This window comes from Amblyomma americanum, chromosome 1 (genome assembly GCF_052857255.1).
Source record: "Amblyomma americanum isolate KBUSLIRL-KWMA chromosome 1, ASM5285725v1, whole genome shotgun sequence".
NCBI classification, from domain to species: domain Eukaryota; kingdom Metazoa; phylum Arthropoda; class Arachnida; order Ixodida; family Ixodidae; genus Amblyomma; species Amblyomma americanum.
This window is the reverse complement of record NC_135497.1, coordinates 52,836,112-52,980,290: the sequence shown is the minus strand read 5'-3', so window position 1 is coordinate 52,980,290 and position 144,179 is coordinate 52,836,112. Positions and strand designations below refer to the sequence as shown.

The 144,179-nt window shown below is 46.4% G+C and overlaps 3 protein-coding genes across 3 annotated transcripts; 1 reads left to right on the top strand and 2 right to left on the bottom strand.

Annotated features, from left to right (window-relative positions):
* Positions 1–28,474: 28,474 nt before the first annotated feature.
* On the top strand, positions 28,475–30,848 carry LOC144112823 (tyrosine--tRNA ligase, cytoplasmic-like). The gene is made up of 2 exons (XM_077645637.1): positions 28,475–29,994; positions 30,434–30,848. The coding sequence occupies exons 1-2, from the start codon at positions 28,622–28,624 to the stop codon at positions 30,648–30,650; spliced, it is 1,590 nt and encodes a 529-aa protein (XP_077501763.1). The 5' UTR covers positions 28,475–28,621; the 3' UTR covers positions 30,651–30,848.
* An 11,655-nt stretch (positions 30,849–42,503) lies between these two features.
* Positions 42,504–93,636, bottom strand: LOC144112822 (disintegrin and metalloproteinase domain-containing protein adm-2-like). The gene is made up of 16 exons (XM_077645636.1): positions 93,598–93,636; positions 93,417–93,506; positions 93,246–93,317; positions 92,827–92,996; positions 90,263–90,347; positions 82,888–83,024; positions 80,397–80,568; positions 77,240–77,335; positions 74,842–74,973; positions 73,501–73,673; positions 66,732–66,933; positions 61,439–61,516; positions 60,994–61,105; positions 59,975–60,116; positions 56,196–56,559; positions 42,504–45,929 (listed from the first exon to the last, which is right to left on the bottom strand). The coding sequence occupies exons 3-16, from the start codon at positions 93,306–93,308 to the stop codon at positions 45,513–45,515; spliced, it is 2,343 nt and encodes a 780-aa protein (XP_077501762.1). The 5' UTR covers positions 93,309–93,317; positions 93,417–93,506; positions 93,598–93,636; the 3' UTR covers positions 42,504–45,512.
* A 27,500-nt stretch (positions 93,637–121,136) lies between these two features.
* LOC144094911 (uncharacterized) lies at positions 121,137–122,434 on the bottom strand. The gene is made up of 2 exons (XM_077628811.1): positions 122,326–122,434; positions 121,137–121,418 (listed from the first exon to the last, which is right to left on the bottom strand). The coding sequence occupies exons 1-2, from the start codon at positions 122,422–122,424 to the stop codon at positions 121,137–121,139; spliced, it is 381 nt and encodes a 126-aa protein (XP_077484937.1). The 5' UTR covers positions 122,425–122,434.
* Between the last annotated feature and the right edge of the window lie 21,745 nt (positions 122,435–144,179).

Genomic DNA, 144,179 nt, shown 5'->3' with positions numbered 1-144,179 from the left:
TTGGGTGACCTTACTGCGCTCCGAGGACCCAGCCAAGCAAGCCATCGTCACAGGTCGGGCTGGCAGCGTCATGAGCCCCCGGGACATGAACATTTCAGTGCAGTTGGGCCGTGCGGGTGCCCAAGGTCCTGCGTGTCCTAACTGAGGTGGGCAAATGCTCTCATTTTTACTTTTCCTTCCTCACCCTCACTTTTGAATCCATGGCCCTCACTCACCTTCGCCCTCAATTTGAAAAGTTATCCGGCCCTCACTCGCCCTCACCCTCACTAAAGAAAATTTGCTGGGCCTCCCTCGCCCTCACCCTCACATCGGCGGCCCTCCCTCACCCTCACTAACAGTCATTTTAAAATTCCAGTTATTTTTCCTAGTCTGCAACTTCTCGCAATATTACTGAGTAACAAACATACAAGGCAAGCCCTCAAGGCTCTGTTGAACAAGAGGCTGGATGCTTATATTGTTGTGTGTGTGCGGGTACGTGTGTGTGAGGTGTTTGAGCTAATACGTGAGGCAAAACCGAGACAGTTACGAGTTGGGCCTAAAATATCATTCTGCCTTTACTTCTGGCACGCACTGCATGCATACATGTGCCCTGCACTTCATTGTTATCTATATTTATTGTGCTTATACTGCAATCCCCACTGGCAATTTTAACAGGGAGGGATACAGATAAGTAAACACAACGTAATAGCACAAGAAATGAACACAAGAACAAAGTAGAATAAAGTAGCTTGAAAATTTTGGAGAATAAGCATGCCCAACAGATGTTTGAACAATACTGAATTGAAATGTCGACATAGCTGATTTCGAAACGTGGTCTTTGGTTACGAGATTCCCTTCAATTACAGTTCGTGGAAAGAATACCCAAAACGGCTATTACGCATGGCAAATGTCTTTACAGTGCGGCTATGTCTTTGCCTAGTAGCGTAATCAGATCAAAAAGAAATTATTCTTCTGATATCTGTCTTTTAGTGGCCGTTAATAAATTGAAATATGAATTTTAGTCGTCACACACGGTTTCTTTGCGTTAATGGGGCAAGTTCGCTTTCGTTAACAGTTCTGTCACTTACGCTCGTCCAAATCTATTTAAAATGAAGCAAGCTGTTTTCTTGGCACCATTGCTATCTTATTAGTGTAAGTTTTAGTGAAAGTGTCCCAAATAGCGCATGCATAATCTAGCATCAGCAGGATTATGTTTTTTTTATGCGAGCGGTCAAACAGAAGGAGTAGGAAGTCTAAAAGCTCTCCCCAGAAAGAACAACAATTGTGCTTAACATTAGCCATTATGTAGTCAAGTACTCAGTCCAAGTGAAGTCATTAGGGATCAAGAGTCCGAGATACTTATAATGTATCTCGATAAAAACTCGAGAAAAGTTTCGATAGGATGAATGCTCAGGTTTCTTATCTAAAGTGGCGTCTGTAGTAGTGAGCAGTACAGCTTTGTGGTCCTGTATTTTATCTACTATCTTGCTTTTTGTTTTGGCAGTAATTGATCGGCTAACAAAAAAGAGGTCGAGCATTGATGAGAATTCCCCTGAAATATGCTATTTTTTTCTGCAATCTGCAATAAGTCGAAGGCGAAACTTGAAAAGCATTGCCAGACATAGCTTCACTTTGGGGGTCGTGATTTTTAAGTGAAAAATTTTACTGGTCTACTCAGCCAAATTAAAATATGCTGAGAGTATAATACGATTATCGGGTTTAAAATTCGTGCAAAATTATTGTTTCAGTTCCTATACTGCTGCAACGGTACAGTTTGGGGGCCTGCACATTGCTCCAATAATATATCTCATGCTTCCACACTATTTTGTGCGAAAAATGCACTCTGCATTGGATACATCAGGTACATAAGGCATTGGTAAAATTCACAGCAATGATTTAAACAGAATTCTGACATCTCCATCTCTACCGTCACGATCCTTTCGGTATGAAGTGTAGCCAGTGTGAACAAACTCACTGTCAAACACTGTATTGTTAAGCCCAGTTTCTGTCAAAACCGCTATTTCAGGGTCGTGCAAAAGCAGAAGGGCCTCCAACTCAGTTGTCTTGTTTATGACACTTCTGCAATTAACACTTAGTATTTACAGGGTCCGAAGTCTTTTATTCCGGAGTCAGTTTCATTCCTTTCTAAGCCTGAATCGAGGAGCTCTTGTTTCATCCCAACCATACAGTACGCTATTAACGTTTAGCTTATAATAGATTAGCTTTAAAGCCTGGCGTCCTCTTTCCCCTCTTCTTCACAGATTTTCAACTCCTGTTTCCGTATTTCCATAACTCGTTTAGAAAAGTCCTCAGCTAATGATTTTGACCTTTTTTTGGTGTTTGGATTTTGAGCTGATTTTGGTGTTTTTGAGCTAAAAGCATGATCGTAATATTAAAGCTTTTTCACAGAAGTCGAGGAGTTTCAAAACGGCCTGTCGCGCCTTATTTATTCTTTTTCTCCCACCCTGTGGCATCTTTCGACACCACTCACTGCTAAACCTTGTTCCAGAAAAAAAACACCATCAATTGCATCCTTTCCCAGTTCCTCGCTAGTCTCCTCGCTAAGCTTTTTTATTCCGTAAATGATCAGGTTATTTCCCCTGCCTCTCTTTTCTGAACCGTCTATCTGGTTTCTAACAGCACTAAGCTGCTCGTGAAATTCCGATATTGCCGATTTCATGTCTTGTACCTTCGTGGCTAAGACATTTAGGCCCGACTTTTTCTCAGTGCCATCAATTCGCTGAGTTTGAACAGGAAAGTTTACTTTCAGTTATGTTTTGAGACGTCTGCAGACCCCTAATTGTTGGGTTAATCTTGCTCTGGCCTTCTAGCAATTCCGATCGCATTTGTTTTTCAATCGGGCCAAGATTTGTTTCAACACCGCCACAAGACAACAGATCTTTTGATAATGCGATCACGCAAGAAAGGAAACGCTGAACACAGAGTGAGCAGGGCAGCAGCACTAGAAAGCGATCGTCACTCCTGTAGCAATGATAATAATAATAATAATTGGTTTTTGGTGGAAAGGAAATGGCGCAGTATGCCTCATATATCGTTGGACACCTGAACCGCGCCGTAAGGAAGGGATAAAGGAGGGAGTGAAAGAAGAGACTGTAGCAATGTGCAGATTTGGAATCACTAGCCTGCATGGCAAAGCAAAAAGGATTGCTTAGCATGCTGCCTTGTTTGCTGCTGCCAGCCCACTGTGAGAAGATTAGGGAAGACGATGGCGAAAAAAAGACGAAAACAGAAAAAGAAAAGGTGAATGGTGAAATCAAGCGCGCACACACGCATGCATACGATTGTTAAAGAATGTCCACCAAACCCGTGTTTCTTAAAAACACTAAAAATTTTGTCCCGCGCACACCCGAAGTCGTGTCCCTCCAGGGTCCAAGGACATGCTCCAGGTCACGGAGCTGTCGTGTCGGACTCCTGAAGCACTTAAAAGTGCCTTGCGATGATTGTTGAAGACTTGGCAGCGGGAGATCAAATGTTGAATATTCTAGGGCACACCACATATGAGGCACAGAGGGCTACTTGATGCACCAATTTTATGTAAACAGGATTTAGTGAAGGCAACGGCCAGGCGAATTCGGTGGAGGCAATTTCGATTACGTCTGTCTATACTGCGTGGCATGCGGAAGTCACAAGTGGGGTCGATACGTAGAAGGGGTCTGTACTGACGCTGCGGATCACACCACAAAGAGCGTTGCGTCTGCCAGGATTTTTTCAGCTCGGAGCCTCGCGCCATCCCTGCGAGAAAATGGTCTCGGTAGGAGCAAGGAGGTGTCACCATGCACCGACTTCGCTGCACCGTCCGCGTGATCGTTGCCTGCAAGGCCGCAATGAGCGCGTAACCACGTTGCAGTAAAACACGGTGACCAAGCTCACTGGCCCCCCGGAGTTAATCGGAAGATTAAGCAGTCGTGGCCTAGTGGCCTGGGCGTCCGCTTCGGTTGCGGGAGGTGTTTGGTTCGAAACCCACCGCCGGGCACCCACCGGTAAAAATGGGTACAAGCCACTCCTGCCCGGCGCCCGGCTTCTTCAGGGGTGTGTGTTTGCAGGAGGCTCCGCAAACGCCGCTGCGCCCTTTCGGTGGCAAACCCAGTTTCGAACACAGCCTGCAAAGGTGGTTCGTGTTTCACTGCAAAGTGAAGAGTTCGACTCAAAGCTCGTACGCTCTAACCAGCGTCAAGTTCAACACTGCTGTAAGCGATGCTTCCTCAGAAGCTTCATCAGAAGCGTCAACTTGAGTATCACTGCGGTCCTGGGCAAATCCGGTTTTTCCGGCTGTCCGTGGTCGTCCGTGGCTGTCCGTGGCTGTCCGTGTCCGGAGCCGTCTTTCGGACACAGTGTCGGACAGCCGAAAAAACCAGACTTGTCCAGGACCGCAGTGATACTCAAGTTGACCCTTCCGACGGATCGAGCTTCAGCACTGTTGAACTTGACGCTGGTTAGTCCGTACGAGCTTTGAGCCGAACTCTTCACTTTGCAGTGAAACACTAACCACCTTTGCAGGCTGAGTGTTCGAAACTTGCTTTGCCCCCGAAAGGGCGGAGGGGGGTTTGCGGAGCCTCCTCCAAGCACAGCACAGCCACTAGACGAGAAGAGTTAATCTTCTCTTGTCTATACCGCCATTTAGCAACGGCTGGACTCTCCTGTGCATCCATATCAAACGTTGTGATACAGCCGCCCATTAAATTCCCGCCTTTTATACGCAATGCTGAGCATGCGACGCGCGGTTCGGGTGATAGAGCGCCTTGCGGCGAGGCGGCAACGAAGCGCGCAGAGCACCTGTGGGCTCTCTCTGGTTACCATGGTATCGGCGCATGCGCACAACTGCTCATCCGCGTGACGTCACGCACGGCTCCTACGGTGGAGTGGGCGCGCGGCCGCGGTGACAGAGCACCTGCTGCTCCTCTCCGGTTGCCATGGTAACGGCACATGCACACAACTTTCCTCTCCAGACCACAGCGAAATGGTCATGGGGATTCCTTAAGGAAGTTGCTGACACCTTCTATTTCCTCACTGTGGGCTTTTATTTAGACTACCTCTATAGTCTATCCAGAGGGCAGATGACTCAGGCACTTACAGAGTATTTGTTCTCTGTACCGTTGTATCAGAAGCCTTTTCTGGAGTTCCATGACACCAGTGTTTTAAAACGTCTTAGGCGAATGTGCATTTTTTCTGCGCAAAAACATTCTTCTTTAAACTGCACACATCCACGCTGCCTGTGAAGGCATGGCTTCATGCTATAAGGAGCCGCTTGCGCCATGGACGGTGAATTGCCGCCTGTGCAATACGCCAGAGACAATTGGCCATTGTTTTATTTTGTGCATTGATGCTATATTCTTGTGGGATATTTTACAACGAACAGTTAAGAAGGACATTGAAGTCACACCCTACGGTACCCGTTTTTTGCGTGTGGAGAAAAACTGTGTGGCGCCATATGATCTATTTATGTTGCTGGCACTATTTAGTCTCTGCAAAAGCCGCATGATGGACCGTCACGCCGAATCACCCGTGTCGTCGAAATCTTTGTATCGTGAACAATGCGGTCTGGTGCGGGGAGTATATGCGGTCCTTCAAGCGCCGCCTGGCTGGCTCCCCTATCTGGGTGGCCTGGTGTTTTGTGGCGCAAGCGCGCTTAAACTTTTCTTTTCGGCACTATTTCCATGCATTAAAGAAAAAAAGAGCCGTCATGGTGAATTGGTAGCGCTTCCAACGCCAAAGGCCCTGGTTCGATTCCCAGCCTCGACGCAGGTTTTTTATTTTTATTCAGTGAGTGTGCTGAGGTTTCAGTGGCTCCCATAGATAGCGCCACCGAATACGTTGGTTAGCGGTTAAGCGCGTAAGGGCGGGCTCCGCGGCGAGGCGCGCAGTGTGACGTCATGTCAGAGGGCGCGGCGAGCGTGCGGCGTCCGCCAGCTAGAGTCGTTGCTAAGCAACGGCTCTGTGCCTCCTTCTCAGGAGTGCCACAGCGAAATCAAAAGTTCGTGGCCAATGGAGCTTTCGGTACAAAAAATTGAGCCTACACACCACCAAACAATGGACATTGCTACCGTGAACTAGGCTACGGTTTTCTGTCCGGCAGTATATACGCGGGCCGCGAGTGGATATATGGTACACGCTAACGCGACTCAGCAGATCCTATCTACCGCGAGGAATTCGCAACGCAATTCGGTGCTTTCATGACGATAAGAGTCATCTGAATTCGGGATGTACGAGTTCACAGCAGTGGACGACCCTACTTATAGATTGCCGAAACGTGCAGAAATGCGTATGCGAAGGCGTGACCATATACTCCGTTTCAAACATCATGTGCAACGCTGCCAAAGCTAGCGCTCTTTTTTGCGCTGCCTGCATCCCCGACACAAAATTGTGCGTTGCTTATGGTGAGCGAAAAATAACAAATGCTTTGCCGGCAGGCTTCGTAGATAATACATTTGTCATAAGCGTGACAAAAAACGCTTTTATTGCGAGCGAATCGATCGAGATCTGTGATTTTGTATTTTGCGTTTGTCGTCTTTTTTCATTTCACGTTTTCGCTGTCCCCGCAACCCTGGCCGCCGTTACCGCCGTGTTTACTTTCCCGGCTCCCTTTCACTCTTAATTTTTAATTGGTTTTTGGGGGGAAAGGAAATGGCGCAGTATCTGTCTCATATATCGTTGGACACCTGAACCGCGCCGTAAGGGAAGGGAGAAAGGAGGGAGCGAAAGAAGAAAGGAAGTGAGAGGTGCCGTAGTGGAGGGCTCCGGAATAATTTCGACCACCTGGGGATCTCTAACGTGCACTGACATCGCACAGCACACGGGCGCCTTAGCGTTTTTCCTCCATAAAAACGCAGCCCCCGCGGTCGGGTGTCCAGCACAGCGGCACAAGAAAATGGTGTCCAGCACAGCGGCCGCGGCCACCTCTCCTGTACGCATTTTTTCGAAGGTTCGTACATCCAAGCTGCCAAGGCACGCCAAGCAAGTAATTGCAAATGTGTACTCCCGTACCAGGACCCTTTTTCCGGAGAAGTCTGTTCGAGAAGCACTGAGTGCTGCGAGCGAGGATACCGGAGTGTCTCCCCATACCGTTGCCAAAATCAAGGCGGAGCCTCTGTGTGGGCCTTTGGCGTCTCCGAAGAAAAGACCTCGCGACGTGAAGATTTCAAGCTAGCGAACAGTAAAAAATGACAGCTTCCCAGTCCATGCCATCCGCCTGAAAGTGCACAGTATGTACAAGAGCGAACTCCCAACTCTGGACAGTGTGCTAAAGGCTGTCAATGAGGACGGCAACCTGCCGAACTTCAAGAAAACGACGTTGTGGATGTTGATGAAGGACGTCGGGTTCACATTTGAAAAAAGAAAACGGATCCTTGCTCTGATCGAGCGAATTGACATCATGCCTGGCATCGCAGGTGCCTGCGGGCGATCAAGGAATTCCGAAGACAGGGCTGGTACGAGTCGTTCCATGTTTATTTTCTTACGCGCCACGTTTAGACTGGCTTCATATAGAGCTTGATGTTAGCGTTGCAACCTCGTAGTCGTAACAGTGAGTGTTGCTTCAGAATAACACATTTAAAAGAAATCGTCTTGACCACATTGCTGTGGCCGACCTTTTCGTACAGGTGACGTTTCACGACCAGTTTTGCGCCACGTTTGTGTGGGGCACGTGTCTGCACGAGTCAGATTTAATCGCTAAATCCCAGTTGGTGCGGCAAGCAAAAACAACAAAACTGCCAAAATTGTCTTAGCATTGCAATGAGTAGTGCTATCTCCTCGTCACCGGAGGAACGAATGAACGCCCACTGTACGCTGCCCGTTGATCCGGTGGTGCGAGTTACTGGCGCTACTGCTGAGAACGTTGGCAGTTTTTGTTCGCAGTCGCCACGAGTGAAGATATTTCAAATGTTGCCGAATTAGTCAAGCACCCCATGCAAACATACAGTGAATATAAACTGGCTACCATATGTCGCCTGGGCGCGAAATATAAGCCGGAACAATGGAGCAATAAAGCAGAGTTAATTCTTTTTCTCGATTGTCTTTGAGCGGCTGTTTGTGAGACAGTGGTCAGCAGTGTGTTTGTTTCAGTGCGTTGCCTACTTACATGCTGCAGTGTGTTTGTTTACATAGAAGCATAACTCGTGCGCTCAGTTGCTTCGCATTTACAGGTGCATCATCTACCTAGATGAAACCTGGGTCAACGCAGGGCACACAAAAGAATACTTCTGGCAGGACAAGACTGAATTCATCTCATGATGCCTTCCCGTAAGGTTTAACAGCAGGATTGGCAGCGCCTTGGGGCAAAGGGTCCCGTTTGTTCCTTGTACATGCTGGGAGCAGTGCAACAGGATTCGTGCAAGACGCTGCTGACTTCTTCAGAGGAAAAAAGGAACCTGTTTGACTTCAAATGGATGTGTAATACACATCCTACTGAGAAGAGAGAGATGACTCATCTGCATGCTGTGATCACCTTTGTGCGTGCATGGGTGGAAAGGAGAAAACATGTGTGCATGTGGGTGTTTGTGTTGACCAGTCTACGGAGGAAAGAGAGAAGACTCATCGGCATGCTGTGACCACTCTTGTGTGTGCATGTGTGTAAAATCACATGCTCATTAGCATCAAATTGTATGAGGCAGTAACTTGTAGTATAGGTGTTGAGGTGGATGAGAAGGACGTGGTGGTGGTGTTGGTGGTGTGTGGTCGTGTTAATAGTATCTGTATAGAAGTAGAATTTGTAAGGGGAGTGCAAATAGTACTTCTTCCAATTAGAATATGAGTAGTGTTACACGCCAGCGATGTGGGCAATTTTTGGGAGATTCATTGCAGAAAAATACAGTAGAGCTTAATCAAGCGTTGTGTCAATTATTCGAAAAGTATCTGAAAATCTGAGAGCAAATTCGATTGGTTTAAAATAATTTTGAACATGTACTGTTTGATTCATTCGACTATTTTAACAGGAATTTATTCAATTTGCAGTCCAGAAATTTCGAACATTCCCATACCCCTAAGAATGGACCTCATTTTGTGTGTGAGGGTTGGGAATGGTATGGGTGTCTGATCTTCATGTCCTGGAAAGGGAGTCCTGGTTTGGTGTTGTCTTGCGATACTGTCAATCTCGGGTCGTTTTGACATGTTATGCAATGCTGCAGTGCCAGTTTTGAGGTAGCCAGTACTGTATGTTTTGTCCTTAATTTTTGGGGCTGTGAATGATTTCAAGCTGGCTCTTGCTCGGTTCAGTGTGAATTTGTTTAGAGTCATGTCATTGTTAGTACATGTCCCAGGAATTTGATTTTGTTGACTGAAAATGCACTGCTTTTTGAACCCTGTCCAGACATTGGTCAGGTTCTCGTTTATGAAATAATGTTGTTCAATGGCCTGCACATTTTTTTTTTCAATTTGGGAACACTTGACTGATTGTGCCTTGGTGTACCTCCACTGCACGTGTCCTTTAATTTGTATGCTCTGTGTTCCATGCCACTGGCTGTTTCCAGAATAAAACATTTCTCGCAAACATTGCTGGGTCAACATTGTTAATTGCCCTGGCTTATTTATTGTTTGCTCTTTCGAAATATTTCTTCATAGCGTTGTACAACTTTTACTGCATTCTTACTTGGCGCTTCCACAGCTCGGAACTCTTTTTGCCTGGCTGCATGAAAATCCTGCCTGAGCAGCTTCTGCTCTTCTATAGTAGGATACAATTTTAAAAAAAGCAGCAGTTGTTAACATTGGGCCACGGTCCACAACGTACTGTATAACTCCGCTAGCCAGTCACAAAAGTGAACGAAATCAGCTTTTTAATATTTGACTTTATTAAGCAAGCCAGGTTTCGAAATTCAAGAGCTTATAACTTTTTTCTCATGGTTAGCTTTTTGTTTAGGTGACAAGAGAAGTTTTAACAACAGCCTACATTTTTGTCGTGGAGGAATTCTGTGCGCCGGTCCTGAATGTGGGCGGAGCTTCACTGCAGACTTATGGTGTCTTCGACTGGTCGCTTTAGATCGCTCTAGAGCGCTCTGAGAGGCGACCGCACATTCGGCTGGTCGAAACCGGCCGCTCTGACTACATTCGGCTGGTTCTTTCTGAGCGCTCGCCTCCAGCTCAGAGCGCTCTGAGGCGCTCCGAGAAAAAAGTCGGAGCGGCTCCGAGATGGGTCCACGTGACAGAGCGCTATTTCGCGAAAGCGGTGCGAGGCCTCGGCGTCCCCTGCGCGTAGGCAGAAGCAAGTGTAGGCTTTTGACGCAGTAGTAGCGTCCTTGATATGTTGTGTTTTTGGGTGCCGCGCTGTGTGAGGCAAAATGTCCAAGAGACGCCGGATAACTACGCTAGGAACGCGGTCTGTGTTGCTGTCGCATGACAACAGCGATTCCAGCAGCAGCTGAGACGAGGAAGACAGTGCTATCCACAAGGCGATGTTCGAAAAAGCGTCCCGTGGGACGGAAAGCCGAGGTAGTGATCCATACAGGCTAAGCGGCGACCGCGATGCAAACTGTATGCGGCCACATGCGGCTAAAGGTAATCAAGGGACCTTACGTGCGGCTGCTGTTGACATCAGCAGCGGTGCCGCGTAGTGGTTCCGGAAGTTACGTCCCCCTTCTGCCTTCTGCGCTTCCGCTCTAAAAACTCGCTGACCATTCGGCTTGACTAGTCTCGCTATGCGCTCGGAGCGAGAGCGGCTCTCACTCTGCCAGATCTTAACCGGATCGCGGGAGCGACCAGTCGAAGACACCATTAAATTGTATCCGACTATAGCAGAGCAGGGAAATCGAGACAAGCTGACTTTCCTCTGTATTGCCTTCATATACATTTGTGCATGACAACAAATCTGTAACTCTTGAGGCAGTACTATTTTCTGTCACTGTGTGAATTAAGACTATGTTCTAAATTTAACACTTAACACGGGAAAACAGGCCATATTGGGGTGGTGTGTGTATAAATAATTTGACCCATCAATTTAAATATACTGCTCTTCTGCCGCATATCATAGCCCCGTTATAGAGCTCTCTTTTCAATGACAAAGAAAAATGCGCTTTGCTTAAGAACGAAAAATATCTTACCAAAGACAAAACAATTGCAGATATGCACAAGAATTTTGCGTATATACAGTCAGAAAATAGGCGATTAAGAAGTCTAGAATATGTTTTCTGCGCTCATGTATGATAAACCAGCTTTCTAAATTAACAGACATCTTCCTTCTGAACTTTACGATCAGTAAAAAATAATTGCTCTCGCCAAGTCCTTTGGGCTACTCTACAGTACAGTGCCAAAGTCGGTCCCAGACTCTTTTGGCGAAAACGATCCGCCTCTAGCCTGTTGCACGGAAAAGGTAGGTTAAAACTTTATTGATGAGCCTTATGGATGAGTCACTGCCTAGGGTTGGTCTGGCTCTTGATCCCGGGTGGTGGCCAACAAACAGTCCATGACGTGCGGCGACCTCTCTAGCCCACTCTACCAGCCGCCTTTGTGAGGCCGGTTCGGAGCTGAAGACCGCGATCTCCCAACCCTCTTTGTCCGTGAGGTTCCAGCGAGATGGTGGTTGGAATTCTCGGCAGAACTAAAAAATGTGGTCAACGTTGGCTCTCGGAGCCCCACAAAGAGAGCATTCGGGTCTGTATTGGCCTGGGTGGATAAGGGCTAACAAAGCCGGTGAAGGGAATGTACGAGCCTGGAGCTGTCTCCAGACAGTTTGTTGTTCTTTCGAGAGGCACATATGTGGTGGGGAATAGACGAGTCTTTGCTCCCTGTAATGGAGGATTATTTCATGATAGGTGACGAGCCGGTCCCTAGCGTTACAATTCATGACATGCCAGATACCTCAAGAGAGGCCCACAAAGGAGTGGGTCAATTGCAAAATCGAAATTTGCAGACGGCCACTTGTTAATCGGGGCACGGCGGAGGACTCACCACTGTGCTAATTGATTAAGCCCGACGAATGAACATCATCTTTTCACACAAATCTCTCGCTTGCATCTAAGTCCCAATGCTGCAGAATCGGGAAGAAAACCGCCACTGCTGGCCAAAAGCCGGTGCGAGCTCACTGACAACGGATTTCGGACAGCTCACATTAACGCGGTATGCATCAAATGAACAGGTGCATGCAGTTCATTTCAGAACGCGGCATAATATTCAAGCGATACTGAACAAAACGAGCTTTCTCATTCAAGTCACGCGAAATGAAACTTGCGATGAAAAAAGTTTCACCATGCGGGATTCGAACCCACGCACCCCCAGTTGCATGTCGACTCTCCGGAGCGACGCGATAGAGCACACGGCCACAGAACCGCGCGGAGTGATACGCCTCTCTTTGTTTTTATTTTACAATTTCCGTAGCCTTCACAGCGTTGCACTTGATGTTTGAAACGGGGTATAGGTGCAGCTTTCTTTTGTAAATTGACGTAGAAATCGTTCGCGTGAAAAGACTACATTTGCATGTGCAGCGGAATAGATACACAACTAAAGGCAGAAGCTGACTGTATGTTGAACCACGCCTGTTACGGCAGCTGCTCTGCCATGCCATTCTGTAGAAAGCGCAAAGGCGCTCTGGTTTCCAGCTTAAGTTCAGCTTCAGTACGTGTGGTATTTAAAATACACACATTATCCCGCAGACTTACCGGAATCGCTTGTAAACGAAGGTCTTAGTCTTTAATCCAGAGGTTAGGCAGAGAACCTCACAACGAAACAAAACAAATATAGGCTGTTGCTTTTGCAGTACTTTGAAGGTTGACGTTTCTCAGAGCCTCCATCTCTGCGCAGAGCGCGAGGCAGTGAAAAAAAAAGGAAATTGGTTTAGAGGAAAGGAAATGGCGCAGTAAATCTCTCCCAAGTCTTGGTGGACACCCGAACAGCGTCGTAAGGGAAGGGATAAAGGAGGGAGTGAAAGAAGAAAGGAAGAACAAAAGTATAGTAGTGAGTGGGTTCCGGAATAATTTCGACAATGGGGGATCTTGACTTACACTGACATCATACAGCACACGTAAAAAATTGGTTTTGGGGGGAACTAAATGGCGCATTATCTGTCTCACATCTCGGCTGGGACCTGAACCTCGCCTTAAGGGAAGGGATAAAGGAGGGAGAGAAACAAAAAAGGAAGGAAGAGGTACCGTAGTGGAGGGCTCCGGAATAATTTTGAACGCATGGCGATCTCTAACGTGCACTGACATCGCACAGCACCAGGGCGCATTTGTGTTTCGCCTTCATTGAAACGCGGCCGCCTCCATCCTTTCCCCCAAAACCAATTATATATAACGCAGTAATTAACTCATCTTTCGGAACGACACTCGAACCGCACGGTTCGGCTGTCCAAGAAGAAAGAGAAAACAGGTGCCGTAGTGGAGGTCTGTGGATTATTTTCAACCACCTGGAGATCTTTAACGTGCACTGATATCGCACAGCACACGGGTGGCTTCGCATTTCGTCTCCATCGAAACGCGGCCGCCGCGGCTGATGTTCGAACAAGGGAACTCCGGCTCAGTAGCCGAGCGCCTCACTACTGATCCACCGCAGCGGGTCCCAGCCGTGACACCTACGCCGCTTTGTGAGAAAAAAATAATTGGCAGTGGCTTAGCTCCGCTATGCCAGGTTATACGTAGCGGGAGGTACGTTTCCCTGGCTGAGCTTGTTGTTCTGGTAATGCGTTTTCATACATTGGATCACTCACTGGTGTCAAGTCCTTTTGGTGCCACAGTCTGCCGCACACACTACAAATAATAATTGGTTTTGGGGGAAAGGAAATGGCACAGTATCTGCCCGATATATCGTTGGACACCTGAACCGTGTCGTAAGGGAAGGGTTAAAGGAGAGAGTGAAAAAAGAAAGGAAGAGAGAGGTGCCGTAGTGCAGAGCTCCGGAATAATTTCGACCACCTGTGGATCTTTAATGTGCACTGACATCGCACAGCAGACGAGCGCCTTAGCGTAATGCCTCCATAAAAACGCAGCCGCCGCGGTCGGGTTTGAACCCGGGAACTCCGGATCAGTTGCCGAGCGCCCTAACCGCTGAGCCATCGCGGCAGTTTGTCCAAACGGATTGTTCACAAAGTCTTCTTCAAATGTCCGGGTCGCAGATGCACTTTCGGAAGCTCGAACGGTGTGATCAGACACACGACGGGCCTTCACATCCTCTTCGGTTGGTTCCCGTTGACTGACGCCTTCCATAGGCTGCATCTCGGCGGCTATGAGGCGTCTACTACGCTTGGCAGTGTGGCGTCTCCGTTTGGCAAGGCGTTCCTCTCTCTGTTCGGTCGTCTCCGCTGCTCTCTTCGCCTTCTGACGGACGCTCATTCTCTGTTTGTTGAGTAGCCAACTGCCAGGCGAGAACCTCCAAATAGGAAGAGTTATTGTTCTCTTGTCCATACCGCCGTTTAGCAGCGGCTGGACCCTCCTTTTATGCATCCATATCAATCGTTGCGATACAGCCGCTGGATACATCTCCGCCTTTTATACGCAATGCTGCTCATGCGACGACGCGCGGTTAGGGTGATTGAGCGGCGTGGGGCGAGGCGGTGGTAACGAACGCAGCACAGGTGTGGGTTCTCTCTGGTTACGATAGTATCTGCGCATGCGCACAACCGCTCATCTGCATGACGTCAAATTCATCTTCGACCATAGAGTTTCTTACTATTAACTAGAGGGAAAGCTGGCGGCGCTGCACCTGTATCTCCATGGGCGCGCAAAGCATCATGGGGCGATGAGCTACTTGGTGCGGGACAGTAGGTTTTTTCAGGAATATAGAGTGGCGGTACTGAGGTGTACCATCCCGTATCCACGGCGCGCTTCGCGCGCAGACGACGTCGGCGTAAAAGTAGTGTGCTAAAGCCATAGTAGCGAAAACGCAACAGCACACGACGCCAATAAAAGGTTATTGTTTTCCGAAATGCTGTGGGAAAACCTTTTAAATTGTTGAAGTGACAACAATTTTTTCAAAAACATATTTCTTGTTAAAAGTGCGCCTGTTAAGCACGAAATGATGGCTTTTGTGGTCTGCTATGCTTGGCGAATAGGAGAGCAAGCCATCGGTTATTCTGGGCAAACTTTACATTCACGTGTTTTTCTTTTTGTTTCTTGGAATTTATAGACAGAATATTAAATGATATGACATTCTTGATTATCGAGCAACGGTTGTTTTTCATTATTTCTTGGGCAAAAGTTGCAGTTCAGCAGTCGGTAGCTCTCCGCCCCATGATGCTTATAGCGCCCATGGTGGTACAGGTGGTCTCGAGGAAGCTCCATGCAGACTCCCATAGGCGGGGCGCCAGCTTTCCCTCTAGTTAATAGTAAGAAACTCGATGCCTTCGACGGTGGAGCGGGCGCGCGACCTCGGCGACGAAGCGCGCGGGGCAGCCACTGCTCCTCTCCGGTTGCCATGGCAACGGCGCATGCGCACAACAGGCACTACGGCGCATCAAAGCAGACGGTAATGATGATCATGACAACATGGATGGATGGATGGATGGATGGATGGATGGATGGATGGATGGATGGATGGATGGATGGATGGATGGATGGATGGATGGATGGGTGGATGGATGGATGGATGGATGGATGGATGGATGGATGGATGGATGGATGGATGGATGGATACGGCTGAACCCTTTAAATCGGGCGGTGGCTCAAGCCACCTAGCCATGTCTTGTGAAATTTTACTCCTGTCTTGCTTTTAGCCACCAATCGTATAACCTGCGCTTGGTTACTTCTACCCACTTAAAATCTACTATCCCTTCACTCAGCTCAAACCCCAATGCCTTGGGTAAATCAGCCCCGCTGCTTTCCACTGTAGGGTGAAGCCCTTTACAGGAAAGTATCAAGTGTTCAGCCGTTTCCTCTTCCTCTCCGCACGCAACGCACAACGTGTCTATCTCGTGGTACCTCACTCTATATGTCTTAGTCCGCAAAACTCCCGTCCTGGCCTCAAATAACAAAGAGCTTCCCCTACAATTATCATAGATATTTTCTTTGGCAATTTCCTGTTTAAAGGTCCGGTATGTTCCCAGCGCAGCTTTCGTCAACATTCCTGTTTTCCACAGAACTCTCTGTTTCTTTAACCTTTTTCTTAACCGATTATTGCTGATTTGCCCCCGTGCTGCTGTCCAGATATTTGCTTGTCAATTTTCTAGTTCGCTTTCTCCATTTCGTGTCAACATTCTTTATATACAGGTATCTGGAAACTTTCGTAGCCTACTCCTTTTCCTCCATCTTTCTCAATCGTTCCTCAAATGCTATCTATCTTACTGCTAGCTTCTCTGCTCTCGAATGACGCCCATCCCATATCATCCTGTACCCCCTGATTTGGTGTATTGCCATGTGCTCCCAAAGCTAGCCTCCCTACTCCCCGTTGTTTAACAAACAGGGCAACCGAACGCCCTCAACGGCCAAAAAGTTAACGAAAGTTGGCGCACGCAGTCCCATAGGACCCCGCCAAGTGTGCAGGTCTCTAGTTCAGTAGGTCTTGGTCATAACATTAAGAAAGCTGTGTCATGTAAGGCTCCAAACATTGCATATGCGATAGGCGGTAGTGGGGGAACGGTTTATTGTTTAAAGACGACGTTCCCCTCAATGAATCATTTTAGTGCGCGACGTTGCCGTGTACTCATTTTCGTGTTACAGCGAAAGCTGTATGTGGTACGTTACATGTTTTTTTTTCTTTGCGCAGCCACACGCGTACGTGTCGCTTCGCACTGGTCTGCACGGCGCTGGTCAAGGGAGCTGGTATAGTACAACTTAGCCAAGACTCATCTTTCTCTCAAGAGAATGACAAGTCATATAAATGAAAGAGAGAGGGACATGGACACGCTTGTGCGAAATAAATGAAAAGGACGCTCGTCGTGCTCGTGCTCGCCAGGCTCGCCGTCGGCTAGACCCAGTTGGGCTGCTGCCGAACGAGACGCCGATCGTCGGCGTAGCCAGAGCGAGGAACGGCAGGCGACGAAGACCTCGCCGCAGATAGAGCGGCCCCGACAACGGGAGCATCGCCCATCTGCCGGCTGCTCACGCCGATTGTCTAACTGGGCCACTGCCCATTTCAGCCAACGTTTTGGGCTCTTTCACGCTGTGGGCGACCCTCCCTCGGTGTGCCTGCATTTTTGCGCTGGGTACAGTTGCCCGAGAGCAGTAAATGCGAGTAGACGACTCACATTTATCCCCTCTGACCCGAACCCGCTGTGGTGGTGGCTCATCGCATCGCGGGTTGGGGCTCACAGCTCTCACTCTTCGGGCTGACAAGCAGGTGTTTCGCACGTTCGGTGATTACGCGAGGAGTCGTCGTTCGATGCCAGGCGTAGCCGGTAAGCTACGCATGCCGTGTTAATTAACAGGTAACAATACCCCAACTGCTTTTATAGACTCGGAAAGAAGAATGCAAAAGGTTTTGAAAGAGCGGATTAATGAATATTTCGCAAAACGGTAACACTGCGAATCGTAAACGCAGTGAATTCAGTTTGCATTGAAATAAGCACTGGTCTACACAGATCAAGACATGTGCGCAACTAGTTCAATCGAAAAGAAAGCTGAAGGGAGCAAACACATACATCTGGGCGGGGAGTGCGGCGGCAGTCCGTCTACAAAGAGAACGCGAGCGGAGCGGCCCTCGAAGGCAACCGTCCTGCCGGAGCGGCGCGGCGGAGGCTGTACCCCCGACGAGCGGACTCAAGGTAGTGTCGATTCGGCCCCTTTTTAAGCCATCGGGCGCTAAAGGAGGAGGCACTCGTCGGGGCTTGTTTGCGCACGGAGTTGTAGTCCAAGCATCGACATCATCATCAGCTTGACTACGCCCACTGCAGGGCAAAGACCTCTCCCATATCTTCCCAATTAACCGTACCCCGCGCCAGCCGCGGCCACCGTATCCCCGCAAACTTTTTAATCTCATCCGCCCACCTAACTTTCTGCCACCCCTGCTACGCTTCCCTTCTCTTAGAATTCAGTCCGTTAATTACTCTTAAGGACAATCGGTTATATTGCCTTCGCATTAAATGCCCTGCCCATGCCAATTTTTTACTCTTCATTTCGACGATGTCATTAACCCGCGTTTGTTCCCTGACCCACTCCGTCCTAGTCTCTAACGTTACGTGTATACCATTTTCCTTTCCCTGCCTGACTGCGTTGTCCTTAACGGGACACTGAGGAGAAATTGAAGTTGTCGTGTATCGATAGAACAGCAGCTCCTGATCCCAAAAACGCCACTCTTACTGAAAACAAAGCTCTTGAAATGTAGAAAATAGCAAGAACCAAAATACAGGTATCGCCGCCACAGGCCAATCTCGCAAGTACAAGCGTGATGACTTCCTAGGACAAGAGGCGCCACCTTGGAGGAGTTCTCCTTACTTCATGGATGTCGCGAATCTCTGAGGCTGGCAAAGGAAGGTTGCGCACCGAACCGCTAGCCGTCAGAAATCACGGAGTCTGCGTTTACATCACGTGTCACGTCACTCCGTTCTGAGACGTCGTAAGAGTTGCCGTGGCGTCATAAGTTTCCTGAGTTTGAATCAGAGCGGCGGGAAAAACTTTTTCATCTTCGAATCCAAATTTCTTTGAAATAAATGCATCTTTCGCGCCCGGACAAGCGGCAACGAAGCCATGAAATGCGGAACTATCAGATTTTGCTAAGAATAAAAAATTGATAGAGTTCTCCTCAGTGCCCTTTAAGTTGAACCATTTTCGTTATCCTCCACGCTTCTGCCCCATAGGTGAGTTCTGGTAAGATACAAAACTCTGTTATATGTACACTTTTCTCTTGAGGGAAATTGGTAAACTGCCATTCATGATCTGCGAGAACCTGCCAAATGCGCTTCACCCCATTCTTATTCTAATAATTATTTCGCTCACGTGATTCGGATCTGCGGTCACTATCTGCCCTTATTAAGTAGACGTATTCCCTTACCACTTCCAGCACCTGCCCACTAATTGTAAACTGCTGTTCCCTTCCGAGACTGTTGAACATTACCTTGGTTTTCTGCATGTTAATTTTTAACGCGATAGCGTTAAGGAGCGCATGTCGCAGAAAATTCGGCGTCGTAAGTGGTCGGCGTATTTGAGCGTGAGCGAAAAATCCCCGAAAAATTCACCGAGAAGCAACCCAGGAGGCAGGTGGGCCACTTAGGTGACGTGACCTTGCGGCATCATCACAACCTGCCCAACGGATTTTGAGCAAACTGTGCACTGTGGCAGGTGGCTGTTAGATTAATGATCGGTCACGAGAGGTTGCTGGGAAGAGAAACTAGCATCGCAGAAGTCCCTCCGTTGGCAGCAACTGTCATAGCAAGCCAGCGGCGCATCACTTAAACGGACTATGCAATAAATTAATTCACATTACGTAAAGCAGACCAGAGATAGGCATTCGATCACTCGTCACCCAGTGCAAGAATTTTTGAGCTAGCATCAATTACAGCGAAGATATAGACGATTAAAAATTACGCTCCTCCTCTCCCCCCTCAACTCGTACACGAGAAGCACCAGAAAAAAAATAAAGAAAACAGCTCTGGGACTGGGCCCCGCCCATGAAAACGTCATCCGCTGACGTTCCTTTTGCAACTTCCGGTTGTCGCTCCTAGCCCCCCAGCAGCAGCGTCGGCGGCGTGGCGGCATCTCTCCGGTCTCTTCTCCTTCCTGGATTGCGGCGCGCGTCGGGTTTCTTTGCTTGTCATCTGTGGTAATTAGCAGTAATAAACCCGGACCTCGAGGTGCAACTGTTCGCTTTTACGGCCGCGACGGGCATCGAGCCCTATGTGTGCGCACGAAGAACCGTGCGAGTGGCTCCGGAACTCCCGACAGAAGGAGGCGGCAGAGGAAAATTGAAACCATATGCGCGAAGGCGATGCCCTGGCTCGCGCTTGCCCGAGAAGGTCGTGCGGCGGCACGAGAAGACGATTTTCACGGCTACCGGAAGTGTGCCCGTGTCGTCGTGGCTGCCGTGGCTCCAGCGAATGAGAGCGTGTGGTGGCCTGGCGACGTCATGGGTAGTGTGACGTCTTTGTTTCACGATTTTAGTTCCAAAATCGGTCACTACGAGCACACCAATAGGCCCGCGAATTTTAAAAAACACGGTTTTTAAAAGGTCATAATAAATTACCAGCTCAGTTCCGAAGACTCATACTTGGTGTGAATGCCTCTTAGCATCATTTCTAAGCACTGAAAACATTTACAAGTGACTTTTTATTCGTTGCATAGTCCCTTTAACCGTAGCGCCAGGAGTGGTATGAGGTGTCAGCGATCTCTAATTGTTATGCAGAGAATGAGCAATTCCTAATATATGGGCATTAACTCATCAGCTACCGCGTCATGCCCTTAAGGCGGAGCTTAAGTGTCCCCTCCAGTTTTTTAGACCCACCGTTCTGCTCTGCCTGTCTAACTCATTGATCATGCGCTTTACAGTTCATCTCCTGAGTTAGCAAGACAATGTCATCAGCGAATCGCAGATTACCAAGGTATTCTCCATTAACTCTTATCCCCAACTGTTCCCAATCCAGGCCTATGAATACCTCCTGTAAACAGCCGGGGAATAGCATTAGCGAGATCGTGTCTACTTGACTGACAGCCTTACTAATTGGAATTTTACTGCTCGCTTTATGGAGGATTATGGTAGCTGTGCAGCCGTTACAGATATCTCCCAGTATTTTTACATAAGGCTCTTCTACACCCCGATACGCTTGAGGTTTCGACTGAGACAGATGCTTTTTCGTAATCTATGAAGGCTCTATATAGGGGTTAGTTACACTCTGCCCATTTCTCAATTGCCTGATTGTTATTGAACATAGCCATTTGTCGAGTATCCTTTAAGAAATCCTGCCTGATCAACTGTTTGATTGAAGCCTAAGGTTGTCCTGACTCTATTAGCGATTACCTTAGTAAATACGCTAACGCAAACGGACAGTAAGCTGAGTGGTCTGTAATTTTTTAAATCCTTGACGTCTCTTTTCTTATGGATTAACATAATGTTAGCGCTCTTTCGGGCTCCTGGTACGCGCTCGAGTTCATAACACATTGCGTATGCAGGGTGGCTAGTTTTTCTAGCACAATCTCCCCTCCGTCCTGCAACAGATCTGCTGTTACTTGATCCTCACCAGCTGCTTTCCCTATTTTCATTGCTCGTAAGGCCTTCTCGGTTTCTTCACTTCTTCTTTCGTTACTGGCGGGATGACTTATTGTTGTGTGCTACTGCATATCTCATATAGGTCCTGATTCCATTGGTTACTGTATAGATTTGTGTAGAACTCTTCGGCTACTTTAACTACCTTATTCATATTGCTAATGAAACTGCCCTCTTTGTCTCTTAACGCATACATCTAGTTTTTGCCTATACATATTTTACTCTCCACTGCTTTTACGTTACCTCCGTTCTTTACAGCACGTTAGATTCTATCCATATTAAACTTCCTTATGTCAGTTACCTTGCGCTTATTGATTAACTATGATAGCTCTGCCAGTTCTATTCCGGGTTTGTTGCTTTCATGCTTTGGGGCTTCTTAATCAGATCTTTCTTCTCCTGAGGGAGATTGACGGTATCCGTACGAAAAATCCTGCCGGCTACCTATGCTCAGCAGTGTTTATGTGAAATTATCGTTTATAGCGCACGCCAAAAAGCGCACCAAATACTACAGGCACAAAAGAGGGGCCACGTAGAAACCACATTTCGACTAGTACTACTGCATGGCTGCCATGTTGAAGCTGACAAAAAGTGACAGATAAATAAAACACGGCTTTGGCTCTGGATGGGTGACTTTGGGGCAGAAAAAACAACGCACAGCAAAAAAGGAGACACGTACGCCAACGACTTCCGTCCTGCTAGTGGTCGTCTTGCAGGCGAGAAAAGTTTGCGAGTATACGAATGGAGCTCGAGAGTTTGGCTGTAGTAGGAGTGACTTTGATCGAAATAGTGAGAGACAAAACAAGCAGCACGTACGCCCTCGCCCATGCACTGGAAGCGGGTGAGCTGACTGGAAGAAACTACCACAACTGGAACAACGCGCTCGTACTTTTGATTTCTTCAATGACCGAACCGGAGACACATATATACAAGCTACGTGGACGCATGTTCAAAGGCAACTGAGCAGGCGTTAGAATTAGACGAGTTTAAAAGGGTGGAATGTGTGAAACCTGAAGGTAGGTAATGCGAAGGCTTTTGGTGCTAGCATTTGAAATGGGGACGTAATTGCCGAATAAAGCCACGCCGACGTTCAGGCTTCTCTGCAGTGCACAGCGACGAGCAGAGGCCTCAGTGATGACGTCACTTACGGCGGCGTCATGTTTTCAGAGAAGAAACGGTTGTTCCAAGGAAGGAAACCAAAGCCACCGAAGGTGAAGCCCACGAAGCATTGTTTGACGGTAACGGACGACTCATGGCAGCATGTGGGCAAAGGCAGAGGACATCTGAAATTTCGGCAGCAATGACGTCATCTTCAGTTTCTGCGCACTTAATTCTCCAACGCCGTGAGGAGAAGCCTGAACATCGGCGATTACGTGGCCATTTTAAATTCTAGCGCAATACTGCTTGGCATGCTTTAACTAGAAGCTTCATACATTCGAATTCTCGATTCACCTCGAATTCTCAAAAACATTTCAGCTTCCCTTTAAGGAAACGAGGACGCATCAGTTTTACATAAACACAACATAAGTAAATTCAAGGATGCCGTCACTTCTGTGAGGAGGTGCTGCAGATGGCGACTACCGCGTCTATCTCTTTGAGAGTTATTGCAAGAATAACTCTCATTTACTCTATCGACACGCCGAAGTGGCTCAGTGGTTAAGGCGCTCGGCTTCTGAGTCGGAGTAGCCGGGTTCGAACCCGACCCCGGCTGCCGCGTTACGATGAAGGCGAAACGCAAAAGACGCCCACGTGCTGTGCGGTGTCAGTGCACGTTAAAGATCCCCAGGTGGTCGAAATTATTCCGGAGGCCTCCACTACTGCACCTCTCTCTCTTTCCTCTTTCACTCCCACGTTCATCCCTTTCCTCACGGCGCGGTTGAGGTGTCCACAGAGAAGTGAGACAGTACCGCGCCTTTCATTTCCTAATTACCAATTATCAGGTAAACACGCTAAAATGTCGACTTCTTCACTGATGGCGTCGCGTGACTTGACAAAAATCACAGTGAGCGAGCATGTTCCGAGTCCCGATCGGAGCCGGTGAACTGGACGGCGAACAATAAGGTGTGTACCATCAGCGTCAAATGAAGCGCGAAAAAAACAGCTGAAACGCGAGCACGAAGGTCAAAAATATTAGCGCCCGGAGAAGATATACAGGCGTGGCCTATTAACAATTGCAAAGAGCGGTCTTTAAGCCTTCAATGCGAAAATCAACAGCTCTAGTATTCTGCTTCCCTATAGTCTATAATGCCTCCCAGTTTTGCAGTTCGCGTTTCAATTCTCGCGTTCGCGTTTCATGTGACCCTGAAAGTGCATGCCATTTCGTCACGCAATTTCAGTCGTGTCCTCCAAAGTCATGAGTGGCGTACTCTATCGCTTTCTCAGGGTCTGGATGGCGCATCGGGCGCTCGAAAGTGAAGCCACCGGAAGTAAGCGGCCTCGTCCTGTTGGCCACTTTGGCAGTGCACGAAACGGAACACCAGCACAGTTTTTCAGTCTCATTTTCCGTTATCACATTGGCGTTTCGCCTTTCCGTCGTTATCGTCTCTTATCATTACAATGCCTACCTGATGCGCCGTCAACTGCATGAGAGATCAGGAAAGTCTTCGGGAAAGGCGTTTGAAAAAAATAAAAAAGGCTACTTACCATTGCAATGGGACATTACATTAGACGCTGAGAGTATTCGCACTAACAGGGGCTCAGATACACGCACATCTTACACTCACGCTATAGTATCTACTAATGCAGTGACACACACGAGCCTCACATTCACAGTGGATCACGGAGTACGCTCACTTCCTTACTTGTACTCACATCAACTGGCTTCGTTGTCAGGCGAGTACAGTTATGAGTGCGCCGGCCTGCGCATGTGGATAATCCCAAGGAGATTGAAATTAAATTCGATCCGAATCCTCCGATACTAAGTCCACTCCCTTAATTCCCTCACGTTTCAGGTATCCACAGTCGCGAGGCGGGTGCTGCGCATTTGCCTTTGCCATCAGGAGCCGAGTCAACCATCCCCTCATTTCGGCCTAGGTGAAACAATGTTTCGCTCTGATGATCAGCAACGACCCGCGTCTTGGCTGATCGCAGCAGTCATTGTGCGCAGCCTGTTCCCCGCGCGTCACTCAGTGAAAGTGGACCGAGGCACGCCTCATATGCCAGGTATGCTGCGCGGGATAGATCATGATCGAGCGGATCTTTTATTCTTATAATTCACAAAGACTCCGAATACATTTAGCGCTGCATGCTTATGAAACCACGTTTAAGGTGCTCACAACAAGCGTAAAAAAATTTCACATGGCAGCACCACCGTCTCAAAGGAGAAATGATCAATCTGCATGCGATTATCTTCATCAGAGGACAAGACGCTATGAAAAGCCGCCACGAACTTGCCAACACGCTTCGCATAAAACTCACTTTACGTACTTGCTGAGGCTGGAGCGGCATTCCGCGGACCGCGCAGTCTAGTGGCGTCGACAGGGAACGAGGATCTCACAAGCCGCCATGAACAGTACGGAGCAAGGCGGTGACTCTGCGTCAGTCCGAAGTGACAGAAAACCCTGCGGAGCGAGGACACCACCGGCTCCACTGGCAAGATATGACACGTATACACAGCGTAAAACTGCATAACATGGTTTATTATTGCGCCATCCAAAGCATAAGCAGCACATTTATTAAAATACAATGAAAATATTATAATCTGGCACATAGGGGTAGCCTGCGCAACGGGGCTCAAAGCGTATATTCTGCTCTCGTTGGTTCCCGCCAAAGAAGTTCATTTTTAGTACTTGACTCGGTTCGATGGGGCCGCGTATAGATGTGCCAGCTGGCTCTGCGCCCATGTGCCCCCGTAGATTACGGCAGTCTTCGGGATGGAGTCGTGGGCGTGTAGTAGTCGCTGGCCGTAGCGGACGACCCCATCCCGAAGTACATATATAGACCATTTCAGTTTGCTGCACGGCCGTAACCAATCTGAAAAGTCGTTTATCCTACACTCGTTGGTTGGTTCCCGCCAATGACAAGGAAGTTCCTCTTCTCCTTTAGTCCTTGAGTCGGTTTGTTGTGGCCACTTAGATGTGGCAGCTGCTCCCAGCCAATGTGTGCCCCAGTGAATGAGGGTGGTCCTCGGGATGGAGTCGAGGGCTTGTGGGAGTCGCAGGCCGCAGCGGACGGCCCCATTCCGAAGTACATATATAGACCATTGCAGTTTGCTGCACGGCCGTAACCAATCTGAAAAGTCGTTTATCCTACACTCGTTGGTTGGTTCCCGCCAATGACAAGGAAGTTCCTCTTCTCCTTTAGTCCTTGAGTCGGTTTGTTGTGGACACTTAGATGTGGCAGCTGCTCCAAGCCAATGTGTGTCCCCGTGAATGAGGGTGGTCTTCGGGATGGAGTCGAGGGCTTGTGGGAGTCGCAGGCCGCAGCGGACGACCCCATTCCGAAGTACATATATAGACCATTTCAGTTAGCTGGACGGCCGTAGCCAACCTGAAAAGTCGCAGCTCTTAGTGCATGAGATACGTTGGCGTGGCCCTCGGCTGAGCTAACTTGACGCACCTGTCATGATGCAATAGAATGTTTATTGAAGATCTCAGGGATGTTTGGGGCACGGGCAAAAAGCCAGAAGGCTTTACTAAGGCCCGTACCCCAATACATGGTAAGCAAAGGCAACGTAGGAGGAAAAAAAACTGCTACTACAGCATAAACATTTTCTAAGCATAATGTACAGCTATATTCTGTCGTGGTTAAAAATAAATAAGAAATAAAAATGCTGTCAGGTAAAACACTACGGGATAGCACAACACAGACAAGTCATATATGAGCATACATCAAAATAAAGCGCACTGTAATGAAATTATTAGTTTAACGTGGTGGAGCGTATACAAGTTTAGCCATACAAGCAACATGATTCAAAGACATCAGCAATAAATAACGTAGCTAAAAAGTAAAAGTAAAAAAGTAAAAAAGGCGAGAAAAGTAAAGCAGAGAGCGGCCGCGGAGCTTTTAAGCACGGATTCCTCCCCTCCCGCATTCCTAGTGGCGTCGAAAACTGCACTTTGGCGCATGGCTTCATGGTGCATGCAGCTGGGAAGGGAGGCCAAACGGAGCCGACCACACCGGCTGAGGTGCGCTGGTCCCACTCCTCGATCAGAACGGCCGGCGAAGGTTCCATTAAATGCAGGTCATTAAGTCCTATAGTTCCGACGCCAATAAGTCGCTGCGCTGAAAGCCGAATCGAAGTTCCGCACCAACCTTTGAACGTTCGGTCAATTGAAGATTTCCTTCCACCGTGACGTTGCCTTGGGTCACTAAAAGATGTGCGGCGTAGATGCTGATGCCCTACTTTTCCCGTCTCCATGGCGCGGCAAGCCTAAGCCGTGGTTCGCTTGCCGACATGTCATACACACAATGCACTCAATAAACGCGTCAGGCCACCCCAGCCAATGTTCTATTGCATGGTCTATTGGCTCTATCATGGCCGACGTGGTCATAACGTTCATACAGTAATCAGTTTCGCAGCCTCCCATACTCGTCCGCTATCTCGCGCGGAGACCGTGGATTTCACTGAAACTAACGGTGCCGCAGTCCGGCTTTCCTACATGTCTCGCGCATCGTCTGCTACCCCTCTGGAAAGCCGCACCCGTATCTGCCGGTAAATCCTTTTTTTTTTCTTGCGTCAACAAAACAAGAATCTGGCTTTGCTGGTGCATTTTTTTTATTGCGAGAGTGCGCCTCCTGGCATAAATGTATTATCTAAGTTTAGATACACACTGGACTCTCGAAGGAAGTCCAGTGTGACGTCCTGTGGAGCGGCCCCAAAATACAGTCTTCTACATCCGGTGGATCCACACCGGGGCAGGTGCTGGTGCATGATGAAAAAACCACCCTGCTTGGAGGGCTCAGGTGTACATTGAGATTGGGACGAACAACATGGTACTGGACGAGGCACGCTTCGCCCTCCTACGTGTTGCGCGTGTCGGATAACTTAAAAACACTGTACTTTGTCACTATGTTCTTTTAAGCGGTTATAGCACCCAACACCAATCGGATGTTTTTACAGAATTGCTTCAGTGCAGAGGCGATGAGCTGTTCACTATCAGTGCCCTTTCATTTCCTTGGTCTGTAAATACTGAGAGTGCTCCTTTCAGAGCCAGGACCTTGCTCCTTTTTTCCACGCGGCAGTTGTCTGTGATGAACAGTTTCCAATTTCACTGCCTGTACGTCAAGATTTGTCTTTTCACCTGCGCATAGTTTAAACCACATCCATCATGATTCTCTCAAGGACAGTGACAGAGGCTGGAGTTTTAAACTGTTGCTTGTGCAGCTTGTTGCAGCCATTCACGACGCAGCTACCATTTTCCTGAAAACAGCCTCCTGAATGATAAGACGGCCTGCCGCTAGCTTTCTGGTGCAGAAAACTCCACATAATTTCCCTATTAATTCATCGTTCATAGCTTCATGTCACCTGTCCGTAGAGGGTGGCGTCACAGCCGGCAGGTCACCAAGCCACCAAGCTTCAGTGCACACGTAATACTTGTTTCAACCGAGCAAGAAAGTGGCCCCAACTCATTCGGAATGAGTGCATACGAACGGCTCGCTTGAAAACGACGAAAGTACTGCCGACGCAAGAATCTCCGGACTTATAAGCCTGCATGAAATCACGCTTTTTGGATGACTTCGGCCTGCACTGCACATTTTTTTGTTTTGAGAATCGCTCTAGAAGACAGGGAAAGAGTTTAGGGATATGGCACCGGGCAGCGCGCCGTCCTGCGAGGGATGCGCATCTACTGACCGCTTATAACATGCGCTTGTAGTCATTGATAATATCATCATGTTCTAAATGACGCTCACACATCTTAGACGTGCGAGACAGCTGTTCTTAGGATGCAATATCCGCTTCCACTTTCACTTTTTAAATAGGCTGTCATCGCGTGGCGGTGTGAGAAAATGATCGGTGGCATCGTTTCTGTTGCCACTTATGCAGATAGGCGCAAAGCAGGATGTCATGTGTAACACTCGCGTGAAGTCATTTGGTGCACAAATTTCACCACAAAGATGCTTTCCCAATCCCTACGAGCCCCATCCATGCAAGAACTAGCCTGAAAATCCGACTAGCCTGTTACCGCTGTTATTGCAGCGAACGAAAGTGCCGCGCTGGCAGACGACGTAGAAAAGCTCGACTACAGCGCCAGTAGTTCCGGCGTCCAACGCTCCAAGGGAGCAACAGCCACTTCAGCACCGATCGGAGCAGCGAAGCTGACCTGTTTTGGAAACAAATGTGCTAAAATTAGCGTTTATTTGATTGTTTTATTTGTTTTGCAAAACGTTTCCGAGACATTGTGCAGTAAAGTAAGTAGTTTATTATTTAGGTTAACTGCCATATAACACACCGTGAACTATTGCGCAGGGCGCCCTCAGGCGCCGCCCACGATCGGTGTTCACGTCAATGCCTTTCGAGTGTTGCGTCGGTTGCGTGGAACAGCTGCCACACGTGTCTACGTACCGTATGTTCGTTGTGCGGTTGTCGCATTAGTAGGTCAGATTTATTTCACCTCGCTCGTTTTGCACTTCACCGCCTACAATGGCAGAACACACCGTTGAAGCGAATGGCGGGAGCGCAGCTGTTTCGGCAAAGGTGAACTTTGTTACAAGAAACCTCCAGGAAGTGCTCGGTGAAGCCCGAATGAATGAAATCATGAAGGAACGAGATCTGAAAATCTACTGGGGCACAGCCACAACCGGCAAGCCCCATGTGGCTTATTTCGTTCCTATGTCGAAGATTGCCGACTTCTTGAAAGCAGGATGCGAGGTAACCATTCTTTTCGCTGACTTGCATGCATACTTGGACAACATGAAAGCTCCTTGGGGCCTGCTAGAACTGCGTACTCAATACTATGAGCAAGTAATTAAGGCGATGCTGAAGTCGATCGGGGTGCCGTTGGAAAAGCTAAAGTTTGTGAAAGGCTCCACGTACCAGCTGAGTAAGGAGTTCTCAATGGACGTCTACCGGCTTGTGTCTTTGGTAACTGAGCACGACGCAAAGAAGGCTGGGGCCGAGGTGGTTAAGCAAGTCCAGCATCCACTTCTGAGCAGTATGCTGTACCCATTGTTGCAAGCCCTGGACGAAGAATATCTGCATGTCGATGCGCAGTTTGGGGGAGTTGACCAGCGCAAGATTTTCACTTTCGCCGAGAAGTATCTGCCTCAACTGGGCTATGAAAAGCGCATTCATTTCATGAATCCCATGGTGCCTGGCCTGTCGGGCGGCAAGATGAGCTCATCGGAGGAGGACTCAAAGATCGACTTGCTTGACTCGCCGGCGGCTGTCAAAAAGAAGCTGAAGAAAGCCTTCTGCGAGCCGGGAAACCTGGAGGACAACGGCGTTCTTGCTTTTGTGAAGCATGTGCTGGTGCCTCTTCAGAAGGGCGCTGAGCTGGTCATCGAGCGTGATGAGGCACACGGCGGGAACATCACCTACTCGAGCTACGAAGAGCTAGAAGAGGACTTCAAGAATCTGAAGTTGCACCCGGGTGATTTGAAGGCCATGGTCGAGGTGCACTTGAACCGGCTTCTAGATCCGATCAGGGAAACATTCAGCGACCCGAAACTCCAGAAGCTGGCCGCTGATGCCTACCCTCCGCCAACGAAAGCTGTGTTTGATGAAGTGACTCCGCAGCGCCTCGATTTGAGGGTTGGACGGTTCATCGAAGTGAATGACCACCCGGACGCGGACACGTTGTATGTGTCTCGTTTGGACTTGGGTGAACCTGCTGGACCCCGCACTGTGGTCAGTGGCCTGCGGAACTTGGTACCAAAAGAGGCGCTTCTCAACCAGAATTTTGTTTTCCTGTGCAACTTGAAGCCATCAAAGATGCGAGGCGCGGAATCACAAGCCATGGTTCTCTGTGCTTCAGTCCAGGAGCCACGGCAGGTCGAGCCCCTCAAACCACCAAGGTGAGCAGAAGCATGCTTTTGGACGTGTTGCAGCAAGCTTAGTGTGCACTAGTGCTTTCTTTCCCTAATGACAGACATTGCTACTTAGCATTGCGGTGAAAATGTGTGTGCAACAAATATGTGTTATGCAATTAAATAAACTATCAGTATATTAATTGCACAACACCATGCTGTCCTCTGCACCTCCATCTCAGTGTTGTGTGCTCCTGTTACAAGTGCCTGTTACTGTATCAGAATGTACTTGCAGCAAGTTTATTTTGGCGGTGCGAGCAGTAAGCATAGCCAGATATTAACATGCATTCTCTCTAGATGCTATCACGAGTACTAAGTGGAATGCTGCCCCAGTGGTCACCGACGTTAGCCTCTAGTGGAATGGTAGCTCAGAGGAGTCCATTTTTAATGTGGCAATTTGAAGCAAATGTGTTCCTTCTGTTTGCAGCAACTGCACTCCAGGAGACCGAGTGTTTGTTGAAGGCTATGAGGATGCCAGCATTCAGCCAGATGGCCAGCTAAACCCCAAAAAGAAGATTTGGGAGAAGTTGCAGGTGGACATGAAGGTTTCTGCATCCCTGGTGGCCGAGTGGAGAGGCTGTGCATTCCTAGTGAATGGTCAACCTGTCACCTGTACTTCACTCAAGGGAGCACCCATCAAATAAGAGCCTTCACTTATAGGGCAACACCTTAACTTATGCATCCTACACTCAAGTTGATCTTACCCGAGTCCCATTACTCTGGGTAGCTTGAAAGCATCAGAATTGGTGGAATTTGGTTTCATTGGTCTTTGATTGGTCTGTGTTTATTGTGATAAGTAAATTCAGAGTCAAGTATAAGCCCTTTCACTGTTTGCGATGATTTCTTTGATGAAGGTCAGCAACAACGGCTATAATGTGAGAAATCCATCTGTTATGCGTTTGCACTGCACCTGGGAACTATACCATAGGAGTAAACGCACATGCATGCATTGATATTTTGTACCTAAGAATATTTTTGCAGGAATTTTGTATCAAATGTATGCTTTGTATGGGTATCTACACTGACAGATGCATTCATATATCTTGTAAAGGCTTGTATTTCTACTACTCCTGCAATAAAGTGGCGTGCTCCCAGGGAATATTGTCTTTACCTTGCTGACTTGCACAAGAAGTGATGCACGCCGACATCTCATCTTGCCACGGGTGCTCTTGTCACCCACAGGCCAGTAGCTAAAAAGGAAGGTACAGGGCAGTGCACCCCTCCTGCTGTCTATTGAATAGTGCAAAGATAGGCGATTCCTACCTCCAGGTTTTTATGCAAAGTATGTCTAGGCACTGACATAACAGCATGGCATGATGAGTGGGTGTTGTGGATAGCGATAAAGATGTCAGAAAAGATTAACAAAGATGGTTCTGTCAAGTGACAAGGTGAGGCCTTGTCGCTTGGCTTGCAGAAATGCAGCCCAAGGGCTGCATTTTTGCGACATCTGTACTGTAGCATCACCAGTGTTTAGTTTTATACTTAAAAGCCCAATGTGCATGTCATCATCAAATATCATCATTTAGAACAAAAGTAGTGCAGGGTTTTTGGCTTATCTAGTGCGTGGCAGCATTCTAACTAGATATGAAGTTTCAGAATGGTTGTTGTACATGCCTTCTGACCAGTGGAAATGGAAAGCTAGTGGTTCTGGCTCTGCTTCTTTAAAAAAATTCACAAATTGTTATGCTACTAACTTAACACGGCCTATTACAGCAAAAAGTTGTTTACAGCAGGGATGTCTTCATGTTGTCCACATTCCCACCTTCATTGTTCACTGTGGTGTTTGTGGGTACGAGTAAGGCAGAAACGGCACGATTGTAATTATTGGCTTAGCTTTATGTTTGGCCATTATCAATAATCTTTATTATTGCAAGCTGTTCATTATAGGGTCGCAGGTTAAATAAGGTGTAGAGAACTTGGCACAGCCGGCATAAGGGGGTTTGTAATCGGCCTTGCTGCCAGGCACTGCACAACTGATATTAAAGTGAAAGGTATTGGCGCTCCATGTTCTTTGCTGGGGTGGCATGGGTGTTGTGTACCTTGCTGTTATGAGGCAAGAGCCATATGGATTGGCAACGTGCTAGTTAATTTTGTGTTGTTGACACGTAATTAGCAGAGGTACATCTCCTTTTTTCACATCTTCCATTTTCCAGTACTTCAAATGCATATACCTGCAAATTTACTGCGTCACCAAACTCAAGTTGGAATAAAATCTTGCACCCCTCATCTCATGCTGCAAAATAGTCAGAAAATGTCTATCACTCCTCGCTTGGAAATTGTGTTATCACACCAGCCCAGCATGCTTCTGACTGCTTTAATAATCATAAAGCAGTTTTACTCAACATCTGCTCATACCATGCTTTCTTTCACCAGATAACCAGTGAATGGAATCATCTTCGTACTGGTGCAGTTCATCACGCTAATACTGCATATTTAAGGCATTCATTGTAAAAATTGACAATGCTGCAATGATCCACCCTTCATTTAATACCCCAACAGGGGCGTTCGAAGTATCGATAAATAAATAAATCACCTGCATGAAACGGGCTTCCTTGGCACCTTCATCACCAAGCCCTGAAGTGCTATGTTACTCTGCTGGCATGCAACGTAGACATGCCATTTCAGTAACGTTACGTTGCCGGGCTAGTTGGTTTTGCGTGTGAAAGTGGGCGTAGCTCGATGCTATGTGCTTCACTTTCAGAATAAACAGTTGGAAGCTGGCGCCTGTCCTTTGTCTCCTCGTCTTTTTGGCGTGTACTTGTAGCGCCATGTCTTTTAAAAAAAATAAACATACGCCATGTTTTTGAGCTTCATCTGGAGAACAATAATGTAGCGTGAAAGGGTTATAGCAAAACAAAAGCAGTTTGAAGTGATATTACAACAAAAGAATAAGAGATGTGTGAGTGCTGTGTCAAGCTCTGCATCACAAAATATAGATGATTTTATAAAGCATAAATTTTCTGATTAGTTGATCTTGCTCGTTCCATTAAAAGGGGATGTGGGAATCAAATCATGAAAATCTTGAAAAAAAATGGATGTTAGAAAACACCAGATTTGGTATCTATACAGTCTCTTTAATTACGTCACAAAATATTTTCCCTGAAAAGAGCCCCAAACTGACTAAAAAATGTTACCATAGGTAGCCAAAAACTGGCTGAGATATCTGTGAAAATGCCAGGAGTTTCTTGATTCGACTTCCCTGCTTGCAGAAAGCACAGCATGGCAATGGCTTCACAGATTTTCATGCGGTTTGTTGCATTGTGTTTCTTGATAAATTCTTTATGCAGTGAAGTTAGTATATGATTGGTTCGCTAAATGGCCAGTGAGTATTATCGAAAAATCAGCCATCTTGCAAATTACTAGGAAACATAACGTATCAGACTTTTCATACACACTAAACAATATCCCGCTTCCCGCATTTACACAGCACAAATACCTAGGTTTAATTTCATTATCTGATCTTAAATGGGACTCGCACGTGAACTGCATTATGTCATCTGCACTGAAACGACTTTTCTTTCTCAAGAGGTGCAGTCAGACATTAAATTACTTTCCTATAACACTTTTGCGAGACCTGTACTTGAATATCTGAATATAGCCTAGTTTCCGTTTACAGATAAACTAATAAAGAAACTAGACGGAGTTGAAAGGAAAGCTGTAAAATTTACAATAAATACAGACAAACTGAATCACCCACAAAACTGATAAACAACACTGGAATACTCACATTACAGAACCGTGCCAGGCTTGCACGACAGAAACTACTTTATCAACTTATTCATAACATGGTGAACATAGATAGTACAAGGTATATTTCAAAACCAGAAACAAGAACAACGAGACATAAGCACTCACAAACAATGGAAGAATATCGATTCAGCACAGACTGTTTTAGACAGTCGTTTTTTCCGTTAGCTATTAGAGAATGGAATAACCTACCATCAACTGTAACCAGCTCATCTTTAGAAAACATTTTTAGCGACATATGAAGCGCACCTACTAGCTCTGCAATGTGCATTATGAACACCATTTCGTCAGCTCCAGTGCTCCATTTTAAGTAATGAAAATTGTTCTTTCGATCTAGTGTAATGCGTCATGCTGTTCTTATTTATTTTTCCCTTATTGTTGCTCCCAAGTTATTTCTCACTGATTATTATTATTGCTATTAACCTAACAGCCTGTGTTCACATATAGTTGCAACGCTGTGTTTTATGTACGTGCTTTGTTGAATTCTGTTTTTCCCTTCCTGCAATGATCCCGATTGGGATTGGCAGTATTTTAAAGTAAATAAATAAACATTCCTATATTTCTGAATTATTTTCTCATTTTTTCACTCTGTCGCTAATTTTACATTACGATAATGAGTGCATTATAAAAGCATGGTTATATACATTCTGTGTAGAAAAAAAAATAAGGTTGCTAAAACTATTCAGCAACTATTTGGAGAACTTCACTGCATCAAAAAATTCTTTGGGTAAAACTTAGGAGTGACTGCAGACTCCTACCATGTTTTGCTGCCACGCCAGTCTTTCTGCAAGCTTGGTATAGCAGTAAAGCATATAAAAAATTTTATGTCAAAACTACTCAAAATATTGCAGAGAAACTTTTTTATTTAGGCATTCAGTCAACTTGCCACGTACCATCCCAAATTTCATTGCTCTACACAAAAAAAAATTAATTTTGCCTGTAATCCCTGCACCCTCCATAAGTGGTTGAACAGCACTAGAATTGCCAAAGCATGCATTTGCTGTATGTCGGTGATGATCTTTGCAAGCCTCGATTTGGTGTGATGCAGTTTAGCGGTAGCACATCCAAGGTATTGCCTTTCCTCAGTGTGCTTTTGGATGCTATACATGCCATTGATCTAATGGTATTGGTTTCCTTCTGGCATCTTGACGAGGGTGGCCCTGAAATTTTATTTTCTCAAGGAAAAAGGGGCCATTCGTGTGGGACTGCTCGCTTCACCAATTTGGTTTATTGAGAACTAATTTTAATTAAAGCATTCAATACTTTAATATTTCAAAAAAATATTAACCAAGGCATCTATATAATCAACCTCTTAAACTTGAGCAGAATATCAGAATGAAATTGGAGCAAGAGATGCTTTAAAAATAAGGCTTGGAGATCTCAGTACACGAACATTTCGGCACATGTTGTGACCAACTGCAAGTGCCACAAGGCAAACAGGTGCATATTTCACATTGGCTAAGCCACACATTGCCAGCCGTGATTCTGTCGCAGTTAAGGGCAGTCCGGAATGATTAACTGCAGAGCTCCTTGCTCTTGGGAAAAAGTGGACACGCAGACAACCGAGAAAGGTCGTAGTAGGAAATGGTTATCACTATGGCCACGTAAAATCCAATGCAGAACCAAGACCAACTGCTTTCTGCTCAGTCCCATCCTCTGGCAGCCATATGCAGCCTACCCTAGAAAATTGCCCGATTTCATCTCCCCACCCGATTATATGCTGACACAGCTGTTTCCCTTGCCTTGATATCCATTATTAACTGAAGACTGCCACATATTTGCCATTTGCATCACAAGTTTTGTGCAAGTTAGATTCCTCTTTATTTCAGCTGGGATATCAACTCACATTTTTTGTTCTCCATTTATTATGCTGCTGTCAATTACCCTTATCAGTTTTCTTTCTGTAGGTTGTTGAGCTGCCCTTATGAGTTTTTTTTTTTCGCAAGCCTCAAAGTTTTGGCCCCTATAAAAGAGTTCCGACATGTTAAGTCACTTATACTTTCCTTTTGAGGGATTTGATAGGCCACTTCTGGGAACTTAAGAGTCTGCTAAATGCATTCCATAGCATTGTTTTTTGCTATCTACTGCTTTTTACCTTCTGCTGAAATTAACATGTAATAAGAAGTGAAGAGAGATAAATTCCCTTCGATAGACACGCTCCAAATGTAGAGAGATCACAGGTAGTGTTCATGAAGCAGTCTTGGTGAGGAGGGACCACGAGTACCCAAGGACTCAATGCCTGCTAGTGCCAGCTGTCCTCTGAACAAGGGAGGCATAATAATGATATGTACACGGAAAAGCTGCGTAAAGGATTAGCTGATAGATGCCCCCAAGCTTCCTCTGCTGTGATAAGGTCTTGAGCCTTCTGGAAGCAATTGGTGGTAGAGGAATGCCACATCTTCAAGTCAGGATCTCCTGCACTAAATCTGCGACAAAGTTTCGTTAGTACCTAACATTGCCTTTTTGCTGTAAATGGACACATAAAGCCCCTAGTCAAAGTTTGTTGAAAATGCCAAGAAATTGTGCTGGCGCAAAATGGGTGCTTATGAATGCTGAAGTTATGAAATAGAAATGCCGAGAAGTACCGGCTGAATTTTGTAAAAATCAAGTGCTGAAAGTTTAACCACTCCTATAGTTACCATTCACCCTGCTGGCTAAGGAGGCAAGTCATTCTGCTGCTAAGTGCAGCATTACAAGCTTTATGGCCACAGTTGCCAGATTTACTTTCAGGCGATGCATAAGTGACATAAGTATCGATTACGATATCAATGAATAATTTCAAGTTGAGAGAAATTAGATTTTAGCCAAAACAAAGGGTGTTACATACCGTATTTACTCGTGTAATTTGTGCACCCCTAATTTATTACCTGGGTTCCTAAAAAAAAATGCATATTTTATGCTCCCTGCTGCGTCAGACCACCAGCATGCACACGGGTTCGCGCAGGGCAGTGCGGCTGTGAAAGGTGCGATTGGTGAGAGGTCAACTGCGTGCAGTTTACCCAGCTTGCTTGCGCTGGCAGTCACTTTCCTGGGCGTACAGTTGCAAGAGCAAACTTCCGGTAACCTCCAGCTTGTGCCGAATTCTGAAACTACCTAACAGTTTGCTGCTAGTTGGCAGAGCCGCACGCGAGGGTGTCGTTCCATTGCTTTTTATCTCCATTTTCTTTGGACTGCTGGCTTTGAGACTGTATCGTTGCGCGTGTATTGCTCTGAGCTGCGCACATGCAGTCATGCCATCAGACAGGGAACCACATAACATGCGACAGAGTGGGAAGGGGTGCGAGTCTTATGTTTGGAATCGTTTTTTTTTTACCCAGTGAGGAGAGTTGGGGGGTCAACGTATAGGTGGAAATATATAGTACATATTGTGCGCAATGAGCTTTGTAGAGCTTTTTCGGACATGTTCACAAAATTTTTGCGTAATTTGCACACCCCCTTTTTAAAGCCGTAACATACAAGAAAAAAAGTGCACAAATTATGTGAGTAAATGCGGTATATAAAGTACTTACATCATTAACTAGTAATCCATACCAAGTAACCGGTAAGCACCTAAAAGCTGTGACAAACAACAGGGATTGAAGAAATAAGATACATAAACACGAAGCAATACCAGCAGTTTTATGATAAATTTGTAGCAACAGCCAGCCATTATGTGGCAGTCACTGAGGCTGATTTTAATGTACAGGCATGTGCAAATGAGGGGAGACCACACAAATGATAGAGTGTGTTTTTTTTGTCGAAAAAGCAGTGCCCGACGGAAATGCACAGGCAAGCAGGCTAGCATATTAGGGAGGGCTTACAGCGCATATATCAACAACATGCACCCACCGCCAGATAGCCCTAACAAGCAGTTTTGCCTCAGTTCGCGTGGTCTATACTTTTGCGCATGCCTGCACATCTGTGAAATGTACAGAAATGTCATTCAGACTGCAGCAGTGTACGTACAATGCAAGGCAAAAGCCACTCAGAGAATGAGAGCCATGGACAAGCAGGAAATAAAATGTTGCATTTTCCGATCTTCTCCTGCATCAATATGTCTACAAAGAAGCAGAGACCAGTCAGACCACACAAAGTTCATAAATAAACGGTTTATTATGTACATATGTATACGTCTATATATATATATATATATATTTATATATATACTTGATTATTTATATATGCTTGTTCACAGAAGCAACCTTTGCTCAACACAGTAAATACATATGTACAGGGAAAAAATAAAACTGTGACATTCACACTTTGAAACTGCACTAGTGGTAGTCCTGCACAAGAAATGTACAGCTTGTCTATATTGCACACGGGCATGGGTGTAAACTTCAGTTATCTCACAAGACTGAAAGTCATTGTGTGCTCTAACCTATTACAGCATTCTATTGTAACAACTGCCACATGCAGTAGAAATGCGTGGCCTGCACATGCCAGTCAGAAACAATGGCTGAGGAAAAGCCCTTTGAAGGAAACACATGCCTCCTGTTCACGCGCAGAGAAACAAGAAATGAATAGATGTAAAATGTCTATAAATAGGCACTTACAAAAACAAACATGCACAGCTAGGAGTTGTGGCAGGAGGATCACGGATGTAGAACCCAGAAGCTTGTTCTCATTTTGCTTCGCCATTGCCAATGAACACAGTGCCACTCTTATGTGCGCTTCATTATGACTTGTCTTTGTATCACACACAAAGAAACTTGTGCCAATCCAGCATTGACGACTGCTCTTTTTCCCAGTCACAGCATTCTCTAATACTGGTTGCAAAATGAAGTCTGCCAAGTTGTCCTCTACAGAAATTAATATTGCAATGTGGACTCGCACATGCTGTAACTTGAAGAACAAAAAAAGTGTCGCAACACTATGCTCACTTCATGGCACACGGCACAATATGGCCAACTTTGTAACTCTATTTCACATATTGCATAACCAAACATGGCTCACACATGCCGCACCCAAAAACCTTGTCTTGTTCTGGCTCGCTTTAGGATTACAACTGCAGGTTACTGCATTATTACAAAGCCACTCTATGGTGAATGGTAAGGCTCCTGTACAGATAGCTTTGCTGTCCTGTATTTCAAGGATTGGAAATTCTAAGAACCTACATGCTTCTTCATTTATTAAAACATACAACCACTGGATATCAAAAAAGCCAAGAACGCAGACAGAAGTTGCACTACCTATCACCTGACCAATGTCTACCATGCGAGAGCAATGAGAGCAATAGTAGACTCACCTTGAATGAACAAATGAAATGTCAAAGCTAGCACAGCAGCATTCATTCAAAGGCATTATGGTGCAAGACTACTTGTACAGCTTTTCAAGCCTTGCAAACTGTCATACGATTATAAAGGTTGAAAGCACACTACATCAAAACAGCATGCAATGAGCTTTGTACCATGGCAGAACATTAGGTAGGAGTGCATCCTCAAAACAGCCAAGCAGCACTACACTCAACGCAGAAATCTGCCCACAACAGATCCCTGCTCAACACTGGATGCAAAACAACCAACTTCAACTTATACCAGCGTAAGGGGAAGGTCATGCTCCACAAATGCAGGGCCATAAATACAGCAAGCCAAGGGCACAGCCCATTATGCACCGAGTATTGGTGTTCTTCTCCACCCTGCCCTGGAAACTGCAAACACCAGCAAACCGCTTGCCACATATGTACAAGGACTCCCACCGGGAAATGTTTTTGGGTGCCCCAGAGACTTCACAAGACTTCCTGCATGTCACAACAAGTCCCCATGAGCACACTGGCATGCACATCAGCAAGGCACAGTTCTTGTGGCTACTGACTACAGCATTGTATCTAAAGAAGACACGACAAATGTGCAGCTGTCAGGCACGTGCACTCCATGATGTTAAAGCCCATGTACGTGACAGACGTTCCCACCTTGGGTTTTCACTCGTGTCAAGAGGCACGAGTGAAACGGGTTGCAAATTGTTTTCTTGTTAAAGCAAACAAATTTAGAATGTATGCATGCATGCTTGAATATACCTGCAACCTTAAAAAGTATGTCAGAAGAACTGTTTGCTACCTTTTAGGAAACCTGCCAATGCACCTAGTACACAAAGTACACGCTAGCCTTTCCGGCCATCTGTCGGGCATTGTCAGACAGTGGAAAAGTGTGCATCCGGTCAGCGGCCGGGCATTGCTTGACGCATTTTATGTAGTGAAAAGAGCCCCCCCCCATCTCATGGAGACAGCTGTAGCCTGCAGATTAGCATTTCTTTTTTTCTCCCGATAGATGGGTGCATCGTACCAATGCAGAAATATATCTTATCAGGTGATTTTGGAGGCCCTGAAATAGTATGAAAACAATGCGGCGTGGCTTGCATCCCACTGCTCGTCTTTTCCGGACAGCTGTCAAATGATTTTGCTGAAAGCGAAGATGACTTCAATGCCGATGAAAACTATGTGCGTCCTTTGATAATAAAATTAGCGGTGATCAACTGGACCACACAGAAGAAATGCGATAGCATGTTTCTTTCATTTATCAATCTATTCCAGTTCCCGATTCTATTCCCACTCAGAGTTCATAGTCGTTCACTCTCCAATCTATTCCAATTCAGACTACGCAACTACACAAGGTATATCGCACTGTCAGATCGTAGAGAGTCCTCATGCCATTATCGGCACAGTGGCACAGCAGTTAAGCAATGTGTTACCGTACTGGCAGGTGACTGCTTCAAACACAGCCACTGGCGGCACCTGCAAGACACAGGTTGCCCTTCCCGAGCAATGTGAGATGCGATAGCTCCGGCAAGCTTCATTTTTGCGCTGGTAGTTCTTCGGGAGGCTGTATGGTTTGCAGGTAGACTGTTGTCCGAGTCACTTTCTGCTTAGTCATTTTCATTTTTGCAGAGTCATCCTTCATCCCTCCTCTCTCCTACAAGTGGAGAGGAGGAGGAGGAGGAGAGGGGGTCAGATGGAAACAGTCACATCTCCCTAAACACCACCTAGCAGGTGGAGGCTTTACACAGATGCCGCCGGACAGTTTTCACCTTCATGGCACTCCTAATGTTCTCGCATTAAAAAGTTGATGTCAAGAGTAACTTCAGACAGTGAAACTGAGGAATGCAGCAGTGAAACCTGCAGCGATGATGATATACCGAAGAACGGTCCTAGAAATACCACACATCGAAGAAGTTCCGTAGAAGACATAGCAAAGCAGAAAAAATGCTGTAGATAACTATTTACAACCAAATTACCCTTTCCTTCTGAGGGGCAAGGCCCAAAGGAATGCTGACTGGACCACTAGTTGGTGGGGAAACTACACCTGACAGGAAAGGGTTAATGCCCTTTGAGGACTGTGAGCACAAGGTACCTGGTGAGCAGTACCTAGTCCATGAAGAGCAGACCGGTGACTGAGTAACACATTTGCTTGCAGTTTACGTTTTGCCCAAACAGATTTAACTCCCATCAAATGAACAACTTCAATAGCAGCTCTTCCAGGGTTGAAATAGACAGTTCAAAACAAGGATGGTGATAAATTTCAAGACAAATTATTATATTTTATTGCTAAGCATTAACGATAAGTGTACTCAAAAGTATACAACATATCCAACAATTTTCCCTCTCTGAGCACTGGATGTGCATCATGCTTGTCTTTGCTTGCTATGTTTGATTACATCGGTAAGGTTGTGGCAGCTGTTTTTGTTAATAAAATAAGGCCTTGTAAAAAGCACGTAGTATAAAAGTGATGCAACCCAAGAAATTGTGAGCACCTAAAATTTTTGAGCACGTATGAGCTTTACCTGCTGTTATCAACATAATTTTGGACGACATACTTCAGCGGTGTAGCACTGCAATAGCGAAGCGACACTCCACGAGAAAAAAAAGAGCACTCATAGAAAGTGACATAGCAATTTCCCGCTCAATTGGGTATAATAAACACCTATCACTCACAATAACACTTCGTGGCCTTACTCTACTAGCATAGCAAGCAAAGCTGAAAGGACGAATGCCAGACTCCAGTGCTGTGTAGATGTCGAACCAATCGCTTGTGCATACAAGTTCACTGAACACCCAAGGCACTCACTGTGCTGGTCATCGCAATGCCAAATGTTACTGTCACAGTAAACGATCCATTGTTCATTTTAGCTGCAGCTGACCCAGCATTAGAAACCAATCATGGAGCTATTTGCAAAAATTTTTGTGATTGCCCACTGCTGTATACTGTGTCACAAGTGCTGAAAGAATGCCACAGCGGAATGAACACAGCAAAAGATACAGCCTCAGTATAGTAAAAGGTCATTAAAAAATTTGGCCCCCATTATTTCAGACATCCTGATAACTCAACTGCTGGCTTGGTCCCGGCCAACCCCCACGCAAGTCTGTGGCATTAGACGCTCATTAATTCGTGTGCTACAGGTCTTGCACAGGTTGATTCGAGAAGGCTCCCAAAGGGAAGCCACGCCCAGGTATGACCGGTGCAGGCACAGCAAAATATCATCGAAACAGCCCTACTCAAAACCTGAATTCCATGCTGCAGAGTCGCTCGTGCACTTCTGACGTGTGCGTGATGGCCGGTGTGATAACAAACAGGCGGCCCTGTGTCAGAGAACAGTCTGACCGCTTAGTTTCGGTTTCGTTTTTCCAAGCTCTGCATTGCACAGCAGCAACGGTGGATCGACTAGCCAGCATAAGCCAGCCATGCTAGCCCAGCAGAGCACCATTTCGAACGCTGATTGGTACATCGCTCATGTTTTCTACCCCACCCGCCCATTTTTTTTCTTGCTGTTTCGTCGCCACTAAGCAATTGCCTTCATTTTCATACTCGTGGTTCTGTACTTGCAGTGCGCCAAAACTGCGTGCTCTTCATGTGCCGTTCGCATTTGTGTGGTGAAGCCTCCTCACCCATGACAGTACCATTTATGATTGGTGTTACGCGGTAGCAGCAGGGCTTTACCACGTCACACCATGAAGGTTGCAGGAGGCGCTCACGATTCTGAAGGAGCTCTGCTTTGTTGGTCCCGAAAGTATGCACGCAATAAAGCACTGATGGAAATGTGAAAAACAGTCATTGCCGCGCTGTTCTCATCCCAGATTCAGGCACTTGTTGCCCAGTCTTTCGCCAAATAAATTTACCTTGATGCAAGCAGTTCTTGACAGCTTTTTCGGGGTCACTAGATAGTTCGAACATTTTCCCCTGTCCCTTGAAGTTTGAAAATTAAGGAGTTTATACTGTACTTGTAATGACTTAAAGCAGTGTAGGAACATAAACAAGGATAAGGTGTGCATGTGTGTGTATGTGTGTTTGTGCTTGGAAGTGTGCCAACGTTGTAGTTGTTGCAAGTTGGTCAAACTGAGCACACATGCATACTTCAAAACAGTGTGGAAAGTTTGTATGACCGTACTACAGTAGAATCATGCTGTTACATTTTTCATGAGACCACGAAAAAGAACTGTACCAGCCGGGTAATACAGCAGTTGAATACAGTGCGTGAAGAGATAATGCAGCATTGTCTGCCTTTTTCTTTCTTTTTTTTTATATTGTAAGCGCAACATGCTTTTTTCGAATTTGCAAGGCTTTGCGACTCTCTTCATCGAGAGCACCTTAAATGCCCCATAATGGCTCTGTTTGCCTGAACAGCTGCCGGTGAAAGGGTGGCAGCATCAAAGAGGGAGTGTGCACAGAGCGGTCCATATTGTGGCATACATTTGCTTCTACACTGTTTTCTCAGCGGCCACACATGACCCTTGTCTATTGGAATTTAGAAATTTAGTCCTTTAAGCTGCAGGCTACAAGAAAAAAGTGGATGATAAAAGGAAAGCCTTGGAGCCAACCCGTCAACTGCGTCTTGTACAATGCTGTCCGAATGACATAGCTTTGTTTTTGTGCTTTCAGTTATTTGCATGCATATCGCAGCAGCAATGAGACTGCACCAACTGCTGAAACAAAATTCATGCTGCCCATAAGCGTGCATGCGGCAGCATGGCTGCGGTGTGCCGTTGGAGTGTGGAGTTCCATTTTGGAGCTGCTGTGCCATCACTGTAGCGTGTGTGCTAAACATTGGATGCCAAAATGCCTGCATAGAGTAAAGCACCTGAGCGAGGCTACATTTGCAGCATTTCATGTGGGAACACTACTGAAATTGAGATGCGACGGCCGAGTTTGTATCACACGAGTTTCTATGGGGGCTATAGTAGGACTGACTAACTGCAACAAGATTGTGCAAGTTCCAGAAAAGAACTAACCGACTACAATTACAATTACTCCATCTGAAATGCAACTGTTTTCAGTGGTCAATTACAGCCCCGAAAAAAGTAACTGAACAATTACAAGAAAGTAATCGATTACTACTACGTTAGTTTCCTTCGAACTTTTATTAGCATGAGGGAAATATATATGTAGAATAAGCTAGTGCAGCTACCTTGATCTGTTGTCTATTGCAATTCATACACTGTAAATTTTTAACCAGCAGTTTTTTTCCAAATTTTCACCGGTATTTTTTCCATGCTTCCTTGCGACTGTGACTACATCAGCAGCGACACTGACGGCTCTCTCTGTGTATGCACTGGAGGGAAGGGTGAGTTATAACTTAAAAAGACCTTGTGTACCAGCTTGTATTTACGCAAGGCTTCACGCTTCGTTGCTAACGCACTCTGAGGGGAAAAGGCTCAAGCTCACTAAACCTGACATTCCGTTGTGCCATCATGAAGAAATGCAAGCCACAGAACACAGGGTTAGTCAAATGCAGGCCGCTCAGGCTTGCATGTCCCGACATCATTGCGCACATAGCTTTTACGCAACCTGACCATTGTCTCTCTATCGCGAAGGAATATTCGGCACTAGAACTAGTGTTTGCCAGCATGTTCCGGTTCTCGAAGTCATACTGGTGGTTATGACTCGTTTTTCGAACAGAAGGTAACTTTTACAAATAACTGATTCTTTGAAGAAGAAAAAATAAATAAATAAAAAATTGAATTACTGCGAATGTTACTCCTTGAAAAAAATAATAAACGCATTACAAGAAATCAATTACTTGTAATGCCGTACGCACAACTCTGACTACAGCGTAGCAGCTGGGAAAATGCAGCATTCAATAACATAACAGCAGGATTCTATTGTATAACTTTGCCTTATAACAAAACAAGATTCACAATGAAATGCAGGGCTTACTGCTTCCCAAAAAAGTATACAATGGTTGAAAAGTGGTGAAATGAAATTTAGCAATTAAAAAATGCAGCATAAAGGCCAAGTTCTGCAGCTGGGCACAAGCCCTTTTTGCACAAGCCATTTTTGTCCAGTTCGATTGCCTAAACTTGAGACATGGCATCTCCAAGCCAAAACAATGAATTGCCCATGTGCCGGAGCATAGGTGGAATTCACTGCCTTTTATTCTGACTCAGTTGCCACATGTATTGTGTCAGCTTGGTATATGCAGATGGCTGCATTTAACTAATTCCTGCAGGCTCCTGTTTGTAAAACAGTGTCAGCCAAAATAAAGATATACTATTAAAAACTGATCATGGCAGCCAAATCCGGTCCTTAGTCTTTCAGTAATGCCACAAGCTGTGCAAACATGAAATCTTCATGATCACATGACCCCTGCTTGGACTATGAGACGCAGTGAGGATTTATGATGAGTTCAACAGCCAATGCGCAACAACGTCACTACCTGCGGTGCTCGACATGCAGAGGTGTACAGTTCTCCTATGCCTTGCACCTCAGATGTGGCCACGGCAGAGAGTTAAATCCAGGCCAAGCAACCACATGCCAAGTGCAGTGTACAATGCCAGTGTGCTATGAGGATGCTCATGAAAGTGTTGTTGTGTAAGACCGCTGCCCTGGTGTAGGCTGTACTCTCCCGTGATGTGGCTGGGAAGACTCTGTTGCATTCCTTTCAAACTTCTGCGCCAGCGCGGCTACCCCTCCTACAGTGGAGCGCCAGTTGACTGGTGTGGGTCGGGAGTTGACTGGTGTGGGTTGTGAGCTGGCAGGTGTGGGTCGTGCAGGCAACGGCCTATTCACAACACGGTTCTGCGCACTGTTTGGCTCATCATGCACAAAGGCTAGTGGGGTGCCTGCAAACTCTAGACTTGTGGCACAGTCATCGTACAGAGGCCCGTCAGGGGGTGCAGGTGGCCGTGGCGGGGGTGGATGTGCTGGCCGAGGACCGTTGCTGCGCTGGCTTGCCGAGCGTGCTACTCGCGGGCGCCCACGCATGCTCCCCTGCACAGAAGTCACACAGCCAGAACACAATTGGTGAACTGAAGACAAGCATTAAAAGAAAGCATTATGCCAGCACAAAGAAGGTAGTTTTTACTCCCAAGAGGACCTTACGGTGACTGACCCGAATAAAGAGCTAAGCAAGTGTGCACAAATGCAGATAAGGTTATCGTGCCATATCAATTACAAAGCTCAAGATCTTACAGCAACCAGGCTGCTACTAATGACTGAGAACTATAAATTGTAGGGCCATATACTATGCACTGCAAAGCACACACAATTAATGTATAAATAGGGTTCTGTGCTTCTTAATTTTTCTTTGAAGTGAATATGAAAGGCGTTTTTGGAAAAAATTTGTATTTTTTCACAACTTTCATCTGCTGTGCATCAAAATTAGGAGTTTTCCAGATCTTTGATGGCACTGATCTTGAAGCACATAGACAAGTGTTTGCATTTATGAGCAATGAGTGAACATAGAAAGACAACTACAGTAACACCTGGATCATTTGAACTCTCTTAATTTGAAATCCCATAATTTCGAATATAAATTTAACCGGATAATTCGAAGCGGCGGCCTGCATCAAACTGGCTGATTCGAAGATCTTGGGTGTTATGTGGGAATGCCCGATCCCAATTTCCCCACAAATTGGTGAAATGCTGGCCTATCGGAGCTGCAAGGCGGCGCCGCAGAATGTTGCAGCTGCTCGACAGGCCAATATTGATGCAAAGCCCCAGTACTCCTAGCACAAAAACCAGCCTATGGTATGGTCTGTGGATTGCTGAAGCGTGCATCTGCAGAGGAAACAATGTACTACACTATAATGCAACCGTGGATATCAGCTTCAAAGTAACACGCTCTTGGGGCTTCGTCCCGGCACGGCAAGACTGAAAACAGCTATGTGCACGCTCCTTGCTCCTCTCCAGCCTGTCAGTGATCAAGGCAGTGTCTAGTGGAGGTGCTGACATCGAAACATCTCCTAACCCTAGTAGCGTCAGAGAGTGTCCGCGACTTGTTGGCTGCGCGCAATGCAGCGCCATTTCTTTGAATGATGTGAGGGTTACAGACATCTTTGAGTACCGCCGCACATCAGTCGACCTTCAGAAAAATGAGCATTCGAAATTGGGGGGGGGGGGGGGTCGACCTATATGCGAAGCCGACCTATTGTGGGGTCTAAGACAGTCTTGGACGAGCAGAGGGCTGTACCCGCATGCCGATGCCCATTCCTGGCAGGAAGCGTGGGGCTCCATGCGTTGAAAAAAGTTAATTCGTAAGCAGATCGGTTCCGATGAAGAGAATTCAAGCTGCATGCCGTTTACTTGGCTTGTTTTATTAGCAGTTGCTTCCTCAGACAAGTAGTAGGTTGCACGAAATCAAGCTTCCGATTAGAGTCACTGGATAAGTTTTTAGAGTATTAGATCCTCCTCTCCTCGCCAGTGGATTCGGAAGCTTCATGGCTTCCCCTGCCTGATGTTCTTGGCATTGCATATATCCGTGTTTCCCTGCGTATCTGCCGCCGCAACTCATTACAATTGACAAATTAAACTTCGGCGCGTTGTCATAGCTGTCTTTGGAAATATTTTGAATGGATACTCTAAGAAACCAAGAAATAATTTTCGTACCAGTTGACGCAGTACCTTGTGCATGCACGCGAGTTCTAGAGGAAAGCCCAGAGGCTTTGGCAGCCCGCTGCTCTATGGAAACCGCCTTCAAATACTGGTACTGGCTGTTTAGGCAGCACTGGGCTGTGGCAGCCATGTTTGATCCAAGTTTGGTGGCACGGGCAAAAGGAATGTGGTATTCTGCAAACTTATCCAGTGACTTCACTTCCGATAATAACCGGGGCATGCATCGTGCCGGAATCTAAAACTACAGGACCGTTTGCAGTTCGGTTTGCCGCCAGTCAGCCGGGCTGCACGCGAGTGTGGAAGGCAGAGGAGAGTGCTGTTTTTTCACTCGTGGTCTCCACTAGCTTCAGACTGCTATCCTTATAATTGCTTGAAGCAACAAAACAAAGTTTGGCTGCGGAATGAGGCGGGCAAGGGAATGGGTGCTCCAAATAAAGGTACGCATTGACCTATATTTGGAGTCAATTTTTTTTTCTTGCCCAGCAAGGATAATGAGTTTGGGGGTCGACTTTTAAGCAGCAATATATGGTAACTGCAAAGTTCATCTAATATAGGTAGTGCGTTCCCGCAGCAAAATTTTCTGCTTGGGTCCCATTTGTTTGGTGTACTTGGTTAACTTGAAAACCTGGTTAATTCAAATATTTTTCACGGTCCCGATGATTTTGAATTAACGAGGTTTCAGAGTATGATTATCAGGTTGATAGGTCTTTGCACTGCCAGCTGTATCATCTATTTTGTGCTTATCTGAATAAATACGCACACATTCTACAGTATTGTGGCCCATGACCACAGTTCAATGTTGTCATGTGAAAGCAAAATACATCAAATTTTTTTAGGCTATTACTACTGGCGAGCACTGCACATGGTGCACAACACGAAAGGGCCAGTCAGTTACAAGCTAAGTCTTCCAAGCTAAGTCCTTCTGCTGTGTTCGGAGTCCACAATTTCCTTTTCAGCATACACCTAATAAACTTAAAACGTAACTAACTGTGTAGTCTCAGCAGTGAAGCCTGTGAGTGGGTCTGGGGAACGATGTCCATGCCCTGTGTGAAACTATTCTCTAGCTCCATCGCTGCACATGCCATACATGCCTCTTGTAGGGTTCGGCGCGCTGTCGCATCTTTTTGTACATGTGTTGCGAATATTCCGCGAGAGGGCAGTGACCTAGGCTGCGCGTCCGGTTTTGTTTTATTTTGTTTTGCTTTGGTGCACGCCGTTAGAAGGGGACTCGTGCCTTTTTGGTTAGTCTCCCCATTCGTCCTTGCGGTTTCCTTCGCCGCTCCGGACGGCGGGGCTATCTGCCGGCCTCGACCTTGGACCCCTGTCCCCTTGGCGGATTGCGAGACCACCTAGGGAGCAACTCGTGGGTAAGGGAAAACGCTGACATCAGTTCTGAGCTTTCCTATTCGTCAAAACTGATGAGCCGCAGTTAGCAGTTTATTTTTACGTGTGGAAAGGGGCGCGGGCATCTTCGGGGTGTACCCGCGAAGGGAGCCGCACCCGTGTGCTTTGGTCTCTAGCGACTCCTAGCTGGCAGGCGCTCGGTCTGGCCGAGTGCGGAGGGAGTGACCGTTGAGAGCTGGTGCAAGGCGCGCCAGTTTGACTGTTGGGACGCGGTGTCCCTCGCCTCTGTGCAGGTGGTCGGCTAGGCAGGCCGCGGATAGCTGTGGCCGTATACTGACTTTTGTTTGTCATCATCATCATCATCATCAGCCTTACTACACCCACTGCAGGGCAAAGGCCTCTCCCATGTCTCTCCAATTAACCCTATCCTTTGCCAGCTGCATCCACCCTTTGCCTGCAAACTTCTTAATCTCATCCGCCCATCTAACCTTCTGCCGCCCCCTGCTACGCTTACTTTCTCTTGGAACCCACTCCGTTACCCTTAAAGACCAGCGGTTATCTTGCCTTCGCATCACATGCCCTGCCCAAGCCCATTTCTTTCTCTTGATTTCGACTAGGATGTCATTAACCCGTGTTTGTTCCCTCACCCACTCTGCCCACTTCCGATCTCTTAACGTTACACCTATCATTTTTCTTTCCATGGCTCGCTGCGTTGTCCTTAACTTAAGCTGAACTCTTTTCGTTAGCCTCCACGTTTCTGCCCCGTAGGTGAGTACCGGTAAGATTATGCTGTTGTACACTTTCCTCTTGAGGGAAATTGGTAAACTGCCACTCATGATCTGCGAGAATTTGCCATATGCGCTCCACCCCATTCTTATCCTTCTAGTTATCTCCCTCTCATGATCCGGATCAGCTGTCACTACCTGCCCTAAGTAGACGTATTCCGGCACAATTTCTAGGCTCTCGCTGCCAATTGTGAACTGTTGTTCCCTTGCTAGACTGTTGAACATTACCTTGGTTTTCTGCATGTTAATTTTTAGACCCATCGATCTGCTCTGCCTGTCTAACTCGTTGATCATGATTTGCAGTTCACCTCCTGAGTGACTCAGCAAGGCAATGTCATCAGCAAATCTCAGATTATTTAGGTATTCTCCATTTATTCTTATTCCCAACTGTTCCCAATTCAGGCCTCGAAATACCTCCTGCAAACATGCGGTGAACAGCATTGGCGATATCGTGTCTCCTTGCCTGACGCCCTTCGTTATTGGAATTTTATTGCTGACTTTATGGAGGACTATAGTAGCTGTGCAGTTGCTATATATATCTTCCAGTATTTTGACTGTACCCAGCTGTAAATAGCCTGTATAAAAGTTCGTTTCTCACTAAATCGCTTCGCCTGCAAGTCATATCATCGAGAAGCCTCCAAGCGGTGCATCCAGTTTCTGGAAATCACCGGACCAACACCATCGGCAAACTTTTACTGGCGCAGTCGACAGTACTGGTGCTCTGCAGCGGCCCCGAGGAACGGATGAAGACATCCATGGAGAGAACGACGAAGTTCGGCATCCAAGGCGAGATACCGAAAGGACGACAGGCTACGGGGGTACGAAGGTGCGAACCGCATCGGGCGTGAAACGCCGAAGACAAGGCCTTCAACAGACACAGAGTGGTATCCCTGAGCAACGGCGGCAGTTGGAAGATTCAAGCGGACATGGCCTTCAGCGGACAGAAAACGGCATCCCCGAGTAAAGGCAGCAGCTAGCGGCTTCAGTCGACACCTGGTCCGAGGTCGCTTCCATCCCTGCCCGAAAAGAGGACCCTGAGCGCAGCTCCGAGTGAGTTCCCTGGTTCCTTCGTTTTCTTAGCGGTCACTGTTTGACTAAGGCTTGCGTAGTTGATGATAACCCGATTTGGTCATCTTAACCCCGACAAGGCATCTATGATTGACAGCGGTAGTGACAGTGGTGACAGGGGGGACGGTGGAGACAGGGGCAGCAACGAGGCGTTGGGGTCACGGCATTGCCAAAACATTGAGAAAGAGTTGGAATTGTATGAAAAAAAATAAGAGCCATAGAGCTCGAGATGCAAATCATGCGTTCTCGAAGCCAGAATGCGGCGCCTTCCGAGGACGAGCGGTTGAGACAGTATGCTAAGCTACTTGCCGGCGTGTTCCCCAAATTGCCGGCAGACGGTGAAGTACCCGTCTGGTTTGAGTCAGTGGAATGCCTGCTCGTGGCTTACAACGTGCCGAAGGAACATTGGGCGCAGCTTGTGTTCCCGGTGCTGGCTGAGCGGGTAGCCTACTTATCGACACGGTTCACCGCAGAGCAGCACAGGGACTATGACAAGTTGAAGGCGGTGGTCCTAGACGTGTTGAAACTTTCAGCCGCAGAGTATCAAAGGCGGTTTTCTGGGGCCACCAAGCGCCGCGAAGAAACCTGGAAGGCTTTTGTCACACGTGTCCAGAGTTACTTAAATTTTTATTTGAAGTCACGATGCGTGTCGTCTTTTGACGGAATATTGAAGCTACTGGTTGCCGACCAGCTCAAGGCGGGGCTATCAGAAGAAGCACATAAATATGTCAAGCTGCGCGAGGTTGAGAAATGGCTGAATGCGGATGAGATAGCTGCACTGCTACAGACATACGAGGAAGCCGCCGGGAAGGGAAGCGCTCAGAGGAAAGCCGACAGCTTTAAAGGTTTTGACACGCCCCCAAAACCGAGAACTGAAGCCACACCTACGCAGAAGCATGGAGCAGAGCGAGGAGACAGAATAGCCGCAATCAGGCCAGGAGGAGAAAAGAAAAAGGTATCGCGGTCGGGTGGCTGTTTCCGATGCGGAAGCTGGAGACATGTCGCGAACTGCCCATTTGATCGTGAGAACCCAGCTGATAGACGAGAGAATTTACCGCGCGATGATAGGCTAACGGCACGCGTGTCCACCCATGCCTTGCAATCCACGCGTCCAGTGCTCAGGGACATTAAAATCTGCTCTAGGGAAGCGGTTATTGGCGCTATTGTGGACACCGGTGCAGATATCACCGTAGTGCGCGAAAGCTCACTAACAGACTATCAGAGCAAGAAGTCATACTGAAGGAGGCTCAGCAGATGCCAAATTTCCCACTGCTCACTGCCCAACACAAGTCTGGGCCCCTTATTGCTCCATGTTAAGGGCCTCAGCTTAAAAAGGTGAGAAATGGGAGAAAAAGAGAAAAATGAAGGCATGAAGACACGATTTGTGAGGCACTATTTTCACCTTTGTCGACATTTGCACTTTGCACGCAGCTTGAAATAATGTTATTTTTCTTTTTCTATGTGCAGCAACTGCATGGCCTTGGGGGAATGGCTGCACCACAGGCCACTAGAAATATGCTCGAGTCCTTCATGACACCAGAAGTGGTTGTAAATTTGGCTGGGCCAAAAGGGCAAGAAAAGAAATTTTGCAGCCTTAATGCTGCACATGCGATCCCGAGTACGCTACTATTATTGATCTGGTTTTTCTGTGCACTGACATCCCTGTTACATGGGCATTTTCAGTGGTAACTGAAAATGCCCATGTTTGCAGACCATAGGTTAAACTCAATGCTTCTTTTGGGCTTAGTAGGTAAATCACACATTAAGTAACATTCATATCTGCATCACGTTTGACAGGCGATTGCTATACTCATGAATGCTTATGGCACAGATATATATATGGTGTAGATGCGTTATATAAGTAATGTGTGGATTTGCAAGAATACATAATAACACAGCTCGAAAACAAAGGCATTGTGGTTGGAGTTTTAGTAGATTTTTCGAAGGCTTTCGACCTCGTAAATCACAAAATCTTGCTAAATAAATTGCAGTGCTATGGTATCCGAGGAAAAACACTATCATTAATGAACTCTTATTTACCATTTAGACAGCAAGTGGTATTGATTAATGGCATGCAGTCTGAACCGAAACCTCTTTTATGTGGTGTCCCGCAGGGGAGTACGCTGGGGCCTTTACTGTTTTAATATTTACATAAATGATATTGTCATTATTAGCCACAATGCAAAGTTTGTCATCTATGCTGACGATATGGGTCTATTTTTTGCTGGTAATGACATCCATGACCTTATCTATCAGTGTAATTTGTGTTTTTGCGTTTATTTTTTGTGCAAATTTCACATGTGGCCAATTGCTATGTATATCTCCTGCTCAATCGCTGTTTGCCTTGTAAAGGAGGCTGCGGGCTCAAGTCAAGTCTAGTAGATTTTTCGAAGGCTTTTGACCTGGTAAATCACAAAATCTTGCTAAATAAATTGCAGTGCTATGGTATCCGAGGAAAAACACTATCATTAATGAACTCTTATTTACCATTTAGACAGCAAGTGGTATTGATTAATGGCATGCAGTCTGAACCGAAACCTCTTTTATGTGGTGTCCCGCAGGGGAGTACGCTGGGGCCTTTACTGTTTTAATATTTACATAAATGATATTGTCAATATTAGCCACAATGCAAAGTTTGTCATCTATGCTGATGATATGGGTCTATTTTTTGCTGGTAATGACATCCATGACCTTATCTATCAGTGTAATTTGTGTTTTTGCGTTTATTTTTTGTGCAAATTTCACATGTGGTCAATTGCTATGTATATCTCCTGCTCAATCGCTGTTTGCCTTGTAAAGGAGGCTGCGGGCTCAAGTCAAGTCGCTTGCCTCTAAAGCGACTTTTACTAGCAGTCTCCTCCATCACTGATGGAAATAAAGTTATTATTATTATTATTATTAATACCACAATGAAAGCTCTCTAGGATTGGTGCACAGATAATTTAATGCAGATAAACGAGTGTAAGACTAAAGAGGTCATATTCAGGCCGAAAAATGGACTCATACCACCGCATCAAAATATTATTTTAAACTAGCGTCTTGTAATAGTGGAGCAGTTCAAATGTCTCGGGCTAATATTTTCCTCAAGTATGTCATGGGACTATCATGTTAATCATGTGTTACAAAAAATTGCTCATATCACTGGTGCAACAGGTCATTTAAAATATATCCTTCCTACACAAACTAAAATGATAATTTACAACTCAATCTTCAATTCTCGTTTAAATTATTTCCAGTTAAGTGTGGGGCACTACAACATTCACTAACCTTGAACGTATTTATTTAATCCAAAAAGGTATCTCAGACATGCATATAATTCATCGTGCCGACATCCGAGCGCAGCCTTCTTTAGCCGTTCTAGAGAAGTACATGTTCTGTATAAATATTGCCTTAGTGTCACCTTTAAAACACAAATTAGGAACAATACAACCAACCTATGGAAATTAGCTGAACTAAGGAACAAAGCATTAGGCTATCCAACAAGACATGGCGAGGAATGGATAGTGCCGACACCTCGACTGAACCTAGGAAAACAATCATTACACTCCTCCATCTCTTCTTAACATTTATGCTCTCATTAATTTCGATTTTTTTTCCTGCTTGCACCGAGAACTTCACACATTGTATTTAAAAAACATGGCTTAAATTTACTTCTGTGTACACATTGCTGTTTTGTACGTTCTTTGGTGGTTCTTTTGATGTAAGTTTCAGTTCTGCCTCCCTGCTGAACATTAGGTTTGTAGACTCGTCAAGCTGCTCATTGGCAGCTTTTTTCTACAACCCCTCCATCTGTATTGTTAGATGGGAAAATAAATTGATTCAAAAAATATAACTGCTATGATATTTTTTCACAGGCCATGAAGAAGAATTTTTCTGATGGCAAACAGTGCAACATCATAATGTTGTGAAGGTGTGGTTTCACCACTCGGATGAAGAGCTAAAGAAAAAAGAGGCAAAACCGACAAAAGTCCTGCACAAAGGTGACTTTCGGACTAAGCCCAACTGATGTAGACTTTGAATGGAGGTCTTTCTTTTCTTAATGTTTTAGGTCGTGCAGCAGAACTATTTTGCTATAGAAAAACACTGCTTCAGTGCATGCGGTCATTTTATTCTCATATGAACCCATGAATACATGTCATAGTGACAAATTTTTATAGCAGTTGCCTATGCTGAAGAGCAGTGTTGCATTGTAAGTTGTAAGCTATGTTCAGTATGTGTACACTTATAACCACACTGAAAGTCATATTTGCAGCCCCTTATTGCACTAGCGACATAAAGAACAGTGCGCTTGAACTGAATTACGCATATTCAACTGCTGATTTTCCATTTACATTTCGTTAGGCAGCACAGAATACAGCAGCTCAAAAGAGATGTAAAGAGGCCAGCACAGCACACCACACACAGCACACCAGCATCCAGCTAAAACCTCCTCAGAATGTACTCAAACATCATGAATTGTCCTTTTGAGGACATTCTGAGGCTGTCGTGAGACCAGACACGAGGATCTCTAATACTTATTGAGGATCATTTGAGGACGTCCTTAGGATAAAGAATATGTTCAAAAAAATATCCTCAGTACGTCCTCAGGACATTTCAGTGTTGTCTGGGACACAGCTGCGCTTATAGAAAGAAATTCCACCATTAAAAAAAAACAAGTTAAGAAGGAAATCACACAAAAACACAAGTGGAAGTTTATTTCTAAAAGTTAGAATTCCCTGTTTTTTGTTGGGATATTGCCCTGGATTGAGCAAGGGCGCAAGGTATCACGTGACCTTAGTGTTGACTGCTGTGATGGAACTGCAGCTGAATCATTGCGATAGCCAGAACATAATTTTTCGAGATGTGTAGGCATGATTCTGCTTCAGTATCGTTACACACAGCAGAGGAACCCACTTAACCAAGTAACTGCCCAAAGCAGGTGATGACAGTGAATAAACAGTGCTACAGTAGCAAACAACATTTGGCAAGGAGATGCAGCACCCTGGTCTGCAAATGTGTGCAAGGTAGCAGCACAATGCCTCTAAATGCACAACTGCGTTACTTAGTCCAACGGTACTATGTCTCACAGCACCCCTACCTTGTCAAGGATGCATGTCAAGGACACTGACCTTTTTTTGGTTATAAAACTGAATTTCGAAAATTGAAGTCTGCGTACTTTTATTGTTTTCTTTTCGGTTTAAACAGAAAACTCCAACCTCTATAGATATCTGATTAAGGCTACATTTACTATGAGCTACTTCTGTTCAATCAGTTTCTGAAAATTGCTCAATAAAACTCGATTTACATTGTATTTTATTCTCTTATGCTGCCAAAAATAAAAGAATAGCAAAAAAAAACAATACTGTTTGCTGCCACCTGACTAAGCCCCAGACCCCACATGATGTCCGTAGCCAATGGCAAAGTTTTGTAAAATTGGGCCCCGTGAACAATAATCGAGCACACCGACCTGTGATGGACATGAAGGAGCCCTCTGGACACCCGTGGGCCACCCTGGGGCAGGCCGGGCAGGTGCGGGTCTGGCAGGCGCTGGCCGTGTTGGGGCCACATGGCTGTTGCTTGAGCTCTGCAGCACTGGCCCCGAGATGTCCACATTACGGAAGCTGCCACGCTCACGGCTGACACTGCGGTGCGGCGTTTGGTGCTGCGAAGGTGGCATTGGCGGCGCGCTTGGTGCTAGCGGCTGCTGTGGGACCATGGGCTGGGTCACTGGAGCCGAAATGTTGAGTGCCTTGATGGCCTCGGCATCTATATTAAACTTGGACAGGGGGCGGCCCCCACGCCGATCAAGGCCCACCTGCTGGGCACGGCTCCTGAAGAATGAAAGAGGCGCAGTCCACATCATGGTCCAAGCAATGCACCAGTGCACAACTCCTCACTTTAACTTAAGAACACCGAACAGAATCCAATCTGAACTACGCCGTGCTCCAGCTTTCCACAGCCTGCAACTTTTAACACTGGAAAAGTGCCAACTCGTACATCCAGTGCACTCCAAGTCTGAGCTCTTTTTTTTTGCTGCAAAATTATCAATATATTGTTATCAATAACTCAGCTCCAGCGAGCTAAATTCACCTTCGTCTTTGTTAAAAGGGCACTACTATTTATTCGAGAAAAAAAAAAGGCTGTCAAAGCAGCAGGAAATCAGGCCAAGTCCAACCATCTAAACAGATGCACCATAATGACTCCCTACAGCACCACTACCATGTACTATACTGGCTAATTTTTGTTTCTGGCTCAGCTGTTCATTGCTGAGCTTTAGATTTTTTTGGTAATTATTTACTAATACCTCTTCCATCAATAATGTAACAAGGAATTTAAGAGAATTGGCCAAAGTGCTGCAACAGGTTGGAAGTATGTTCTCTCACTGGAGCTACATATGCAAGGCACAGAAGTCTGCACGTTGCTGCGAACAAGTCCACGTCTTTTTTCTCTTCAAAAAATGGCGATATGAAATTGGGGGATGTAGTCTACCTATCTGCAGGGTCTAAGGTAGTCATGGCTGAGCCACGGGTAGTACGTGTCTCGGGCCAGTGCCCATTCCTGGCATGATGCATGGAGCTATATGTGTGAAAAAAAAATGTTAATTCATGTGCACATCAGTTCCACTATGAAAATTCGAAATGCGCACCATTTACCCGACTCACTCATGCTGGCTGCCACTTTCCCTGATGAGCAATAAACAACACGAGAGCTAGCTTCCGGTAATCTCCGAAGTGTGCACATCGCGCAGGATTCCGAAAGCACAGGATCGTTGGCTCGGTTTGCCGCTAGTCAGCCGGCCACATGCAAGCATGGAAGGCAGGATGGGGCACCGTTTGACCGCCTTTGACATCCATTTGCCTCAGAGTCCTGGCCTTGAGACTGCATCGTTACGCGTTTTTTACTTTGCACTGTGCAAACCGCGATGCCATTCCGCGGAGGACGGGACGTGTCAGATTATATTTGGAGTCAACTTTTTCTTTTTAGTCGGCGAGGGCTGCAAGTTTAAGGCTCGGCTTACAACGGCGCAATATACCATATCTGAAGCATTTAACGTGCACCTGCTAACAATTCTTGGCTTTGCAGGATTGTTTATGTGATGCATAGCATGCATTCATGTTACGCTGCCAGGTGCTCTGAATTCATCTCCCGTCAGCACACACTATCACAGCCACTGCACCTGCGTGCCACTCCTCCTCCAGCTTCTCCTGTGCATGTGCAGTTTAAATTAGTAACAGGCGCATGCGACAGACTACAGCTGTAAAGCACATCTGCCACCTCACAACCGTAGCTGGCAACTCGTGGAACCGGATATCACCTGCGTCTCACACATGCGTTTGTTTTCAACCAGTAGCAGACGAATTTTTTGCCACTTCCCAGAAAGCACCATATCTTGTAAAAAAGGCGGATTCCTAAAGGACAGTACAATAAATTATGACTGTGGAGGTATGTTCTAGAACAACCTATGTAAAATTGCACTGCACGATTCAGCCATACTCTAAACTTCTATAAAAATGCAGAGTTGAAAGGACTCCTCTCAACAATATCACTGCTTGAATGAACTACTTGCGTCAAAACAGATCGCATGGCCATCTTTGCCACGTTGGCTTGAACACGCAACCAGTGAACCATGCTACTGGATAAGCCCCAATAACCATGTCAAAGCAAACAGATGGCTTCTGTTGTATTAAAAACTAATACTTAACTACGACAACTTTCACAGTGACATCAACGACGATGTCAAAAATCTACTGACGATTTACAAACCGAGAAGCATGCAGTAGCAAAGCTATCCCTGAAGCTTTTAGAGATCACTGGGCTTCTGCAACAGTGGTAGAAGGTACTTGTTTTTTTACTGGGACACAGGTGGAGCAACTGCCAACATGCTAAATGTAAAGTTCTAACATATTAACCTCGCCACCATTAGCACAAAAAATACAAACAGTATCCTTGAAAGTGCCCTTTTCGAGAAAAATTTATCTAAACATACATAAAATGTAGTGGAATAGGTCCTCTAAACCAAGTTCAATGGTTCCATAAGCCATGGGAATGCTCTGAACTGTGGTTTCCAAGTGGAAGTGAAAAAAATTGGAGGGGACACTTAAGCTCTGCCTCAAGGATATGACGTGATAGCGTTAATGGGTTAATGCCCATTTATGCAGAATTGGTCATTCTGTACTTACAGTCATAGACTGCTGAGAGTCCCCATATCTTTCCTGGCGCAGTGGTGCAGTGGTTAAGCGATGTGCCACTAACCTGCAGATGGCAGGTGCTGCCACCGGTGGGCCTTCTGCAACCCAGGTTGCTCTTACCGAGCAACCTCTCACTACCAATCATTAATTTAACTGCCACCTGCCATGGTAGACAGTTTGCTCACAGTCCGGTGGACAGGCTGTGATGATGCCACAAGGTCATGTGAATTATGTGGCCCTGCCTCTTAGGTTTCTTCTCTAGAGATTTTTCGCGGATTTTTCGCTCACGGCCAACGATGCAGACGCCACAGACGCCGACGACAGCTTTTCTGTGACACACGCTCCTTAACACTATTGCATTAAAATTGATGAAATTTGTCTTTAGTGTCCCTTTAACTCAACACACTTGGAACCCAATCTGACCCCATATAGGTTATGGTTTACGGGGTTTAATGTCCCAAAGTGACAGGCTATGGGGGACACCGTGGTGGAGGGCTGTGTATAATTTCAACCAGCTGGGGTTCTTTCATATGCACTGCCATCACACTGTATACAGGACTCTAGCATTCGTCTCCATTGAAATAAGAGTGCCGTGGCCGGGATTGAACCTGCATCTTTCCGGTCAGCAAGTGAGCCCCATAACCACTGAGTTACCACGGTGGCCTTGACCAAGTTTAGCAGCATAAAGGAGACGTACTCGTCAAAGCCAAGGAGCATGCATACAGTTGCAGACAGCCAGCGCAAACGCACTAGGCTGCAGCTGAAAATATTAGCAACAAGAACCAATTGTGTGGAAAAATATTGTGCACGTACACTACTTACCATGCAACCAAATCCTGTGTTAGCACACATATCCTGTGTATGCTAACATTGGATTTGGGCACAATGTTTCCGATAAGAGCATAAATGACCATATACCCCAACATATCATGGCACAAAAGCCAAATACAAAGAAAGTGCAAAACATGCTCTTATAAGTGTGCAGCATAAGCAAAAGTATTCACTAATTAGACTCGTTACTGCATGCCTACTGCAACATAACAAAAATCTGGCATACTTTATTGCTGCCTTGCGAGCTTTCGTCATCCACCATGTCTTCAGGTGACGTCGGAAGTAGTATATAGAGAAACTGGTGATCACAGCCAGAGGCACAATGCAGAGGAAAATTATGTACATGGACACCATAAAACTGTAACCGGCTGTAAGAAAAAAACAGAGTGAAACATACATTAGTCTATCTGCTCATCAATACACATACATTTAATTTATAAATATGGTGTGTACGGCAAATACGTAACTATTTTTTCGTATGCAGTAAAAGCTTGCTAATTTGACCCCAGTTAAATTGGAAATCAGGATAATTTGAAGTGCTGGCTCAGTCCTGGCCAACAAAAGCCATATAAGTCTATGGCATCGTACACTTGCTACTTCCGATGCTACGGGTCTCGCATCAGTTAATTTGAACGGGCTCCCAAAGAGAAGACGCATCCAGGTATGACTGGCGTGGCAAGAGATTATTGAAATAGCCCTCCTCGGAACCTGAATTCAATGCTGCAGAGTCACTCGTGCACCTCTGACAATAGCGTGCAATGGTAGGAGTGAAGGCGTGACTACGGACGGACGGTGCCATCTCCGTAAACAGTCCAACTGCTCATGTTTGGTTTTCTAAGCTTCACGCAGCCTGCGTCACTCAGCCAACCATCCTTCCAGACGCTGATTAATGCATCGCTGGTATCCCCCACAGTAATTATGGCACAGCCTCAAGTGTGTGTGCAATTCAGTAAAGCCCAATTATTAAGGCAATGTGAGCTTTAAACAGGACAGGGAATTTTATGACTTATATCATACTAAAATTTCCTATCAGAAACAATCGTATCATAAAGATTCCACTGTATATTCCCAAAATACAGCTGTCCATACCATCCACAACAAGATTCAAGTAAGAGTATGAAAGCTGAACTGAAAAATAAAGACAATTTTGTACGATTCTATAACACTTTTGAAAGCACGCTTCCAATGAGCATTTTACAGTACAACTATCACGCAAGTTATCCACTGGCACACATCAGTACGTACCTGATGGGTCTGAAGCTGGGCCACTGTCTGAACTCCCACCGGGTCCTGGGTAATTGCAGTATGGAGGAGCATAGCCCACCATGCAATGGCAATTGCCACGGCTGTTGCAAACCTGCACAACCAGCAGGTCATCATGCTGCCAGCAATTTGTGCAACACCATAACAAATAGAGCTTTAATGGCAGTTTATTTCTCAGCTTGAGAAATATTCTCAAGCTGAGAAAAATAGCTTGACAAATTTCTCAGCTTGCTCCATGTTGCTAGGCCTTATGTTGTGACACTATCCTTTCGAGCAGCGGGCCTCTTTATTGAGGCCTTAATAAAGAGGCCTGCTGCTAAAAAAGAATAAAAACAAAAAATAAATATAGAAAGAACGAATAATAAAAACCTATCTCTAGTATGAAAACAGACTACGATAATTAACAAAATGATAAAGGCCAACTTACCCCATTATTATAACAGTCATAAGGGCATTTGACTCCATAGATTTTTTCAAGAGGGACGCACTTCTGGTTCATACAAGCCTGTAATGCATCCAAAAAATGCTTTTGTTTGCACAGTTATTTAGGCACCACCTGCTCCTCTTTGGCCACACAGATGCTATGGTAAGTAGGACCATTCTATAGTAAAGTTGCTTGGCTCAGCAAAAACATTTGCTATATCAGTGTCTATATCAGCATCAGTAAAAGGGTACCGTTTTATTGCCATCAAAATTAATTTGCCTTGCTATTACGCTGTTATGTGTTTGTTGCTCCGAGGCGTCCTAGATTGTGCGTGTGCTGCGATGACATCGTTACGTGAGTACACTGCATGGGTGAACACTCTTAAGTATAACTTTGTTTATTAAAGCTGCCATTAAAATATAAGAAAAAATGCACAATCATCCACGGAAGGTGAAATGTTTCACTGGACTATACCAGTGTTTTTGCTATATGCAAAATTGCTATGGTGGGGTTCCACTGCATATAGAAATTGCACAACATACAAAGCTGCACAAGTGAACAGTGGTGAAGTAGTATTTAAGCAAGATTCTCCAACGGCCTTTTTGACCGCCCTGGCAGAAGACTGACAAAAACTAAGGTGAGTTACCTCTTTCTCTCTCGTGAGAGAAGTAAACTCATTTTTCTGTCAGGTTCAAATTTAAAAAAAAATAGAAAGCTTGATAAATGCTTAAAAAGAGAGACAGAGGCAGAAAGAGGTTCCAAATTTGACCACTATAGTGGGACATTTTAGAATGAAATGCGAAGGTAATTAATAACATGAAACCGCTGTACATGTCAATACAAAAATTTCTGTGACAGTTGAATAAAAGCATGATAAGATACCCAATCAATGAAAACAATTCAACGTGAAAATTCCAAGGACAAAACAGAAGACGAAAAAACACAGTAAAATCTTGTTGATACCCTCCCAGTTCCCAAGTACAGAATCCCGGCCATTAAAAATGTTCCACAGAGTTCACTATTTTTCTTTCAGTTAATAAATTCCGGATATCACAGACCCCTGCAACTGCACTGAAAATTCTAGCAAATCCTTGTTGCATAGTACGTTTAGCAACCAGCTTCATGTGTGCAAACATACCACTGGGCCAAACCAGGGGGCACGCGGCATGAAAAGTTGCAATTCAACCGCAGTCGCCCGCCATGGTGTTTTTCTCTGTACTGCCTTAATTAAAAGGGGCGAAGCATTAAAATTAAAAACTAAAGTGCATTTACGTATGAACGGTCATTCCCGCAAGGACGCCACATGAAAAGCAGAAACGCAGCGGCTTCTTCAGAGTGCCTTAGAGCAAGCAGGCGAAGCATCTGAGAACTACATGGATGCGCTAACATGCAAGCGGGCTGGGTATGGCGAATGCAAACCAAGGATGCTGCGACAGTAACCTGCATGGTGGCTTTTCCGCAGTGCACTCATGCAAGAGGGCAAAGCATCCGTAAACAGGGAAGAGATCGCTAATTTTGCCACTGCCGTAAATAGACCGGATGGGTTATGAAGTTTCTTCCCTGCCAAGAACAACGCAAATATGCAATCAGTTCTGTGGGCACACTAAAAGGGGCTGCTCAGACCTTGGACCTAGGAATTCTAACAAATTTTTATGAAGTAAAAATGCCAATAAATAGTTTTGTATCTCACTGAACAGTTACATTTTAAAAAATTGAGCAGTTTGGATCGTATGTTTTTCTATGGCGTTTTTTGTTTTAACATTTCAACGAGGTTTTACTGCAGTAGGCTTTAAAAATAATGAATTTCAACAGTTAAAAATGAACCAGTGAAGTTCACATTTAAAGGAGGATGGGGATGACATGGCTTAGATATAAGGTAAAGTATTTCACAACTTGGTTAGAGAAAACTCTACCATTTCAATTCTGTAGTCAGTACAAACTTAGAGGAGTACAAAATATCTCTGCAATGAAAATCTAGCAGGATTATGGTTACTTAGTCTTCACATATGAATACGCTGAAGAAAAAATTTTGAGAGGACACAGAAGCTCTGCCTTAAGGATATGACGTGATAGTGTAATGAATTAATTCCCATATATGCAGATTGTCATTCTCTACTTTACATTCATAAATCCCCAGGAGTCCTCATACCCCTCCTCCTGCGCAGTGGTGCAGAGGTTAAGCGATGCGCCAGTACAATTTGCAATGGCAGGTGCTCTCAGTAGTGGGGTTGTGCTCTGGCTGCTCTTCCCGAGCAACCAATCATTAGTTGGTTGCAAACTGCCACCTGCGATGGTGGGCAGTTTGCTATCTGGTGATCAGGTTGTGATGATGTCGCAAGGTCACATGACCTATGTGGCCCACCTACCTCCTAGGTTGCTCTCTGGGGACCGCCTGCCTGTGCCATGCCCGTGATTTTTTGCTCACAATGCCGATGCTGACGCTAACACGGATGCCAACACAAATACTGTATTTTCTGGACAATGAGGCCTTTAACCCTACCATGTCAATATGGTTATTTATCGCACAATATGCAAACACACCAAGATTAAATTTTTTTAGCTCTGGTATACAAAGGATGGTTTGGTTTGGTCTGGTCTGGTTTATAGGGTTTAACGTACCAAAGAGACTAAGGCAATGAGGAATGCTGCAGTGGAGGGCTCCGGATAATTACGACCAACTGTGATCCTTTAACGTGCACGGACAATGCACAGTACAAGGGCCTCTAGCCGTTGACCTCCATCGAAATGCGACCGCCATGGCCGGGACCGAACCCGCGTATTTCGGGTCAGCAACCGAGCACCACAAACACTAGCCACCACGGCAGCTTGAATGGAGGTGTGTATAGAGCATAATTAAAGTGTATAAACCGAACTAATATCGTATTTAATAGAACTAATTCCATAAGAGGTTTTTATTCGTACCTGTTGAATATACAAGTTTAATCTGAATTAATTATACAGTCTGGCATTATGAAATGAACAATGGTAAGGGCATGTGGGATCATAACTGATAGAGGACATAAGTGTTGTTACATGCTTGCAAGCGAAAACAATGTAATTAATTGCATTTAGCTTGAGTCCATCGTAACATTAATAAAAACATCAATAAACATTAACATTAATAAAATCTAAATTAAGCTTTGAAGTTAACATATTCAAACATTTATATGAAGAGGGAAGTGTTGCATCATCAGCACAAAGAATGCTATCAGTAGGAGACAGGCAGTTAGGAAAATCATTGAATAAGGAAACTGAGGTGCCCAACTTTTTTACATTAGATAAGCAACTAAAGAAAATTAAAGGAATTCTACTAATGCAGTAAGGCATTAACTACCTATGTAGTTAGCTTTAGTAATTTATTTATTAATGTCTAATTTGCATTAAACAGTAATGTTTGCTTCCATATTTTCTGCAGACTTCATTATATGCATTATCAACTTTTGTGCTTTTGTCACGTTATCCTAAATTCTATAGCTATAAGTTGAACATTGTTATGATGTTTTTCTCGTGATTTTAACATGATGTTTATATCCTGCATTGATGCTTTTTAAATGCATATTTTTAAATAACATTCCTTTCTGTTATAAAGATGTTGATAGGCATATTGTATGCTGTAGTGTTGAATGAAGCGTTGTGTACTTTTAGGTTCTGTTCTCAATTAAGCTGCTGTAGGGGGCGAGGACCCCACGTCAAGCCTATACCTAGGCTTTCTGTCCCCGCCTCTCAGATCTCTGGTGTGGAATAAACCTGATTGATTGACTGACTGACTGACTGATTGAAATCGAAGCAATGTCAGTGCAGCAACTTCGCCAAACATCAAATTGTTTACAGTGCAGGACATTAAATTTTTCTAGATGATTAAACAATCTTAGATATGTATATAAAGTTTCTAAATTATTTTACTGAGAAAAAAGGGGAAGACTGGGGGTGGCCCAAAAATTGCTGATGAGATTTTACTCCCTTTTGAAAACAGACAAATACATTTTTTTCTCTTGGGGAAACACCTAATTAAAAATTAAGCTCATTATGAGTGTGAAGATATAAGCAATGACATCTGCAATCAGTTTCCTACCATTTTCTTAGATACCATCTAGGCCAGAAGTGGAAATTTTTATTTATAATATACTTCTCACTTCAGTAGATGATGTGAGGAAGAGGAAGATTCAATGCTGACAACAGACAGTTGGGACAGTTGCAGAACAGTTGGCAATGGTCATTAGAGGAGCAGCTGAAGCAGAGGATTGGCACTAAAATTACGAGCAATTTCCAGGGGGCTACAGAGAGTTACTCTGTCGTGAGTGATAGTTGGTATGGAAAAGTTGTTAGATTTCTTGTTGAGGAAGAGTTCGACGCCACTGCTGATTAGAGTCTGAGCAAAGAATTTCATTTTCATAGTAGCATTCTTTAACAGTATGTTCTAGCAAAATAATATACGACCAACACAAGGAAGCTATCAAATGATGGAACTTTGGATGATTAAAGATAAGTCTCTGAGAAGCTGGTAGTAGTACTTGTGACATGTGGACTTTGGGTCATTCCACGCGAAAGGAGACGCGCCAAATTTTCGACATCTTAGATTTGGCTGACAAAATTTATATCAGTTAAGACAAGTTCCAACAGAAGTGTACAGACCTTCTTTTGAAGAAAAAAAAAACTTTCTCTCCAAATATCGCGCTCCAAAGTGCAAGAAATCGCCTTAGTCTGGGCATTTTTAGAAAATTATTGCTCAGAAACTGTTCCTTGGCGAAAAAGTTTCTCTCTTCATGCATTCAGGTATTGAGATGCCTTGTGTCCCAAAAGGTAAACCGTGGATGACGCCAATTTGGTCCAAAATAGAAGTGCTTAACAGGAGAAAAATTTCAAGATTTCCACATTTTTTAAAGTAAACTTTTAGTCTAAATTTTGAGACAACTTTTTGGAGCATTGTCTGAAACCCTGTTATAGCAGTGTTTGTGTTCAACTTGACTACTACGCTTGCGTTGTTCTGTAATTCATTGTTATAGAACTCTGCCATTGGTCCATGCAACCAAACATAACATGTCTATTCCAAAAACTGAGCAATGAATTTCTATCCAAACAAAATCACTACATTCACTCTCAAGAAAAAGCCCAACCTTCAGTTCACTCATATTTCACACCAGTAGATATGGGAATTACACCAGCAGTATATGGCTAAGCCACCATGATCTGAAGAAATGTGATGACAGTAATCAGGGTAGTAGTATCCTATACATAACAAAAGAAGCTGACTCTTTCAGGCAACATAATGGCAAATATGCAGTACAAGTCAACAAACCTTGTTGGTGCCACATTTTGCACCATTCGGCGACTGGCCAACATCGGCAGTGAATAAGCCCAAGTCCACAATGGCTGATCGACACGTGTATCGTTTGTCATTTTCATCAATGTAAAATTTAGACTGCACAGCTGCTGACTCTATGCCGAACTCCAGTCGTTCATTCAGGTGCACACAGTGCAGTGTTCCACACATAACATCCCTGAAAAAGTTTATGGCAAAGTTAGCACCTTTCTCGCTAGCAAGATAGTTTCACTGATAAGTCACACAAGAAGTTTTCGTGAGCCTTCCTATTTTATTTTCATTTCCAATCATCCCCACCTTTATAATTACCACCATTTCTCATATTACATGAACTAATCCCAAAGGAAAAGAATGTCTACAGCAGATTACACGTGCACAATAAAACATGCACTGTGGCAAGAAAGGCTTTGATGATGTGCAATAATGCATACATCTCTTATAGCAGAATAGCAGCATCAGCACATCACAGTTAAAGGTTTCAAAACGAGAAACCTTTGCCAAATAGACCAAATGGATTTCATATACCCATAGGAAGCATCAAACAGCTTGAATATTTCTTCTATCGGGACATACTGAATTCAACACAAGGGTATTTTTTCTATAGCCAATAGTAAGCAGTTGCCACAGGCTGACCTCTTAAATTTACTTGATATTATCGTATGTTGTCGACTGATGCCTAAAATAAAGAGTTCTGCAATATGGTTTTGCCTCCAAGATTTTTTTCCGTGCACAGAACACTCTGTAAGATGAAGAGGTGCAGCGCCACGCTTATGCACTCTGCTTTCTTGGCAATTTTGGTTATGAATAAATTAAAATGTAATAACAATCGGTACCTTAAAGTTACTAGAGTGAAACTAAAGATGCTTTTGCCTGTGCCTTGCTTATTTTTTTGTTTCAAAAACTAAGTCTTTTTTTACTAAAATTTGACAAACTTGGCCCAAGTCACATTTTTTTATCGACTTTAAAGGTCTGTGTCTCAAGAAAGGAGTGTGCCAGAGCTACCACAATTATACATTGCGTTTTACACAAGTGGGACTATTGAAGTGAAGAGTGTCATGTTTATAGGGTTTATGGATAATGAGATACAGCCACGCAAAATTAAAAAAAACACAGAACAATGAAAACTTCTGACTACCATTTAGAAAAACATTTTTGATATTTCTAAACTTTGTTTTTATATTCTTGTTTGCACCAATGTTTATAATCATCAAAAGCATATTAAATAGCGTTGACAGTGTAGTAATTTCAGCCCTCCAATGAGACCCTTGTACAAGGCTCGGCACATCATGTAGCTCTGAGGAGAGTCCTTGTGTGCGACTGTAGAATGCGGGCAATACTAGGATAGCAAATAGGTAGGTAAATGAGCAAAATATTCCAAACAATTACCAATCCAGACGTAATTTCAAGCAGCGCTTGAAATAAAGCTGCTAAAAGCGCGTCTTACATATGCAGGCAGCAAAGCAAGTCTGAGGACAACGCGCTTTCAAGGACGGGCTGGAAGGTTGTCTCGCTTCGGATGTATGGGTGACACAGCACAGACTTCATACAGCAATGCTCGTGAAAGCAAAGAGTACTTGGCTCCCAGTTCTTTCTTTTAGTGCACGCGACGCTCCCCCTGCACTGCGCACCACGATAACACCACACGGTGCACCGCGCTCTGGCAGCAACAAACCTTCCTTCCGGGCTGTTCTTGTTCTCCTCACTGTGTTGGTTTCGATGAAAAATCTAAGGCACCGGAAGCTATACTGACATAACAAACAGGGTGTACACTTCCCCCAAACTTCAAAGCCGACTGCACAGCGCAAATGTGTTCCTGCAAGGCTTGTTTTTGTCTGCCCTCGGCAGCCGCGTTGTCTTTTCAAAAATTATCTATACAAATGCTATGTTAATAAACGCTCCCAGTCCTTGTTGCAGAGAAGACAACACATGTAGGCTTCCCCTTTTCCCCTCACACTCGGGGTGAAGCCTCCTGGCAGTTGTTGACATTCACTTTCGTCACAGATCAGCGAGACAGCTGAGACTCTGTAGTGGAACTTTCCTCTTACTCCGCTGTTCACGTGCACCCCATGGAGGTGGAAGAACAGCTCTCAGCGACTGTTTTGTGCAGGTTGGTACTTCAAGTCACCCATACATCCAAAGCACAAGAACCTCCCAGCATGTCCTTGAAAGAGCGCTGTCCTATTGCATGGCGGCCTGCAGATGTACAACATGCTTTCAGCTGCTTTACTTCAGGCACTGCTTCCAATAATTGTGCCTACACTGGGAATTGTTTGGAATATTTTTCTCATGTAGCAATCTTTTTACTGTCCTAGAATTGTAAGCCTGTTATACTTAGCGGTACAGGCAGGGCCACTTTCCTTTTCGTTCTTTTTATCGCCCCACAATATCTTTTGTTCTAGTATTGCAAGCCCGTTACACATAGTGGAACGGGCAGCAACAATTTATTTTTTGTTCTTTTTGTAGTCCCACAATAATTTTTGTCCTAGTATTGCCCGCATTCTACAGTAGTCGCATACAAGGAGTCTCCTCAGAGCTACATGATGTGCTGAGCCTTGCACAAGGGTCTCATTAAAAGGCTGAAACTGCTGCAGTGTCAACATTAGAGAACAGGTTTTTGACGATTATAAACATTGGTGCAAAGACGAATACGTGGACTAAGTTTTAAAAATATCAAAATGTTTTTTTTAACTGTCGTCGGAAATTATTGCTGTTCTGCGTTTTTTGAAATTCTGCGCGACCATATCCCATTATCCATAAACCCTATAAATATGACTGCCTTCACTTTTTCAATCAAAGACATGCTTGTGTAGAACACAATGTATAATTATGGCAGCTCTTACACACTCCTTTCATGAAATACAGACCTTTAAAGTAGACAAAAACAAGCATTACTTCGGCCAAGTTTGACAAATTTCAGTAAAAATACTGAGTTCTTCAAACAGACAAAAATAACCAGGCACAGACTTAAGCATCCATAGTTTCCCTCTAAAAATTTTCAGGTATCTTTAGTTATTATATTTTATTTATTCACAACCAAATTTGACCAAAACAGCAGAGTGCGAAAGTGCGACACACTACTTCTTCATGATAAAAAATTTTCTGCGCTTTGAAAAAATTTTGGGGACAAAACCAATTGTAGAACTCTTTATGCTAGTCATCAGACAATAACATATAAAAATATCACGTAAATTTAAGAGGTCGACCATCCACCCTTTGGTTGATCTTGCCTGAAACTACCCCGCAGACAAACTAAATCTATGTGGCTAGTGGCGGCAGTAGCGTAGTGCTCATCCTTTAAAAAAAATTTGATTTCTACATTGACTTATTGGCTGATATAATCACAGACTGCTATTGGCAGGCAGCCTGGTAAACTAAGGGGTCACAGTGGCTGGCTACACTACAACTGCAGTGTCCAGGTAGGAACTTTAGATAGAAAGGACCTTTCTCCAATTGCAATATTCCAGACAGCTGATAACAGCCATTTGCACTTATATATTTGTGTTAATTAAGACAATATGTGCACCCCATAACAAATTACGCAGACAGTGAGGCACAGTACCACTATATGTCAGAAATGGTTTATGGTTTATGGGGATTCAGCGTCTCAAAGCGACTCAAACTATGAGGGATGCCGTAGTGAAGAGCTCCGGAAATTTCGATCACCTGGGGTTCTTTGACATGTGCTGACATCGCACAGTACACAAGCCTCTAGAATTTCACCTACACCGAAATTCGACCGCTGCAGCCGGGATCGAACCCGCGTTTTTCGGGTCAGCAGCCGAGCGCCATAACCACTGAGCCACCACGGCGGCTATATGTCAGAAACAGGCTGCAGGACTTTCGACTGCTGCTGCTTTTGCAGGAGAGTCTGTTATGAATTTTAAGTGGCGAAATCTAACGCTATAGCTTTTACTTTGCATTAAGAAGTTCAAGCACACAAACCCATATAAATGCAAATCATTTGGGACTAAACAGCAACTGATCTTTAACAACCCTGTTTTATGTCCTGCAACAGAACCTATCACCCAAAGTGCCTAAATAATTTTAGAATGACTGCATAGACAATGATGATAAAAATTTTCAACATCATTGTCTATGCACATTCTCTTGCATAAACAAAACGTTGACACTGTAAGTGCATAAACTGGAACAATAGTAATTCCATGCAGGGAAAATTAAGAAACCGACAATGAATGCGGTTGCAAAAAAGAAAACTTCCTTTTTCTTGCCGATGAACGTGACTGTTATTTTAGGGAGTGTCCTTGATATGGAACAGGCAGCTATATCATTTCCTATGCTAATACGATGAATGGTGCGAGTGCAGTTGGATGGCGGATGGTGTGACTGCATTGGCTGCAGTGCCACATTTCTATGATTCCAGCGAGCCATTGTCCCACTGAAGAATTAAGAACAATGGCAGAAGCACCTACAGTGCATTCCCCACAGGCATGCACAATGCCATTGCTGGTGAAAAGAAAGCATATGGTAATAATGCTGGAAACAAAGTGCAAAGTTGTAAAGAACCACAAGCATGACCAGAAAGTGTCAGCCGTGATTTTAAATACGGACAGCCTCGACCAACAATTTCGACAATCATCTGCTCCGCAAGCAAGCTGCTTGAGAAAGAATGGAGTAGTTCAAAGGACAATGCGTGGAAAATAGATTCGACAGGGAATCTACAAAGAAAGGGAAGAAGCCTTATAGCAATCATTTCTTGGTGCCCAAGTGATGAATCTGCCCATCAGGAGGCCGATTCTGGCAGCAAAGGTGAATCATTTTGCCTTTTATTTTTCTTGCCTTTCTTCTAATCTTCTAATGTTCACTTCCAGCCAAGTGGCGGCTAGATCACACAGTTCAAAGACAGGCACGGGATCAAGTACGAAGCCATCACCAGTGAGGAAGCATCACTTGATGTGGAAACAAGACAATGCAGAGAAAAAAAAAACACCGTCACAATCTTTGAAAAGTAAGCGAACAGAAATATCTTCAATGGCAATGAAACTGAACTTCTTTTACAAACGCTCCCTCCAAAACCCATGTGCTCAAGGGGGCCCATGCAAGGGTGACAAGCACAGCAAGTTGCATGTGACCATATTCTGTAGCGAGAGCTACACTGGGCTACCAGTTGAGCATTTCGCAGTGGCCAGGAGAGGCCAGTTGTGCGCATGCGCCGTTGCCATGGAAACCGGAGAGGAGCAGCAGGTGCGGGCGTTCGCTTTGCCATCACCGCGGCTGCGCGCCTGCTCCACCGTCGGAGCCGCGCATGATGTCGCGCAGGTGAGCAGTTGTGTGCATGCACCGATACCATGGTAACCAGAGAGAACTTACAGGCGCGCTGCGTGCTTCGTCGCCGCCTCGCCACACGCTGCTCAATCACCTGAACCACGCGTCACATGCGCAGCATTGCGTATAAAAGGCAGAGATGTAATGGGCGGCTGTATCACAACGTTTGACATGGATGCACAGAAGGAGAGTCTAGCCGCTGCTAAACGGCGGTATAGACAAGAGAAGATTAACTCTTCCGATCTTGAGGTTGTCGCCTGGCACTTGGCTACTCAACAAAGAGAGAATGAGCGTAAGAAGGCAAAGAGAGCAGCGGAGACGCCCAAACAGAGAGAGGTACGGTTTGCCAAACGGAGATGCCAGACTGCCGAGCGTAATAGATGGCGCATAGCCGTTGAGATGGAGCCTATGGAAAATAGAGCATGGCCACCGAGATGGAGCCTATATGTCTCTCATTGCTAAACATACAGTGACCACAACAAGCTCAGCCAGGGAAACGTACCTCTCGCTATGTATACCCTGGCATTGCCGAGCTAAGCCACTGCCAATCTTTTTTGTGTGCAAGTACGGACGCAAGCGGTAAGTGCATCTCATCTGTCACCGGAAAGTCGAAGCTTCCCCGCAGCTTCCGAGGTGCCATCAGAATCCCTGTGCACTACTGCCACAATGGAAAAGCATGGATGGCGCAAGCGCTTTTTCACAAGTGGCTCGCAGAATTCAATGGGCACACAGAACGACAGAAGAGAAAGGTTTCAATGGTCCTTGACAACTGCAGTGTGCATCGTTACATGCTAGAGCACATGCAAGCCTTCTTTCTTCCTCCAAACACCGCTGCAGGCTTGTAGCCCATGGACATTGGTGTTATCGCCCATTTTAATTAGGCTCCTGTACTACTGCTGCGTCCTGAACAGGGTCACTGACGAGGCAACAAGGCATACAGGTATGTGCGAGCGGTGGGAAAGAGTGACAGTGATGATGCCACTGATGACGACACGGTAGATCAGGTTTGTTGGTTTTATGTGGTTTAATGTCCCAAAGCAACTCAGGCTATGAGGGACGCTGTAGTGGAGAGCTGACGTGAACTGACATCGTACAGTACATGGGCCTCAAGCATTTTGCCTAACAAAATGCGACCACCAAGCCAGGGTCGAACCAGAGCCTTTTGGGTCTAGATCAGCTTGTCCAGGTTGTGTTCTCGCAAGATGCCCTGCAGATGGTTCAGTGCCTCTGGGACTTCGTTTTCTCAAAGGGCTTTCTACCTGACCATGTAGAGCAACTAGGTGCTCTCGAGAAAAATGTCAGTCAGCTTTGCGTGAAACAAGCAAAGCTTGGAATTGATTAAAATGTTTGAATCATTGCTTTGTGTTTTTTTTTGCTAACCCGATAAGAACTGGCATTTCCATGGCACTTGAATGTTGTTATATGAAAATGTTTTGAACACTTATAGCCGAGTGGAACTTACTCTTTGTTGCACTTCTTGTAGGTCTTGTTGAGACGGTTATATCCACAATTGGCATTTACCTCACCATCATCATTGCGCTCAAAGCATCGCTGATCCGCCATACGCCCACTGGAACCCCACAGCAGCTGGCACTGGTCGTCATGAGAGCGGCACTGCTTACCGAAGCAGTAAGCCTATCCAAGGAAACAATTCACCATGAAACACCTCATGCTTGCACACTATATTCCATGAAGAAAAAGTTCACTGTCGAATAATTTCAGCTCACTCCAGCTCTAGAGAAAAATGTGCTGTAAAAATAGCTCAATAAAATAATAAAATAGTCTAGAACTGCTTAACATTCTAAGGCAGCCATTAATGAGTACACTAGCACAGAAAAGTCTGCTAGATTTTTATGGTGCAAGAGCCTCTCGGGCTAAAAAGCCCCATGGCACAAGGTATTTTTCTTCTTCTCAAGGTAGGGCCAAAGACTCATTTCCCAAGCAATTCACCCTAAAGAAGCCGAGCACCAGGCCAGGTGAAAGCTCGTACCCATTGTATCACTGGTGGGTACTCAGCGGCAATGGGTATTGAACCCCGCACCCACCGCATGCGAGGTGGGTGCTCAAACCACTCGGCCACTGCTGTGGTCAAGTCTGCTATATGAGTAACAGATATGCTCCCACAGTTCAAAGTTTATGGAATGCAAAATGAAATAAATTTCATCCCTGCCCTCGTATAGAGCCTAGAACAGATATGCAGTGCCTAATTCTGTGCATGCAAATTGCAGAGTGCACCATTAAATCTCAAGCAATGCATCCTGGATGCCAGGAAATTAAATTCCTTTTCCAAAGTTGCATTTCAGAAATTCATGGCAGCAGGCGCACATAACTCAATATACAGAAAGAAGGTGTAGCTAACCTTTGCTATACAGATACAGTTTAATGTACAGACAGAAGAAAATGTACTACAATATTTACATGAGATGAAACTGCTGAATCTCTTCTTTTTAGAAGTTTGCATGAAAAAGCATATATGTGTGCAATTTCAAACAGAAAAAAAATTTGAACTGAAACTTAATTTGCAGTGATTCTTCATTGCTTTCACCAAGGAAGATAGCAAAAATTACATGTTCAGAGTAAACAGGAAAAGGGGACGGGGGGGGGGGGCTTGCTAGGATATATACTAAAGTATTCAGTCCTTAAAACTGCGAGACATACAGGGAGGGTATTACTTTCCCTTTTGCTTTCCTTGCTTTGAAGCTGAAGACTACAGGCTTCTTTAGCATAAAATTACACAGAGATTTCCACAAGCGACTAGTAAAAAAGCATAAAGAAAGCTTTGTCCAAATATTCAGCCTCTTACCTTGCCTCCTCCACATTCTGTTCCATCTTGTACAAAGACATCTACTGGACAGAACTCCGAAACTCCATCACAGTATTCTGGCAGATCGCACTCCGTCACAGTATCTCGACATAATGTGGCTGCTTTCACCACCTAAATGAAAATGAAAAATGAAATATGACTGCTCGTATGCTGACAACAAAATAACAAGCCGAATTAGTTTCCAAAAAGAAAGCTATAACATTTGCAATGGCTAACATCAATGAGCCCTTCTTTTATTCTATCAATAATGTGGCCATTGATAAGTTCCTGCAACAAAATACCTAGGAGTTCACGTTTTTTCAGGCTTGACATGGAACAAACACATTGATTACATAACCACCTAAGTGTCCAAAAGACCACCAGTTTTGTTAGGCATCGCCTGCACTTTGCAAATCAGGAGCATACACTACTTTTGTTAAATTACAACTAGAATACACCGGTATCATCTGGAATCCGCATCAAGCCTATCTTGCCAGAAAACTCAAATCACTGCAGAATAAGATTGCTATATTTATCAAAAGGAAGTACTCTCTCTACTCCAGCCTTACTGACATAAATCATCTCTGAATTTATGCTCACTCAAAAGCAAAAACTTGTTATGCTGCTGTCTCACCTTCGCAGACTTTATCACAACCCTTTGCTATTCGCAGAACCTCATCTCAAACCGTCCCATCGCATCTGTCCCTGATTAGACCACCCCCTTTAAGGTGCAACCCAAGGTTGCTCGTACCAAACTTGCGCAGAATTCACCACTGTTCCTTGCCATTTACCGCTGGAATAAGCTGCCTGAAGAAACTGTTCCCGGGAACAATTATGACTCTTGTCAGCAAACTGAAGCGCTTACTCTGTGCCGACTCTTCACAGACTGTTGCGAGAATTGTATTCTGTTATTTTTATCGCTAGCGCTGTTGTTACTTTTTTCAGTGTGTGTTCTCAACCCATCTAGTTTTATTGCTGGTTTATCAGTGCATGTTTTTCCATGTTCTCTGGTTTAATGATTCCCTGTGTTGTGTATTGCAGCTCTTAAGTGCGTTATTTTCAACCCACCTACATAATGCCCATAAAGGGCATTTAGAGTACATGAATACAGTTGGCGAACAATTTTTCGGACTCGGTGGGACCCGGAAAATGGTCCGAAAAATCTGTGAACTTAAAAAAAAAATCTTCCTGTGAAAAACCAGGTTTAAAAATCGCGAACTTCACCGTTTCCCATGTTCTACTTGCAAGCGACAATATTACACTTCAACTGAGCCACATTCATGTTTTCATCATGTCCGCAGCACCTCGTGTCACGGATAGTCACTCTATGTCACGATACCCGACAGTGCGAAGCGGCCGCAGATCATGCCACAAGTGAATGCATGCGCCGCGCAAAGGAAGAACAGCCCGTTTCAGTGGGCAACGAGGCTTGCAAAGACCGAGAGAGGTAATCCACCGGCTGCTCGTGCCTCTGAATGCACCCCCCCCCTCACACAGTCCGAAATATTGGTCGTAAAAATGTACACATTCCTAAGAGGTGTGTGACGGTTCCTCAGCAAGGTCCGAAATATCCCGTAAGTCCGAATTATTGGAGTCTGAAAAATCAGTTGGCTATTGCACAAAAAAAATAATAATCTGTGCACATGAGCAGAAAAAACAAAGCAATTATAAACGAGTAGTAGGTGGCTTACCTTAAATGTACAGTATTCATGTCACCCTTAAATGAACTAAGATATATCCAAAATCTCAAATTTCCAGAAGAGAAACTTAACGATGAAACGTAATGAGAACGTTAGTGATCAATAAAAATTTACCGCAATGTTAACAATGATACAGGCTTCAGCCTCAGCTGACATTGCATGTAACAATGCAGTATGGTTATGCACGTGACACCACCTGAAATTTTCATAATTTTGAGTTACCATTGCTGCAAGCTTTATTTTGTTACCTACTCTGCATGCAAACACGGGCACATCATAAGCTGCTTTACATTACAATGTCAGACCACAGTACTCTACCAGCACAGAGGATTTTCACTAACATGACCCCGTCACATCTGCGGACAGAGCTTGTCTGGCCTGCTTGCCACAATCACGTGGCCAGGCCTCTTACCAGTGCAGCTTATTTACATGTTCACTCAACACACATTTGCGCAACAAAAATTTCAGATAGAGAAATTCATATCAGCTCTGTAAACGAGATGCACAACAGGAAAAATGCTGATGCTGTTGGAGTTCTCTTTCTGCCCATAAATGCAAGGTCGTGCTAATGGACAGCTACCACACAGGGGTTTTATAAATTGACTCAGCAGGTGCCACCGTTCCAGTCATTGTAAAGGTTTTGTGTGGACAATGTGATTAGCAGACAACACCCCAAAACAGCTTGTGCTAAAAATTACCTGACAGGTAGAAACATCACAGCAGGCACCGATAGCACACGCAGCGTGTGGTTTGAACTTGCAGGTTGCTGCATCACAGCATGGATTTTTGCAAAACTGAAAGCCAAAAGTGAAAAGGATGTGACGTTCTCAATTTTCAATATGAATTCCTTGCTGCCATAGCCTTATTAAAATGATGCAGTAGTGGCTTTAAGTCTATTTCAGCTGAGGGCTCAGAATGCATGAGGATGATATAAATATTTGCAATTTTAAATTAAGTTAAACCAAATGACATGCATTGATATTATATAGTAATGAAAGATGAAACCTACCACCACTATGCAGCTGAGCAAAGATACTGCAACTAAAATCAGCTCAAACTGAAAGAATATGGTTATATGAATCCCTGAAACCTTTTACACACTTGTTTAGAATTTATTTTGTGCAAATTGTTCATTTTAATGCATATCTTATAAAGCAGCATCAGTTGAAAGACATTAAAAAATATACATTCAATTTTTTTGCAAACACAAAGTAGAAGAGGAATCTCACTGTATTTAATCTGTGAATTTGTACTAATTTATTTCATTAAAGACATAAAAACAATGAACTCTTTTATAAGTAATAATTATCCCATGTTCAGTGCCCACTGCCTCCACTGCAGTATACATGTCCGTTGCCCATAAAACAGCAGCCAAACAACACAGACAGAATTTACTAAGCACAGAAGACGTGAGCAGCTTCCTGGGGGCTACCTGCTGTAAGCAGCTTTTCAAGAAACTGTGGAGAAGGATTCCACTTGCTAGAGTCCCTCATAACCTGAATGTGCAGTCTATACATTTCCCAATGCTCGTGTCCTGCACTGCCTTGAATTCTTGCTCAAAAGTTGCTTTCTGGGTGCACATAATTCCACCGGAAAATTCACACTGGAGTGGAGGGCTCCAGATAATTTCTACCACCTGGGGTTCTTTAACATGCACCGACATCGCGCAGCATACGGGCGTCCAGTATTTTGCCTCCATCCAAATGTGACCGCCGCAGCCAAGATCAACGTTTTTAGATAGGGGCAGTTGGAGGAGAACACTGTTAGTGCGCCAGGGAGCAGAGCGAACCCACGCAATCGTCGCCTGGGTGGTGGCGCTGCGGTTGCTTTAGGATGGGTGTGTCGTCTGCTACTCCCAGCTTGAGGAGCGTCAGCAGATAGCAGCTCGCGTGCGTACAAAAATGTATTTAAGGAATACAAGCATAGTTTTTGCCTTGATCTCTTTTGTATTAACGAAACAAGACGGTTCAGTAACATTTACAACCATAACTTAAGCCAGGCACGTTAAAGACGCGTTGCTCGTCTCATCGTGACAAACTTTCAGGGAGCCGATATATTGGGGGAATGCAGTGTTCAGTCATGGAAGCTTAAAAGCTCATTGTTCAGGCTTCTTTAACCATATCTGCATGCATGCCGGGGCAAGTTAGTTTCTTTAGCCTCCTAGAATCTGGTTGTGGCAGCTCGTAAACATCAAATTTCATGTTTAACGAGGTAATTTTATGAAGTAAATGGGAGTTTGCACCCAGGCCGAGGCTGCGAAATTCAGTAGGTATTTCAACTGCTTCCAAAAATGTCAATCAGTCAGTGTTTTATTCCTTAACACAACTGTTAAAAGAAGCCAAGGGAAAATCTCCTAATATGGTGCCTTTCACCTGCAGTCGGTGCTGCAAGATGAGCAAGGCGGAAGTTAGTACTCTTACTGAGACTTCAGCCACAGTTTTAGAGGTGTTCTAAGCAACGTGCAAGAGTTGTTGCACTTCACATTGCCAGTAAGATAAGGAGGAAGGTAAGCATCAACAGTCAGCAGAGATGTGGCATACACACAGCTGATGAAAGGGTCCTGCAAACTACTTTGCGCAGCCACATAATAGCCAAGTGAAGAATTTTATCATGCCAAACTACAAGGGAGCAAGCGGTATGTTGTGTTCTTCGATTTTTCTGTGTGGAACCTCGGAAAGAAGGGCTTTTCGTTTCGGCCGAGATCTTCACCCCAAAGATCAACCCCGAGCATCCTGCCCTCTCGTACCCCTGGCGTAGAGCACACGTGAATTTGGCAATACGTAGACGAAATCCAAGCAATGAACAACACTAGCTACGTGCGGCTTCAAGAAGCTCCACCTGGCATAGACGATGTGAGGCGCGAGCCAGTGTTGACCAGTTATGCAGCAAACTGACCACGTGACCAAGCACAGCCAATGGGCATCACGGCGGCGAAGAGAAAACCAAGAAAAGTAACCCGGTATTGTCACAACCCTAGACATGGAGCTTGAGTCTCCGAGATTAAAGCGGCTACAGAATGGGGCTGCATCCCTGGTGCAAGTTTTATAACTGTCCTTATCTACAAACGTTGGCCGAGTTCGAACCCACGTCTTTCGGGCCAGCAGCCAAGCATTGCAGCCACTGAGCCACCGCAGCGGCTGTAAGAGGCCCCAGCAGAGCTTTTCACATTGACTATAGTTACTCATTTTTACAATCAAAATTTATAACTAATAATGCCGCATATAAGTCGACCTTTTTTATGAAAGCAGCCATCCAAAACTGGAGGGTTGACCTATATGCAGAGGCAATCTACAGCAGGGTCTAATGTAGTTTCAACAGAGGCACAGGTAGTATGTGCCCCATGCCAGAGCCTAGTCCCAGCAGGAAGCACGGAGTTTCATGTGTCAAAGAAATTGTTCATTTGTATGCAAATCGGCCCAGCTAAAAAAATTTGAATTGCGTGCCATTTACCTGGCTCGCCTGAGCTGGCAGTAGCATTCACAAATGAGCGGAAAACAGCGTGAGGGCAAACTTCTGGTAATCTCCAGAGTGCAGTGGAGGCTTTGAACTGTGCTTACTGCTAGAATCTGAAGCTACAGTACTGCTAGGCAGTTAGGTCAGTTCAGTTTGCTGTTGGCCAACGGAGCTGCATGTAACTCTTTTATCGCCTTTGATTGCCACCTGACTGACTGCTAGCCTTACGATTGCATTGCTATGCTATTTATTGCTTAGAGCAATCTGACTTATATGCGGCACAATACGGTAATTATATGAAGAAACCTATCTTCACCATAATTCTGAGAATTCAGCATGCGATCAACTAGCAGAACTACACCTTTGCAAGCCTAGATAGCCAACAACTTGTAAGAAGCGCACCTCCATGGGCCCGCAGTCGCACTGTTCACCCTCTTCAAGGAAGCCATTGCCATAGACGGGACCCATGATGTCCTCAGGCAGGTTCCAGAGGCAGAAGTCCATGCCCTGCTCAAATGATGACTGCAGGTACTGCTTAGAGCATGACGACCACTGGCTTGGACTAGGTGGGTTGCTGCCGGGGGCAAAATGGTTATCAAATGATGTTCCCCACACATCATGAAAATGCGCACCACTGCCTCTAATGAATGTTGATAATACGCTCCATGCAGAAGTGAATATTAAAATAGCAGACTGTGCACTTTATTTGGTGTGTCTGCATTCCTACAAACACAATGCCATAGGCTTATTTTTTGCCTTCATGAACAGTCAGCACAAGGGAAGATTTAACAAAAGGGATGGGGGCAGGGGAAGGGGCAGTCAAGTAAAAAATTTTCCGTTGAAGAAGCACAATGATTGTTTTCCCTCCATATTTTTTTTTACGATTCAAGAAGGTATTATTCAGTGACAACAAGGAAAATTTTTACACAGATATTTGGACCGATAGCCTGTTGGCTTGTCAAAGGTCCAATACAAACATAAAGCAACCGCACATAGGGTCAGCCATTACAAATACAATGAGTATCAAATCAAAGTTGCAACCATGCTTGTATTTCAAGGAAGTGTTGCTTATAGGCAAGTTTACAATTCCTAGCCTCTTTTATTTCAAAGTAGAAAACTGGGTGAGTTGGTATGTACTCATACTGAAAAACAGCGCGCATAAAACAGAGACGAAGAAAAGAAACGAAAACACGAGCACTCGTGTTGTCATTTCTTTTCTTCGTCTCTGTTTTGTGTGCGCTGTTTTTCAGTATGTGTCTTTTATCTCAATCGGTAACGAGCTCCAAAATTTTGTTCCAAAAAATTCTATTAGTCTTTCTACATACACAATGCAACAGATAGATTAATTGCTGGCTTTCCTCGTATTGCGAACAGGCATACAGAATGCACGAAGAGGCAGGGGGTAGTTCGTATTAATGGTATTGTTAACAATGAGAGATGTTTTTAATCGTGTAAAGCATTCAACGACATTACATGATGAGCTTCAAACATGACATTCCTAGAACTTTCAGAGAGAGCATGACCTATGCTTAGCAAAGTGCATTTTTAGAGTCTCAGCAATGGCAATAAATATGTTTCGTATGTTACTCCCCATGATTCACTGCTGTAACCGAGATGGCTATGACACTATGAAAAGTAAAATGACCAAAGCATGGTGCATGAAAAGCGGTGGCATGCCTTTGCCAGAGTATGCAACCTTTATACAGGCACTGAGCACCTGTTCCTTCCAAAGTTAGCGGCAATCAAATATAACTCCTAAATATTTAAAAGAGAACACACTCTAAATAACATTATTATCAGCAGATACAGAAATAACACTTACATCAATAAACCTTCGTTTTGAGCAGAAAATCACATACTTTGTTTTTAGCTAAGTGTTAAGAGAAGCCATGTCAAATTTCATTGTAGTTCGTTATTTATAGCATTTCTATTACGAGAAGTGAGTTGCCATTAAATACCAGTGCAGTGTCACCTGCATACATCAAAACCTCCGAGCACTGCAATGCCTTCCAGAGGCCCCAAAATGGACCTCGGTGGTGTACCACAAGTAATGTTTTGATATTTAGACTGAAATGCTGAAAGACCCCATGTTTTTTTTTACACTTGAATAAAGTGTAAAAAAGTACAGTGCAAGGTGTTCCATAAGTTGTTACACCTCTCTTCCCTCCCGTGCATACACTGGAAAAGCGTTCAGTCAGCTTCAAGAGGAAATATGAAAAAAAAAATAAGCGACGACAACTTTGAAAAACATTTACTCTTGATAAATAACAACATGTAGCAAAATATCAAGCAAAAACTAATTCATTGTAGTCTGAGTAAATTTGTGTTATGGCAATAAAAGTTGGAAGGAAAAAATTGCAACTGAAATCGATTACTTTTCTGTAATTGTTCAGTTACTTTTCTGGGACAGCATCCGTATTGTCTTCTTTCATATGTGTTGTATGTCTTGGCACCAGAATCCTTTTATTATGGCTGTAATTGATCAATGTAATCAGTTACATTTCTGATGGAGTAATTGTAACTGGAATCGGCTACTTATTTTCTGTCGGGACATACCTAAGAGCCAGGTATACTTTTAGCTATCAATGTCGAGCTCTGCAAGCACATCATACATCATACTTTTTTCTTGAGAACTTTGAAGCGCTGCAAGTCTTGCCGACTCCAGAGCTTATTGCAGATGTGAGGCATAAATAAAATGCGAGCAGCTGTTCACGAATCTGGCTATAATATTGTGAGCTACTGAGCAAACTCGGCCTGAATGCACCCTTTGTAGGCTTTGAAATTACACCAAAAGTCATTAATAAATAAATTACCCACCAACATAATCCAGCGATTAAAGCTTCTTTCAACAAGCAGTAGTAAGAGGCAAAACAGTCAACAAATGGAAGCCAACCTTGTTGATGACGCCATGATACACCTCTTTTCGGGGCAGTGGCACTTAGTGTCCGTGTCATCATGCTCCATGCCAAAGTTGTGGCCCAATTCATGTGCCACAGTAGTGGCAACAACGCCAACCACTTCATGATGGTCCTGAAAAAGGAAGTAACAGAAAAAAGAAAACAGGCAAAGAGTTAAGGCAATCAATTTTCTATACTGCTACAGAACACAACCACATTTAAATAATATGTGAATGAGCGATGAAAAATAGAAGACAGATGCTTGAATGTGTGTTCGATCACTCTTGGTACTGTGTTGCCTAAAATTCCACTCGGTGTAGTCACAATATCAATTACCCTTACAGTCTATGGCACAAAGCTTAATTTGTTTTGGACAATTGGTTCTTTCTATGTTTTTCCCTCCTCACTGATGATCAACAAGCAATCCATAGTAACCACATCACCACTGTGGCATGTAAAGCAAGGGTCTATTCTTTCTGTCATGAAAATACAGAACCCAAAAGAAAGAAAATAATACTTTTCTCACATGCTGCTTCGTTTTTTTATTTAAGTCAGTGCTGTAGCACTCAACTCAATCAGTGCACACAACCATCATAACCAAATAACATGCATGAATTATTTAATCCATTAAACAAGCAGACTACATGAGCGACATTTGCCATTGATGTTCTCTATGTATTTTCTTAATGAAATAAAAGAACTTTTGGCCATGTTTCAGAGATAATTCTGTGCGCAGCTCATTCTGTACTATACAGCCATGAACTAAATTCACTTCACACCTCCTAAGAAGGTAATGTACGGAAAAAAGAAAACAGACAAATGAGGCTGTGTAAAGGAGTAAGACATTCAAATACTTTCAATATTTATGCAGGTTAGTCAGAAGGCAATACGTGCTACTCATTCTATTCTTACTCTGCCAGTGTCACCCGCAGTTCTTTTTGTGAGTGTAAAAGCTCATGCATGTGACGGTCAACCTGTGTTTCGTAGGCGCTATCGGTTAAATTTGTTACATTGTTTCGCATTTTATTTTTTGCAGTTACTTGTATGTGGTGATGTAGAGGCGAATCCGGGCCTTGACAATACTGTTCTTAAACAACGTTTAGAAGGTCAAAAGGAAATGACAAAAAAGTTGGAGGCTACTGGAAAACAAGTCGAAATTAAGGCTGCCATGTCTAACCTGAATGAACGTATGACTAAGTTAGAAACGTCACTCTCAAAACTTCAAGATTTGCACAGCATGGTCAAAGAATGCAAAGAGACTTGTGAAGTACAGCAGGTTCAGCTAGTGTTGCTTGTTGATAAGGTTGATGACCTTGAAAACCAAAGTAGGTGGTTCAATTTAATTTTTTTATGGTGTGAAAGATGATGATTACCATGAAACTTATGAAAAGGCTGAAGAACCCATCTGAGAAATTTGTCAGTGGAAGCTACTATGTGAAAAGTTTCCAATGGAAATAGCCCATCATCTTGGAAGATTTAGTCCCAGTAAAAAGCGGCCAATAATAGTCAAGTTCCTCGCGTTCAAGGACAAGCAGGCAGTGTTATCAAACTCAAAGAAATTAAAAGGCACAGATATTGGTATTTCAGCGGACTTTTCGGAAAATGTGAGGAAAAGCAGAAACGACTGTGTGATTACGCTAAAGCGAATCAAGTGACGACTGACAAAGTAAATCTTAAGTTTACTACTCTTTATATAAATAAAGTGAAGTACATATATGATGAATCCCTAGGCACAGTTGTGCAAGCAGATTGACAGGGACTGACAACGGACGAGTCAGTTCTTTCTTTCCTTGTTGTGAATAGCAGAAGTATTCGAAACAAAAGCGATGAATTTTTTAGCCTCATTGATATGTCTAGACCAGCGTCGTTCTTGGATCTGAATCCTGGCTCGATACTGACGTCACGGATGATGAAGTATTTCCCAAGGGCTTTGCTACCGTAGGGATCACAATTGTTTCGGCGAAGGCATTTTTATTTTAGTAGATGCGGCAATGTGCTGCTGAAAGATCGAAATTGAAGGCAGTCAAAGTGAAATGCTGTGGATTGAGATTAGATTGAAGAACAGCAGGTCACTGTCGGTATGTTCGTTTTATCGCTCGCCAGGAAGTCAGGTTAATAGTCTAGGTGAGCTTACCAATGCTACAGAAACAGTGAGCACCGATTATCTATTTACAGGCGGAGAGTTCAATCTTCAGAAATCAATGGGTCATTGGCTGACCCCAGTTCTAGTGCTTGCAGCCAGTCTAGCACAGAAATGTTTATTGCCTGTCACCTTTTCGATCTAACACAACTAGTTTTAGGGCCTACAAGAGTAACTAATGTTTTAGATTTGCTTTTCGCTAACATGCCTCACTTGGCGCAGTCTACAATAGTGCTACCTGGCATAAGTGACTACCGAGCTGAATTGTGAGATATGAATCTGCAGTATGTGAAGGCTGTCAACAGTGGTATGCGGCATATCTATAGCTGTCACAGAGCACCTACAAATGATATGTCCTTAGCTTTGGATTCCTACTTCGATGTACTTGAGACACTGGCCGAATTTGTGAATACGGAAAGGTTGTGAAAAATTTTTAAAGCCAAGATGCTCGAGATACGTGAAAGATATGTACCATCATGGGTTATGACTGCGTGGCGGAGCAAAAGCAAGCTGTGGTGTTCGTGAGACGCTAAACGCAAGGCCAGATAGAGTGCGCACGTTTATGCTGCTTATAAGAAAAACCCCGCATTGAAGCTTAAAGGTAAACTCAAGCAAAAGACTGACTATGAAAACTGCATTAAAAACAGCTAAAGATAAATTATTTGACACATTCCATCTGTGTATACAGAAAAGACCAAAAGAACTGTAGCAATTCTTTAAAATGAACAGTAAAGACGTATTATCAGTACCAGCCCTTGTCAGCGACGGTTCTACCATCCATAATGACGTTGAAAAAGCAGAGTTTTATCTCATTTTTCAGTTCTGTGTACACTGCTCGCATTAATGCGCATAACACTGTGGTGCAATCCGCTGCAGTGGTTAGTGAGCCCATGAGCGATATCAAAAATGACCAGCGAGGTATAGAAGTCGCTCTCAAAACACTGAACGCGTCTAAAGCAACCGGCCCTGATGGTTTATCACCTGCTCTGCTTTCTTTATGCCCATGTAAAGTATCCAAATATCTGTGCGTTATCTTCACGTAATCTTTGCAAGAAATTTCCTTACCAGATGACTGGAAACTTGCAAATGTTGTCCCTGTACATAAGGGAGGACTGCGAAGTAATGTTTTAAATTACCAGCCTATCTCACCAGCGTTGCATGTAAGTTACTTGAGCACATACTCTTTACTAATATTATGAGCCATATGAATGCGCACTCTCTATTTAATCTCCAACAGCATGGACTTCTTTGGATAAGGGTACCTCTATTGACTGTTTGTTTCTAGATTTTAAGAAGGCGTTCGATGTCGTCCCTCACTCTCTGTTGGTAGAAAAATTAGAAAAGTATAATGTAAACAATACATTTGTGAACTGGATCAAGGAATACCTAAATTTAAGAAGACAAAGAGTGGCGCTTAACGGCAAAACATCCCGTCAAGTTGATGTGTCCTCAGGTGTGCCTCAAGGATCAAATATAGGACCGCTTTTGTTCCTCATCTACATAAATTACATCTTCACTGATAATTCATCACAAATTAGGTTATTTGCTGGTGATTGTGTGCTGTACAGAATTATTCACATTACCCAAAACTGCATTGTTTAACAAAATGACCTCAACAAAGTAACTCAGTGGTGCACCAAATGGTACATGCTTATAAACTTCAAAAAAAAGTTCATATGTGCTTTTCGAGGAAAGGAACAGGTCATGACTTTTGTTACACTATAAACTCAATTAAGATACTATCAGGTCAAAAGCACAAACATCTCAGTGCGTATTTCACCCCTGTTCTGTCTTGGCGCCCACACATCGATCATATCACAAGTAAAGCACGCCAAGTTCTAGGTTTCTTGCGCAGAAATGCAAGAAAGTTACCAGTTCAGGCAAAGGTATCATTGTACAAATCAAATGTGCAACTTGTTCTGGATTACACTTGTGCTGTGTGGGATCCGTGGTTGGCACGTGACGTAGACAGTTTAAAATGAATTCAAATCATAACTATGTTTTGTTTTTTCAAATCATACCAGGAATTTCAGTGTTTCGAGAGCGAAAGAAAGCCTTGTTTGGGAACCACTTCAGAAACATAGCGAATATTTAGACAAACTTTTACATAATATTTCACTGTCACACAGGTATAGACCCACACAGGTATTTTTACAAGCCTGATTACACTTCACTACGGCTGGACCATGCAAATAAGATCAGAGAAATACCATGTAAAACTTAAGCATTTAAAATGTCATATTTTCCCAAAAATATAGGTGAATGGAACAAGCTTCCATCCAATGTCGCTACGATTCTCTCAAATGAGGTATTTGCTAAATCAGTAGACCTACTGAAGTAAAGCAGCATATTTTGTGTGTGTGTGTGTGTGTGTGTGTGTGTGCGCGTGTGCATGTGTGCGCGTGTGTGCGCACACACACCACCATAACCACTCAGCCACCGCGGCGGCCCACATTATTTATTGGTTTTTGTTTTCTTTCCCCCCCCCTTCTGCTGTAATGCCCACAGGCACTGTGGGTATTGTGATAAATAAATGAAGTAAGAATACAGTTCCTCAACAAAATTATCGAGGCCCCTCCTCTTCCATTTCATTCACAAGCATTAGAATGAGCAGCACCAATCTGAAGTTTGCACACTAAATATTCTAAAGACGATTAGGATTCTCTCTAATGGGAAATTTGAGTGCAGCTCTGTCAGTGTCTCAGGCTCTGTAGGCTCATTGTTTTGCTTTGCTGAGGAATCGGCATGTCTGGCAATGCTATCAGTTCAATAGTAGTATTAGTTGATGGAGACTGCTCTGTGCAATGCACAGCACACGAGAATGTGCATTTATTAGTTCGATAGCAGTATTGGCAGAAGACGATGATGTGCAATGCACAGTGTGAGAGTGTGTTGCAGTTTAACCCGAGGCGTGATCGGCTGCGGTGACAGCCTAGTGTTCTCGTGCAGTGGCCTGCGAAGCTGTTCTGTTCGCGGCGCCGCAGGTTCGAATCCCAGTCGCAGTAATGTTTATTTTTGTTCATTTATTCATTTACGGTTTGGATCAGTTACACCGACGGCAGCAACACGGCTCAACCCACGAATGGGTGCTTAAGAGCTATGCTCTAAAACTGCAGTAGACTTGCCAAGTGCGCAACTGCCATGCTACTCACCTTAGCTCAGTTACCCAATCACAGCCTGAACTTGTCTGCAATGCTTATCATCTAAGCAAACCTATAAGTGATGAGTCATCTTAATGTCTACGACCACAGTAAAATGCACAAATGCACAATATGTTCAAATGTATTTCGCGTATAAGTAGTGGCTTCTATATTCTAGACAGACAGGATAAATTGGTTGCACACAAGAGACTAGCATAAAGAAAAGGGCTGTTTTTGGCAAAGAGGCAGGGCAAAGTGCACCATATTAAAGGTAAAGTTCCAAACAAACATCTTTTTTTCCCACAGTATAGGCAAACCAGCTACCAAAACATTGCAAACAATTAGACATCTGTATGGTGAAGATGCCACTACTCAATCTTGCATCTCTATGTGACAAGCATTTTGCCCAAGGTATTAAAAACAAAAGGCTACTAACATTTCTTCATTAAATTCGGACAATGAATGACAATGACCGGAAATTGGTATGCCACTTCTGACAATGGCATGAGAAATACTCTGCCATTACAAACAACTTCACTTTGGCTTATTACTATTACTGCAAGCTAGCACACAGTTATTATAAGTCGTTTTAAAAGTAAACTGCAAGTCACAAAATAAAGACTGCAGGTATGCTGCAAAAACATATGAAGCAATTAATTATCTAGCCCACTGTTCTACCGAAAAATTCTCAGCGCTGTCACTGTAGGACTTAAATCCATTACTGAACTTTGCTAGTTGATATGTCACCGTCGTGAAAACTCAGCATAAACATGAAAAGGGACACAAGCTGTGTACTGTGCCTTGTCTTTTTATTACCCTATGTTATGTTGAAGCTGGCTCAAAACAAAAATTGTTGACGATTTAACCCTGTCTGTATATGCACTATATGTGCGATAGCCTTTTACGCCCTTGTGAAGCCCTGCCTGGCTATGAAGAACTCTGTCCGAGAAGTTTTGGTAAATGTGTTATTTCGACATCTTATAACATGCACAATGTCTGAAGACCCCTCATCTCCACGGTACTTTTTCCATGTCCGAATGGGGTTGACAGTGCTCAGGTATGAACAATACAAACACTGTCTTGTGATCGGTAAAGTAATTTGACAAACAGAAAACATCTTGGACTTGTTCTGAAAGATGGTTTATGGGTGTTTAACATCCCGAAGCGACTCAGGCTATGAGAGAAGCTGTAGTGCAGAGCTCCAGAAATTTCGACCACATGGGGTTCTTTAACATGCACTGACCTTGCACAGTACACGGGTCTCTAGAACTTCACCTCCACCGAAATTCAACCGCAGCGGCCAGGATTGAACCCGTGTCTGAAAGACTAGTTAGGTATACATGTTTTCCTATCAGTCGTAACCATGTTTGGTGGAGCTGTTGAAGAGAAGCCACACTTGTTTTCCAACCAACCACGCCATTGCTCCCACCTCCACTGCTGCCACTTTGTCACACTCTACGACCCCTACCACTGCTACAACCTTGAACAGCCCTCTGTATCATGCTTGCTCCTGCCTTTCACCAGGCTCCTTCACTAGCCCAGAGGCCTATGTATCAACATCAATCGCCAGCGGTGACACAGTGCAAGATTACACAAAGCCACTGCTCCCTGCAATCTCTGTACACTCCGAACGTGTGCAGCGACTTTGGCTGAACAAGTCGGTTTTCAGTGTTCTCTCCTAGCAGCATCCCAGTCGTCGCTGACCTCTTTTTGTTGCACTCCTGTCCACGTTGCATTCTCCTGAGTAATATAATTTATGTTGTAGGGCTTCGTTTTACTCGTGTTTTTAATTACACTATGTAATCATGATGCCCGCTACATCTACACCTGTTTAACAGCGACACAAAGTGCACGTGAAGCGAGCGCAAAGCATGGGAGTAATCCGCTTCATACAGCAGCTGCCGTGCCGAGCAACACACGTGACCTTCCTCTCCTTGTCCAAGCGTGCACCACCACGTCATGCAACCCTCTCCGCCTCCACCAATCCCACTCCACACCTGTAGCTTATCAGACTTTATCGTGACACTGACACCTTTTTCGCTACCGACTGATTTAGTGCTCTCGCACTAAAAATAAGTTAGGAAGATTTACCTTGTTAACACCGCCAGAGTATTCATATGTGCAGATGGGTCCCTTGAGTGCCTTTCCAACAACACTGCTGTCTAGTACAATGTCTCTGAAGGTAAAAAAAGAAAGGAAGATTAATATGAGCAAATAAGCAATTCAGATAGAGAGACAAAGATGTAAGGTGCCATCTGCAGGTTTTTACATCTCTTTAAGCATCCTTACTCTAATAATACACACTTTCAAAATTAATATTATTGAAACAGTATGGCACAATAAGCAGAAAAGCATCGGAATGCTCGCCACGAAGTCATTGTGCTACCCAGGTATAACTAGGGGTTGGGCTTTTTGGTTTTTATTTCTTGAAAATTCGGCTGACTTTGGTTTTTATTTCAGGATGCTGCATTTGGTTTTTTTCGACGAATATTATTTTCGAAGACTGAAATACTGACTTTTCTTGGTGACTTAATGTAGCAATTCTATGTGGTCAAAAGTCATTTAAAGTCTATCTTGGTATTTTTGTCATCCTGAACAGTTTATTTACCAGTAATTAACGTGTAAAGAGTAGAATTGGAGCTATGTGTGAAGAAAAAATTCCTACCCTCATAAAAATTGTAACAAGCTAAATGAGATGGCCAGCAGATAAAAATGAAAGTGGAAGTTTACTTCTAAGAACTGGGCTGCCATGTTATCATTGGGTTGTCACGCTGCATTGAGCGCTAGGGTGGGGCATTCGTGATCTGTGTGTTGATGGCAACGATGGAACTGCTACCCAATCGTCGTGGTAGCCAAAACATACTTTTTTGTGATGCCCATTCGCAGTTTTGTGTCAATGTCCTACATGCATTTGATTAGCCCAATTAACCGACCATCTGCTCTAAGCAGGTGATGAGAGTGAAGAAACAGTGCTTAGCTAGAAGACGTCGAGGAGATGATGCTTCCCGGTCTGCAGAGGCGTGTAAGCTAACAGAACAGTGCCTCAAATTACACAACTGCACTGTTTATCCTACAATAACATTGCATTATGCCCCTGGCTTCCCTACTTAGTTCATTTTTTAACTTCAAGTGAGTGTACCTCGCAGTCAGCAGCCAGCTAGCTATGCCTTGAAAGCCAAAAATACAACTTTTTTGGTTAAAAGCGAATTTAAGAAAGTGAATTCGGCATCCTTTTATTGATTTTTTTGTTTACACTGAAAAGTCCAACCCATAGTTATAAATAAATTATGGCTCATAGGTCATTATTATAACCAACTTTGTAGATGCTGTTTATGCGAGCATTTAAAGGCAACAACAAAATGAGCATGAAGTCTGACTCTACACCGGTTAGACAGGAGCATTTTCTTACTGTGTGCAGTCTTTACAAGAGGAATTTTTGAGTATCTGAATCATACGTCAAGCAAGTGTTCATTCCGTCATGCAGAAAGTGACTGGTTGTAGATAGCTTGCAGAAATACTATACAAAGAGCCATTCCACATTTATTCTTATCGTCTACAAGAGGGCATGTCAAGGCCACATACACTTCTGCCAGGAATGAGTTTCACACTGGTGTGTTTAAAGATAACCGTGCTGTTCCTGTTCAAGTGTCTCTCGCACAGAGCTGATTGCACTTTTCTTGTACCAAGTCCTCTACCCACATGTATGAAGAACAGCAGCTATAATGATAAAAATTTTGCTTTGTTTGCAGTTTCATCAGAACCAGGTTAATCTGTACATCTAGGCATGCATCAGCCTAAGTGGCATGGGCAGCTACAAGTGGGATGGAGAGGGAAAATAAAATGACTGAAAAATAGATTCAAAGTGCATTTGAGAGAAGGCTTTTTATACCACCTGTTTTATGAGCTTCATTGAGTGTTTATAACCTTACAGGCCAACTCCAGGGTGTTCTAACAGGTCCATGGATCTTAATGAAGCTTTTACTGCATTTTCTCTCCCCTATCCTGACCATTTATATCGTATTAAGCAGCTGTAGGGTGTTTTGTACCTGTTTACATCCATTTTGAAATTTCCCGCAGTGTGAAATCAGTGACAGTAGCCCCACAAGCTACCATCTGTTTACCGTATCACAAGCATGACCTAGCTATGGGAGTCCAGTTCAAATAGAAAAAGAGAACGTGGTTGTTTCAGGAATTTCAGATGTTTCATAAAAAAGGTCATTAATTGCACTTGCTAGTTAAGCCATTCAACAAATGCTCAAGTGTTTTGCTGATAATGCCCAACTGCAATGCATGCAAAAGCCGGCTGGCAGCCAGAAGTGCCACCCTCCAGCCGCCTCCCCACTCCACCCATCTAGCAAGGGGGCTGCCCACCTACCCACTGCCACGCTCAGCCCACCTCCCCGCACCTTCATCTTATTTTTAAAATGTATTCATTGTAAAGAAGAGTGGGGGCTCTGAGAAATATAATCTCAGCATCAACTCAAAATATCCAAAAAGATCTTGGAGTTGCCATTTCAATGCCTAGACACCACACTAATGAACACTGGCAATTAATAAAGTAATGAAAAAACATTATTAGTTGATTGTATGAGTGGCAAGATACCAATGCACAGAACAAACTGAAAATATCAAATGCAGTATGACATATTACTCACGTTATTAGCTGAGCATTGTCATTTGGGTGCTCTCGAGCAAGCCGCTCTCGTCGATATTGTAAAAACTTGGTTAATGTAGCATCGCCATCCGATGACATGACAATCTCATCATGCTCTGTCCAAACAATAACTCCAACCAATGCAATAAATATATTCAATGGGGCATAGAGCTGCAATGAAAGCAAGATATTAAACCATGTAAAAAAAAAGATGGCCATAATAATAACTGGTGAGTAATTATCAATGAAGGGAGATGCAGCTAATAAAGAATACAGATTTCACTTTGCCACATAGCAGCCCACGTGTGCACTGCCCCCATTCCCTGCTCTCTCCACCAAGGAAATGAGATGGCCCTGCTTTTAGTTGCATGCAAGTTTAGCCTAGCAACACAGACTGGCAAATGAAGCCTTCAAACTCACCGCATTGACTATGTTAGCTATTTCCTTGCTTCTCTCAAAAACAGCTTCTTTATTCCGCTTCATCTTTATGAACTGTAAGTAAATAATAAGCCCAAAATAAATATACACCGTGCTGTAATGTAAAAAAAAAAAGTGAAGGCCAGCACAGCAAACTGAAAGAAGACAACTTGCCTCTTTGTTATCGTTGACAATTAAAAGCTCTACATAGCGAGATCTTGCATTACTTTTGTAAGGGGGTTGAATCACAACAGACCTCTTAGCCTAAATTAGATTGGAAAAAAAAAACATTTTAGTCAGCAACTCAAACAAGGCAAAAGACCTTGCAAAAGACAGCTGAAAAAAAAAACCTTACCCGCTTGTGAGCATTGCCCCATAGGTCCTGTGAGTCATTGAATCCTGGCCAGGTAATAAAAATAGAGTCAACCAAAATTCCAATAAAGAGCTGGAAATGGTGCTTTTGTGCCCATGCAGTTTTTGTGCACAAAGTTTATATGTACTGTCACGCATTTCTATCTCTACCTCAAAACTTCGACCTCACTGAATGACGACCTCACTCAACCTCAAACTTACGCGTGAGGTTGAGGTCTGATTTTCTTACCTCACTCACAAAATCTCGAGCCGTCGCCGACCTCACCTCAACCTCAGATCACGACGTGAGGTTGAAGTCGACCTCATGAGGTAGCCCACCTCTGGTCTTGTCCACTGTTGTGCTTCATTGCAGCTTGTTTTGCGTAAGGAGCAAGCGCATCTAAGTGCTGCCGTGTTGGAAGGGAACTTTCATAGGGACTTTTTGCAGTTGCCACGTCTTACTCCGACGAGTGCCGCTTCCGAAGCGGAGTTGCAGCGCATCACCGCAATGACGCTTGGTGTTCGGTTTCCCCTGTTTCGACAACCCGGTGCCACAGTTCCCTCTTAGCTTCCGGTGCTGCGCCGTAATGTCCGTTCAGTCCGAGCCTACAGGAGGACGCACCCTTCTGGTCTCCCCGGAAGGAGTGTTACTCTCACAGCACGCCACTCTCCCTCCCCCTTGCCCCGCTGGCGTAGCATCCGGCTGCCTACCGGTCGGCTCAAACTCCCGGGAGTGCGCAAAGCACGTAACTCACGTTGACCCGCTGTACCCTTGTTTGATGCCGCAAACAAATAAGTACAGTCCAGCAAACACGCAATAAATTCGTCGCAGCGCGGATGGCCCCGAGCAAGACTGCTTGGTGTTCATGCTCGTTGCCGGCACTGACGTCATGGCTCTTGCCTTGCAGTCGAACAAAGGGGATCCTGCTGTACATTTCAAGCTGACTTAACAGAAACTGGAGTAGTCGGCAAAGGCAAGAGAATGTGGTTGAGGTTGTATCTAACAAGGACACCTGCTGATTTAATTAAAAAAGCACGAAGCCAGAAAAACCTGTATAATATCGTCGAACCTGTATAACACCGATAAAAATCGGTGATTTCCCCTTTCGAGCCTCACACTAATTCTGTATATTCCCGTTCCGTAGTGCAAGCAGATGCAAATATAATTTCACTTTTTTATCCTTCCGAGTAACCTCTCTTCAGTCTCCGATTCCTTGTTCCTTCTCGGAACTTCACATACTATGCCGAAACACCGCAATACGAGGCGAACGCATCAGCATAGCGGTGTTGCAGCGGCGAAAAAATGCAAAACTATAACGAATGTATGGTGGTGTGGTAGCTGATTCCTTTCCCTTTTTTTGTAAATCAAGATGTGTGCATGGAACTGGTTACATGCTCGCGCTGTGCTGCTGAGTCGTTCTTTGAAACCTTCTAATATGACGTTTAATGGGGGCAAACTGTTGTTCGCTTCTGTTTTTAGTGTGCGATTTTTGTTTGTATGTTTCTAATCATTCGCTTATTTTTTTCTTTTCTCGTATCGTACCAGTTAGGCTGGCTGGTTTGGTTTGGTTTGTTAGGGTTTAACGTCCCAAAGCGACTCAGGCTATGAGGGACGCCGTAGTGAAGGGCTCCGGAAATTTCGACCACCTGGCGGTTCTTTTACGTGCACTGACATCGAACAGTACACGGGCCTATAGAATTTCGCCTCCATCGAAATTCGACCGCCGCGGCCGGGATCGAACCCGCGTCTTTGGGGCCAGCAGCTGAGCGCCATAACCACTCAGCCACCGCGGCGCCCTGTGTTAGGTTGCGGCCTGCCTTGCAGACGACCAGGCACTACCCGTTATCTTTCCTTCAACTATTTTCCAGAGACCCATCGTTCACCTTAAACGGCTTCGCAGAATGCTCGCGCGGTGCTCGTGGGTAAAAAACGTCCAGGATGCTGACGTACCATTCATTAGTTCAGTTTTGAAGGAAAACAAGTGGTTGCCTTAAAGCAGCTTGTCTCAGACTGGTTGACGAAATGGTACCCAGAATTCTATTGAGGCGTATGAGTACTTAGGCGGTTTTTTTCCCCTGGGGCGGTCTCGGAAAAAGATATCGCTGCGGGGAAATTTGAGCGGAGAGCCATGGTGCTCTTGACAGAGAGAGCGGTTCACGCTGCCCACTCTAGGCCAGTTATTTTGACCCGTGTGATTTTAATACTTGGCACAGTGTTCGAAGACGTAATCTAGCCCTTTCTTTCAAAATGCCGCGTGTTAACTGAGTCATCGGTGAATTCCCAGGATTTCAAACGCATTACCATATCGCCACCTGGAGGGGAAGTGGCGGAAATGGGGGAGGGTCTCGACTTCCCAGGAACATCAACAACATCATCATTAATTATTAGCTGCAGGTATTCCTATTTTCCCGCAAAATAAATTTCTTTGGTTGCTGGGTAATGTACAATATTTAATCAATATTCTGACAACTTTTAGCTTGGTAGCGGTATATCGGACTTCCCCGGGCTCATGAGGATGCACTGTTAGCATCATCATCATCGCCATCATCTCGAGAGTCAAGGGCATGTGTCGTTGCATGATCTTTGCAGTATGCACACATGAGAACTGGCGCGTTTACCTGCTGGACAATCCGAATGTCATTAATGTGAACCGGGTTGTGGGCACTCTTTGTAATGCGTCATGTGCGCATGTGTAGTAATGTGGGACCCATATGGATCTTGAAATAGGGTTGGAAGGGTGGTAGATGGGGGCCTGGTATGACGAGAAATTACATCGTTGTCACGTGAGTAGGTGTGATGTCATATTACAGCGTCGTCACGTTACTAGGATTGATGGCACATTACATCGCTGCCACGTGACCTGGTATGACGTCAAACGCACACGATTTCAGCACTAATTATACTAATTAGTCTTATTATTACATAGTTATACTAATGAGCAATAATTATTTATGCGACGTCATCATTCGCGCGACTCGTCGGCTCGTGGCGTCGCATGGCGCCGTTTCTTGCGGACACTTTTTCCGGATATGACCTTGAAGGTGAGCCATCTAATGCTTTTGCATTAATAAAAGAAGCCGCTTGCTTCTACGCAGACATAAATACAACGTGCCTCTGTTGCTGTACTACAGTCGCAGCTTGTTAATTGTTTTCGAAGGCAACATACAGAGGATTGAAAAGAGCATTCTCGCTATGCCGGAGAGCTAGAAAATCGAAATATACTGATATGCGTCTGCATAACCGTCGCATTTGAAAATACGTCGACGACCAGGTTCTTTATATTCGGTAACTTTTCTCAAGCCTGAAAACGGTATCGTGAATACCTCCCCCCTCCTCCCAATTTCTGGTAGATGGTGTAGAAGGACTGTGTTTGTCAATTGCCGGTTCGTGCGTGAATGAGCGAGAGGCTTCCAATACGAACAAGTATACACGAAGCAGGCTGCCAAATATTAAAACATATAAAGTTTTTATGGTTTATGGTGGTTTAACGTCCCAAAGCGACTCAGGCTATGAGGGACGCCGTAGTGAAGGGCTCCGGAAATGTCGACCACCTGGTGTTCATTAATGTGCACTCACATCGCACAGCACACGGGCCTCTAGAATTTCGCCTCCATCGAAATTCGACCGCCGCGGCCGGCATCGAACCCGCGTCTTTCGGGCCAGTAGCCGAGCGCTGTAACCACTCAGCCACCGCGGCGGCTGACACATAAAAGTACTCACCGACGTACTGGTGGTAACCGCTATGGGACACCCCTGCCCGCAGGCCATATACTTGAGGGTTCATCCCAGATTATAGGCTTCTCCTATCACGTGCACATCAATAGTGTCTGTACACACCTTATTAGACAATACCATAATTTGGGTTTCCTGTCTCACAGAACACTCTGAATTATTTTTAACTGAAAAACTTCTAAATCGCTCTTTGTATTGTTTTCGTTTCTGTTTTCTGAGGCCGAGCAGCCGACCTCAGCCTCACAATTTGAGGTTGAGTGAGGTCAGCGGTGGCCTCAGGAAAAGTGAGGTGAGGGTACCTAAGGAGACCTCATGCGGTTGAGTGAGGTAGGCCAATTCCTTTTGAGGTTGAGGTGAGGTCCAGATTTTTGAGGTCAAATGCCCGCCTGTGGTCGCGACAATGCATTTACGAAAGTAGTAACAGAAACTAAACACTGAGGAAGGACGGAACCACAAACTAAATTGTGGCACCCGTGCCAAGCGCTATCGCCGAAACCGTGGAAAGCGCGATAGACGGGGAGCGACACACGAGGGCATCCGATGCAGGGCCTGGCGCTTCTCCGACCGCGCAGCCAACTTCCGAACAGCCACGCTCGGGCGGGACGACGACGCACCACAGTCGGCCGCCGTCCCGCTTCCGCGCAACTGGCGATGATAGCGCGCACTATCGCGACCAGCAAAAAAGGGGGCGCTAACGAGGAGCGGCGGATGTTGTACGAGCGATCCGCTTCCGTTGAAGAGCCTTGAAGCTCGTTCACAGCCACGCGAAACAAGGTCGACAGAGTGAATGTGCGGGCTTTTCTGAAAAACAAAAGACACGCGAATCGGCTGATGCTGCGTCGCTTGCCGCACGAGACTGCAAGCACAGCGCGGCTCTTGAGGCTTGCATGACTGAACTGCTCTGACTCGGCCACCTGAAGCTATACAGGTCGTTCGCTGTGGAAAGATGGTTTGGTTTGGTTTATGGGGGTTTAACGTTCCAAAGCGACTCAGGGTATGAGAGACGCCGTAGCGAAGGGCTCCGGAAATGCCGACCACCTGGGGTTCTTTAACGTGCACTGACATCGCACAGCACACGGGCGCCTTAGCGTTTTGCCTCCATAAAAACGGAGCCGCCACGGTCGGGTTCGAACCCGGGAATTCCGGATAAGTAGCCGAGCGCCCTAAGCACTGAGCCACCGCGGCGGGCTCCAACATGAGGAAGAGTGTAGCTTCAAATAACGTGCCCGCGCAAGCAAGCGCCCCTACCTCACAGAGGTTGCAGAGCTGCGGGCGTCCCAAATGTCTCCCGCCTCTGTTGGGGAAGTGTAATTACAGTTTAGTTAAGGAGGGTTTAATGTCCCAAAGCGACTCAAAGTAGAGAGACGCCGTAGTGAAGGCCTCCGGAAATGTCGACCACCTGGGGTTCTTTAACGTGCACTGACATCGCACAGCACACGGGCCTCTAGAATTTCGCCTCCATCGAGATTCGACCGCCGCGGCCGGGATCGAACCCGCATCTTTCGGCGACAGCAGCCGAACGCCGTAACCACTGAGCCACCGCGGCGGCTTCTGTTGGCGAAGTGCCATCGGCCTTGCTCACCGTCTCCATACGTTCGCGCTAATCTTTTTGTTTGAATATTTATCATTATCCGTGGTATCCGGCCCACTAACAGCAGGCTCTCACAGGAACCTAAAATGCTTGGTGTTTTTATGCAAGGATATCTTTAGCAATAAGCATGGCGCCCTAGCACCATTCTTTATTGACAATATCACCGACGCCAACTTCCCTTTGCGCCATTCTGAAAAAGGAGGGGCCCCGCGATAGGCTAGGGCTCCTCCAAAGCGATATCGTTCCTTCTCGAGACGTGTCTCGACGGAAACCTCGAATTTTTACTACACACAAGAAGCGATTCGAGTGGAGGATGGTTTCTGAAACGCGGAATAGGCATCCAGGGACGCTTGCAGCTGAAGTTCTTGTCGAGGCGTGTTTGTGAATTCGGCGGTTACAGCCAGTCCTGACTTTTTAAAGCTGGTGGAGAACTTGCAGCCATTTACCGCCAGCATGCAAAACAATGATCACGCATACTGTTGCAATGAGAGGAAAATTTAGAAAAATGAAAAGAGAAATAAACAATGAATGTCAGTCTTCAAACAATTGGTACAACATGACTAAAAAATTATAGTCAAAATTTCTCATTTCTTTATGCCACTTTGCGTCAAACTACTTTACCATCGAATGCCATTAGCACCGCACCCCAGAAAGCTCTGCGCATGTTATGCGCTAAGAGGCCGCAGTGGAGATTAGTTTCGACCACCTGACATCGCACAGCAAACTGGCGCATTTTCCACCCCGCCTCAAACGAAATGCGGCCGCCGGGATTCGATGCCGCGACCTTGGGCTCAGCAGCCGAACGCTGTAGCCACTCAGCGACCGCGGCGGGTGATGACTCCATCAGGCAGCGCGCGGCTGACGGCGTACGCATTTCCGGATCAACGTGAGGGGAAAGACAGCGCCGGGAAGGGGGCTCTGCGCTTCGTCGGCCTCCGTCGGAGCAACAAATGTGCGCGCACGGGCGACCGCGGAGATGGGGCCCGCTCTCGCACAGACGCCCGGAATAGAAGGCGAGCCCCCGGCAGCGCCCAAAAGGAGCAAAACAAACAACTCTGTAAATACGGCGGGGCCGGAAAGAAAAAGCGGCGTGGCGCCGAGACGACCCCCGCACATAACACGGTGTCCCGCGCGGATGAAACGAACCGCGGAGAAGACAGCGAGAAAACACAACTCTCCGTGCACCCTAAGACGGCCGGCCTAAAAACTTTTCCATTCCCTTCTCTTCCGATGGGAGCTCGCCCCTTTCGGAAGGCGCAGCGGAACCGGAAGTGCGAATGCATGTGCGCCCCGCGTCTGTCCGATAAAACTCCGGCGCCTTTCGTTCACCCCCACCCTGTTTATGCTTCTTTTCCGATGCAAACTGTTCACGCGTTTTCCATCGCGTTGTTGCCGGGTTAGAATGAGAATGATAAAAAGAAATTTCCGCACACATATGCTGCAGGGCTGCGAGAGTAATTAAATTACGAAACTATGGGCGAAGAGCAGCGAGACATGCGCACCCCCCCCCCCACACCCGGTCCATTCATCCCTTCCAGGTGTGACAACCCACAGCATCAGTCTTCCTCAGTCGCGTCAGGAGCATCCATTCAGTTTCGCCTCCTCGTGAGAATATGATGGAGCGCCAGAACACAGCCGGAAGAAACCAAACCGACTTACGTTCGCCGATGCTCGTCGCGACGTGCTCGCGGCCTATAGGGCGCAGGGCATACTACCAGACTCCATCAAGGCGCTATTGTGGCCGCAGGGCAGTGCGCGCACTCGTGAGCGACCTCTGTGCATTCCTCGAACACACGGGCTTGACGTCCCGTCTGTTCTCCGTCAGGTAGTTACACGCAGTGACCGAACGCTCCGCGAGTTCTACCTTGAACGATTAATAACTGGACGCCCCACTCCAGTTGTAACCAACACAGTGCTGTGCGCGTGTGTGATTTAATTCCTCTAAAATGAACTAATCACGCGGACAACCTGGACACATTTCTTATTGTGTAAATAGTTTGTACATATTACTTCTCCCCCTATCCTCTCTTCCTGTCCCCTCACCTCTTTCATTTCATTTCTCCATTCTGCCTGCTATCCTTTATTTCCGCTGCCCCAGCTCAGGTGCTTCAGTATCGATGGCAGATGCCGGGGCTAGCAAAAATCTTTTCCTTCCTTTTTACTATTATTTTTAATAAAACCACTACCACCACTACCACCACTTACTCAGTCCTCTAGCGTGTAGGCCAGGCGACGTCTAGAGAGAGAATGCGACGCTGTAATTTCTCAGTGACGCGCTGTATACCCTTGCGGTCCCTCTGGGTAAGAAAAAAAAATTACGGAGGGCACTTCAGGCTACTTACGTGCTTTGAATGCGAAAGAATTGTTTTTCATTACCTTTTATTTTCTTTATTCCTTTGAAATTTTCTCTCCCTTTCTAATGGCTCGTTAGAAAGGAAGAGTTACTCATTAACATTTAGAATGATTGTTCACTAAAAAAAGTGTATGCCCAGGCCGGGTTCGAACCGGACTGGCACTCACTTTTAGTGCTGTGCTCTTCGTTGCCTTTTAAGGCGAAAGCCTTTCTTGGCTCATGAGTAAGTTGGCGTGGACTTTATGAAGTTGTAGACAAAGGCTCTCCGCAAAAGTGTCCGCACTTGTATGGTAATTAAAGTTACCATACATGTGCACGAAGGGCCTCACCCAGCACCGGCCGCTGCGACGGCAACTCAGGGGAAGAAAGAAAACCCCGCTCCGCGAGCACTGCTGCGCGTGATCGCCACAGCCAAGTCAGGAAGGGAAAACGTGGGGAAAACCGCCGACACTCGACGGCCGCGGCAACGCGGCAGCGCTCCCAACGAATTTTCCTTACGATCCCCTCCTGCGAAACCGCCGGCATTCCCCTCACCACGTCCGAAATATTTCCGCCAAGGTCGGCATAAGCGCACGTAGCGTTAAAGACGCACATTCGAGGGGAAATTTACGCTAATTGCACACATTTCATTTCTGCGGGACGCGATGCGTTCGAGGGGCCCGACGCTGCAACAAGAACGACCATCCTGGTAATCGCCAGACTCGTCAGCCGCAGCTATACGCTGCCTTCCCGTCGGACAGTCCGACAAACGACTTCGCGCACCACGACGCACACTACAATGGACGAGTGTGGGAGGTGCATACCTCTCACACTCGCTTACACGCAGAAATCACATCACACACACAAAAAAAATGCGGCCGGATATCGCGCGTATGTCACACCGACGCGCGCGAAATCCGTTCCTATACCGGACAAACAGCTGGAACAATCTTGATGACTTCTATCACCGAAACATCGGCACTTTCGCACCACGACAGAAGGCGCTACTGACCCAATAAAGCTGAGGTAGACTAGCTTAGCTAGACGGAAATTTTCAACAATTGCACAGTTGACAGCAAAAAGCGGGGACGCACTAAATATAAATTACCACCACACATCTCCTGCCTCAGAGGCGAAACGAACAAAACTGCCGTGATTTTATCTGGCAACAAGGGTGTATCTGGCTGGAGCACACGGCCACAGAACAGCACGGAGTGATACGCCTCTCGTAATAATAATAATTGGTTTTTTGGGGAAAGGAAATGGTGCAGTATTTGTCTCATATATCTTTGGACACCTGAACCGCGCCGTAAGGGAAGGGTTAAAGGAGGGAGTGAAAGAAGAAAGGAAGAGAGAGGTGCAGTAGTGGAGGGCTCCGGAATAATTTCGACCACCTGGGGATCTCCACGTCCCGTGCGTCAGGGGGCTGGCCATAAGAAGCGGCCGTAGGCTCGGGCCACGCTGTACGGGACGCCGGGCAACCGGATCGCCACTGCCGCTGCCGGCGCTGCCTTTGCTTCGGTGACTGCTGCTGCTGGGGTGTTCCCCTGATGGCCTGCGCATAAGAAAGCGCGCGCGGCGTCTGCTGATTTTGCTGGGCTGGGGCCGCTGTCTCAGCCTGGACGACGGCTCGGACAACCCGCCTGGACATCGGTGCCATGGATGTGGCCATTAAAGTGGCCTCGTGACGCTCTCGCTGCCAGTGCGGGCATGCTGGGTCAATGGCTGCGTGCCGCCCCCCGCAGTTAATGCAGCGGGGCTTGCTCGCGCAGGTACCAGGCTCGTGCGGCCCGCCGCAGCGCGTGCATCGGGCAGGAGCACGACACACCTCAGTGGCATGCACCAGGCTGGCGCACTTGGCAAACTGGAGCGGCCGGGGACGGCAGGGGCTACCGCGAGCCTGCGCTTGAATATGGTGATGAATGCCGGGGGTGTCGGCGCCGCAAAACGGAGAGCGAGTGTGCTGCTCGACAGAGACGCCGACACCATCGGTACCGTTGACTCCGTCGCCGCTAGCAGCTCCTCCGCCGTCCTGCGCCCGTCCACACCGAAGACCAGGCCGTAGCTTTGATTCCGAGGAGGAGGCTCCTTGGCGCAGACCGGCACGCCGCAGATGACGGCTGTGGCTAGCAGGGCCTGGAGAGCATCGCTGCTCCCCGCGTCCACTGCCACCACATTCCACCGCATGTTTACCCGGAGGGCGAGGACGCCAGGGCGGGATCCGATCTCCTCGGCCAACTCCCAGCCCGGTTCCCTGGTGAAGGCGGTGCCCCGGTTCGCCGGCCGACACAGCACCGTCCCCCAACAGGCTGGACGGGACCTCCACGGCAGCCTCGGCTCATTCCAGGGCAGCTGTCCGACGCCACTGCGCCTTGGTAGTGATAATGCGCCACGGCACCAGGCTGGCCCCAGCATCAGCGTCGCCGCTGTCTGCGGCGCATTGTTGCGGCGCGCCGCGGAGTTGGGCGCACTCGCTGCCAGCAGACGAAGCCCCAGCCTCAGCCTGGTCTCGTGTGGCGGGATTTGGTGAGGACGCACGCGGTTTTCTTCCGGATGCCATCGGCCCAGCAGCAACAGCAGCAGCATCAGCAGCAGGCTGGAGGTGGGCTCCATGGGGCTCGTGCTGGGAAGGCCCTGCTCCTTCGAGTGTGGAGGGAGAGGGAACAGTGACGGTGGGGGACCTTCGAGCTTCCCGCTTGGCCACCGCGATGTCTCTTTTGGTTTCCGTGTCCCTCTCCTCCTCGGACCCCGTTGAGCGTCGCCGTTTGCGGAGAGCAGACTCGTCCATTGGGGTGCACATGCTCTCCTCGGCTGCAGGTGTCCGCGGTGAGCCCGCAGCAGCAGCTTCAGGGGGGGAGGGCATCACAGCCGGTTCCCCAGGTGTATCAATGGCGGCAGGAAGCGCAGGGGTGGCCAGAGGCGGGGAGGGAGCCGCCATGGAGTTCTGCGTCTGGTGAGCGAGCGCCATGGCGTCCCTCAAGGCTAGAACGCGTGGGTCCGCCGGCGACACGTCCTAGGTCCCGATGACGGACTCGAGGTTCGCCGAGGTGGTGATGAGCGCCGCCGTCAGGCTCCTCACCGTGTCCCGCAGATCAGCGATCTCGGCCTGCATTCGCCGAATGGTGCTGGACGACCTTGTTCTGGATGGCGTTCGTCTCCGCGATCGTGAGCGTGAGCGGCCTGCCCTGCGTTGCTCATTATCACCGCCGAACACAGGCCTTCGCTCGTTCACGGTGTCTGTGGCCTCCATGGGGAGACCCCGCAACGCCGCGAAGCCTTAGGCCCAGCGTCCGAAGGAGCAGAGAGCTAGAAAACACGTGCGCTCGCTTCGAGCGCCCGCCGAAGAATCTAAATTGGCGCAGTATATGTCTCACATATCGGCGGACACCTGAGCCGCGCCATAAGGGAAGGGATAAAAGAGGGACTCCGGAAGAAAAAGCGGCGACGGCGGCGACGAAGCGCGCGGCGCACCCACTCCTCCTCCCCGGTTGCCATGGTAACGGCGCATGCGTACAACTGGCCTCCTCCCCATGTACCATGGTCGGCGCATGCGCACAACTTGCCTTTCGCGTGTACCGCGAAATGTTCGACCGGTAGCATAGTGTAGCTCCCGCTACATAAGAGATGCAGTAGTGAAGGGCTCCGGAATAATTTCAACCTCCTGGGGATCCCTAAAGTGCACCGACATCGCTGAGCACGCAGCCACCTCTGCGCCTCGCGTCCTTCACAAATGTGGCCGGCGCAGCAGGGTTCGAACCCGGGTACGCCGAATCAGTAGCCGAGCGCATCGTTTTAAGAAAGGAAAGGTCGCAGTAGCTCTCACATCTCGCTGGGCACCTCAAGCGCGCCTTAATGCATGCAAATGAAGGTGCATATGTCATTGGTCCGAACCCCTGTCGCAAGATATAGCCTCAAACTTGACTAAAACATTTAATCTATACAGAAAGAGAAGTGCTGTCACAACACCCGGAACGCTGTACGATGAACGGTTGCTCAAAATTTTTTTTCATAACCAAGTAGGCAATCATGCCCCCCCCCCCAATTAGTTGAGCCAATGATGCTATCACTAGATTTAATCTGTCACCACCATACCTGATACCTGATTTAATATTTACTGCGGGTCCCTGGACCCAAGATATTAAATTTACTTTTGGAATATGGCGGTATGCTCGGCATGAAGCACTCTTGCGCTGGTTTGCCCGGTATTGCACTGCCTCCGGGAACGGCCCGGGGCATATTAGAGCGCACATTTTCTTTCTGTTTTTTCTTCCTCTCCTATCTTATAACTCTCCTACTTTCAGCACGCAGCAGCAAGCGTGGCTCGGCTTGAGCCAGGAGGCAGGCCCGTGCACTTTCCTTTTCTTCCTATCAGCAACAGCAGCAGCAGTACGTTCCGCACACACCAGTTCTTATTGCACACACACACCGCGCAGGGTTGCAGAAAACAGCTCTGTGCACACTCAGATCCCAGCAGAAACGCGTATGCACAGGCGACGTACCCGCCGTGGTGGCTCAGTAGTTAGAGCGCTCGGCTTCTGATCAGGAGATCCCGGATTTCGAACGCGACTGCAGCGGCGGCGTTCCGACGGAGGCGAAACGCGAAGGCGCCCGTGCGCTGTGCGATGCCAGCGCACGATAAATATACCCAGGTGGCCGAAAATGTTGAGGTGAAAAGCTTCTCTTCGTTAGGTAAAGTAGTCGCGTAGGCCGCAGAATGACCTTTAACGACCTTCAGCCCAAACACGTTGGCCGTGTAAGACCATATGTGGTACAGTTATGGTGTGGAACCCATGACCCCTGACACTGACGCATGAACTTTAGTTGATCTTTGACCTCCGACCTTGAGTTGACCATTGACCTTTGATACTGGATGATTTCATTGACCTTTGATACTGGATGATCTTTGGGTTAATTTGGAAGCTATTCTCGCCAGCCCGGACCCAGACGTTCAGTATCGGGCCAAGGCAAGAGCGTAGCAAGTCGCCGACAGACAAACTGCCGGCCACCTAAATCGGCTGAAGAAACCCAAGAGCACCATCTTCTTACTGACAATAAAGTTTTCTCTGTTTCTCCCCTTACGGAGCGATTCACGCGTCCGCCGATATGTAAAACATGCACTGCGCAATTCGCTTTCCCCAACAACAAATTTTCCAGCACCAGCGAACTCGAGTGCTCCTACACGATATTCCGCACTCAACCATGCAAATAGTCTGCTAATTTCGCAATGTTATATGTGCCGATATCAACAGACCTTAATAATAATAATAATTGGTTTTTGGGGGAAAGGAAATGGCGCAGTATCTGTCTCATATATCGTTGGACACCTGAACCGCGCCGTAAGGGAAGGGATAAAGGAGGGAGTGAAAGAGGAAAGGAAGAATGAGGTCCCGTAGAGGAGGGCTCCGGAATAATTTCGACCACCTGGGGATCTTTAACGTGCACTGACATCGCACAGCACACGGGCGCCTTAGCGTTTTTCCTCCATAAAAACGCAGCCGCCGCAGTCGGGTTCGAACCCGGGAACTCCGGATCAGTATCATCAGACCTTACAATTCACATATTCGACGCAGCCACGAACTGCTGTGGCATCTAATAATGGTCCGGAGTTCCCGGGTTCGAACCCGACCACGGCGGCTGCGTTTTTATGGAGGAAAAATGCTAAGGCGCCCGTGTGCTGTGCGATGTCAGTGCACGTTAAAGATCCCCAGGTGGTCGAAATTATTCCGGAGACCTCCACTACGGCACCTCTTTCTTCCTTTCTTCTTTCACTCCCTCCTTCTCCCTTCCATTACGGTGTGGTTCAGGTGTCCAACGATATATGAGACAGATACTGCGCCATTTCCTTTCCCACAAAAAACCAATTATTATCTAATAATGAACATATAGCGACAACCACGTTATGTACCGAAACGACCCAAGTTTGCTGGTATTACAGCAAAGCCGCCGAAAGTGTCCTCGTACTTCTTCAAATATGGCGCCTCAAACTTCCTCAACACTGTGTGCTGCTGAGGAGATGAAAACCTTAATACCACCTCTGAATAGGCGAGCAGATTTTAAAGCAATACGAGATTTGTTCACCGTCGTAGGAATCACTTGTGCCACAAATTCCGCAAGATTCTGGAAATTTAGAAAATTCGTTTTTGCGGAAAGCAAACGGCACAGTACCCCTCTCACTTATTGGCGACACCCGAAGCGCGCCGAAAGGAAGGAAGAGGTGCCGTAGTGGAGGGCTCCGGAAAACTTTCGGCCACCTGGTGATCCCTAACGCGCACTGACATCGCACAGCTCACGGGCGCCCCTGCGCCTCGCCTACATCGAAACGGAGCCGTCGGGTTCGAACCCGGGAACTCCAGGTGTGACTGGCTCACGGGGTCAGTGGACACCTCAGTCGCGATTTGAGTAGTCGGTGCCGTCCGCCTGCACATTGAGGCAGTTATGCATCTCTTCTTTTCGCAAAACCTACGGAAGGCTTAGACTCCGTTGATTTTGAGGAGATCAAGGCTCACAATTGGCTCCTTGGGTCAGTGGACACCACAATCGAGCTTAGAAGTAGTGACGGTGGTGCCCCCTGCAAAGAGCCGTGCTAATGCACAATATATTGTGCCTAGTAATGCTAAACCGCCAGCCATTTCTTGTCTCGTGTGGACTGAGGTGAAATTCAAATAAAATGTGGTAATGACGATGACAGTGAACCACTTATCCTTGACCCGCCAAGCGGTTTTGTGAAGAGTGAAACAGAAGTTATGAATGGCGGCGTTTCCTCCAGATGAACTACCTTCAGATGGCAGATCAGCTGTTGTAGACGGCTTACAATGTGTCTCAAAATGATGATAATACATCTGACAAAATGAAGTGAATGTCACCTTTAGTTCAGTTTGTTTAATAAGTCTTTCTTGTTTTGTTAAGGGTTCATTGTTAAAACAGACTCGGGTTCACTGACCTGTGACTTGACAGAGCTCTAAATGTGAAGTCGTTGTTTTTTCCCTCCCGCATAAGCATGCTGCAGGCTTCCTCAAATAATTAAAAAAAGCTAGTAAAGATGACACCTTGGCGTTAGGTAATCATCATCATCAACGGTCGCAAACACTCTCAGAACGTTTTCGTCTTCAACGACCAATTATTCGTTCTATGCCCTGCTCGAGGAGCGCGAGCAGCGCGCGAGCATCGCGAGAGCACCAGCGCTTCCCACGCGCAGCAGTGTGCCAGCGCAGTGCGACCGATCGGCTTTGTTCTTTCGTGGCTGTGACTCGACGCAAGTAGGTGAGCCCGTCGTTTCCTTTCTTTGTCTTTCGCAGTGCTTCGCTGCCTATTCGGAGGGCGAACTACTTTGACTGTTTGTGGAGGTTGAGGCTACGCACTCACCGCGGGCGATGCTCTCTAGGCGAAGTAGGCAGGACAGGGCTTATCCGTCTGTTCAGCGCGACGAAGTGCAGTTGAGGGGAGCTTGCTCTCGTAACGCCCGATAAAGGAACGGTTTACTCGGCACTGGCTTCGAATGAGGGTGCAAGTTCGCGTCAGCTCTAATTAGCAAGCGGAGGTGGTTCGAAGCTGCCGAGTCTGCTTGAGCCTCATAGCTTGTCAATGGAACGCGTGCTCAACTGGAAATCATCTTTTTGCACCAGCGTTATGCCACCACTCTGGTTCAGGCTTACCTCAGAATTCAGTGTGGCTTCTCGATCGCAGCAGCAATGCGGTTCAAACAGAGTTTGTCTTTGCCAGAGCAAATTATCTCTGCCAGCGCAAAGCTGGACATTTGGTTTCAGAACCTGATGTTCATTGGCGTAAGCGAAAATTCCCTCTTTTGGAGCAAAAATTTCCGTTTGGGGACTTTATTCGCTGCACCAGCTTTAAAACACCGTCAGTTTCAAAAATTGAGACGATTTAAGTTCTTACATTTGCTGACCTTGCGCAAAAATCCCCAAATGAAACATGACTGTTCAGAACGAGCGTTGCTGGTCGCGCCACTCCTACAACGCCTATTGTGTTAGAGCCATTGGTCAATTTCATGACGTTCCGCCTCGCCAAGCGCACAGACCTATTACCCACACTGCCCGACAGGATATATTAACCTTTAAGCCTCCCCCAAAGCCACTGATGCTGGGCTTTGGCAGCCCCTGTGTAATACCCCTGGATCTGCTGTGGCTTGTCACTCAATCGCACAACAGCGTGATTTATAGCCACGACCACACACGTTATATACCCCAGTTATGCCACGTTACATCCCAAATCTGCTAAGGCAGATGCTTAACGGCCTCATATGCCAGTCAAGTGACTAACTCGTGCGGTAACTCTCAGCATCTCCGGTGGTAGCCTGGAATTTTTTGCGCTTGGCTCTACTCTAGATTCAGTTCAGTGTAATCGATGTTAGTGATTCTTTAATATAGGGCAATCATTTTGTGAGCTCTAGAACGCGTCACCGAATAGGTTTCCCCCGTGACTGATTGCTCTAGTCGGCATGGACGCTAATCATTTTCGGTATTTGATTAACTGGGGATGACGCCCTGGCTCTCTACCCCTGCGGTGGTTGGGAGACGATGTGGTTATTTGCAAAGGTTTTTGGGTGAGAACTAATAGCTTCTTTTTACCTGACGCTGCAGTTGTCAAGCCAAAGAGAACGCCTGGTCCTCGGGGCAAGCTAGTACCTAGCAGATTCACCCATCGCCGCCGAGAACCACTCGCAGGTACTTGAGGACCCCCCTGGTAGCCACCGTGCAAAGAGCCGTGACTCCTAAAGCCGCTGCCGGCCTCAACCAGCTGAGGGATGAGCTGAGGCAGCAGTTGTTGACCACGTTTGCGGCCCAACAAAAGGGAATCGGCAATGGGGAGAGGGCCACCCAGCCGTGGAGGATTCCTGTTCCGCGGCTTCCGGAAAGCCGCTGAAAAGCAGCCCCTGCCAGTAGTGTCCGCCACTAGCTGCGGCTGCCACAAGTACGATGACCTACACGTGCACGTCACTGTGCTGTGTCCATGTTCTCGGCCGACCACTACCGACAAAGCGACGCAGGTATTTAAAGCGTGCCACTGCGATATCCATAACTTGTCATTTCGAAATTCAATTCATTTTTAAAACTGTTGCACACGTTTCACCTATGCAACTAAATTTTTACTGCGGTTCGCAGTCGTGTTTATGAAAGCCCCCAGCCAATTTTTCAAACAAATAATCTTTCCGAGTTATAAACCTGAGTTTCGCGGCATAGTAATATCTCTTTTTGCGGAAATCAGAAAAGAGGCAAGGATTGTTACTATCAAGCTTTTAACTTATTCTTGATGGTCAACTTTGTAACTTTTAAACTTTTAGCAGACTGGTCGTACTGGCCATATCAGTTTTTTACAATTTCTATACCGCTATTACCCTCGCCGCTATGGCTCATTTGGCCCCCGAAAGATGCGTGCTTTTCAAACGCACTTGTCTGGCAAGCGCAAAAGCAGCGCCCCCCCCCCCCCCCCGCCCCCCAGCGCACCGTCACTACAGGCGTACCTGTATGGGACCTCCTCTCTCCCGTGTGGGTGTCGCGGGCGGGGCAGAGAAGGTCACATGACACGTGTGCGAAGAGTCGAGAGAATCGGAAAGTAATCATGGAGGGTAATTGCAACCTGCTTTCGCAAAATTCTTGCATAAGATGTCTGATCGCCCCCATGAAGTTTTTTCTTAGTAGGTTTTTGCGCCTCATGTGCCTTTCCGTCTCTGCGCAGACTGACCATGGCGCGCACAGACGAGCAGCAGAGGAGCACACCGCGAGGAGTTGGGATCAGCGTCGACATCCTCCATACGTCCGAACGAAAGGATGTTTTCCCAGACATGTTCACACGAGCTTGCAGCCAGCGCTCCAACGGAACTCCCGTCACTCCCCGCCTCCAAGGGGTTCCGAACAGCGCAGACATTTCTGGTGAGTAGCAGAATAAGCTTCATGGTAATAGACAAGGCCTTGCTTGTGAGGTCGTGTGCGCACATTACATTTATGTTGCCAACAGGGACAGTCTATATTGGTGTATCGGTGTGCATGGATAGCCGTAACGCTGACATGTGTTGGAGTATAGGCACCTAATTTTGGTGACACGTTTTCTTCTCTACAATTACGCGAAAGACATTACTACACATGAATCACCATGTGGTACCCACCCACGACCATTAAATAATTCATAATCACATTTAACCAGTCATGCTGTTTCGGTTTCGGTTTCAACAGCCGAATGATGGCTGCGACGTGAATGAGTGGTTTTATAATCACTGCTTCATCGTTTTAATTCTATTCAGTGTTTACAGGAAGCCTTCCTCAAGAGCCGGAATGACAACTAATGTGGAAGGAGCGATTATATTGTAGTTTTTTTATGTCTCACGTGACAAAACCACTCTTTGACGCCACAGTCCTCATTCGGCCGCTGAAACCGAAACAGCACGACAAAGAAATACGATTATAAATTATTCAGCGCCGGCAGGAGAATACCGGATGGGGATCCATGTATATCAATGCCTTATATGCTAGTATCAATGCCTATGCTAGTATAACTGCAACCAAAGCATGCAGGAGAATGATTCGAGAAGAGGAAGGAAAACGGTTAGTCAGCTTCAGTGATGTTTAAGTGCTTTGTTACGTTGCACTTTTGAGTATTTTATGTTCAGAGTGCAACGACGACTTAGAGGGAGAGCATCTATATAGTGTGGTAGGCGCTCGGAATGCCTGTATCACCGAAGACACGCCGCTGTTCTTTTTTTTTTGCAATCGTTGTCCGTTTACGTGGCTACCAACCCCCTCGGGCGCTATCAGCGGCTTCAACGTGGCCAGCGGCCAGCAGCAGATTGAGAGCGACCGTGTGTGTCGAGCTCATCGCGAGCAGCTGTGGTCTATTGCTCTGGGGTGCCCATTATACTGGTTAATGGCTTAGTACGATTCCTAGGCAGTCAATTTTCCTGTTACGACACACGTTGTCTCATGCGTCATCAACGAAGTTTTCGCTCCAATGTGTAATTGCAGTATCACCAGTTTTTGTGGCATCGTTTTTGCTAGTTTTTGCTTTTGTGGTGCATAGTAACGCAGACGCTGCGAATTGCAGATTGCGGCTGTGCATACTTGATATTGTTGGTAAATACAGTGCGGCAAGGTGCTCGTCTTTTTCTGATGTAAACCTTCGGAAGAACTGGCACCTTTGTATGCACTTACACCCCTTGAACTGGCATTACGCAAGTAGAAAATAGCTTTTTTTTTGGAACCAAGCTGACAACGCAGAGATAAAGTGCTTCAAATGGGGAAAAATACATTCTGGAACCCTTCACTACGGTTTCTTCCGTTCCCCACCCGTAGTTTTATGACGTTCAACACCATAAGCCGTGCCTCTACGCACCTTAAGGCCTTACAAAGAATGATGTACCAATCAGGTGCAAGCCGCATTTTTGGACCGAGAGGACCCTGCTTCATTCAACTCTGTTACAAGTTTCGCATTCCGCATGTAGTGAGCGAGACCGAATAACGCCGCTAGCAGGCCTCAAAATCGTGCTCATCTATAGTAGGATACAACTTAAAAAAACAGCAGTTGCTAAAACTGGGCCACGGTCCGCGGCGTACTGTATTACTCCGCTGGCCCATCGTAACAGTAAACGAAATCAACTTTTTAACGTTTGACTATATTAAACAAGCGATGTATCAAAATTATAGCTCCCATAATTTTTTTCTTGCGATTAGTTTTTTGTTTAGGCAACAAGAAATGTTTTAACAACGGGCTATACTTTTTTGTCGTGGAGGAAATCTGTGAGGCTGTCGTGAATATGGGCGGAGCTTCACTGCACACTTAAATTGTATCCGACTATACTAACATTGCCTCTTCTGGTGCCGCTTAATGCTCGCCCCGACTTATCTTTTCGATAGCCTAATATAATTAAAAGCATCGATTCTAATTATAACAACCCGCCGCGGTGGCTTAGTGGTTATGGCGCTTGGCTGCTGGCCCGAAAGTCGCGGGTGCGATCGCGGCCGCGGCGGTCGAATTTCGATGGAGGCAAAATTCTAGAGGCCCGTGAACTGTGCGATGACAGTGCACGTTAAAGAACCCCCAGTGGTCGAAATTTTCAGCAGCCCTTCACTGCCGCGTCCCTCATAACCTGAGTCGCTTTGGGACGTTAAGCTCCCATAACCCAACCCTCTAATTATAATGGTTTAGTGGTTACGTTGCCCGCTGCAAATTGGAACGATGCTGCGAGCAACGTGAGGAACCTGTTCTTTCGTTTGGAGAGGAGCAATGAAGTGCAGTGTATTTTATTGTATATATGCTGCTCATCCCTGCTACTATTTTTGTGAAGCGATAAACAACTTTTAACTTTCCTTCCGGCCATACCACGGGGCGAAAAAGCGACTACTATTGTAACGGTGCAAGGTGACAGCTACTAACATTTTACCTGTACACGGGTCCTCATCCGTCGTTTTAAGATGTGCTTTTGGAGCTCGACCCATGCGGAAATTTGAGTGAATTGAGTGACCGATTACTCATTCATTGTCCGCAGTTCAAGCTTTCGAAGATGAAGGAAACGTCAGCATAGAGGGCGGCAGCAAGTAAGTTTCCAAAGGCTTAATTTTTGAAAAGCATGCCAGGCATTCCAATAGCAAGGCTTAAAATTTTATTTTATTCAAAACCAGTGTTAACTGTTATTGCTTTTGAATGCGTTTTTAAAACTTGAGCGACTTCGAACTGTGCATTCATATTAATTGCGAAAACAGAATTGTGCAGTCAGGGATCGCTTTGAATACGCGCTGCTCTAAGGTAAAGGAAAATGCCGAAAGCACCTCTGCACATTGTAGTTACTTGACGTTGTTTCCGCGCTCGTTCTTTCCGCCGTAGCCATGCTCACAGTTACACAGCGGGAATTGTACGCTGGCACCCTTAACTGCATACTGCATGTAATACACGGTACTGCTGAGTAGACAAAAGAATGGAAATGAGGGGATTGTTATGACACATATGAAGGAAGCCAACAGTCTACAGCACCAAGAAGCATAGGGGAATGTACATAATTTTTTTAATAGCGGTGCTGATCAGTAAGGGAATAATAGTGTACACATTTTATCGCTGAAAGATAATTGGTTCGAAAGCAGAAGAATAAACATGCTGCCGGTTGAATCTGAACCCACAATCTCCTAGTTTGGCGACCGCTGGCTTCCTTCACGCGGTACCGTTTTTAATTACATCGAAACCATGCTCTGGTCTTTATTCTGTATTCGGAAATTGAGTAAATGGTTCGCTTTTGAAGCCTGTGTAACTTACTCCTGGCTTAAAACTGGCGTACAGAAGTGGCGGCTACAACTGGCACCCGCCGATTCCGTGCCGAATTTTTAAAACGTCATTGTATATGCCTGCATATGACGTCATTCGAGCAATCACGTCAGAAAGTGCGGGATGCTTTAATGGTTAGACTCTGATTGGCTGGCTGAAGCTGTGGCTTCTGGAATTGTTTCTTAGCCGGTTCGTGCGCATTTGGTGGCTACATACGTGACGTACAGCACAGTGCACTGACTGGAACTGACGCAGAATGGACTGCACGAAAAGCGAAAAAAGAGAACAGTCTAACTGTTTAAGATTTCCGGCCATGCGCTGGACTGGACATGACAAAAGCTCCCACAGAGGCGCCAGTTGAACTGAACGGTCATGCCCTGCACTTACAATATGGAACGTCGATAAGCAAAAAACTGAGTTGAAGCCGCACGTACCGGTAACTGAACACGGATTTCGTGGCGTATATGTGTTGTCATGACGTTACGATAACTGAGTGCTAAAGTGTCACTCAGTGCATAACCACCATGATCATCAGCAGCGTGACTACACCCACTAAGGGGCAAAGGCCTCTCCCATGTCTCTCCAATTAACCCTGTCCTCTGCCAGCTGCGCCCACCCTATGCCTGCAAACTCACTAATCTCATCTGCCCACCTAACCTTCTGCCGCACCCTGCTACGCTTGCCTTCTCTTGGAATCCACTCCGTTTATCTTGCCTTCGCAGTACATTCCCTGCCCAATCCCATTTCTTCCTCTTCATTTCGACTGGAATGTCATGAACCTGCCTTTGTTCCCTCGCCCACTCTGCCCGCTTCCGTTCTTTTAACGTTACACCTATCATTGTTCTTTCCATGGCTTGCTGCGTTGTCCTTAACTTAAGTTGAAGTCTTTCTCGCCAGCTTCCACGTCTCCGCCCCATAGGTGAGTAACGGCAAGATACAGCTATTGCATCTCGCCCAAACTGTCCACAGCTACCGCTGTAGCCGAAAACGCAAGTTCGCCATCACACCGCGGCATCGGAAGAGCGCTTATGTACTTCACGTTATGCCAAATCAGTGCGGCCTCTCCAGTTTGGTATTCCCACCATCAGCGAGAAATTTTGCATGAGAAATTTATTGAAGTACTATTTTTCGTGATAAAATGTAATTCATCGTACAAATGAAACCGTCCACTCGAACCTCCTTGGATAGATTTTTCCGCATAAAGCCGACCCTGGCTCTTTTGTCACTGTTCCTTTCACATGTCCGCTTAATTATATCTGTTAATGTGCATAGCTTTAATCTAATCATGTGGTCATAATAGTGTTTTGTTTCTTTTTCTTTTAATGGCACAGTTTCTGCACTCTTCTCTTTTCACCTGTTTCCTCCTTCTGCGGTAGAACGACGGCATGTTAAGGTTGCACGACGCCAGGGTATAAGCATGCATCAATCGCTGCACTCAAATTAATGGGGTCTGCATCATCGCATAAGAGATCTTTGGCACTGTACCACGCAGGGAAGAGTGGTACCCAGCACACCAAGTGTTCAACGGCGCTGACACCTCGCGGATCTCGCCCGCCGACAGGAGGCGCAGCGTTCACGAGGCGCTGGCCCGCGTGCGGGACACGCTGTTCGAGGCGCTCCGGGACACGCCTCGCGCCGTGGCTGCCACTTCCAGAGCCGCCATATTATATTCGAGAGCGTGTTTCCCGCCATGCCAACCTCGCCGACTCCGTCACCACCCACTGCGCAGCCGCTCTCCTCGCTGCTTCGGGTACGTGCACATTAACTTTGCTGGCACAGTGGAGCTGCCGCGTCGGACGAGTTTGATGCATCATTGTGATGGCACGCTTGTCGACGAACCTCTCTAGAGAGTTCGAGCGACATCCGCCGTTGGCCTCCCGGTTCGAGCGGAGTGTGGTTCGTTACCTTTTGTCGCCTTCCGTGGCCGGCTGTTGCTGCGCGCCTATTTCGCTGCCGGACGCACTATTTGTGAGTGGCTGCGCGCATCGTACATAACGCAGTGCTTTTTCGGCTGTTAGAAACTGAGGCCCCGGCAGCCGTAGTTTCTAAATACTACCTAGAGGGAAAGCTGGCGCCACCACCCATGCGTGTTTCTTAAAGAGCACTTATTCCGCCACGGGAACGCCGGGAAGACGAGGCCTCCTTCTTGGCTCGGCCAGTGTCAGGCCGAAAGCATGAATTCTACCTCAAAATTAGTAGTTGAAACGCGATTCTCACCTCTTTACACAAATTAAATTCATTCAATACTGCGTTTTTCGCTTCTTGAATAGATTTAACGCCAGTGAAAGTTGTGTGTTAGGGTAATAAGGAAGCTTTTACAGCATTTCTTCGAGGACTACTTTGAGAAGAGTCGTAATGTTACGGCTAAATCCACTTTTTATGCCGAAGACCAGCCAAGGCAAGTAAGAAACGTCATCTTCCCGGCATTCCTGCGCCTATGCACATAGGCTGACTTGTAGCGCCGCCAGCTCTCCCTCTAGTTATGCCTGGATATGCCGGCAACGCTATGCCGGCAGCGAACAATGCGCAAAGCGAAAGGCGGCCTCTGAAATCCGATGCGTTAAATGACTTTATAAACAACGCATTTTCGCTTGAGTGTTTTCTTCTTTCCAAAGATGCCCTAGAGATTTTTATCCACAGAGCACCCCGTAGTGTTCGCCCACGACCACTAAACAAATTTTAATTGAAATTTTCTTCACAATGGTTCGGTTTCATCAACCGAACGACGGCTGCGACGCGCAGTAGAACCCCACGTCACGTGCGGCACGGAAAAACAGCAATATAACTGCTAATTCGGCGTTTGTTGTATAGATCTTGAAGAGTTCTGTTTTAAATGTTTTAGGGCCTGAAAACAACGGATCAGCATTAATATTGCAGCCCCTCCGCGCATCACCGACGCAGAATTGAACCACACGTCACAGCCATCGTTCGGCTGAAGAAACCAAAACCGAAAAGCATGAGAGAAGAAATTGAACTGTAAATTGCCGTACTGTCTAAAAAGGAATCTCTGCCGCTCCACGCGTGCTTGAATTCGACTGCGTGGATTCAATCTTCCCGGCGGTTCAGCTCGCCGTGAGGACGTGGCGTTGAGGAGTATCCGGGTTTATGCTGCTCTGACGCCTGAGGTCGGGTCCTCCTGGACATGACAGATCCTGCTTCTGAACTGCCCCTTCTGTTCTTTAACCCTCATATGCAGAAAGCAATATTTGCGCGATAAAAATATATATTTTGCGGTCTTAGGTGAACACCCCGCGGTGATCTTTGTGTTATAATATCCAACGCACTATGTGAACGCAGAAAACACGCATTAAATTAGGTGTCTATGGCAGCACGCTCAGACAGGCTAATCCCGAACCCAGAGGCAAACTGCAGATATCGCTCAAGCACTGAAGAGCAGGCTCCTCAAACGTTCTAAACATGTGTGTACATCGGCTCAAAGGGACCAGAACATTGATCGTCACTACAAACACGTGCGCACATTATTGTGCACATTCTTGCATCTATCAGTTCTGCAACATTTGGAGTAAAGTTTTTCTGCGGAAGTTACGCACACGTTTTTAACAGGAAAAGTTGACGCTTCGTTTATTTATACTGTTTATAACTCCGGTAGACGGATGCCGTCTATTCGTTTGCCCAGAAGGCCATGAATTTCGGATACGAGGAGCTTTCATTAAAACAGGCCTCTTCGACTGCAAACCCAGTCGAAAAAAAACTATAGAATCGTGCCCGAAATTTGAAAAAAAAATCTTCTTTTCTCGCAGTGACTGACTTTCACTAGTATTGTAGATTTTGTAGTGGTTCTGTTGCTACTCTAAGAAACAACACAATACTACAGAAAATATTCTCTAATGTCATGCACAGAAATTCTACAGAAATATGTTTTCACAGCCGGCAGTTTTCTCTTGTGTTCTTTGATAGGCAGCTTTTTTACTAAGTGATAGAATAAAAGCTGGTAACCTTCTTACTAAACTTAGAACTGCACTCAATACCTAGAGTATGCCACTTACACACAACCGTCAGCAGTGGCGATGTTCGAGTGCCGTCGGTTTGCTGGTGGTACTTTCACGGAAGAAGATTGAGCTATTTTCCTTCAAGCTACAGCACGGACTCAACATTTTGAAGGCGTTATAGTGACGCTAAAACATGAATTTTCAACGGAAAACAAGACGTACAGTAAACGTGCAGTTGTCGTATGACAACCTCAGTTGCTTACGCGCCAATGAAACCCTGTAAAAAACAGCTGCAGCTTTAATCACGTCCAGCATAGGGTAATTAGTACTGTCCCCGCAGTTGATGCCGTAGAGTTCCATCCTCATTTTTTTGTGTCATGCAATGACTACTGGTTCTTTTCGTGAATGTGCAACAAAGTTGATGGTGCTCAAAAAGCTTCTCTTCGGAAAGGAGGCGTTTCAAGGGAAAGTGATTCTTTCAAGTCTGGCACCCAGCGTAGCGGTAACTACCTGCCCTGACGTCTACGTATAAGGCAAGCAGTCACCGCTGATCCGCATCATGAGAAGAGTAAGAATGGGGCGGAACGCATATGGCACGTACGATCAGATCGTGTAGAGCAGCTCGCCTATATCCCTCAAGAGAAAAATTAACACAACAGCTGCATCCCACCGGTACTCACCCATGGGGCAGAAGCATGCATGGAGGCTAACGAAAAGGGTTGAGACCGGAAGCTAGCAGAGTCTTGAGTAGGTGAGGGAACAAAGGCGGTCTAATGACACTGTCACGGATCTCCCCAGAGAACACTCGGACTGAAAGAATGGACTAGGCGACGGGTGTACCCACAAAAACGCACATTTAATACACCCTACGTGACACACACACTAGAACACAAAACTAACAAAACTAACACAACACACAAAGGCTATAAATACAGACGACCCGGGCACACTGCTACCAGCGTCTACTACTAGAGTTCTACTATTCGTGGTTGGCGTTCGTGCTCATGGTTTGTTCGGTGCGGCTGCGGCGTTGTATGGCTCCCGTAGCCGGCGTCGAGGCGGCGTTCGGCGTGCTTGGGCTGGCGTTGCTGGCGGGGTCGCTGGCTGCGTCGTGCAAGCTCCTGGTCCAAGCGCCCGTGGAGGTGATGCCGGTGTTGTTGGGGTTGGGGCACCACCCGGATGGGTGCCAACAGCGCTGGAGACACCCCTGGCCGTAGCAGGTGGTAGCGTCCTCCGTTGACTCCCCGGAACGGGCTCAGGCACGGCAGGAAGTTCACGATGCGGAGTCGTAGAACGCGAGCTCACCGGAGCAGTAGCCGGCGTCGCTCTCTTCCAGCCGATGTGTCCCTGACCTGCCAGAGTCTCCGCTTCTCTGCTGTTCCCCCTCCTGCCGTGCCGGAGCCCGTTCCGGGGAGTCAACGGAGGACGCTACCACCTGCTACGGCCATGGGTGTCTCCAGCGCTGTTGCTACCCAGCCGGGTGGTGGCCCCAACGCCAACAACATCGGCATCTCCTCCAAGGGCGCTTGGACTGGGAGCTTATACGACGCAGCCAGCAACGCTGCCAGCAACGCCAGTCCAAGCACGCCGAGCGCCACCTCGACGCCGGCTAGTGGATCCATACAACGCCGCAGCCGCACCGAACCAACCGTGAGCACGAACGCCGACCGCTAGTAGTAGAACACTGGTAGTAGACGCTGGTAGCAGTGTGCCCGGGTCGTGTGTATTTATGGTCTTTGTGTTTTGTGTTAGTTTTGTTAGTTTTGTGTTCTAGTGTGTGTGCCGCGTACGGTATATTAAATGTGCGATTGTGTGGGTACACTCGTCGGATAGTCCATTCTTTCATCCGAGTGTTCTCCGGAGAGATCCGTGACATCCATATGTCAGCGCGGTTTAGTTCGAAGCTCTTGTCTTCGAAATGAGCCTGCACATGAAGCTTTTATTGGAATTAGCCCCATTTCCGGCTCGAGAATGAAAACAATGAACAAAGCAGGCAAGAAAACAAAAAAGTCCAAATATATCAATCCAGTTACTCTAATGAGCGCCTCAATCTGCACCTGACATATTGTGTTAATCTCATTTACTGATTTAATGCGGCCTCGTTGGATGAAGCATCAGGCTAACAGTAAGCACACGCTACCCAACGCCGCATACGTGTCAAAAACTGAAAAATCGTGAGTAAATTAATTCGTATTGGTTCCTAGACGACCCAGATGCACAGTAATTGCAACATCGTATGTGCCCTCGTTTGTGCTCGTGCTCTGTGCCTTGATTTGTGCCGGCCGCGAATCGCTGACAAGCGCCTCATAAAGGCAAATATTCTCTAATGAACAGAAGCGGCGAAAGCACGTTTGGTGCAGATTCAAGAGCGAAAACATTGTGTCATGCAATTTCGGGTGCAAGCAGGCAAGCGGCAGGCAACGGACGGTTCGGCGCTGAAGCGTACGTGCCTTTGTTTTACGCCGAGCAAAACGAATAGTGCGGAAATGACATCTAACCAATACAAATGTTTTACTACATTTAGCTGGTTAAACGCAAAGCGTTAGATCGCAACAAAAGCAGCACTGAACCCAAACACTGGTTGTTTACAGGTTTTACAGGCGAGTTCGGCAACGTCACAGCGTTAGGGGCAAATGCCCCTTGACGTCGATGGATTCATTCAGTTCTTCAAGCGACGTCACTCCGGTTTAGAATAAAGGTGTGAAATATACCTGATCAGCTCTGTGGAGGCGCACCCCTCGGGTGCCCTTTTCAGGTAGGTCAGGTTGCCGGAGATGGAAAACCGGTTGAGCGTGATCAGGGCCAGGTGTCCCAGCCGGTAACGGCGCCGGCACTCCTTGGAGATGACCTCCCCGTCGCTTCCGCCCTGGAAGATCTTGAGGCACCATGCGCACGCAAAGCGCAGGCACAGGATCACCAGCTTGTGCGGCGGCATGTCCCTCGAGAGGGAGCGGGACACCTGCAATGGGAGGTGAATAGTGAGCCTCTGCCGATAACTCCCCCACGCTGAGGATGGCACACAATCCTTAAGTGCATTTATCTATGAATACGTTTTTCTGGGTAGAGCGATGACATTCGTTTACTGTGTTACCACACAGAGTCGCCTTCACTTCACACTGGGAGCGTGCGAAATGTCTTGGAGGAGCTTGTAAATACCCTCTCAACCTACTTAAGATCTCGGGACTTTCACAAAATAAACCTCAATCCTTGTTAAGCGCCCGATCGTGCGCATTTCCCGTTTGTTTGAAAAAAGCCGAACATAAGGCAGGAGAAATCGTCAGTGTAGCATGACTGTTTGTTATTACTCAGTTATGACAGCAGAGACATACTATCCAAGTCGTGATCGTACCAGCCGGTTGTCTAATGCAGTTGTGTCTACTTTACGCTAGCCAAGCATAGCTTATCAGGTATATGCGCAGTACGTAGGTGCTATGTTAAAACTTTATATTCATACCACACAATCAACACAAATTGATGCTTATGCCGATGTACAATGTGATCATCATGCTGGTAGACCGTCGACGCAGCTTTGATGTCAGAACACGAGACAAAACGCCAAAACTTCACAAGCTTCCCATAAAACACCGCATGGCGCCTCCTTTCAAAGCTGCCACATGTAGCTGTATGCTACGTGTCTGTTTAAAAAACAGACTGAGTTTTGTTCGAGCAGGCGAACCACATTGCTGCCTCTATACCGCTTCTCATGGCCATTGGATGGCGAACCCTAGCCAGCAAACGGCAATGCAGAGAAGAGCCTTATGCACGAAGCACATAAAGGAGCCCAGCCCTCTAGCTTGTAGGTCTACTCTGTGGTCTCGTAGCCCAGCAAATCCACCCAAAGCAGCTCTTTTGCTGGCGCCACGCACTTTGACACAGGCCTCGCGCATGATATTCTTGTAGAGGCCCAACTCCTCTGCGTCCTTGACGAAGAGGAACTCGCGACTGGAGTCGATCCAGTCATACATGAGCCTGAGCAGGTTGGTCAGCACCTGCGTGTGGCCGTGCTATGCGCCGTCCTGGTCGCTGCCACCAGGGTGTGGCACGCCAAGCAGCAGCGCCCCGAGTCTTTGGCTGAAGCTGTTGCGCGATGCCGGCACGGGGAGGCAAGAGGACGTGTTCACCACGATGCCCATGACCACATCGGACACCACCCAGGGGAAGCTCTGGATGCCACCTTCTGAGGACTGAAGCTCGTACGTCACCTGCTCCCCGACCCCGCATAATACTTTTTACAATTTGTCTTCCACAAGGTGTTAGCCTTAAACTAGTCGCCGTAAGGTGTTGAGTGTGCAGTCGCGTCGCACGAACCACGCCGAAGCGAGACAATGGACCTTTGGCAAAACATACATCGCAGTGAAATGTCTTCAGAAGATGCTGAAATTTTTGCGGAGACACTGAACCTTCACCTTTAAAGGCGTGATGTGACAGCGGCTCCATTTGCACACGCAGACACGCACACTCAACCGCAAATGAAAGTTAATTTGTAATACAGATCTATCGCCTTCTATCTTGCATTGTGACGCTGCCCGCCAGATTAATACGATTTACCGAGCATGTCGCTTCGAGGGACAACAGCACTGTTAATGACGATAGCGACAGCAGGCCATCCTATGGCCACCCGTTATCGTCAGCCACCGCTAACACACCCTGCAACATGGTCTCAGACATAACAGCCAACGCTCCGTGGCACTGGGGTCAGTCCTCCAAGCCACGTGCTTCACCATCCGCGTTAAATATGCGGATGCTGGTATTCCTCCCCGAGATGCTATTTCGGCCATTAAGCTCTACATATGGCTAAATAAGAAAGTGAAGGACAAAGAAAGCGACACGACTACGACACTGTTATCAAGATAATAAAGCGGCAGCCTTTATCGTTGCGTTCATGAGCGATATCTGTTTTCGGCTCGTATGTTCGAACGCCCAGATTCCCTCAATGTGCACTGACGATAGCACAGCTCAATACCAGATTGAAAGCGCTGTACGCCTCACCTGGTACCAGGCGGAGGCCTTCAAATTCTGGTGAGCCTCGTCGAGCTGCTCAGAGAAAAACTCGCGCGTTCAGCGCACCACATGCTCGACCTGGCTCTCGAGCACCATGGCCATGTCTGTAGGGTCGTTCTCCTTCATATATTTGCTGAGATTGGACACAGCCCCGAAGAAAGCCTCGCTTTCACTCTCGATGCGGTACGACTTCAGCAGTGCCCGAATCTTCTTACCATACCTGGAGCAACGGAAAAGGATGAAGCACTGTCACTGAACTGTGATTTGTGACTGGAAACGGGGAGGAAGAAGTTTGCTAGGCTGATGTGTTTTGCTGGCAGCTGCTGTTCTCTGGCTCTCCTGGTGGTTCCGGCTTGTTCATCATTGCAGAGGCCGTACTACGTTGGGGGGGTTTGGCCAAGGCGTTGGTTAAAGTGCAGTTCATGTGAACCTGACGGTGCATTTTGCTGAGAGATGTCGTTGACCTCCCCAGAAGGGTTGGCAGCTTGGTTTGCCAGCTTGCCAGCCCAAAGCGTGCCGCTTGAGTCCTTCGAAAAAATGGCATTGACGCAATTTCCGTGGCTCGCGTCCCAATCGATGAGGGTGCAAACAAAATGAAAACCCCCCAAACTAAGTCAACAGGAGCTAAGATCATTGACAGCCCATTATCTGAAGATCTCTGAAATGCGTCCATTTGGGTGTTGAGGCATTGTTTGCAAGTCCTCAGGCATCGCTTGTGTTGCTGACTTACTTCAGCGCAAGTTTTTCAGCTCATTGCCGGCGAAAGCATTCATTCCCGAACAGCTTGCATGTGTCAAGGCTATCGTACGTGGTGTTGACCCAGCACCATCCCCGCAAGAAACTCTAGAAGAATTTCAGTATGAAGAACTTGAGGTCCTTTCAGTCTACCGCTGTAGTAGAGAGGTAAATGGCTTGCGTGTTGCTGCTGAGTCTGTAATAATAACTTTTGCTGGCTCTAGATGCCCTACTGAACTAAAACTCTGGCCGATTGTTTACCTTGTGGACCCTCTAGAACCCCGCTTTCTTCAATGCACCAACTGCTGTCGGTTCGGGCATAGCGGAAAAGCATGCAAGTCGGAGACCCCCTGCCGTTTATGTGGAGAAGGTCATTCTGCTGATAACTGCACCTCAGAGCAGCCTCATTGCTGCCTCTGCAGCAACATTCATTTAGCTGATGATTCCAGACTGCGCAAAACGTAAAGAAGAGCATAGCTTTTTGAACATTATCAAAGAGAAGCGGTGCTCAAGAGCCGATGCTTACGCTGCTCTTAACAGGACAAAAGACTCATACGCTAGTCGTGCGCGCTTCTGTTGGGGACATTGAGTCCAACTTGACTGCCTCAACTGTGACCGCAGTGGAAAAAGCCCTTAATAATGCGGTTGAGCGAATGCTAAACACTTTTTCTGAGGCGTTGGCTCAGTTTGTTGCAGTTCAATCGTTTGGTGCAGATTCAAGAGCGAAAACATTGTGTCATGCAATTTCGGGTGCAAGCAGGCAAGCGGCAGGCAACGGACGGTTCGGCGCTGAAGCGTACGTGCCTTTGTTTTACGCCGAACAAAACGAATAGTGCGGAAATGACATCTAACCAATACAAATGTTTTACTACATTTAGCTGGGTAAACGCAAAGCGTTAGATCGCAACAAAAGCAGCACTGAACCCAAACACTGGTTGTTTACAGGTTTTACAGGCGAGTTCGGCAACGTCACAGCGTTAGGGGCAAATGCCCCTTGACGTCGATGGATTCATTCAGTTCTTCAAGCGACGTCACTCCGGTTTAGAATAAAGGTGTGAAATATACCTGATCAGCTCTGTGGAGGCGCACCCCTCGGGTGCCCTTTTCAGGTAGGTCAGGTTGCCGGACATGGAAAACCGGTTGAGCGTGATCAGGGCCAGGTGTCCCCGCCGGTAACGGCGCCGGCACTCCTTGGAGATGACCTCCCCGTCGCTTCCGCCCTGGAAGATCTTGAGGCACCATGCGCACGCAAAGCGCAGGCACAGGATCACCAGCTTGTGCGGCGGCATGTCCCTCGAGAGGGAGCGGGACACCTGCAATGGGAGGTGAATAGTGAGCCTCTGCCGATAACTCCCCCACGCTGAGGATGGCACACAATCCTTAAGTGCATTTATCTATGAATACGTTTTTCTGGGTAGAGCGATGACATTCGTTTACTGTGTTACCACACAGAGTCGCCTTCACTTCACACTGGGAGCGTGCGAAATGTCTTGGAGGAGCTTGTAAATACCCTCTCAACCTACTTAAGATCTCGGGACTTTCACAAAATAAACCTCAATCCTTGTTAAGCGCCCGATCGTGCGCATTTCCCGTTTGTTTGAAAAAAGCCGAACATAAGGCAGGAGAAATCGTCAGTGTAGCATGACTGTTTGTTATTACTCAGTTATGACAGCAGAGACATACTATCCAAGTCGTGATCGTACCAGCCGGTTGTCTAATGCAGTTGTGTCTACTTTACGCTAGCCAAGCATAGCTTATCAGGTATATGCGCAGTACGTAGGTGCTATGTTAAAACTTTATATTCATACCACACAATCAACACAAATTGGTGCTTATGCCGATGTACAATGTGATCATCATGCTGGTAGACCGTCGACGCAGCTTTGATGTCAGAACACGAGACAAAACGCCAACACTTCACAAGCTTCCCATAAAACACCGCATGGCGCCTCCTTTCAAAGCTGCCACATGTAGCTGTATGCTACGTGTCTGTTTAAAAAACAGACTGAGTTTTGTTCGAGCAGGCGAACCACATTGCTGCCTCTATACCGCTTCTCATGGCCATTGGATGGCGAACCCTAGCCAGCAAACGGCAATGCAGAGAAGAGCCTTATGCACGAAGCACATAAAGGAGCCCAGCCCTCTAGCTTGTAGGTCTACTCTGTGGTCTCGTAGCCCAGCAAATCCACCCAAAGCAGCTCTTTTGCTGGCGCCACGCACTTTGAAACAGGCCTCGCGCATGATATTCTTGTAGAGGCCCAACTCCTCTGCGTCCTTGACGAAGAGGAACTCGCGACTGGAGTCGATCCAGTCATACATGAGCCTGAGCAGGTTGGTCAGCACCTGCGTGTGGCCGTGCTATGCGCCGTCCTGGTCGCCGCCACCAGGGTGTGGCACGCCAAGCAGCAGCGCCCCGAGTCGTTGGCTGAAGCTGTTGCGCGATGCCGGCACGGGGAGGCAAGAGGACGTGTTCACCACGATGCCCATGACCACATCGGACACCACCCAGGGGAAGCTCTGGATGCCACCTTCTGAGGACTGAAGCTCGTACGTCACCTGCTCCCCGACCCCGCATAATACTTTTTACAATTTGTCTTCCACAAGGTGTTAGCCTTAAACTAGTCGCCGTAAGGTGTTGAGTGTGCAGTCGCGTCGCACGAACCACGCCGAAGCGAGACAATGGACCTTTGGCAAAACATACATCGCAGTGAAATGTCTTCAGAAGATGCTGAAATTTTTGCGGAGACACTGAACCTTCACCTTTAAAGGCGTGATGTGACAGCGGCTCCATTTGCACACGCAGACACGCACACTCAACCGCAAATGAAAGTTAATTTGTAATACAGATCTATCGCCTTCTATCTTGCATTGTGACGCTGCCCGCCAGATTAATACGATTTACCGAGCATGTCGCTTCGAGGGACAACAGCACTGTTAATGACGATAGCGACAGCAGGCCATCCTATGGCCACCCGTTATCGTCAGCCACCGCTAACACACCCTGCAACATGGTCTCAGACATAACAGCCAACGCTCCGTGGCACTGGGGTCAGTCCTCCAAGCCACGTGCTTCACCATCCGCGTTAAATATGCGGATGCTGGTATTCCTCCCCGAGATGCTATTTCGGCCATTAAGTTCTACATATGGCTAAATAACAAAGTGAAGGACAAAGAAAGCGACACGACTACGACACTGTTATCAAGATAATAAAGTGGCAGCCTTTATCGTTGCGTTCATGAGCGATATCTGTTTTCGGCTCGTTCGTTCGAACGCCCAGATCCCCTCAATGTGCACTGACGATAGCACAGCTCAATACCAGATTGAAAGCGCTGTACGCCTCACCTGGTACCAGGCGGAGGCCTTCAAATTCTGGTGAGCCTCGTCGAGCTGCTCAGAGAAAAACTCCTCGCGCGTTCAGCGCACCACATGCTCGACCTGGCTCTCGAGCACCATGGCCATGTCTGTAGGGTCGTTCTCCTTCATATATTTGCTGAGATTGGACACAGCCCCGGAGAAAGCCTCGCTTTCACTTTCGATGCGGTACGACTTCAGCAGTGCCCGAATCTTCTTAGCATACCTGGAGCAACGGAAAAGGATGAAGCACTGTCACTGAACTGTGATATGTGACTGGAAACGGGGAGGAAGAAGAAGTTTGCTAGGCTGATGTGTTTTGCTGGCAGCTGCTGTTCTCTGGCTCTCCTGGTGGTTCCGGCTTGTTCATCATTGCAGAGGCCGTACTACGTTGGGGGGTTCGGCCAAGGCGTTGGTTAAAGTGCAGTTCATGTGAACCTGACGGTGCATTTTGCTGAGAGATGTCGTTGACCTCCCCAGAAGGGTTGGCAGCTTGGTTTGCCAGCTTGCCAGCCCAAAGCGTGCCGCTTGAGTCCTTCGAAAAAATGGCATTGACGCAATTCCCGTGGCTCGCGTCCCAATCGATGAGGGTGCAAACAAAATGAAAACCCCCAAACTAAGTCAACAGGAGCTAAGATCATTGACAGCCCATTATCTGAAGATCTCTGAAATGCGTCCATTTGGGTGTTGAGGCATTGTTTGCAAGTCCTCAGGCATCGCTTGTGTTGCTGACTTCAGCGCAAACTTTTCAGCTCATTGCCGGCGAAAGCATTCATTCCCGAACAGCTTGCATGTGTCAAGGCTATCGTACGTGGTGTTGACCCAGCACCATCCCCGCAAGAAATTCTAGAAGAATTTCAGTATGCAGAACTTGAGGTCCTTTCAGTCCACCGCTGTAGTAGAGAGGTAAATGGCTTGCGTATTGCTGCTGAGTCTGCAATAATAACTCTTGCTGGCTCTAGATGCCCTACTGAACTAAAACTCTGGCCGATTGTTTACCTTGTGGACCCTCTAGAACCCCGTTTCTTCAATGCACCAACTGCTGTCGGTTCGGGCACAGCGGAAAAGCATGCAAGTCGGAGACCCCCTGCCGTTTATGTGGAGAAGGTCATTCTGCTGATAACTGCACCTCAGAGCAGCCTCATTGCTGCCTCTGCAGCAACATTCATTTAGCTGATAATTCCAGACTGCGCAAAACGTAAAGAAGAGCATAGCTTTTTGGACATTATCAAAGAGAAGCGGTTCTCAAGAGCCGATGCTTACGCTGCTCTTAACAGGACAAAAGACTCATACGCTAGTGGTGCGCGCTTCTGTTGGGGACATTGAGTCCAACTTGACTGCCTCAACTGTGACCGCAGTGGAAAAAGCCCTAATAATGCGGTTGAGCGAATGCTAAACACTTTTTCTGAGGCGTTGGCTCAGTTTGTTGCAGTTCAATCTGTGTAACCATAAACATCAGTCCTGCCAGCAGCGTCTGCATCTGTTTCAGCTTGTGCAGCTAGTGCTGGCCGCTCAACATCACCTCCTGATGCTACTCAGATCCCACCTAACATCTCTGTTCCTAGCATTGCATGTCGGACTGACATCTGCACACAGATGTCGAAATGTCGTGTCCTACGCACAAGCGCCGTGCATACTCGTCACCATCTAATTCTAGATCTCCACAGATGAAACCTAAAACTTCTTCCCCATGTTGATATCCTTAAAGAGGCGGTTTCTGCCTCTTCAATTGGTCAGTAATCATGGCAGGTACCAAAGTGTTACAAAGGAATTGCCGATCTGTATTGTCTTCTCTTCCAGATCTAGAAATACTTATTCACAAACATTAACCTGATATTGTGCTTTTACAAGAAACTTGGTTATCACCTTGTGAATCATTTGAAATGAGAAACTTTCGAGTTTTGAGGTCAGATCGAAAAGTTGGCAGGGGAGACGGATTGGTAACCATGCTAGCTAAACATTTATGTCATCAGGCATCTATAAGAAAATTCTTCTCTCTGACTGTGAGCTTCTAGAGATCAAAATTTCAATACCACATTGTGCCGATATTACAATTGCTAACATCTATTTTCCTTTAGTGCACACAGGACAGAGTCTTTAGACAGCTTGGTTACTGGCACAAGCAGTGCAGTCATCGCAGGAGATTTTAATTCTCACCATAGTGACTGGGGAAGTTGTACTGATTACTGTGGCAAGCTTCTCTGGCCGTGGCTGTCTGGAAATGCTGTACGCTGCTGCAATTCTAGAGAAATAACCTTTATGCGAGGGGTTGCTCCCTCAGCCATTGACTTAACATTATCAGCAGGTAGGCTAGAGGTGACTGACTGGTCGACAGAGGATTCGGGTACATCTAGTGATCACCTTCCTGTAACAATCACTATCCAGTGATCTCCGCTCAAAGCTTGTTGTGTAACCCATAAATTTGACAACCAACATATTTATAAAAATTAGATGTCCGCCTCATTTGCATCTATAGTTAGTACAAGCCGAGGAAACAACAGCTCAGCAGATGGTTTCATTTTTGCAAAATGCAGTACACCCTTCAATATTCGCTGTACCTGCAGCAGTCTCTAAAAACAGCCATCTCCTTGGTAGACAGAAGAGTGTGAGAAGGCCTATCGTCGTAGAAAAGCGACCTGGAAGAGGCTACACTGCAACCAGAGTCCAGCTAACCGGTTAAATTACAAATTCTTCTCTGCATCTTTCAAAAGAACAACTGCAAAAGCCAAGGAGGAGTACAACTAACATTTAAGCATATATCTTTGAAATCCTCGCAATCGGAAGGCCCTGTATAGATTCATGGCACATAACAAGAGTTCTGCAGTCTCTCTCCTAACTAGTTCAACAGTGTTATCTCCACAAAGAGCTTAGGAAACCCTGGAGTGTATTTTTCAGGGATTGGCGTTACGCTTCCAGATGCAGAGAAACGTCCCTTTGTGCAAAATCTCACCCTCTTCGGATTATACCGAGGTTGCTGAATCAGAGCTCCTCTCAGCCCTGGCAATGTTGCATCCTGCTGCTCCAGGACCACATGATGTCAATGTTTGTACGATTAAAATTTTAGCCGAAGATTTTACAAGCGACCTCTTAGATATGGTCAATGCTTCGTTGGAAAATGCATGGATTCCAAGCACTTGGAAGACAGCTAAAATTATTTTATTGATGAAACATGCAGGAAAAGGATACATCTTAGGTAATATTTGGCCACTTGAGCTGACTTAAAATATAGTCATATTAATAGAACAGTGCACAGTCACATAAGTTCATGACGTCAACGGTCTCAGCTCAGCCCAGATTGGCTTTCGCCGCGGATGCTCTACATGGTCCGCGCATGTGGATCTAGAAAGCAGAATTCGGCTTTCGCTACGCAGAAGGGAAGTTTCAGCTTTGGTCACTCTTGAGTAAAACTTTTTGGGCTAGTTGGTGCATTTTTAACCAAGGGAACAGAGTAGCGCAAAAACATGCAATCACACAAGAAGGACAGAGTGCTCGGGTTGTGTATTGTCCTTCTTGTGTGATTGCATGTTTTTGCGCTGCTTCGTTCTCTTGGTCACTCTTGATGTAGCAAAGGTCTATGATAGTGCAGAACATACTCTTTTGCTTAACAGACTTGCTCAGTAACATCCTGCAACCCACATTTATGTGTGGATATGTGAATTTCTCAAGGACAGATACTTTTATTGCACTACCCCTATGTTCTAATACATATTATCAATGAACAAGTGTGCCTCAAGGATCGGTGCTATCCCCACTGCTTTTTAATATTTTGCTCAGTGGCATCCCCATTCGTCCTGATATAACAGTTTTTGTGTATGCAGATCCCATAGCTTTTTTCGCCTCGTCCAGGGATATCCATTCCCATTACCAGATTCTGAAGGGATATTTGGATGCTCTTGGAGTATGGAGGCAGTCAACGAAAAACGCCTTCAAAAAACTTTTTAGTCTTTTTATTTTTGGCCCCTGTTAAACTTGAGAAATTTTGAACGCCCTCTTTACATGTTTTAGCCGCACACAGCAATTTTTTATTGTTTTTAATGGTTTTAATCTTTCACTATCGTTTCCACGAGTCTTAAACTTTTATAAACCCATTTTTTCGCCATTCTTTCGCATCCTGTTTAATCCTTCATCTGGTTTTTCTTAGTTCGCGTGACGGCCCTCTACACCGTGCAGTTTTTATCGTTTTTTCTGTTATATCGCCTCTTCCCTTCCGTCCTTCTCAGCCTCAGATGTCTAAATTCATTATTTGACGTGACTATTCACTGTTTCCATGTGACCTCGCATACCTGATTGTACCCCCTTGCTGCCACCTTATATATGTTTGTGCTCCGAAATAAAGATTCAGTTGATAGTCAGCGCCCGTCCCTGTGCTTCCATGTTTGACTTCTGTCCTGTTCTTAGCGCTGTTCCTACACCATGCAATACCAACTAGCCCGTAAACTCGCTCTCCTAAACCCTTGATGTACTGGCAAAAGAAGTCCACCATGTCCTGGACCTGTGGCCACCGTACACGAATGGCAAGTTCTCTCATGAGACGGACGATAACAGATTTCATGCCCCGTCCATTTACATTCGTCTAAAAACTGAAGGTCAGAGTCTTTACACGTGTGCAAAATATCTGGTGGCACTTTTAAGGGAACGAGCGCAACCGGGTCACTTTTAGGCCTGTGCTGCTGAATTTACTCTTGAGCCGGCGAGAAATTTAGACCTTTAGCAGCCGTCCCTTCCCAGTCAACTACGTATATAGTAGTACAGGCACGGAAATGCGTTACATGTGCTCGCTTTCTCACACAATGGCACCATTATTTAAAGTAAGCCATGCTGCACACTCTCTTGATGTCATAACTGACATCTCATAAAAAACTAGACAAGTTTGTTTATGAGAAAGTTTCGCATGGTTTCCTTAGCAAATAATCATCTGCTTGGATCGGTTTGGTTGTGTTGACTTAGCTACGCACGGTCACATTGGTCAACATCCAGGACACATATATTAGTAAACCTCAATACTCAACAAGGCACTCATATTGGTAAACCAACAAGATACAATTAGCCCGACAGCTCGTCTTATTCAAGTACGGACACAGTCCGATGGTCAAGCCACCGCTCTCAACCTAAAATGGTCAAAAAGACGCAAGGTTTGCAAGGTAATATCCCCATTGAGCAAAGAGTGTTGCCCCTCGCGAGTGAAAACTGAGCTGCCAGGCGTCCTTTTATTTGCAACAGGGCAGGGAGTTGAGCTAGTTGGTACACATTCATTATGAAAAAACCTGGCGCTATCAAACGACGACACAGAGGGGACACAGCGCTGTGTCCCCTCTGTGTCGTCGTTTGATAGCGCCAGGTTTTTTCATAATGTAATTTTGTTTCTGCTTTCTACACGGAAATCAAAATTCCGAACATAGACAATAGGTTTACCGCTATTACAGCCCATTGGACAACGGAACCATAACTCGACTACTACCTCTTTTCTAACCAAAAGGCCCCCTGTTGCTGATTAAGACTCCATTGCAACCCATTTGTGATCAATGTTTAAAATACAGCGACAATCCAGATTTTGTCGTATTCTACCGCTGACCGTTGATATAGCTGTAAAATTTAGAATATATTTCATTATAGACAATTCTGCAGTCGGTACAACTGGACTACTGGCACCTAAAATAGTTTATCCAGAATTATGAAGCCCTTCCCCCACCCAACCCCCCGACTAAGACTAAGCAGGCTAAGAGACCACAAAATAAGCGATATTGCTCACTCCAATGGACGCCTTTCGTTCCTTGGGCGGGCCGCTGTAGTGCATGGGATTGCAGTTGTTATTGAAGATGAGGTCCTCGTACTACAGCACTGAGTACTCGTCGCCATCCAGGTCAGAACCTAAGCACAGGTGGAGACTACATTACTAGGTACCATTGGCAACAAGCTGCGTCCGGCCGTCTCTCAAAGCAGTGATGGAGAAGGGCCTTGCTAAATGACCCAATTAAATAGAGATCAGTCAGTAGAGGAATCGCTGTGACTCCGAAATGAGAAACTGCGAAAGATTTTATGCCCCAGGTTATGGAACCTCACAGTACGTTTTTTCTCACGCTGTGACTGTGCTCACAGCATATATCAGTCAAAGCCCGCAGGGTCCTGGCCTTGGTAGAGCCCTCACCTAACGTGAATGTGAACTAAGGCACGCTATCCGTCACAAGCACAGAGAGCGACGGTTACATCCGTCTCCGCATAGCTCAGTGTCAACAGGGAGCGCGCCAGGAAGGGTGCGTACCGGCCATCTCGTCGGGGTGTGGCCGCTCCCCCTTTTGAGGGAAGACAGTGCAGTCGCGCACGTGATGCAGCTGCGGGAAATTCACTGCCTCCAGCTTGCGGATGTCCCCCGGGTGCATGCACGGGATCTTGGTCACGATCACGTCGCCTGTGCATCCCACCATGCCTGAAATACTCAGTGACTTTAACGCAAAGTGCGGCTGCAAATTCAGGTGAAAAAAACGTATCTCAAGCGTCAACCTTTCGGCTCCTCTATGCGATGTAACGAAAATAATAATAGTCCTTTCATTCCAAGCCCATGAATAAAATGGATATACTCGCGGACAGCTTTTTGTGGCTATGCAGTGAGGCTACGTACGAAGGCGAGGCACCAGGCTTTCACATGCGCGGTCTTACCACGCTCTCATGAGGGAAAGAGAGAGGCGATTAAGCTGGCGGCGAGAGTGATATACTGTTTCGGCTCCAGATGCAGGTTTCTCAAGATTACCGCGATTAGCAGCGCACAACGCCCGGGTACCTCACCACTGTATATTCTTTATTGTCTATCCGGTGCTGTCAACATAAAAGCATCAATCCGTGCAAACCGCGGATATCTCCCAAGATATACCCGGGACATTTCTTGGACAACTGAGCATTAGTAAGTCCTAGCTTCGGCTTCAGACATGAGAATGCTGTGACCAGAGAAGGAGCTCGCAGGCGAGGCCGAAACGAGATAATTTCGGTCAGAATCAGCACACGAGAAATCTAGGTGTGCGTCCATCTATACAGACTGCAATAACTTGTTATACCGCCGGAGAATTCTACTTTTAGATCCGACTACAAGAATCTATATTTCTGCAACAACAGCCCTCGAATACGCAGCACATTTCCATACGCCTTCAAAGCATGTACTTGGGCACTTTATTCCCCTATCATTTCTAACTACGTTCACATTAATGAATCCTTTCGAATAAAATACGAAAGCTGCTGCCTAAACGCACCAAGACCATGCTGTGCTATGTTTGCTATAGCATGAAAATAGGTTGCTGTGATACCTTCGAGGATGGTCGCAGGGTCGTTGACCTTGTACCGTAGCATGTCGTTCGAGTACTGGACAAAGACCTGTCCATACTCGAGCGTTCCGGTCTCGTCCAGCACGCCGAACATGGTGCGCGCATAGTTCGGAGGAACCAGAATACGAGCCTTGGTCCTCAGTTCCTCTGGAAAGGCGCATATTTTATCCGGCGTGAAGAGACAAGGGTTCGTCGTTCACACATGCTGTTGTAGAGAAGTTTCGACAACTCCCTGAGGGCCATTCGATGCCTTATTAGCTGAAGTTTTTTGCCTCAGGAAACATTTATCTTTATGGGCCATCTTTTACTTGGCCATAATCTTTGTCGTCAATTCGCTGAAAGTTAAGCCGGTCCTTTAGGTGCCATGTATGCATTCGTCGGCTATTACAAGGCTTGTACACGGGTCAAAATTATCCGTTGTTCACTGTGACACTGAAGGCATTTCAGACAAGATACCACATTCTAGAAATGTGTGGTTATTGTAGACGCTAAGGGCAATGACTGTAACTATTACCACAATAGGCCTGGCTAATGCAAGCGACAGTTTCTCGATGGTGTCACCTATAGCTTTCAATCTATTGTCTGTAACATTAAACACATGGTAAGAATCTTATGATCGCGCTAAACGTCGCACAAAACTGACAAGGAGCATCTGGTGAAGAAATTGGAAATTTGAGATAACTTTGAAAGATCCCGGAAATTAGCGCAACTAATCAACAAAAGGACGAAGTCGGGGCCAGGGTGCTGCCTCTCTACACTTCTTCTCAGGCTACGAAATGAACAAAAGTGGTTAAGCTCGTGCGTTTCATTCACTCAGGACCTTCTTGTTGACGGCGCGAACCAGAGACCGAAAGAAGGGCTCGACTGTCAGGTCAATGCCCACACCGACAAGCTCCTTGTACGGGAGACGCAAGGCGCAGTAGGCACAGAGAACCTGCACAATTAGTAAGGTGCCCAGTTTCGTTGTCAGTTTACAAGCTCCGTCCCACTTCAGAGGTCGTCGACCCCGTCGCCGAAACCCTGAATCCATCCTTAAATGCGACTAAAATGGGATCGGATGTCGAACATGGGTTTCAGTAATTCGACTAAAATAGAATCAGCTGTCGTACATAGGGTTCAGTTAGTCGTCTAATATGGGATCGGCTGTCGTACATGAGCTTCAGTTATAAGTAGAACAGTGCAAACACTGACACCACACATGGCACAAAAGCTGCGAACATGAAAAAATTTCTCACAATGCTGTCGATGAAGGAATCGAGGATTTTGTTCTGCATCATCAGGAACACCTCGGCCTTTATGCCACTCTGCTCTAAGATGGTGATCATGGGTCGGTTCAGGTAAAAACGCCTGCGAGGAGCACGGTAAATCATCACGGGCGTAAATATACTGTCACGGCAGCACGCTCAAAATGCAACTCTGTTGCAGTAATCTATTCCTACAATTTGCAATGCATGCCACGGATTATCCTCACTACAGAATCAGCGACGTCCACCGCAGAAGGAAGGCGTGCCCCTTCACGCTTTGTAACATACTGTGGCTCGATGACTATGCCTTCTGTCTGCTTGTGGTAGCGAGCAGCGAAGTACAGAACAGTGCACGACTGCAAAATTGCAAGCTTTAAGTCAGATGTGTAAGTGCAGCACTGAGAGGGAAAAGTACATTGAAATTTTCGCGCAAGTAAGCACAGTCTTTCGTCGCTATCCATTAATTTGGTACTCATTCCAGTGGGTAGAGAACGAATACCCCTCCCGTATTCTGGCCTTTCAGTTATCAGTTTATCTGACCCAGAGGAAAATTTTGTCTACAATCCTGCTTCCCGTAAACTTTTCGCAATGACTGTTCGTGGCCGCGTGAAAAAAACGGCACTACACTTCAACAGAAATTGTGGGATGCTCTGCACGACAATTCATTGTAAGCGTGGAACAGCAACCCGAACTATCGATGGCTGAAAATTCGCTACGATGCTCGTAAAAGCCCAGCGCAAGCCCACTAGGACACAGCGTAACTGCAGTCGGACACAACTGAAGAACGAAGCGGCACTCACCCGTAAAAGGACCCCCTTCCAGCCAATGGCGTCAGCAGATTTTCATGACCCTGCTAGCGTGACATGCGGGAAGTGCCAGATGAAAAGCGATTGTCCACTCCCTCTTTGGTCGGGGACAGTCCCCTCCCTGCATTGTCGCGCCGCTCCTTGCGTTGTCTAGCTAGCAGGGTCGTGAGAGCCGGCCGTCGCCATTGGCTGGAAGGGAGTCTTTTGACTGACAGGGAAAAGTTGATTCGCTCTTCAGTTGCATCCGACTATAGTGGACTGCGGGAGAGAGTACGGGAGAATTATGTGTCTCCGGGTCCAACTGCTTCTCTAAACGCTTTCTGTCGATGGTCGCGGTCATAGCGCATAAAGACAACGCACGCGGCTTGCTCGTCTTCAGCACGTATAGGTCGGAGTGGTCCGAGTGGAACTTGCGCATGCTCTCGCGGAAGACGATGCGGCAGCCGCTCAGCGTCGGGTCCAGCAACAGCATTCCCTTGCAGCCGCCGTAGCGGATTTGTACGGCGCACGGCTCCTCGCCCTCCTCCAGCTCCAAGGCGTGGTGGGCTTGCGGAACGGCAGACAATTAAGGCTTCTATGAACGACTATGTACTTAGGTCACTCCATACATTATACGAAAACAAAACTAGGATAAACTGCCAGGACCTTGTCATATGCGTGATCTGCGGGACTACACGATTCCCAGTTCCGTACCTTTACACGATTTCTCCTGGCCTGGTGCTCGTGTTTCACTTTATTAGGGTCTCAATGGTCAGATCCGCTGGATCATCATAACCACAAAAGACGCACTGCCGAGAGCACCATCTCTAGACTTTCTAAACGGCAAGAAGGCGAGTTTTAGTTAGGACATAGTAGTCACCACCGACGGCGACAATGCCTGCCGCAGAGGAAGTCTTGTATGCAGCTATCGCTGCAAATATACCGTCCTATGCATCACAGGTTTCTGCAGTTCAAGGAGAAGAAACCTGTCCCATGCATGATGCATGAGTAGACATTGGAATTGGGAAGCTCTTGGACATTGATAACACATCCACTGCTCACAATAGACGTACGATCGCCTCTCCTGTTCAAAAGAAGCGAAGCATTATCATGGTCGGCAGAGTTCTGGGTAGAGTATTCCTGTCAGGAAGTTAGATCGGATAAGATGGCTGTGGGAGGTGCAAGGCATGAAAAAAAAGGCTTCTGCTGTTAACAAAAAAAACTTGCAGGACTGTTCCCCCCCCCCCCCAGTTAAGTGCAAAGTGAAACCATCGGTCAAGCTCTGTCTGCTTCCGTGACCTTCGGGATCCCGGCCGACGGACAGACACGCTGCGGAGGATGACTACTTTGAAGTGCGGTTTTGATTAGTGGGAATAAATGTTTTTGCTCTCTCCCTATCTCTGTCTCTCACACAGGACTGTTACTGGGTGTCTAACGTGAATGTATGAGCGTTGGGAGGGGTGTGAAAACAATGAATGTTTCAGAACGGCCTGCCGCTACTTGGCACGCTTCCAATTTCTCTAGCCGATTCAAATTCACATCGCCTTGGCACGATACCAATTTCTCTAGTCGATTCATATCGAGGCATAGTAATAGCGCGGGAGCGTCTTGGCACCGACGAATTTCGTTGCTACACGCGCGGGAGTAACTTGGGGCGCAGGCAAAATCACCGCCGGCGCAGCCACGCTTGCCTTGGTGACATCAGCGACACATTAGCAAAATTTAGAATAAATTTAGACTGGTTGTCGATAAGGACGATAATATACATACCTTGCGTAGCACGCCGTGCGATATTCGCCCTATGCCGTCGCTGAAGATGTACTCGCGATGGGAACTATCGCTGCTGCGGCCAGGGGCTACGTGCCGGATGTCCGGTTCCACACACGTGTTTTGGCTCGGGACCGTTAACAGACCCAACGACTGCGAAAAGGCCTGCACACAGGAAAAGAGGTCTCCCGAGTGGGCCACTTCGTCCTAGCTGGCTGGCTATAAAATTGGTGATACAGAATTCATGTTTGTGCAGCTGGGAGTTGCGAAACTTGTGAAACCATTGCGCAAGTATAGAGAACATTAAAGAGTGGATTCTCAGAAGTAGAAAGTGTGTAATGGAAACAATTAATACCGTCATAATAGGAACTGGTACTCCAAAAAGAGGCTGATTTACTCAAAAAGTAGGCTGATTTGCATTGCTAGATCTCAGGGCATAGTCTGCGCAGTGTCGTAAATATTTATGAATGCTAGTCTTACTTTCCATTCCCCTCTGGAGTATTTTGACACCCCCGCAATCGATTCAAAAACGCGCAAGGCATAACTTATGATGATGTGGATAATTTCACAGGCAGCTATGAGTCACTGCCCATGGCGCCTGATCCTTGCGAACCACTGATCAATGAAGGGCTCACATTGCTGCAGTGCCATCCAAACATATATGGATTAACGCAATGCACCTGGCCTCGAAAGTGTGCTGAATGATGGTGAATGGCAGAGCCTCTTGGCTCAGCCTTCTTGCAAACAAAACTTCCCTTACTAAAAGCGAAGAAGAGATTCCCTCACACACTTTTATGCGATTTAGTTGCTTTTCTCGTCACCTCTCTCAACAAGAACGTGACTGGCCTCTGACCTGTCCGAGCCGTGCCACGAACTTGGGCACACTGAGGATGCTAGAGAGGTCGCCGATTCCATCGCGTATCTGCTCCGCGGTGTGGCCCTGATTGTCGTGCGTGTACAACCAGACGCCGTGGTTGCGTAACTGGCTCGTCGAGCTACCCAGGAACATGAACCGGCGGCCACCAATCTTCAGACCGGACGACAGCGGAGGCTTGATCACCTGTAGAAAACAAGCCCAACGTTGAAGAGAGGACCTAAATGGACGCTTTACATTGTCATTGCAAACAGCACACCCCATGCATCACTTTCCTCAGTGTTCCTGTCAAATATCTTCATGCAGTTATGAACCCTCCTCTGCACTTCAGCTACATGAATCCATACAGCTGCGGCGGCGACAAAAGCGACGGCGAAATCAAATAAAATAGGCAAATAAAAGCACATCAATGTGATACTGAAATGTAGCACTACTGCCAATATAGATTTGTCGCATGACATTTTGATTCCCTGTGTCCTTCAGTGCGAAAGGAAGTAGCCGCAATCCTCGAGTATCAGCGGTGTCTGTGCGTGTGAAGCCTTTCAGTAGCAAGTGTATTACCGGCTCAATAGGTGAGTGGACACGTCAGTGGCACTGTGAATAGGTGGCGCTGTGCACTTACAATTTGAGGCAGTTACATGCCTTTCCTTCTCTCAAAACCTGTGGAATGTTTAGACTGTCGACTTTGAAGAAAGGAAGGAACATAACTGGATCCCCGAGTAAGGGGACACCTCAAAAGCGCTCTGAGGTACGTGGCGGTGGTGTCCATGTGAAAAAAAACCGTCCTTTCGCCCAGTCTTTTGTGCTTCGCAATGCTAAACCGCCAGCCATTTTTTTCCCCTTGAGACTTCAGCTACTGCATTTTTCCAAAAATTAAGCACGCTACGGCTACTTGTTTCCTTGGCGATCATGAACCTCCGAACAGCATACCGCGCTGAGAAAGTTATCCTTGCAGGCACCCAGCGAAAAGGAGATGCGCTTGCAGTCGTCGTCCCGCACGACGATGCGCAGGGCGTAATCTGGGTCGCAGTGCTGAAGCAGGCGGCTCTTGCACACAAGTTGAGGGGGCATGTAGACGTGCCGAGTGGGCGTCAGGATCACCTTGCGCACCTTGACCATGTGGGACGGCAGCTCCTGGGCGATCACCGAGCCTGTGAAAACGTCGATGCGCTGCCGGTGCGCCCGATACCGGAAGTACAGGTGCTCCAGGGCACTGCGGAACCAGAACACCTGCGCGGTGCCGCGCCACAGTGACACTGTTCTTGATATGCTGGATATATAGAAGCGTTGCACAATGATTGGTAGGAAAAAGAGGCAATAGCGTTGATGTACAGTAAGCATTGAAAGGAACTGTAGTCCGAGAAGAAATGAAATTTCTTTTAAACACGATTATGTTCAGGGCTCACCGGCACTTCTTACGTGTAAAATGAATTTTTTCCCCTCACTTTTTGCTTAAAATGACACCTTGAGATCTGGCTCCTCAAGATCGCTAATCTACACACCGTTGACTTACCTGTGTGCCCGTATTATCACACAATTCGCATACTGCATTTCTGCATGCAGTCTTTAACCGACCACATGTCTTAATACTGAGTTCTTTGTGTATCAAACTGAGTCCTCGTTCAGTTCTGTAATATTGCGCACTTGTCAGCCACCTTACAGCAGCGCAGTCTACACCATGTCATGCAGCTCTGCACCAACGTCCGAGATCTCCCATGCGCCCACGTGGTGTTACGCTTAGATCTTTTGAATAAACGCTTACTGAACGTCGGTATGCACCGTATGCTAGCAGGGTGAAAGAGATAGCACGACCTATCCCCTCATTTGTTCGCAACCGTTCAAAGAGCAGCTATTTTAATATCAGCATGTACACATTTCTCAGCTATTTATCCGACGATCAGGCACAAAATAAAAAATTTCCGACATTGGTGGCTCACATTGCATGAAAGAAAAAGTTATCCACATTTTTTTTGCGATACGCTGGGAAGAGGCAAGAAACCGGATTTGAATTTTGTAACGGAAAATGTCGTGAGCAAGCTTGGTGACGGCAAGCAATGTGCCGACAATAATGCAGATACAACACCTTTGGAAGATTAAAGTGAAACTTCGCTAAGAAAGCAGCATGTCACTTTTCGATGCAGTCTCTGGTAGTTCCCACTTCCGCTACCACTGCCCTATACAGTCTGGAAGCCGTCGTGAAGGAATGAGGCGGAATGCTTACGACAACAGCGCGCTATACTTGTGACAACTTCGTCGCGAAAGAAGCAGGTGCCTCTCAGGTGTTCATCTTGGGGAAACTGGTGGTGTAGTTCAGGGGAACTACCTGCCGGGCTAGTTGGTTATGAATTCTGTTTACTAGGAAGTGCAAAATACGGACGAGGGACGGAGTAGGGGACACAAGCGCTCGTGAACGTGTTTCTGTGTCGCCTACTCCGTCCCACGTCCATTTTTTTGCGCTTCCTAGTAAACAACATGGTCCATCGCTTCTCGTCGGTTGCGCGTTCCCAAGAAAGAGAATACTGCAAACTTGAATGTAACTTCTTTCACTCTGTTTTCTTAATTCGTTACACTGCGTTCCTCACGTTTCCACTAGCCTCATTTTACCGTCACTATCTAAGAAAAAACTAGGTTCTACTACTGCACACATCCGCATAGTGTTGTGATGGGCACGAACTGAACATGCTCTGCTACATAAAACACATCTGTAGTTACACTGTTCAGCTAAAAAATAACTAGCAGAGGTTTAGCGCTTGTTGAACCTAGTAATACGAGCCAAAGCTCTGTTAAGCATAGGTACATATGGTTTGGCCCCGGAGTCATCCTGGTGCGCGTCTTAACCATGGCGAGACAGAGACCAAGCGCCAGCGAAGCAACTGCTTTTGCAACCTTTTGCTAGACACGTGGCAGAGCAGCAACGAGGCCCGGAGCGAGCCCAGCTGCGGCGACTCTCCACGACGAGCTAGGTATTATGACGTTCCTTGCTACGCCTTCGTTGCGCCGGCTCAATGTGAAACGCGCACTAACTTGCCCTTGGGAGTTGCAGTGGGAAGAGTCGGGCTTTCGCTCTAAGAAAACTGCTGTTCTGCTGCTGCCTTGAGTACAGAATTCTGCAATATAACCTTACTTAACATAGTTCATAAAACAAATCTTACTGAATGCCCGTTAGTTGGCGTTCGGCGGAGCCTGACATGTGGAAAACTAAATACCGAGCGTATTACAACAGCGCCCTCTACTAAGGCCACTGGGCAATCGTGCTTTTCCTTCCATCCCTGTATAGGTGGCACAGTATTGGCCAGGTGCGAGGCGAGCGGGCTACGGCCGTTAAGAGGGCCCTTAAGCTTTTGTTGTTAAAGCCAGCCTGCCAACCGGACTCTCACCTTTCCCTGGCTAAGCGAGAAATAGATCTCGAAGAGGGCTACTTCCAGGGCACGGGGACACTCCTCGGCGCACGCAACCAACTCAAGGAGCGTTTCCCGGCAGCTCTGAGCATCCATCGCGAGCTCATCGGTGACCTGCAAAGGCAGTAATCCTCATGTTGCTCGTCCGCGTTCGACAGTGCAGCTTTCAAGCGCCGTTCGAGTCGTACGCCCGCTTAATACTACTTCTCTTCGGGAAGCTCTCTATTGAAAACCAAAATGACACCGAAGGTCCGCAAAAATGTGTGCAAAGAATAGTGACGCAGTTTTATATTTACGCCAGGTCATGGCACAGCGCGATATGCCAGAACCGGCAACGCAGCAATTCTCCGAACGAAGATCATCTTTATTCGTTAACAGCGTAGATCCAATACATCGGTGTAACCCTTACTTTGGAAGCAATATGCATTCGCTCGTCATAATCCTTATTGATTCTGCATTTCAAATTGTATAGTGTGGTATGAGGGGAACGTCCCGAAGTGACTTATCCTATCAGGTACGTTGGAGTAGGTGACTCCAGAACTTATGGTCGGAATTTTTGATTAATTCCGACCACCTGGGGATCTTTAACGACCAACGACAGTGCACACCGCACGGGCGCTTTTGCGTTTCGCCCCCACTAAAGCGTGGCAGCCGCGACCGGAATTGGAACCCGGGTCCTCCGGGTCAGTAGCCGAGCACCATGACCACTCAGCCAATGCGGCAGCTACATTTAGAACGCACTTGACATGAATCTCCTGGAGGTCCTGTACATGGAAATTATGTGATGTACTTGATCCAAGTCCGACGGATATAGACATGCAAAAGTTGTCTTCTACTGTCTGTCATGTATGTCTTTTAACTTATTCTTCAGAAAGCGAGAAGTTTGAAAGTGACAAGAACAAAAAATGTTCAAGAAAATCGAAGGTTTCACGCCGACGTCCTGGAACATTTCTAATCCGCACACTTTTGACGTTTGTTCTTGGGGTAGAGCTTACAAGAAATTTATGCAGCGAGTTAAATCCCTACCTGGAAGGTCTCGGACCAGACGCTGAGCAAGGCGTACACGACGCCGAAGTCCTGCACGCCGGGCCTGGCCACTGCCTTCAACTCGCGCACCTGCAACTCGCGCACCGGCACGTAAAAAACCTGCGCATTTTTGCGCGTGCTCAGGATCAGGTTGCAGAGAGGCGCCCAGTGGCGGAGTCCACTGAGCGTCAGGCGCATCACGCGGCTCCTGCCCAGAACGTCGGCACC

Coding starts and splice junctions, on each gene's coding strand:
- LOC144112822 (XM_077645636.1), bottom strand. CDS start 93,308: ATGAAGCGGAATAAAGAAGCTGTTTTTGAGAGAAGCAAGGAAATAGCT. Junction 92,997..93,245: donor TAGCTAACATAGTCAATGCG/GTGAGTTTGAAG, acceptor CTTTCATTGCAG/CTCTATGCCCCATTGAATAT. Junction 83,025..90,262: donor ACTCTGGCGGTGTTAACAAG/GTAAATCTTCCT, acceptor TTCCTTTTTCAG/GACCATCATGAAGTGGTTGG.
- LOC144112823 (XM_077645637.1), top strand. CDS start 28,622: ATGGCAGAACACACCGTTGAAGCGAATGGCGGGAGCGCAGCTGTTTCG. Junction 29,995..30,433: donor GAGCCCCTCAAACCACCAAG/GTGAGCAGAAGC, acceptor TTCTGTTTGCAG/CAACTGCACTCCAGGAGACC.
- LOC144094911 (XM_077628811.1), bottom strand. CDS start 122,424: ATGTATGACTGGATCGACTCCAGTCGCGAGTTCCTCTTCGTCAAGGAC. Junction 121,419..122,325: donor TGCGCGAGGCCTGTGTCAAA/GTGCGTGGCGCC, acceptor CTCCCATTGCAG/GTGTCCCGCTCCCTCTCGAG.